Consider the following 121,896-nt stretch of genomic DNA (forward strand, 5'->3'; position numbering starts at 1 on the left):
CTCAGGCATCTCTTTCAGGCTATGTGTTGTCCCTGTCTAGAAGTTCTCTATCTCTATCCTTGTGCCATCTCCCCCTGAGGAGAGCAAGCACAACTACATGCAGAGTTTCAGATATGCTTCAGTTTGCCTTCTCATTCAGTTGGAAAACAAAATCCCCATCATAAACATTATTGAGAAAGTTATTGAATAAACAAACCATAAACTATGGCATTTTTATTACATGGAAAACTCAAAAACAAACATCCTTAAGGAATCCTCCTTCATTCCTCCATAAATGTTACTAAATGTTTAACAACTATCTTTGGGGGTAGAGGTGAGAGGCTTGATTTGTAGCATTTGCTGATTTCAGTGGCATAAAGATTCCTATCATGAGTGACTTCAAGCTGTTGCATAGAGATGTACACAATACACTCTTGCAGGTTATTGTGAGTCAGAACAGGCCCAGCACACCAAAATATTAGGTGCCAAAACATTTGTGATATTTTAGGCTTCCAGATCTCATTTTCAAATGACAGGGAGACTTATTAGTCAGAAGATGTCTCAAAGATATGTATTTCCCTAGCAGATGTTGTCTTTGTAATCTACTCCTGTATGACTGGTTTTCAGGACGGTTTTAGAATCATCTCAGGAATCTCCAGTACAATGTACTTTTTCGTCTGACCAGCATTCTCAAATTCCTGTAAAACTCAGGGTGAAAAGCAAAACAGCTCAGTTATAATCCAATAGTATATTCAGGAATCAAGGTGTAGTGCCTAAACCATAAGTCACAGAGCATGAGAATGTTTAGAGCTGATTTAAAAGCCATCTAAAGTTGTGTTTCTTAAAAAAATGTAAGTCCATGTATGTCCATGGCTAGTGAAAATAAAAATGGAATGGCCTCCTAGACATGTTATGTCTTCTACCCCCTAGTTGAAATCATAAAATCTATGAATATTGCCAACAATTGAGATTCTACCAATTTTTAGTCTGTATTGTTATAAGAAGAATATTTTTGTTTTCAAAAATCTATTAAAATGCTCAATATAATTTGAAAAATTTATATGCCCTACTCTTTTCAATCTCAAGATTCTAAAATACTTGGCAAAGGAAAAAGCAATGTGACAGACCCCCTATTGTACCTCTGCCTCTCATTGAGAAACTCTGATCTAAAGACTGAGCAACCTGCCAGAGGCCACCTAATAAAACAACTGGTAGTAAGACGGGAGAGTTCCCTGGTCCACCTCACAGGATGTGTGACAAGGATGTGGCTCTCTGTTTGGCTGCTGCAAGCTCAAACCCTTATGGGACGGGGAGCACAAAGATGGGCAGGTATGGGAACTAGGGTGAGCGCTTTTGGGCTTTGGCCCCACAGCAGCATCTAGGGCTGGGTGCCTGTGACTGTTGAAGACCCAGTGTTACATTTGCTCTTTTAGCTCTGCAATCCACAGACAGCTTAAGTGTTAAGCAATTTAGTGGACTCCCATTGGTACCCAGGTTCTTGTCCAGCATCCAGGAAGGATCAGGTCATACACAGATTTGAAGGATGAATGCAGGGGTTTTATTGAGTGGTGGAGGTGGCTCTCAGTAGAATAGATGAGGAGCTGTAAGGGAAATGGAGTGGGAAGATGATCTTTCCCTGGAGTTTGGTTGTCCAGAGGCCGATCTCCTCTCTGATTGTCCCCAGCCAAACTCCTCTCGGTGTACATATGCTTCTTCTCTACTCTCCTTCTCTGCCATGCTGTTCTGCCATTCATCTGCTCAACTGCCTCTGGAGCTTGGGGTTCAGGGTTTATATGGGTACAAGATCAAGGGTGTGGTAGGCCAGAAGGCAACTTTTTGAGCGTGAAAACAAGAATGCCTGTTCTCATTTAGGACCGTGGGTTTCCAGGCTTGAGGCTGGGGCCTTTCCTGGTAGCATTCATCTACTCAGTATTTCCCTCTCTCCTGTCCATATCAGTGGGGACCACAATTTTTTAATTATAGAAACAAATATACTACCACCCTTCTGATTAGACTTCATATTAAAAGGCTTATGTATATGTTTTATATATGTCATCCTTCTGAATGGCAAAGTCCTTTGGAAACCAGTTCAGTAACTTGGAAAGTAAAACATTTAACTTAAAGTTTTCATATGGTTTAATACAATGTTTATCTCCAGGTAAATCTCTATGAATAACCCACACAAATGCATAGAAAACTAAACACATTAGATATTGTATGGACTACATTTTATGTTTCTTAGGCTAACATTAAATATACATCAAATTCTCTGGCCCCAGAATAAATAGGTATAATTCTTGTAGCAGGGTACTATGGAAATCCTATGTTAGCCCTAAAATATTACATAGCGAAATGCAAACCTGCTCCTTGTTAATTTAATAGCATTGTTTGCATCTCTCAAGATACTTTGGGGATACCAACTGTATGAAGTTAACTGGACACAATTATTTAAAGTAATTTACTAATTTTGGTTATATAAGTATATTGGAAATAACAAAGAAGCAATGTATATATGCCGTTTCACAAACCTAGATTTCGTCATTATTTTGTGTATTGGTGTTAGAACATGTGGAATGTGAATTGCTATAAATTTTACTAAAGAAAGTACAGAAGTGAGGCAACCATCATAATTGTTTTATGTGTTTTAAGGTGTTGCTAATGCTTTCCTAGATGTTAATTTTCCATTACATTGTTGTGGTTATGTTATGACATCCTTGCTAGTAAGGGGTAAGCCTAGCAACATTTATATATAGCTTCTTAATGATTGTATTCCAGTTCTGGTTAGTCTTGCCTTACTATAGGTGGCTTCTCTATGAGCATAAGGATGGTAGAGTTTCAGGAGCAAATTAATGCCTACAGGATTTGCATATTTCTTACTGAAACAATTCTCAATCTTTTACCAGTCCAGTTTCTAACAACTTATAAGTCATGTGAAATCCTTATATTTATATGAATATAAATTTTTAGTGTTCTTCCTTCAGAGTTGGATAAACTTGACTTTATAGCTCTGTCACTTTCTCACTGTTAACTTTAGGCAAATTATGTTCCATCTATAAACCAACCTCAGTTTTTTGTTTTGGAAAACTGGACAAACACTTTGGGGTTTGTTGTGAGAATTATATGTGAAAATGAGCATAGTCCTGGCACTATGCATATATAATTCATTACATGCTATGCACATATAGGCATAAATACATATAGACATGCGTGTGTATCAATAAATAGAGATGGAAATAACCGTATATGCATATAGAACTTAAGCTTTTACATAGTCCTTGCACAAATTGTCACACTTTTCTGCAAATCTTTGGAAACCTTATAGCCTCAGTGTTACCAGAGATGACATGCACTGCTGTAAACAAGGAGAATACATTCTTTCATGACCAGAAAAGAATTTCTATTGTCTGTAGGTGGACATGACAATCTTTTGTAGGACAGGGACTTTTTAAGAGGTTGGTTCCAGCAAGCTTGTTTCATAGATTCTTACATAGAAATGTCCAGTGATCAAATGAGCTGTCTAAATAGAACTATAGAATGAGAACTGGAGGTGTAGTCAGTATCACCTTGCCAACCCCTTTATTTACACAGTGGCAGACAGAAACCCAGAGAACTAGAAAAATGATATTTGAGGTTTCACACGCTGAAAGTGAGCACAGAATTACTTGCCATTTCATGTTGACGATTCTGGAAAACTCATTTCTTGTTAGGGCTTGCATGATCTTAGCCCAAGAACATTTTGAACACAATGCCAACCATCCAGCTTGGGGACAAATGGAACAAGCTTCTCAAGATGAACTGTCTAAATATTCAACTGGAAGCTGGGAAACAGCAGTAAAATAGCCAATCATTTTGTTTCACATGTTATATATGATGATAGATTAATTAGTGTGAACCTTGTGTGAGTAGGAACAGTATGTAATTCAGCTCTGAACCTTGGCCAATAGGAGGCATCTAATAAATTTATGTTGTGAAGCATCTAGAATACCATAGGATCCCAATTAATGTGCGTGCAGAGCAATTAGTACATGCTGGATAAATGCTGAATTAAATTTGGGGGTTGTAGGCATACCAGGCCACTGAACACTATGATAATGATTTTTGTATCATCCACATTTACAGATTCTCTAACATGAGAACAAAGAAGAGAAACAATGTAAATTACAAGTTACATACAAATGCAGAACATAGAAATAACATAAGCAAAGAAATCACATTTGGAACATAATTAAAGAAAAGTCCATTTGTAATGTGTTTGTGTTTAAGAGTTTTATTCTTGGCAAAACAAATTGTTGCTTGAAAGATAAAAGGCTTATTTTACAAATGGCTTCAAATGCAATTACTTTCTACAGAGCAATTAGTTACCAATAGCATTTTAATGGAATAATATAAATGAATAAAAAATATATGAACCTGACTCTCCTGAATTCCAATATGATTGCAAACGAATGGAAAAGATACTCTTATGAATACTTTTAGATTTTTAAATCCAGAAATTGTTGTTGGTAGCTTGCTATATGAAGGATCAAAAATGTATCTGGGCCAGGTGTGGTAACTCACCCCTATAATTCCAGCACTTTGAAAGGCTGAGGTGGGAGGGTTGCTTGAGGCCAGGAGTTCAAGACCAGCCTGGGCAACATAGCAAGATCACCCTGTCTCTAAAATTTAAAAAATAAAAGAAAAATGTATCTGAATTTACATATCCTTGGTCAAACATTTATTCATTGCTTCTACACACATTCACTGAGAGCCTAAAATATGCCAGGTACAGCAAGCAATTGTTACTTAGGGACTGAACAACACTTTCATTAGGGCTTCGAGCATCAGAAATCCAAATTTTAAAAATGTTCTCTTAACTTTTTGCATCTTTTTGCCCTTGGTACTTGGGTGGACATAATTGCCTTTGGTATGCCAAGGTGCAAAAGTGATAAATTAGCTCAATTAGGCCACATCTTGCAATGATGTACTTTACCTTCTATCAGCTATTTGGGTAACTCTGATATATTTGCTGCATTTTCGATTACATACACTTTTTCTTCCTCGTCTTGGTTGTGGTCTTAAGGTCTGTATCCTTGACATAATACATTTCATTTGTTTCACACGTTACATAGAATTACAGTAGATGTCTCCTAGGTTTTTTATTGGCTTTGTGTGATGCTTAGCTTCTCAAATGGAATAGATAACGTAAACCCTAAGAAGCCCTTGCGAAGATTTTAGCGCCAATCTAAACGGTAGAAATCAAGGTTCCTGTTACTTTGAGTCCTTCTAAGAATTTCAGATACCTTTTATGTTTTCTAGCAGAGCTGAGAAACCTCAAGTGTTAGAAGATTTGAGGTGTGGCTCTTTCAGAGAGAAAATTTTGAAAATCTAGGTTGATGTTCCCGAAAGTTCCTAACATAAAAATACAGGCTTGACATACGCTGTGATAGCAAAACTCTAAAATTATCAAGTCCACTTCTTCAAAGGAATACATGTGGAAATATTAATTGTCATAAGAAGGTGAACAATCTTTTATAATATAAACAGTAAAGATAAGCTGTTAAGTACTCGTGATACATTGGTCCATACCTTTATGAAGGAATCCATAATTTTGAACAACATTAGACTTTGGGGGGCTGGGGACATTACATAGCAGCACATACATAAGCTCATTGTAGCTAATATATGCTACATGTTATATAAGCTTATGTAAGCTGAGTTTTCAGGTGAAATTTAGTAGATAGCTTGTATGGTGAGTAGAAGGTGAGACACCTGGATGGAGGCGGAGGATAGGCCAGGAAAAAGAATTTAAAAAAATTATTGGACTATAATTTAGAGTATTACATTTTACCCAGTAATACACTTGTACACCTCATACTTATCTGTATAGCTGAAACAAAAGTAATGATATTTATTCTGTGTCGGATGCTTTCTGGTATTTTCAAATCTATTGCATGACATTAAATAAACACTGTGTCCATTATAGAGATTTCACAAAAAGCTAGTGGTCATAAACTTCAGTTGGAAAGGCACTGAACTTGAAGGCGGTAGTGGGGACAAGGCTGGACAAGTGTAGAGGGGAAGGACAGTCAGTCTAGGGCAAAGAGGATGAGGCTTGTGAGGCAATTTAAGTAGGTACTTACTCAACTTCTTAACATACCAACCCTTTACTCGCGACCTGCAAGTGAGTGCCTCCTTAAATTTTACTCCTTTGCAATTCACTCCATGCCGTAATCTCAGCTCTGAAGACCTTCCTTATAGGGACATACCCATTTCATTCTGGCAGAACCAGGAAGAAAAGTGAGTTCAGAAAGAAAAATAGAGCAAAGATTTTTAGGGCAAACAGCAGGTAGAAAAAAATCACCCAATAAACCAGTTTGCAGCAGAATATTCCAGGGGGCAGATCCAAGTTAGAAAAGTCCAAGCAAAGAGGAGAGCTACAAAAACAAGAGGCTTAAGCTAGAAAGGCCGGATGTTGCCATTGCCAGTGATCTTCTGGCTGGGATGAAGCACTTCTGTTCCAGGGGCAGTAGTTTGGTTAGAGATTATGTTTTGTTGTATGTATTCCGAAACCCTAATAACAGTGGCTTAAATGGAGTCTTATTTTTGTCAAGTAGCATCAAGTCTAGGGGTGGAAAGTACAAGGCTAGTACAGTTGCTTTAGGGACCCTACCAAGGACTCGGGCTTCTTGTTCCATCATCCTTAGCATGGACCTTCATCATCACAGATGCAACTTGGCCACGCCACCCCTAGCCTCACACATTCCAATAGTGGAAAGAGGAATAATAATAGGAGGAGGAAGAAAAGGAGAAAGCAACAAGAAGGGGACAGAGAAGAATACTTTCCTAGAAACCTTCAGCTGAATTCATCTTGGGTCTTCTTGGTCAGAATTATGTCATATGGCCATTCCTAGCTGCAAATAAGGATGAAGGATGTTGTTTTTTAAACTGGGTACATTGCTGTCTCCCTCCCCTCACTAAATGCTGGAATTCTGGTAGCAAAAAAGGAAGAATGGATATGTAACTTGTATTGCTGGCCATGCACAAGAGGAACTAATCCCAGAATGACCAACCCATGCAGAGCAGTTAATTGAGAACATCTGCTAGTGGAGAAAATAGGTGTTTGCATTCCCATTTTACACCTAAGAATGCTGAGGCTCAGAGGGTAAGCAAAGGGCAGTGCTCAGATAGAAACTCCAGTCTGTTTGACACTAAAGCCAGATTTTTTTTTTTTTTGACACTATGATATTCTCCAAGGGTAAGTTAGCATGTATCAGTTCCTCTCTCCCAAGTTGTTATCTGCTGGCTCATTTGGCCAAATCTTCTTTTCAGAATAAGAGCTAAAAACACCCATGAGTCTGTAGCTAACAGAGAGAGAGGAGGGCATCATGTTGGGAAAAATGACTCATCAGATTAATTATCCTGAAACTTAGATTCTAGAGAAAAGGGAGGCAAGAAAGAATATCCCAGTGTTGTCACCTTTCTGGAGGTGAAGGAACCAGTGTGTCTGCTTCAGAATATTTGGGGAAGTTCAGTGCCAACCCCTGGGCAACAGCGTTTCTCCTATGTGATCCATGGATTAGGTAGATCAGAACCACCTGATGTCTTCTACAAAATGCAGATGCTAGACAAACGTTCCTGGCATAGAAAATCAGAATCTCTGGGGATGGGGCCTGAGCATGTGAATTCTAACAATATCCTCAGGTTAATTATGATGTACAATACACTTTGGAGTCCATTGATATTAAGTATTAATAGCATTTATTGAGCACCTATTTCAACAAGCACTGGATCAGACACAGATAGATATTGTTTAATCCCAACACCCTTGCAAGATCCACTGTCTTATGTTCAGGCTCAAAGAGATTAAGTATCTTTTCAAACTCAGTTGGTTCTTAAATGGCACTGGGGATTCCTTCCTGGAGTTTATTTCAGTCATCTTTCTTCCCAGGCACCAGACTCATGAGAATAGGGGAGCATTCTATATTGTTTTCTTTAGAGAACCCATTTAAACGAAGTTTCTAGATCCATAAGAGAGTTGAGTGTGTAGCTAAGGAGAAAGACACATTAGACACATACTGTTGTGGTGTGAGTTGAGGCAAGAGAATTACGGATGGAAACACCTCTCTCAAATGTCCATATTCTAACTTTGGAGTTAGGTTTCTCAGCTTTGGCATTATTGAGATTTGGGGCTAATTTATTATTGTGGTGGGGGGCTAGGGGGCTGTCTTGTGCATTGTTTAACAGCATCTCTGGCCCCTCCTTACCAGATTCCAGTAGCCATCTTCCCTTTCTTCACTGGTTATGACAACCAAAAATGTTTCCAATCATTGCAAATGACTTCTGGGGGCAAAATGGTCTCTGGTGGGGAACCACTGGGTTGAATTATAAACCCTGGTAAAATCCCCTTCTGGCCTTCTGGTGGTTTCACTGATAGAAAATTCTACTTATGTCGAGAGGCAGGAAAAAGGCCATGTGAGAGCGAGGGGAGACCTGCCAGTATATTGGGGTCTGCTGACTCCAGCCCTGAGGGTGCATGGTGAAGTAGGCCCTCTTCCTTTATTTGGGAAGGCTAACAATAGGGAAGGGAGAAGAGCAGGAAAACAGTAGATACTCCAGAAATCTGCCTTTGAATCTGGGCTGAAACGGCAACAAAGAGGGCAGAAAAGACCGAGCAGAGAGCTCTCACTTGGCTTGGATATTGTCTTGTCTTTTCTGGGAGTAACTTTTTTCCCTTAACAGAACCATTTCATCTGAGTTAGGAAAGCAGTAAATAATTAAGCTAATCTGTTTGTGAATGTGGTTCAAAGAAGCCTCCAGAAATGGTGGTTCTGTAATTCTAAAGCAGTGAAGCCAAGCACAAAAGCAAACCTTCATCAGTATAATGCACTGAATGTGGGGCTGGGAAAGGACTGACTTTAATTATTCATCCTCAACATCTGGAAGGTCAATTTGGCTTTTAGAATTTGATTATATTTAGGATTAGGGTACATTTTGTTGTCAAATGTTTCTAAGGCCACAATAGGGACAATGGCTTGCAAATGGGTCCATATTTCTTACATATTCTCTCTTCCCAAACCAAGTTTCCACATCTTTCCTTTTTTCCATTTTTCATTTATCTTCTTTTACTTATTTTTTTTTCCTTCAATCCTTCACCTCCCACTCTCTTTGTTCTTGTGATTTTCCACACTTGCTTTCACTGTTCCTCACTGGGGACTTTGTACTGACCTAGGATTTCCTAACCATTGATCTGTGGAAGCCTAGGCAGTCCATGGAAGATCCTCCCTGAGGTTTGTGTAACCCTTGAAATCATGTGCTGCATTTTGTGTGAATGGGTCTGCTTTTTTTCTATACAGTGGGTCCTTAGATCCCCTAAAATTCCCAGAGTCCTTGACCTGAAAGTGGTAAGAGCCACTGAGGAGCATTTGCTATGGACCTTCAGCATAGAAAGGGGAGGGCATGAGTATGGCAGTGCCTTCTCTTTGGCAGGCTCATTGCCCTATTCCCTCATTTAATCCACACAGCCTCTATATAACATGAGGTGGTGTTATTTTCATAGGTAGCTGAGGACATGAAGCCTTGAAGACATTAGGTAATTGACAAGGATATCCAACTTTCAAAATGTCTCCATGCTCAGAATTTAAGTACCTCTTTTTGATACTTGCTCAAAAGCCTCTTGCCTGGACTTAAGATTGAGCCATTGATAATTAGGCTGAAATAGAAAGGCCTTATATCCCCATGCTCTCCCCACCAGAGATGGTAAAGAGAACTCAAGTGGGCTGTAACCAGCTTCCTAGAAAGAAAGATGATTAGAACAAGGATATTCTTCTTTGCATTACTACAATATTTTAATAGCCTACACTATAAATACCATCCATGCCTTCTGACTGCTATGTTAACACAAAGTGCTGTACCAGCACAAAAGGCTGATGGCAATAGATGTGAGAAGAATGAATTTATAATTCAGTTTCACTAATTTGTTGGAAACTCAATTTTTAACATTTTAAATTAATTACTTTACAACACTTATTGCCAACTAACCATGTAGTACACGTTAATGGCAGGTTTAAAAATAGTGAACCTTAGTCTTGATTTCACAGAATGATCCAATTTATGTTGCCCACTCCTCTCTGACATAAACAAAAGGCTTATTAGAATGTGGTCACTTCTCTCAATTGCTTTTGGAAAAGAAAAAGATGACTCATCATTACTGTTTTTAGTTTCAAAAATTTTCTTTCAGTGTTTATTTGTTCTCCTTATTCACTTAATATTACTGTCAAACATTTCCCCATGTTTCTGTCTTTTCCACGTTGCTATATAGTCATTAGACTTATTTTAATGGCTGTATAATATTCCATTATGCTGATGTATAGTAACTTAAACACTACCTTATTGCCGGATATTTCAGTAATTTTGTATTTGTTGACAATTGAAATGAGTTGAAAGAAATCTCCTTGTGCAAATAGCTTTTCTCTTCTATTGGATCATTTTATTCCAGGGTAATAGATTGGCAAATCTATTTTGAGTCATGATTCATCAACTTTAATCAGAGATTTTTAAAATGTGGTTCTCTTTATAAAAATCAAAAGCCTTAGAATTTTGTATACACTTTGACCCAGCAATTTCACTTCTAAAAATTCATTGAAAAGTAATTGTTGCATGTGTGTTGAGAATAATAATGACCATCCTCACACTCACGTTGACTCTGTTCTGTGAATAAAATGGGAGCCATTTAAAGATCTGCTTAATGTTATTCTATAGACAAATAATAGTAACAGTAGATAGGAACAGTAGAATAACAGTAACTAATATTTATTAAGCACCTAGTACATGTCAGATATTGTGGTAAATTCTTCATGTCCTGTGCATTTTCATTTAACGCTCAAAACCTGAAAGGATTCATTCATTCTATAAATATCAAATGCCTATTATGTGCTTGGTATTATACTAGATGCTGGAGATACAATGCTGAATACTGTAAAGTCCTATAGTTATGCTCCTAAGGAGTTTGTGGACTGTAGGGGCAGATGGACATTAATTCCATCCCTAGAAGAGAGGGAATGAGGGAGAGAAGGAAGGAATGTAGGAGCCTCTGTTCTCTGGCATCTCCGTCACTCCTCCTTAGCCCCCAGTACTTCATCTGCTTTTCAGAAAGCATTTCTTGCAACTGTAAAAAGTTATGGACGGGCTCATTAGACCTCATTGATGAGGGCTGTGTAGACCTCATATTAAGTGCCCAAGGCTGTAGAGATGACTACCTGGGTTCAAGGTTGGGCTGCAACACGTAGTAGTAGGCAAGCTACCTTTTCTTTTTCCCAATTTCCTTGAGTAAAAAATGGGATTAATAAGAGCTCCTACTTTTAAAATTATGACAGTCATTTAAGGTATGAAATGTAGTGCTCCATAAAGTTTAGCCACTATTACTAGCTATATTGGTGATGATATGGTTGGAATCTAAAATTTTCCTTTTGCTGACTAGCATGTAACACTGTCAACTTTTACACCTTATTGTCAATTACTTGTTTGTTTGTTGTTTTTTTTTTTTTTTTTGAGGCAGAGTCTTGCTCTGTCGCCCAGGCTGGAGTGCAGTGGCACGATCTCGGCTCACCACAACCTCCGCCTCTCAGGTTCAAGCAATTCCCCTGCCTCAGCCTTCCCAGTAGCTGGGATTACAGGTGCATGCCACCATGCCCAGCTAATTTTTGTATTTTTAGTGAAGATGGGGTTTCACTATGTTGTCCAGGCTGGTGTCGAACTCCTGACCTCAGGTGATCCACCTGCCTCGGCCTCCCAAAGTGCTGGGATTACAGGTGTGAGCCACTGCACCCAGACACCAATTACTTTTAAAGGCAGAACCAGTGCAAAAACAACTGTTTGAGGTAGTATGTAGATATATATATGTTAATGTGTGTGTATTCATATATATTGAATAGTATGAAATCAAACTTATAGTTAAAACTGTGGACACTAGATTCAACATAAGTTGTAAGTTTCATTATTAGAAGTGAGAAATTGAGAGTTGTGTATTAGTCTGTTCCCACACTGCTGTAAAGACTACTACCTGAGACTGGGTTATAATAAAGGAAAGAGGTTTAATTGACTCACAGTTCTGCAGGCTTAACAGGAAGCATGGCTGGGAGGCTTCAGGAAACTTACAATCATGGCGGAAGGCATAGGGGAAGCAGGTACCTTTTTCACAAGTGTGACAAGAAGAAGTGCCACACTTTATAACCATCAGCTCTCCTGAGAACTCACTATCATGAGAACAGCATGGGGGAAACCGCCTCCATGATCCAGTTATCTCTCATCTAGTCCCTCCCCTGATATGTAGGAATTACAAGTTTAGATGAGATTTGGTTGGGGACACAGAGCTGAACCATATTAAGTTGAAAGATGTGCATTAACTCTTGATAACCTAGTATGTTCCAAGCATTGTTTCTTAATGATGTAAATATCTAGATGTACAGTAGTCCCCCTATAACAGAGGAGGATTCGTTCCCAGACTCCCAGTAGATGCCAGAAACTTTGAATAGTACCAAACACTATATATACTATGTTTTCACCTATAAATACATACCTATGATAAAGTTTAATTTATAAATTAGGCACAGTAAGAGATTAACAACAATAATAGAGCAATTATAACAATATGTTGTAATAAAAGTTATGTGACTATGACCTCTCTCAAAAAAAATCTTAATATATTCTACTCACCTATTTTCAGATGGTGTCCTGGGTAGCTGAAACTGGAAAGCAAAACCGTGGATAAGGGGGAGCTACTATACTGAAAATGTACAAAATAGAGAAGATTTCATTGAAGAAGTCTGCTGTTTCTGGAATGGGAAATTAAGGTAGGAATTTAGAAAAACATAAACATTCTGAATTTCAATGCCACATGGCAGGGTGGTGAGGAGGAAGATGGAGCCAGGGTTCAAGTAACTAATGAGTTCTCTAGTTGCTAGTTCTAGTTCTCTTTTGAAAAGAGTTATTATTAGATAAATTCTCTTGTCATCTATTATTTTTATTTTTTATTTTTTATTTTTTTGAGACAGAGTCTTGCTCTGTAGCCCAGGCTGGAGTGCAGTGGCGCGATCTCTGCTAACTGCAAGCTCCACCTCCCAGGTTCACACCATTCTCCTGCCTCAGCCTCCCAAGTAGCTGGGACTACAGGCGCCCACCACCATGCCTGGCTAATTTTTTGTATTTTTAGTAGAGACGAGGTTTCACCATGTTAGCCAGGATGGTCTTGATCTCCTGACCTCATGATCCACCCGCCTCGGCCTCCCAAAGTGCTGGGATTACAGGCGTGAGCCACCGCGCCTGGTGTCTCTTTTCATCTATAAAAGAAATATGTCAGAAGAAATTTGTAGGCATTCTCCAGTCCAGAATTTTATGATTTTAGTATTGTAACTTGCATCATTGTTTTAATAATGAGAATATAATTTTCTAAAAGAATTGTTAAATATATTTAAATTGTCATACAGATAAAAATTGAAGCTCTCATCTTCTATAACATCATTGGTACTTTTGAAGCATAACTGGAACAGTTATCAACTGTGATTCTTGCTGGGACCAATAACCTTCTACAAATAGCAACATCAGTTTCCATGAAAGGCAAAGAGCTGACAGGTATACAGACTGCACCCCAACATTAAGCTACCAGGAGAAACTTCCAAGTTACCCTCTTGTTACTTGTGCCCCAGAGGTGAACACTATAAACTGCTACAGCATGCAATTTAGGTAAGCATTCAGGTAACAACAGTGCCCATGATGAAAAAGATGATGACTTTTCATTGTCTGCAATCTTTCATTTGGGCGAACTTAAAAGGATTTTTTTTAATAAGGAAAAAAATATTTCCTGAAATGTAGTCAATTCTATGATGAGGAATTATACAGAACATTTTTTTAAATTGAGATATAATTCACATACCATAAAATTCACCCTTTAAATGTACAATTCAGTGGTATACATAACATTATAAAATTAGATCATTTTAAATGGGTCTGGCACACAGTAGCCACATCATACTTATTAGGCTCTTTTCATTACATCAATACATTTTGAGCCTGAAATAAATGAAATGACACAGGAGATATCTGGGGTGGTTTTGTTTGGCCATGACCCCCATGGTATGCTGAAGCCCTCTCAAGAGAGCCAGTTGTCTGCATCTCTTCACAACTCTGTGTTGACTGATGCCACATAAGTAGCTTGAAATAGGCCATGATGGGAATATTTATATCATGGAAACTGACCAATGCTACAAAATCAGAGCTTTTTTATTGTTTGAGAGCTGATTGTTAAGCTTTGGCCAGCACATCACTGCTAGTGTATATCAATTTCTTCAAAAGTACAATTTATTATTATTCAGGGCCACATTCGGAGCCTCATCTCTTTGTCATGACCAACAAATTTAAATCCTCATCAACTGGAAAGAGGAAACTTCAACTGGATAAATATAATATTCATAACTAGTACGTTAATTCTGTATTACTTTTTGGGGGATGGTTTTAAAGAAATTTTTATTGTGATAACACATAACATGAAATTTACTGTCTTAACCAATTTTTAAGTATACAGTTCAATAGTGTTAAGTGTGACTTATTAATTTTTTTGTCATCCATAGTATGGCGTATACTATAGATGATGGGTTTCATTATGAAATGTCCAAATGAGTTTTGAAATTTCGTTCATAATGAGGTAGTTAAATTTTATTCTGGTCAGGCTCATGCTCTCAGAATTAGTTTTTGGCTGATTTATTTCTGGCTAGTCTTTCAGAATATCTTACAACCAACTTTATATTAAGACGACCAGCTTTAGGGAAGTTGGTAGCCAGGCATCCTGGCCCTCCTTCCTAGAACACTGCAGTTATGTGATGCAGCTTGAATGACCCCTGACATCTCTCTGATTCTCAGGTCCAAATTCCAGATTCCTAGGAAAGTATTGGGATTCACCAAGCTTGGGCCCAGAAGACACAGCTGCATTGTTCTTATGCTTCCTCCCATAGTGATGGTTTTGAAGGACATGCTGGTAGGGGCAGAGTTCAGGACCTGTTGCTTCATATTAGAGAGATGCTGGGCAGTTAAAGCATCCAGTGTCTAGTAGGAATGGTTTCATATCAGATGATAATAAATGATGACTTTAAAGAAAAGATTTCATCAAAATAGTTGGTATTTAATTAGGGATATTTAGAATATTACAGCATAATGTAGATAAAATTGGCATAAAACTTCTGTAATCTTAAAAAGAGAAATAATAGAGTGAATTAACATAATTCATTTGGGACTGTATATGGTTAAAATTTTAGTTGTATAATCATACAACTAAATTATACAACTAAAGTTGTATAATCCTTGGACTACAAAGGAACTGTTCTGCCTGACAGTTTCTGGTATGATTTAAGCATAAACACATGTATTCTCAGATTGTTCAAATGAGAAAGGAGGTTTCAGAAAATCTCTACCCCATTTAAAGTGGACAAACTGTGATAGAAACAGTTGAAGTAAATAATTTCTAGGCACTCGACAGTTTACAATGAGGCCTGGTCTTCTCCCAGCCTATGTTTCCCCAAGAGGCAATCAGAGTATATGAGTTAGCATGGAGATTTGAAATGTGAGTCACTTCTACCGTTTTTACAGTATTTATTAATTATATGATCTTGGGGATTTCACTTGAAATTACCTGAGCCTCAATTTCCTGTCCATAAAACACAATAATATGTATTTGACACTGTTGTTTTGAAAATTAAATAATGTATGTGAATATCCTTGCAAACTATGTTGTTTGCATACATACAATGTAAATTAAAAGTAATTGTAAAAACCACAATTACTTTTTCACCAACCTGATATTAAATACTTTTACTCAGTTTTCAGTTACAGGTTATCTCCCTCATGTTTAACCAACTACTTACACATATTTAATGTCTATAACTTCCTCAACCATTTTTGGCACTCACTATGTGGCAGATACTGTGCCAGTTTATTGGAATACTAAGATCTATCTAAAATAATCCCTGTTCTCAAGTGGCTAAACACAAAACTCTTTGTATTGAATATGAGTGGTTGTCATCAGTGCTTATCTTATAAAGCCATACCTGAAAAGCACTAACAATTGAAATACCAGGATTTTGCACATGATCTTCACATTCAGTGGGCTATAGGTTATGCAATCCTTACAGTGAAGAGTGTAACAAATAGTAGGCTTGAGAGATGGCCTCTCCTGGAAGGATATTTCTGGAAGAGGATTCTTTGTGGCACTTAGGTTGTGTAAGTGTATCTTCATTAGTGATTGTGCATCTTCTGTATAACATACTGAGATTTTAGTTTATCAGAAAACATGCTTAATCTCTTTTAAAAATCCAGATTGATTTATGTTTATGACTACAAATTAATCAATTAAGGTGGACACTGTGATACAACGCCAGAACCCCTTTGCAAGCTTCAAAGACTTATTCCTCTAGCTGCCTGGAGTGCCACAAAATACCACAAACTGTGTAGCTTAAAACAAGAGAGATTTGTTCTCTCTGAGTTCTGGAGGGTAGAAGTCCAAAATCAAGTTGTTGGGAGGGCCATGCTGCCTCAAAGACTTTTAGATGAGAATCCTTCCCTGCCTTTTCCAGCGTCTCGTAGCCCAGGTGTTCCTTCACTTGCGGCAGCATCAACCCCAATCTCCACTTCTGTCTTCACATAATGTTCTTTCTTCTGTGTCTCTGTTTCCATGTCTATGTACAAATTTTTTCCTTTTATAAAGACACTAGTCATACTGGATTAGCATCTTCCCCTAATTTAGTACAGCCTTAAATTAAATACCTTTGCAAAGGCTGTATTTCCAAATTAGGTTACATTCACAGGTACCAGGACTTAGTACTTGAATGTATCTTTTGGAGGGACAGGATTTAATTTATAATATCCTGATTATTCATCTATAGCATTCTTATTAATTAGATGTTCCTATGGCACTTTCAATAATGGTTCTGGAAAATTTAGTTTTATATAATCACATTCTGTTTATTGAATGTATAGTCAAGGGAGACAGCAGTGGGCTGACTCCTGGCTTATAAAACAGCTCAGAAAGTAATAGCCTTAACTGAACTCACTAAACAGAGTACAAGAAGAATATGTTTTCTGTTCTAAGGACCAAGAACATATCTTGAACCCTTTGCAATTTTGCATCTCACTCAAGAGTGTGAATCTACTGATTTTTTTTTTTTTGAAAGGATATTTGGGAAGAATGTAAATGCCCTTATTGTGACTAAATGTTACAAGGCACATTCTGGAGCTATTTCGTAGTGTGGTACTTTGAACTATGGCATACAAAAACAAGTGTCAATGCCAGAAGGCTACCCCCACAAAGTGACATTTGGTATTATGGAGGATGAGTTAAAGCTACCACCCTACCAGCCACAGCAGAAGCTTCCCCTGTAAGGGTCACAGGAGTCCCTTGCATCTTGTCTGTCAACTCAGACAATGTGCCAACTGTGCCTTCGGGAAGTCTGTTGGCAAGGAAGCCTGTGATATCTGCTCCCAGTGCTGCAACGTGATCTTTCTTCTTTTCTCTGTTTGTTTTTTTTTTTTTCTACAAAAAGTGGCAATGAAGACATCTATTGAGGAGGGAAGTGAAATAAACCATTGAAAATAAAATAAATTTAATGAACAAGACAAGCTGATCTGGAAACCAAGGGATACTATAGTGTTCGATGAGGATTTATACTCATAAATAGTTATATGTTTTGGTTTTGTGTTGTTTTTTATTTTGTTTGTCTTTTAGAGCATATGGTAGCATCCTCTATATTTGATAAAAATAAAATTATAAAAACTGAATAAGAGGCATAAAGGAACTTCTAAATCTGAAGTCTCCTAGGATATATATAATAAAATGTACTGAGCCTTGAAATTCAGAGCTAAATAGGAATTATTGTTTATGATTTTTGTCATGGCTTGTAGTGGTCATTAATAGTGACAGGCAAGGCAAGAACTTATCTTTAATTGTGCTGGATGGCTGTTTGTAAAACTTGAAACATCTTCTGATATGTTAAGAGAATATGTGTATTCTGGACTAGGAGTTGACGTATGAATTAACAACTTTGGGCTATAATATAGTGTGAATTATTTTTTAACCAAGAAAAGAGATGTTTTAAGAGAAATAACTGGCTCTTGATATGTGAATACTTAGTTTGAGCCCCATTTTAATACCTCAAGTGTAAAAGAATAAAAACCATATGGATTACATCTTCCTTCAAATATCCAAGTCAAGAAAATAAAGAGAATATGTGCTTGACAAAATGATTGAATGTATTTCAAGTTAGTAACACAAATTTTGGCTGATTTAGCTATTTCAAATGGATTTCATGCTTCTATTTGTGGAATTTGTTTTCTGTCACTTATACTATAAAACAATTATCTATTTTAGAAGCACTACAAGTATCATTTCATGATACTTAAATACATTCAAATGTCTTCTTTCATTCCATTCTTTTCAATGCTATGCATAACAAAACTAAAAGGAATGGATATAGCTTATTCAGAGTACTAACAGTTTAGGGTGTTTTAACTAATATTTTTATCTCTATTAATTTATAAATTCCTCATTTTCATCAAAGACCACTTGTCTTAGATAAATATATTTACAGTCCTTGCCTGATAATTCGACTCCAGTTTCAGATGCTTTTTTCAAGTTACATCTGTGCTTAGAACCATTTTTTTCTTTATGTCCTTCTTTGGTCTTCCAGTTTGAAAACACTCTCTATTATTCAAATACTTCCTAAAATACGACTTCCTCCAATAAAGTTTTTAAAAACTACTTAGATGACACTTTTATGGCCAATATAAAAATACCATTCAACTATATAAGAGTTTAAGATTTGCCAGGAGGAGACTCATGGTTCACTCCTTCAAAACTATTCATCCATAGTCTTGGAGGCTATAAAGCAATCTAACAAGTGGTACCACCTTTCTAGCTGTTCAACTATTATTTGAATAAACTCTCAGGTCCTGACAGTGACAGATCTGGGTAGACAGCAGCATTGTGGCCAAAGGTAACAAATATTTACATCCATAAATTTTGGTTATTAGTAAGTTTCTGGGACCACATCAGTGATATAGATATGGAATCTAAGTGTGAGGACCGTGGCATGTCAGCATCTTCTGAATGCTTGGTTATGGAGAAGCAGAAAATCCTCTCCTGAGAATGGCTGAGAATGCTTAATCAATCATAGGACAGCCTGGTATGAAGTCCAAAGGCACAGCCATCCTAGGTCAATGTGAAATATTTGTGCCATATTGTCTCTCTAGAACCAAGAGATTAATAATAATAAAAAACAAGGAAAAACAGACAAATGTATTTCATTTAATGTAAATATTAAGTCCTAAGGAATGACCAATGTATTCCTATGTTTAAGTGATAGGGATTTCTGCAAAAGGTTTATGAATTGTTAATCGGATATCCCAACCCTTAGACCTACATATTTCCCTAAGAAATAAACTCTGGTCTGGATCTACCAGGCAATGTTCTTCTACTTTTCCGAATAAGAGTTTAAGCTAACTGAATTCTTTCCTACATTAAAAAAAATACATAAAGAATAAATAAAAGTCTTCTCACATTAATTGGCTCAATTTAATTTCTGATGAAATGCCATTCTAAACATTACTTTGCAGAATGTTAATATTTTTATGGTTAATATAGAAATATTCATTAGTTTTCTCTTTAAGGAATCGAAAATTTTTTATTCAGCTGATAAGAATAAAAGTGGAAGTTGAAATACAAAGAGTTATGGCATTTATTAAAATGTCAAGCTTATTACTAATTAGTCTTCACAGTATTTGTAGCTAATACATTTTCTAATCTTCAAACTGAATAATAAACTTTCAAGTCCTTGGTTCAGCTACTGGTTCTACCAACTACCTGCTGAATGCTCTACTAAGCCTAGGCACCCAGTCTAGACTTACAAAAAGTTTTCCAAGATCTTTACTTTCACAGAACACACAATTTCCTGAGGTAGAAAGTATCAGTAAGAATAGAAATATTTGCCTAGTGGTATTGCTATCAGAATTAAGTATAGAATGGTTATGAAAGAGTTTAGTGCATTTTTGTTTTGTTTTGTTTTGAGACAGGATCTTGCTCTGTTGCCCAGGCTGGAGTGCAGAGGCATGATCTCTGCCCACTGCAACCTCCACTTCCTGGGTTCAAGCAATTCTCATGCCCCAGCCTCCCGAGTAGCTGGGATTACAGGCGCATGCCACCACGCCTGGCTAATTTTTGTATTTTTAGTGGAGATGGGGTTTCACCATGTTGGCCAGGCTGGTCTCAAACTCCTGACCTCAAGTGATCCACCCACCTTGGCCTCCCAAAGTACTGGGATTACAGGCGTGAGCTACCGCGCCTGACCATGAATTTTTAAAAGAGAATATTAATGGTTATTAATAATTTTAAAAGAATTAGGTTAATAGTTATTTCGATGTGATTAATCTGTTTCTGAACTACTTATTGTCCACATGAGATTTACTTTATTGGATGAGCTAATACTTTCTATATTTAAATTTAGTAAGAATTCATCAAGTACAGCTTCTCACAAAAAATAGTCATTGCTATTTATCTCTCATAAAAACAACCATTAGTGGCTGGGCACGGTGGCTCACGCCTGTAATCCCAGCACTTTGGGAGGCCAAGGTGGGCAGATCACGAGGTCAGGAGTTTGAGACCAGCCTGGCCAATATGGGGAAACCCCATCTCTACTAAAAATACAAAAATTAGCTGGGCGTGGTGGCACGTGCCTGTAATCCCGGCTACTCGGGAGGCTGAGGCAGAAGAATTGCTTCAACCCGGGAAGGCGGAGGTTGCAGTGAGCCTAGATCGCACCACTGCACTCCAGCCTGGGCGACAGAGTGAGACTCCATCTCAAAAAACAAATAAAAACATTAGTTACCAGATAAATGTTTTTCTTTTTATTCATCCTCACATCACTTGTATGCACAAAACCTTAAGGAGTCCAAGTTTTGGCTGTTAGATTCTTTTTCCACCTGGATTCCAACTAGGAATTCACTTCAGGATAATCAGAAAGTGGAGTTAGCTGCTCAAAGAGCACCAACCGGAAGGAGAGAGCAGAGGGGCTGAAAGCACCCATGAGAGAGGAGGTCGGCCCCCTGCAGGATGTCTCAGGCATTTCTAAGTAGTGAGACAACTTTGGAGCAATACCTAATATTTTAACATTGGAGCCTTGCACCTTGGATTAGGAGGAAGTCCAGGAGAAAGCCTCCGCAGGTGATTAGTGTGTGTGCATTGGGGTGAGCGTCAGGCTGGCTCTAGGTCCCTGTTGCTGCTTGCATAAGAGCTGGGCACCTCTGTCTAGGTGTAGGTCAGCCTCGCCCTTCTCTACCTTCTCCCCGGACTGCTGCAGCTGATCCTTCAGATTCACTGACCCCTGGGGCTCTTCTCTCTTCGTGAAGAATGAAAAGAAACTCCATTCACTTCTCATGACCAGCGCGCTCCCAGGAGAAATCCCATAGTAGGACTGGGCCCTTAACTGCAGTCCTTTCCCTGTCAGGGTAGGCAAGAATGTTGGATGGGGAAGGTTAGAAGGACTGTTATGGGGTGTGAGTGGGGCTCCCATTGTGCCTGGACCCACTGCTCGCTCCAATTTACAAGTCTACTCCGAAAGTCTTCATCTTCTCCATCTTTATGGCCAGATATTTTTGTTTCATTTTGATTTTTGTTTGTTGTTTCCTTGAGGCTCTCTGTTGTCTGTTTGCCTCCTGTCTGCTAGACAGGCCCACAGATGTCAGACCTGTTAATAATGACCTCCTAATCCAATTCATTTGCTATGTAACCAATAACAGATTTAGAAAAATTTTTGTATATAACAAGGACCCATATTCAGAATGTGAACGTTGAATCTCAATTTATCCCCAACTGTGACTGAAGCTGCACCAAACACACAAAGACAAATTGTGAACTTGGATGACACAAGGAAGGGACTCCAGGCTAGACTGGAACCAAGGCCCTGGTTATAGTCATCCCAGATTCTTTAGAGCAAATTCTAAACTATATCCCACAAAGCCATTGTAAGTTGTATTTTGTTATCTACACCTAAATAATTGTTTAAATCAAATATGCAGTAAACTTTGTGTATCCTGCACTTCATAACCTGCTTTGCCATTATCAATCCTTTAGTGTCTTCACAAAGTTGAATTAAACAACCCATCTAGGTATAGTTTTTTTCAGCAAAGAATCTCTTGCTCAGACTGAGCAAAATCACACCAGTGTTGCTTTAAGAAGGCTTCCTTTGCCTGGTTGGCTTTATCTGATACCAGAACAGGATGAAGATACAAGTATTGTTGAAAATAACATGGATGTGTTAAAATTTACAGATGGTATAATGTGTACCAATTAGCAATAAGAGTTCATTAACAGACATTAGAATGTTGTAAGAGAATTTGCCAAACTTTGCAAGTTGACATCATTGGGAGAAAAAAGCATTTGGGGCCATCATCAGAACGAAGCTCTTTTTAGCCTGTGGGACAATTCTAATGACTTAAAGAAACATGGTAAGAGATTGGGGGCTCTGTTAGAGGTATAATACCTCATTAGACCTGTTTGCACATTCCTATTTTATTTTCCTAGGATTCTGTAATCTTATATATTTTGTTGTACTTTAATTTTTAATGCTGCTATTAGTAGCCAGAAACATAAGAACAAACAGAAAATATTTTCTTCCTCTCCGGGTGACTTATACTTGAGATTAGCCTGACACATGCAAAAGGGAAAGATAGAGGTAAGGATTTCTAAAGGACATAGTTAATTAAAACCGATAAAAATATAGGCCCAATGAACGGGAGTCAAATCAGATGTCCTGAAGATAAATATAACTTCAAGCATGTGTTAGACAATGTACAGGTTTGCACAACTTCACTGTCCCTGATGACCAGCAATTCCAGGCTGGATCCCCAACTCTAGGATGACTTTACACAACACAGAATATAAATGACTCCTTGCTATGTTTTGTAACACTAGTAAAAGGCTATTGCATTTGTGACTTTCTAAGTATATCTAAGAATCAATGCAGGAGGCTTTGTGCACTGGGTATTAGCTGTATCATCTTTGATGCAACATTTAACTTTCAACTACTTCCATTTCCTCTTAAGGTGAAAAAATTGTGCTGGATAGGCTCTAATGTTCATCCAAGCTCTACCATGATTCATATCAGAAGACAGAAGTACACTTCTTTCTTTCCTAATAAAATTAATAGCACTTACATAATTTTAGTGTTTGCTAATGGATTAACACTAATACAAGTCTGCATAGAATATAAACAATTTAATGGAAATGCCAAACCATTTAAAGATTTAAATATTCTATGGTCTATTGCACTGTATTATAAAGGCAATTATACTTTCACTTTTTTTCTGGGCCATTGAATTCAACCTGTGAGTATATTTTTGGTTAGAAAATTTGTTTTAAAATGAGGCTTGCAGGAGTTCAAGACCAGCCTAGCCAGCATGGTAAAACCCCATCTCTACTAAAAGTACAAAAATTAGCCTGGCGTGGTGGCACACACCTATAGTCCCAGCTACTCAGGTGGTGAGGCACAAGAATCACTTGAACCTGGGAGGCAAAGGTTGCAGTGTCTCAGGATCACACAACTATACTCCAGCCTGGGTGACAGTGCAAGTCTCAAAAACAAAAACAAAACAACAACCAAAAAAACCCAACGACGACAAAAAAAACCATGGCTGGGCACAGTGGTTCACACTTGTAATCCCAGCACTTCAGAGGCTGAAGCAGGAGGATTGCTTGAGCTCAGGAGTTTGAGACCTGCCTGAGCAACATAGTGAGAACTAATTTCTACTAAAAATAAAAAATTAGCTGGATGTGGTGGCGCCTGTAGTCCCAGCTACTGGAGAGGCTGAGGCAGGAGGGGATCGAGCCCAGGTGACTGAGGCTATAGTGAGTTATGATAGCACCACTGCACTCCAGCCAGGGCAACAGAGTGAGACCCTGTCTCCAGATAAATAGACAGACACCTTTTTTCTTTACTTACTGGATTTCTGTGCCTTTGAGTCATGTAATATATGATTACTCAAGTGACAAAGGGCATGGTAAGGTAGATTTCTATCATAAAAATATACCCAGTTAAATTCTAGTTGACACATTATTAAAAATTCAGAAAATATATAATTCTTAAAATGAAACTTATGTTGAGGTAAATGTAGATTCCCATGCACTTGTAAGAAATTATACAGAAAAATCCTGTGTACCCTTTAACTAGTTTTCTTCAGTGGTAATATCTTGCAAAACTACTGAGTACAATATCACAACCAGGATATTGACATTCAAAAACACAAGATACAGAATATTTCCATCATCACAATGATGCCTCTGTTGCCCTGTTACAGCCATACACATTTCCTCCCATCACCACATCCTTCCACACCTTCCTTAATGCCTAGTGACCAGTATTCTCCATTTCTGTGATTGTGTCATTTCAAGAATGTTACATAAATGACATACAGTGTGTAATCTTTGGGGATTTTTCTTCCTTCACTCAGTATATTTCTCTGGAGATTTTCTCAGGTTTTGTTTAGCAATTGTTTGTTTTTTATTGACAAGTAGTACTCCAAGGTATAGATGTACCATAGTTTATTCACCCATTAAGAAACACATAGGTTTTTTTCTGTTTGTGACTATTATGAATGAAACTGCTATAAACATTCATGTACATATTTCTTTGTGAATATTTTAATTTTTCTGGGATAAATGCCCAGGAGTGCAGTTGTATGGTGTTTGCATGCTTAGCTTTTCAAGAAACTGCAAAACAGTTTTCCACAGTGTCCGGGCTATTTTATCTTGCCACCAGAAACATATGAGTGATCCATTTTTTCCACATTCTCACCAGCATTTGGTGTAGTCAACTATTTTTTATTTTAGCCATTCTGAGAGCTTTGTAATTATACTGTGGTATTAATTTGGATTTTCCTAATGGTTAATGATGTTGAACATCTTTCCAGATGCTTATTTTTCATCTGTACACCATCTGCAGCAAAATTATTTTTCATGATTTTTGTCTATTTTCTAATTGGATTTTTAATTTTTTGACTATTGAGTTTTTAAGACTTCTTTATGCACTCATTTATCAGATATGTAATTTGAAAATATTTTATCTCAGGCTATAGCTTATCTTTTCATTGTCCTAACAGAGAAACAGGATCTCTTACAGAGCAAAAGAGTTTTAATTTTGATGAAGTACAATTTATCAATTTTCCTGATTTGGACCATGATTTTGGTATCAAATCTAAAAATTTTCTAGCCCTAGATGCAAAGATTTTCTGTGCTTTTTCCCTGCAAGTTTCATAGTTTTATGTTTTAAATTTAGGATATTTTCAATCTGCCTGCCTTTTCTTTTTCTTGACTTACTGTACAGACTAGCACTTCTAGCCCCATTTTGAATAAGAGTGGCAAGAGTCACCTCCTTGTACTGTTCCTGATCTTTGGAGGAAAGCATTCAGCTTTCTACTATTAAGCATAATGTTAGCTGTAGGTTTTTAGTAAATGTGCTTTATCAATTTTGGGAAGTTCTCTTCTGTTCCTGTTTTTTTAAGAGTTTTTATTATGAAGGGGTATAAAATTTTTGTTGACTACTTTCTCTGCATTGATTGATCATATGATTTATTTTCTTTAGCCTGTTAATATGATTGATTACATTCATTGATTTTCAAATATTGAACCAGCCTTGCATCCCTAGAATAAGCTTCACTTGGTCACAGAGTCATGGAGTATAATTTTCTTTATATATTGTAAATTCCATATGCTAATATTTTGCTAATAATTTCTGTATGCATATTCATGAAGGACATTGGCCTAAAGCTTTCATTTTTTGTACATTTTTGCCTGTTTTTGGTATTATCGGGTGTCTTTGTATGTTCTGGCTGCTGAAACAAAATATCTTTGACGGGGTAACTTAGAAACAACAGAAACTTATTTCTCACTGTTCTGGAGGCTAGAAAGACCAAGATAAGGTGCTAGTGGTGTCTGCTTGAGGGCCCACTCCTCATGGATGGGGCCATCTAACTGTGTACTCACATGGTGAAAAGGGCAAACATGCTCTATCGGCTGTTTTTCTAAGGGCACTGATTTTATTACTGAGGACAGAACCATGGGCTTCCTCCAGGAACACAAGGCTGGTTCAATATTTGAAAATCAGCTAAGATAGCTGGCCATATTAATAGGCTAAAAGAGAAAAGTCATGTAACTATACTAATCAATGCAGAAAAAGAATTTGACAAAATTTTATACCCATTCATGATTAAAACTTTAAGAAAAATAGGAATGGAAAGGAACTTTCTAAAATTGATAAAGAGCATGTACTAAAAATCTATACTTAATATTATACTTAATGGTAAAAAGCTAATGCTTTCCTTCTAAGATCAGGAACAACAGAGCACTGGAAGTTCTTGTCTCCTAATAGTATCATCTTGGGCGTCAGAATGTCAGGATATGAATTTGAGGGGGGAGCATAAACCTTCATATTATAGCATAGTATTAAAAAATGAATTGGGCTATTCGTTTATTTGATGTTGGGTGAGGAAATTTCAGTCATGTGATATGTGCTCTATGGTGGGTAAGCACAGGTACTATGAGAATCCATAGATGGGGCCTGATTTAATCTGGGCAAGAAGGTAGGCAGGGGTAGGGAAGGCCTGCTAGAGAAGATGATCTATTAGGTTGGTGCAAAAGTAATTGCGGTTTGGCAAAAACCTAATAGAGGAGAGTTAACCAGGCTAACTAGGTGGGTGGGTAAGAGATCAGGATGTGTCAGTAAGAGAAAACAGTGTAGAGGGGATAGTGGTAGAGTTCATTAGGGGTCCTGCATTTTTTATTGTGTCTAGAGCTAAATGTGTGTCTGTTGGGGACTGGACAAAAGAGGATCTTGAGGGGAGAGAGAATAAGAGGTAAGACTAAGGTGTAAATAAAGACTTAATCCTGGACAGTCTGGTAGGACCTAAGGAGTTTGAACCAGTAAGTACAATGGTGGGGAGTCATGGCAGAGTGTCAAGTCCAGAAGAGACAAATGATTGTTGACTTCAGTGTATACAATGGAACTTTTGCCTGTGAGTACTCGCTGTAATAAGGTATGTAAAATGTAAAGTAAAATATATTCAACCAAGACTAGATTTTCTTTAGATTGCATTTTCTTAGATCTCTATTTAGACTAGAGAGAGATTGTTCCTAAGTAACAAATCCATTTTTTAAAGAACCAAAACAATTTGGGTTGCCCACTTAAAAACTGAAGTCCAACTCTCATTCTTTTCCCACTGCCTAGGAAAATGTAAACCATTGGATGGACATGTTTTTATTGAAACATTTAAGCACTTTTTTGTTTTCTTCCTTTTGACCAGTCATAAGTAATTTAGGTTTTTGTAAATTACTAGTCAATTTGTCTCCCTTTAAATATTTTAACATACATTTAGTGAATAATTGTGAACAAGGGCGCATCACTTGTGAGACACCTGAAATGTCTCATAGTCTCATCCCACAAGTATCATATGATTGGAGAAAAAAGACATATATGTAGGAAAAAATTCATAATAATACAGGATGATGTGTGATATCAAATAAGTGGAACTGACAATAAGGGTGATTAAAATTTAGGGAAGGCAGAGAACACTTTGAACATGATGCAAGGGGAACTGGCTTCTTTATCATTTCATTCATAACTTTATTGAGGACCTGTCCTTGGCGTTGAGCCAGATAATATCCCTGTTCTCATGGGGCTTACTTTCTTTGAGGGAGATAGACATGGTAAAAATAAGACCGTTTCATTATGAATACGAAACAGGGCAAGGTAGACTAAGTGAAGTGGGTACTATTTAATCAGGGAGGCCTCTCTGGGGAGGAGACATATATACTGAAACAATGCCAAGAAGGAGCCAGCCATGATTTAAGGTGAAAATTCTAAGCAAAGGTACCAACCAATCCAAGGAATAAGCTTGGGGTGTTTGCCAATGTGGCTGAAGGGACTGCAAAGAACAAGAAGGGATGGTAGAAAATAAGATCAAAAGGGTCTAGATCACATATGTCATGGAAAGCCATTTCAGGATTTTTAAGTAGAGGAGTAAAATAAAATGTTTATTAAAAAGACAATCTCGGCCATGTGGGGTGGCTCAAGCCTGTAATCCCAGCACTTTGGGAGGCTGAGGCAGGTGGATTACCTGAGATCAGGAGTTCAAGACCAAACTGGCCAACATGGAGAAACCCCATCTCAAGTAAAAATACAAAAATTAGCCTGGTATGGTGGCGCCCAGCTGAGGCACAAGAAGCCCTTAAATCTGGGAGGTGGAGGGTGCAGTAAGCAGACATTGCACCACTGCACTCCAGCCTAGAAGACAAAGACTCAAAAAAAAAAAAAAAAAAAAAAAAAAAAAGGCTGGTGACTGGAGAAAGAAGGAAAAAATCAGATTCAGATGTGTCAAGTGCTACTGGGTGTACTAAGAGTTTAAAGAAGTGACCATTGGACTTGATAACATAGAAATCCTGTGACCCTGACAGGAGCCACTTCGGTGGAATAGCAGCAAGTGAAGTCCCAACAGGAGTTGATTGAGGGGGAAGTACAAGCCATGAAACACATTTTTGTGAAAGTGATTAAGTGCCTTTAAAAAATATTCTGCTAAAACATCGCCTTCTGCTGAAACACTTTGCGTACTCCTAAAACGTGTTTTTGAACAACGTTTCTTAAGTTGGAAGGAAATTTAGAGATGATCTAGCCCAACCCTTTCATTTTACAGATGGCCAGAATAAGGTCTGGGGCATTTAACTAGTTTGCAGAGCCAGATGCCTAACTTACAGTTTGCAGTTTTTGTTTTTTAATTGTACACTGCTACTAATGGTAACTAACATTTAACTGAGAGCTTACTAGGTGCCATATGCTATGTCTAAAGCTTTACATATATTAATATAATTCTCATGATAATCTTGTAGAGTTGTAGTAAAATCTCCATTTACAGCTGAGAAAATGGAGGCACAGAATGTTGAAGTATCTTGTTTAATGTCATATATCTGACAAGTTCTGTGGCGCCAGAATTCAAAACCCAGATACTCAGGAGGACACATTCTTGATCGGTATTTTATTCTATTATTTTTATTAGTTCCAATCCTTATGACCCTGTTTAAAATGAGTATCTGCATTATTGTGCAAACACTTCTGAGATCTCATCACATACCTGATCCCATTTAACTTCAGTCTATCCCTCCATCACTTTTTGTGGAAAATGCTATCTAAGTTGGAGGTTCAGCTTGAGTATTCTTAATTTTTATTCTTTTTAATGCATACGGTGGTCAAAGTAAATAGCTAACATATTGGCATCAAATCGTTGCCTATTGAAGCAAGCTTTGAATGAAATTGGTTTGTCATTGACCACTGTAAGAAACTCATTTGTGAAGATAAAATGTAAAACATCATGACTCTTGTATATGCTTGCCTGTCTCTGAACTCCACCTCTATCAGCATACTCAATAAATTGCCTCTTTCCAACATTTATCTCCTATTTTGGGAGAAAGTTTTGTGGGAGCATCTACCACGTTGCAAAGATTCAACATTTCTCCTAAAAATAGGAGTTTCTTTTAGATGTAAGCAATGAAATTTCAAGCAACAATATTACTTCTCTCATGTCCTTTGCTTTTTTAAGATCTGAACCTCAAGATTCAAATGGATTTTCATTGAAATTCACCACGATCCTCTCTGCAGCTGTGGTCTGAAAATACCATTTCTGCATTTGTTTTAGCCCGTGGAATAACTGTGCTGAGAAACCACAGAGTCAATCAGATTCAAAATGTTAAAATCCTTCCTGCTTGGAGTTTTCCGTCTTCACATCAAAGCATTTCATGCCCGTCAGCAACTTTTTAATGCATTTGCTCCTCGTTTGCACAATTTCCATTTAAAGACGTTCCTTGGCTGACTTCTCTGATGAAGTTTCCTGCTTGCCAGGAGAGCACGCTAATGCAGAAATTACAAAGGGGGCTTCGCGTCCCTTTTCTGGAGGACCTGATATTTCAGATAATTTCCAGCTTCAGTTTTGGAGAAACTACTGTTCTTTGCACCAGGGGAAAAGAAACTGATTTTCAGTGTGAGCAACCTGTGAAGATAGAGACAAATATAAGTAAATGAGAATGTCATTTAGGAAAAGAATTGAAGATACAATAGAAGCACTTACTAGACTCCATATAATAATGTCATCATATAATAATGTCATGTCTTTGTTCTAACTTAAGCTTGCATGTATACAATGGGGTTCAAGAAACTCGGCAAGAGTTTTGTTTTTTTTTTTTTTTTTCTTCCTTAAACTGAGTTAAACAGTCTTGACTGCCTTCTTTTAATTAAAAGAAAAATAATACATGTAACAATAGATTTGAAAAGGAAGAGCCCAAATCACCAAGGGCAGTAATCTTCTGGAAAATGTTAATATTCATGAGTTATAGGAAAGTGATGAGAGCCAACACATCACTTTTTTTTTTTGCTCCAAGTAATCAATTCTTTGCCTACAGCCAAACCAGGCCTTTTAATAAAATTATTATTACTTAAAAAGATAAAATTATTATTTAGCATTCATAAGTCAAAAATAATAAACCCAGGGTTTATATTTTGATATACCTTTCACATCATGTAAAACTATATTTGAAAACAACTTGTTTCATCAAATCATAATATTTCTGTACTAAACAACAGAGTTGAATGAAGTTTGGCTTAAATATCCTTATTTTATTTCTGTATTTGTCCTAAATCAATTCACCATGGTTCAGATTCAATATTTAGTTGATAATAAGTGAACTGGCTAATATATTTATTTATTGAATTTTCATCCTATACTACATAATATTCATAACTATACAAATATACAAATATGGAGTTCCCATTCTATGACTGCTAAATTAAGCACATCTAGATCAGCCTTTTATCCATTTTTCATGTTTCCTTCCTTCTCTTAGGAAGAGTTGTGATTTCTGAAATGGTGGGAAAATTTGAATATCTACATTTCACCTCTACTTTTTCGGGGAGAAGTTCATGAAGAAGTGATTGGGAAGGAGAGCAAGTCTTGGCTGGACAGTGTGGTAAGTCAGCAAGGGTGAAAAGAGAGGGGGTCCCTGGCAACTATATATATAGTTCTTCCAGGGAAAGAAACATAGCCTCAAATTTGCTTTTCATCCTGTTCTGACATTGCAAGGACAAAATAGTGAAACTCCTTGGACCACTTTTGTAACTTGCAGTGTTCTCATTGAGCTACATTTTTTTGCTTGCTTCAAGGACTTAGAAGTCTGTAAAGTGCAAATCCACAAATAAAAGCTTAAAATCATACAGTTAATCACAACAATAGGTGAGAAAGATGTAGCATGCAGAATGCCAGACTATTAGCTGATTAACTGAAAATGTGTATATATTTTTCAGCAGTTAGTGGAGAGATCAGTAGAACACATATTTAATTAGCCATGTGGTTTGTTTTACTGGGACTGGAGCTACATGTCTCTCCCACTCTGCCAGGCTTTTAGGACTTCACAAGCTTAATATATACGCACACACATACATATTTTGTAAGTTTTATTTCATGTATATATATATACACATACACACACACACTTACGTATTTTGATTATCCAAAATGAGACTTAATATCCAAATCATATTTAGTTATGTTGCTAAAAAAGTAAGAAAAACATAGCAGTCTAATTTCCATTCTTTAAAGAGCAGGAAGGTTGGAAACTTTTGGTTTCAAGTGTATAAAATGCACTGTTTTAATTCTTCCATGTATTATGAAAGAAAGTTTATATTTTATAAAAGATTAAAGCATGTTATGTATCTTAGAAAAAAGCGTCAAGAAAATATAGTTTTCATGACTTAGTACTTTACCGTTTTTTTTTAAACTATCCATTTACTTTGGGAGAAATTTTATGTTAACTATTTTCTAGTCATAGCACAGATCTAGTAAGGTTAAAATATAATTTTAATTAACATAAGTAGGATTCATAAATTTTCACTCAGGAAAAACAAGCTACTTGGGAAACAGATAACATTCTTAGATCTGAATATTTACCACATAAAATCCACATTGAAAAGTAGCTAATATATATATTTTATTAAAGATGAAGTTATAATATATAAATGTAAAAAACAGCATGGAAATAGAGCTGATGATTTTAAGAATGGTGGCAAGCTCAAGCTCAGTAGTCAAGTTCTATACAGTTGATATTTAAAGTTCTAAGATCTGTGATATATATATCTATATACAGAGATATCCTTTTCCTCTGCCAAACAGGAAGCTATAACCACAAGCTATTGAATGCAAGTTACCTACTGAAACCTTATAACACTGGTTCGCAACCTTTTTGGCACCAGGGACCGCTTTCATGGCAGATAATTTTTCCAAGGACCAGGGTAGGTGGGGGATGGCATTAGATTCTCATAAGGAGTGCGCAACCTAGATAACTTGAATGCAGAGTTCACGATAGGGTTCATGCTCTTATGAGAATCTAATGCTGCCGCTGATCTGACAATAGGCGGAGCTTGGGCAGTAATGCTGGCTTGCCTGCCACTCACCTTCTGCTATGTGACCCTGTTCTTAACAGGCCATGGACAGGTACTGGACTAGGGCTTGAGAACCCCTGCCTTGTAATAAAGAATTTATTTTTCTATTCTCCGAAAGATTCCATAGAAATGTGAGGAGGAAAAGTTGCAATTATTTCTGAACCTTCCCATCAGCCTTGTCTCTGATAGAATTGGCCTATTGTGGACGGGCTTTGTCTAGATTAGAGAAAGTAGAAGATGCTCTTTTGGTGTAATTGTCCAGGTGAGTCCTTCATGTCAATTATTTCGTTCTTGTTCTTGTTATTTGTATCAGTCTGTTTTCATGCTGCTGATAAAGACATACCTGAGACTGGGCAATTCACAAAAGAAAGAGATTTCTTGGACTTACAGTTCCACATGGCCGGGGAGGCCTCACCATCATGGCAGAAGGCAAGGATGAGCAAGTCACATCTTATGTGGATGGCAGCAGGCAAAGAGAGAGCGAGCTTGTGCAAGGAGACTCCCGTTTTTAAAACCATCAGATCTCGTGACACTTATTCACTATCAAGAGAACAGCAAGGTAAAGACCTGTCCCCATGATTCAATTATCTCCCACTGGGTCACTCCCATAACACGAGGCAATTATGGGAGCTACAAGATGAGATTTGGATGGGGACACACAGCAAAACCATATCGTTATCCTTTTTATGGATAAGTTACTAATCATAATATAGAGTCATTTTTTCAGGAGGTTACTGTGAAATGACCTTCCCTCAGGCAAGAAAACCTAATATCGCAACCCTCAGATTTTATGAGTCCCTTTCATGTAGGAAAATAACTGATACTTTCCCTATCAAATCAATAATGTTCAGCCAGGCATTTATTTTTTATTTTTATTTTTCAGGATGAAGGTAAAATCTTACAATTCAAAGTAACAATGTGGTTCGTTTGACCAAATACTTACTGTGGACTTCAGGACCATTTATTCAAATTGCTGTCTTTGATTAACTCGAGAACTCTTGGTGCCTTTTTTCTTCTAGCTTTCTTCAACAACTGTAATTAATCACAGAATTTGTCATCAATCTTTCCACCAAGGCCATGAATACTCTTTGAATGAATGACGATTCTTTCTTTGTGTTAAGTTTCTGTGCCCCAAGGCTATTAAAGTTTCATAGTTTCTCCACATTCTTCAAAGCTTTCAACTTTTGGCTAAAAACAACATGACAGAACAAGATCTATTATCTGGGTTTATGAATTAATCTGCATTCAAATGCCTGGTGATTATAGCACTTAAACCTGTTTATCAAAGCACAGGGCTTTTGGAGAAAGTATTTCTGAAAGTTGTGCCTATAAAAAGGGTAGAAAAGACTCCAAGACTCCGGTGTGATCAAAGCATTTGGATCAGGCAGCCATTCAACCACGTGGACTATTGGGACAAGGATTAGGCCCCCACAGAGTAGCTAAGTTTATAAAATGATTCAGAAGAGCCAAAAGATCAGAAAATAGTAGGATTAGTTGTCTGTTTTATTGTTCTGGGATTCTGTTTCTACGTTATGAAAGATCAAAGGGGTTTTCCACCTCTTCCCATGTTGATGTCTAGAACTTCCTTTCCAACTAGTGTGGTAAGGCTTATCCGTATATGATGAAGATTTGGGATTTTGCATCTGGCTTTTAAACTTCTTTGTGTAAATTGGACCTTTATCCCTTCACTTCATCCTCTTGATGTGGAAGCCAGCTAAAACATCCCCTCCAATCTTAATCTCTCTGTCTTTGCATGGCAACAAATCAGAATTGTTGCTCTTCTTTCCCCCTAATTCTCTGACATTTCTTATCTATTTCTTAATTCCTTTCTTCTCTGCTCTACCTACTGCCCTGCTCCCATGGTTCTAAATGACCTGTAGAAGGCCTTCATCACCCATGCCTATCCTAGTATTCATCAGTTGGCAGGGGGACTCCCTGCTTTCTCAAAGACTTCTCAACATAGAGAAATGCACAATAGAAGAGAAAGGGAAATATGGTTAAGCAAAGTAAGGATTTAGTTTTTGGAGAACCTTCAAAAGAAAGTTGTGAAACCTATGGGAAAGGTTTAGAGGAAATAGTTTCACTAAGAGCTAATGGGGGCTAAAGATTGTTGTAGAGTACATGTCAAATTACAATGCCTGGAAGCAAAGCGACAGTCTGGTCTCTAAAATAATATGAGGAAAAATATATGGTCAAATTGTTATAAATTCCATGTTTTCGTGGTAAAAATGTTGTGGTCAATAGGAAGACAATAGGTAAAACTAGATTCAAACTTCAAATTACTCATACAGGGAGAGAAAGAGAAACTCAAGCAGAATAAATCCTCCACAAGGATTGTTGTCCATTGCGTTGTGACATCATTAACTTGGGCAATTACCTCAGTGCCCAATTAATATGATGTTGGAATGGATTTCTAAGCCCACATTGCTCACCTAACCCCGTAGACTCTTCTCATTATTTGTGTTGTTCATTCTGTTACGTGCCAGGCGATGGTCTAAAATTCACTGAATATCTTACTATACCCAGGCCCCATCTTTGACGTTTTATATTTGTTAATAGAATTAATCTTTACAACTAATACAGGAGTTATTAAGAAATAATTTTTAGGCAGCTAGAAAGAAAGGGTAAAGATTCTCGGTGGTAATTTTCCTGTAAGAAGCAGCAACCCCCAAACCATTTCTTTTCTAACAGAAAGGCAGCTTGAAGGCCCAGACCAGCAAGCTTTGATATGCAAATGCAGGCCATTAGAAACTGGGTCCACCCAATATTGGCAATTCTCACCTTCCTCTTGTCGCAAGGTGTGCCCAGTGTCATGGCCACCTCCAGATAACTCAACATGTTCAGGACATCATGGCAGCCCACATTTACATATTAAAAGACTAAGGTGGGAGGACCAGGTTTTTCTGTGGGCTACGTGAATGATGCACCTGGTCAAACCAATCCCCTGGGCCCTATGCAAATCAGACACCGCCTCCTCCAGCCTCCAATATAACTGACCATTTTTCCACTGCACACAGGATTTCTCTCTTGGAGCCTCCCTCCCTCTGTCTCTGTATGGGGGAGCTGCTGCTTTCTTGCTTGCTTGTTAAACTTTCTGCTCCTTAAAACCATTCCATGTGTGTCTGTGCTGTTTTATCTAAATCAGTGTGAGACCAAGGACCCTGGTGCTCCTCCAGTCATTGCAGCTGTATCACAACTACACTGACAGGTGAGTTGTACCACCCTCATTTTACAGAATATAAAACTAAGGTTCAGGATGGCTAACCAACAAAGGTCATATGCTAATAAATGTTAAAGCTTAGACTTCAGGCCTGACTTCACTGATTGGGCATTTTATCAACTGTATATGTTTAGAGTTCTAAGTAAGTCCATTGTTGCAAACTTGAGATTAATTCCAGGAAGATTTGGAGATATATGACATGAAAGGAAGGAGGTCATAGTTTTTAGGTCAAATGATGTAACAAAGTCAACATATCACACAATTTTCATTCACCTTATGCTGACCCTTTTAAATGAAATGACATGGGTAATCAGGGTCACCCTTCCTGGAACTAGGTAGAAAGAAGTGCTGTTTCCTTTAGCTATTTAAGGATCAGCCTCCTACATTCATGGGGAGCTTATTATACAGGGCAATGTGACAGGCAATAGGGATATAAAATAAATGATTTCATACCAGAAGGTGTTTTTAGACTCAAGGAAGGAGTAAATATGCAAATGAGTAAATTCCATCAAGTTTAAGGCACCATTAACTTATCTCTTACTTTCTTTTCCAAGGAAAAAAGATGTCAAACTATATCATGCCTTCAGTTGTAGGATTTGAATATTCCTTTTAGAATCAATTACTTAGAGTATATGCCATGCCAGATGTCAATGCATTTACAGTGATGATGTTACAGCTGGGATGAGGATGGGCCCAGAAGAGAGTCAGAAAAATCTCTCTAGGCCAAGTGACCTTTGAATGTGGAAAGGTAAGGAGAAAGCGGTGTGAAGAAGAGATGTGCAGGCTATTCCATGCAGAATAAATAGAATGGGTAAAAAAGTATGCCTTTCTAGCTGGGACCCAGCCTGGCGTGTCCTGGGAAGATAAGGAAATGAGGAGGCTGTGTTGCGGGAAGTTAGGGACCCCTAAAGGAGGGACCAGCTGGAGCTGCAGCAGAGGAACATAAATTGTGAAGATTTCATGGACATTTATCAGTTTCCAAATAATACTCTTATAATTTCTGATGTCTGTCTTACTTTAATCTCTTAATCCTGTTACCTTCGTAAACTGAGGATGTATGTCACCTCAGGACCACTATGATATTTGTGTTAACTGTACAAATTGATTGTAAAACGTGTGTTTGAACAATGTGAAATCCGTGCACCTTGAAAAAGAACAGAATAACAGCGATTTTAAGGGAACAAGGGAAGACAACCATAGGGTCTGACTGCCTGCAGGGTTGGGCAAAATAGAGTCATATTTTTCGTCTTGCAGAGAGCCTATAAATGGACATGCAAGTAGGGAAGATATTGCTAAATTCTTTTCCTAGCAAGGAATATTAATAATTAATACCCTGGGGAAGGAATGCATTCCTGGGGGGAGGTCTATAAATGGCCGCTCTGGGAGTGTCTGTCTTATGCAGTTGAGATAAGGATTGAAATATGCCCTGGTCTCCTGCAGTACCCTCAGGCTTATTAGGGTGGGGAAAAACCGCCACCCTGATTTGAGGTCAGACCAGTTTTCTGCTCTCAAACCCTGTTTTCTGTTGTTTAAGATGTTTATCAAGACAATACGTGCACTGCTGAACATAGACCCTTATCAGTAATTCTGCTTTTGCCCTTTGCCTTGTGATCTTTTTTGGACCCTTATCAGTTTCTGGTTTTGTCCTTGTCCTGTTTCCTCGGAAGCATGTGAGCTTTGTTCTCCTTTTTGCCCTTTGAAGCACGTGATCTTTGTGACCTACTGCCTGTTCTTACACCCCCTTCCCTTTTGAAATCCTTAATAAAAACATGCTGGTTTTACAGCTCAGGTGGGCATCACAGTCCTACCGATATGTGATGCCACCCCGGGAGGCCCAGCTGTAAAATTCTTCTCTTTGTACTCTTTCACTTTATTTCTCAGCCAGCCGACACTTATAGAAAACAGAAAAAACCTACGTTGAAATATTGGGGGTGGGTTCCCTTGATTAGGCTGGGGCATCATTGGGGGCCTGGAGGCAGGATGGTGGTTAGGAATAAGGCTCCCAAGGTTCAGGCCAGACTGAAGGTCTTAATGCTAGGGAGTATGCGTTAACTTATTGCAGACAATGGGAAGCCACTGGAGAAACTCAGCAGGAAGCTGAGGCTATCTAACATCTTTTTCTTCCTTCTTTTTGGGTATGCTCCTATCAGAGGCTTTATAAATAGCTACTTTTATATCAAACTACATGCAACTTGTTTTCCCTGCTGGACTCCCATAGGTGTGAAGCCATGATTACCAGAATTTCTGATTCAAAGCTTCTTGGTGAGTTCCGCTCCTCTGAGTCTTTTATCTCCTTTCTCTTGATTTCTCTTTGCCCTGATCTTTACTCTGAAATTCTGCTCATTTCAACTGCTGCTTCTCCTAGGTATTGTGTCTTGTTCTTCCCCAAGTGTACAGCAGCTTACCATCATTATATGAACCCCCTTATACTTTGAGCTCTTACTGAACTTCTCTTGATTTATATATTTTGGTATATTTGGTCTTTTAGATTGAGCTCTTTGAGTATAGAGTGGGGATCTTAATGTCTTATCAATTCTATGTTAGACTGAGCTCAAAACAAACAGATACTAATAAAGATGACATAATAGGTATATTGAACTGTGTACTTATACATGGAAAAAACATCCCCTTTCCATATCCCCTGTTCTGCCTCTGAGGAGCAACAGAGGGAATAAAATGCCCCTACATTTGTATGCTTCTTAGTGTGATAGCCAGCCTCCAAGGCACTCCCAATGATCCCCACCTCCTAGAATTCACACCATTGTGAAATCACCTCCTATATCATACCAGCGTTGGTCTGTGGGATCAAATAATATGGCGAAAATGATGGTATGTTACTTCTGAGATGAGGTTGTAAAAGAACGCTAGCTACTAACACCTTGACCTCTCTTTCTCAGATTTCTTGCTCAGGGCAAGCCACCTGCCATGTCGTGAGAACACTCAAGCAGCACATGGCGAGGAATGGAGATGGACAGACATGGGCCAGCAAGAAACAGGCTTGCCAACAACAGCTTGTGTGATCCTGAAAGTGGGTCCTCTAGCCCCATATGACTCTTGCCCTGGCCAACAACTTAACTGCAACCTCAAGAGATACCTACCCTGAGTCAGAACCACCCAGTCAAACTACCCCTGGCATCTTAACCCAGAGTAACTGTGAGATAATTATGATGATTTTAAGCTTCATTTGTTATGCAGCAACAGATAACAAAACACTTAGCAAATGTTATTCCAGTGTTATTTGAGGGCCATAGGGATACAGGAGAAAAGAAAGGTGAACACTCAGGTTTAGAAAACAAAAGAAATTACAATCAAATCATTTTTCTAATAAAAAGTGGGTACTTTGCAATTTTGCCTTAGCTTAATTTTAAGGTAGAGCTATGTCAGAGTTCAAATTCAGTGTTCAATAACTTATTGCCCAAATGTACAATGATATATCTAGTCTCCTAAAGGAGGCCAGAAGAAAAGAAGAGTGAGCTGGTAAAAAGAGGGCTAAGATCCTCCAAGAACTGAGTTTGTGTTCCAGCTCTGTCACTTACTATTTGATTATCAATGGGCAATTTATGTAATCTGTTTTAAATCATGGTTTCCATACCAGTAAAAGGGATATAATAATTTAGATCCTGCATATCTGGAGACTAAAGGAGACAGTGTGTGTGGTGCTTTATAATACTGATGTGTTTTTGACTTAACAGGCCCCACTGACTGGAGGATGGCCATTTGACAACACATTCTTTCCTGAGGAAACTTTTGACTTCTGGTGACTTGGGCCCCAGGCAAGTATGTGCCAATCACAACTTTCTGGCTCATCCTAGGCTTCTCAGTCTCTGTCCCTCTATATTGAATTTGATTTTGAGAGGAAGGCATCCAAAAGAGTTGGTGTGAACCTAATATTGTCACAAAGCTAGGAAAATTTTGGGCTCAATATTTGAGACAGGAAGGAGAACCCCAGCTGCCTTACTGAGACTGACTTATAAGAGTAAATTATAAAAATGAACATTTTCTGTCTTATATTTTGAATACAAATTTTTGCATGTATTTGTAACTCACCTTATACTTTATATGTATTCAATGCTGAATGGAATTTTGATAGACTTAAAATCTGATAATCATTTTCTCTGCCATTTTCCAAAAGAACTGGAGTTTAAGCGGACTATGTAGAGGCCCAGCTATTTTCAAAGGCTTTCAGGGAAGATATTGAGTAACTTCTCTATTAGATGCTATTGGTGCCCAACACTTATTCCCTCAGTGCCCATGATTTAAAACAGATTACATAAATTGCCCATTGATAATCAAATAGTAAGTGACAGAGCTGGAACACGAACTCAGTTCTTGGAGGATCTTAGCCCTCTTTTTACCAGCTCACTCTTCTGGCCTCATTTAAGAGATTAGATGGATCATTGTACATTTAGGCTATAAGTCACTAAACACTGAATTTGAACTGTGACATAGATCCACCTTAAAATTAGTTCCTTTTATGGCTGATTAGTATTTCATCATATATATTTACATTTTCTGTATCCACTTGTTGATTGATGGACATTTGGGGTGGTTCCACGTTTTTGCAATTGCAAATTGTGCTGTTATAAACAATTGTACTTGCTGTAAACAAGTATCTTTTAAAAGATACTTGTATACACATAATAATAAGATAATGACTTCTTTTCCTCTAGGTAGATACCCAGGAGTGGGATTGCTGAATCAAATGGTAGATCTACTTATAGTTCTTTAAGGAATCTCCACACTGTTTTCCGTAATGGTTGTACTAGTTTACATTCTCAACAACAGTGTAAAAGTGCTCCCTTTTACCACATCCATGCCAACATCTATCATTTTTTGATTATGTCCATTCTTGCAGGAGTAAGGTAGTATCACATTGTGGTTTTGATTTGCATTTCCCTGATAATCAGTGATGTTGAACATTTTTCCATATATTTATTGGCCATCTGTACATCTTCTTTTTAGAATTGTCTATTCAGGTCCTTGGCCCACTTTTTGATGGGATTTTTTTCTTGCTGATTTGAATTTCATGTAGATTCTGGATATTAGTCCTTTGTTAGATGTATAGTTTGTGCAGATTTTCTCCCACTCTGTGGGTTGTCTGTTAACTCTGCTGTTTATTTTGCCACGCAGAAACTTTTTAGTTTAAGTCCCATCTATTTATCTTTGTTTTTGGGTTCTTGTTCATGAAGTCTTTGCTAAGACAATGTCTAGAAGGGTTTTTTCCATGTTATCTTCTAGAATCTTTATGGTTTCAGGTCTTAGATTTAAGTCTTTGATCCATCTTGAATTGAGTTTTGTATAAGGTGAGAGATGAGGATCCAGTTTCATTTTTCTACCTGTGGCTTGCCAATTATCTCAGCACCATTTGTTGAATACAGTATCCCTTCTCCACTTTGTTTTTGTGTTGCTTTGTCGAAGATCAGTTGGCTGTAAGTATCTGGCTTTATTTCTGGGTTCTCTATTCTGTTCTATTGGTCTATGTGCCTATTTTTTATGAGTATCATGTTGTTTTGGTGACTATAGCCTTATAGTATAGTTTGAAGTCAGGTAATGTGATACCTTCAGATTTGCTCTTTTTGCTTAGTCTTTCTTTGGCTATACGGGCTTGTTTTTGGTTCCACATGAATTTTAGCATTTTTTTTTCTAGTTCTGTGAAGAATGATGGTGGTTTTTTGATGGGAATTGCATTAAATTTGTAGATTGCCTTTGGCAGTATGGTCACTTTCACAATATTGATTCTACCCATCCATGAGCATGGAATGTTTCCACTTGTTTGTGTCATCCGTGATTTCTTTCAGCAGTGTTTTGTAGTTTTCCTTATAGAGGTCCTTCACCTCCTTGCTTAGGTGTATTCTTAAGTATTTTATTTGTTTTGCAGCTATTATAAAAGGAGTTGAGTTGTTGATCTGATTCTCAGCTTGGTCATTGTTGGTGTATAGCATTGCTACTGATTGTGTACATTGATTTTATATCCAGAAACTTTCCTAAGTTCATTTATCAGTTCTAGGAGCTTTTTGGAGGGGTCTTTAGGGTTTTCTATGTATATGATCATATCATCAGCAAACAGTGCTAGTTTGACTTCCTCTTTACTAATTTGGATGCCCTAATGCACAGACAATCTAAGGTCACATACTTCAAGGAACTAGAGAAACAAGAACAAACCCAAACTCAGCAGAAGAAATAACAAAGATCAGAACAGAACTAAACGAATGAAAAAGCTTGTTCTTTGAAGATAAACAAAATTGATAGCCCATTAGTGAGATTAACCAAGAAAAGAACAAAGTTCCACATAAGCTCAATTAGAAATGGGAGATATTATCACTGATACCAAGAAATACAAAAGATAATTCAAGGCTACTGTGAACACCTAGAGGAGATGGTTAAATTCCTAGAAAATACAACCCTCCTAAATTAAACCAGAAAAAAATAGAAACTCTGAACAGACCAATAACAAGCAGGAAGATTGAAATGGTAATTTAAAAATTGCCAACCAAAAAAGACAGATTTACAGCTAAATTCTACCAGACATTCAAAGAAGAATTGGTACCAACCAACTTCCAAAAGATAGAGGGAATCTTCCCTAGATCATTCTATGAAGCCAGTTTTACCCTAATACCAAAACCAGGAAAGGACATAAAAAATGAAAAAACTACAGACCAATGTCCCTGATGAACACAGAGGCAAACATTCTCAACAAAATACTATTTTTAATATACTGGCAAATTGAGTAAATGTTTGAGTTCTGTAAGCTATTCTAGCAAATTACTGAAACTGAGATGAGAGTTATGGAAATTCCCAGTGTATAGCTGGTCAGTCAGAAGTACAGGAGGCTGGGACCTGCTATTGGCATGTGAAATGTGGACAATCTTGTGGGATCTAATTTCTGATAGATAGTGTTAGAATTTAATTGCATTTTAGCACACCCAGTTGGTGTCTGCTAGGAACTGGAGAATTTGGTATCAGAAGTGAAGTGTTATTTACAGGAAAGACCATTTAAATATATATATACACATATATGTGTGTGTGTATATATATATGTCTTTCAGGGTAATCTAAAACCGGTTATTGGTGGCTTTAAAGGAGAATGTCCTCCCTTGGGGAGCTAGGTGGGCCTGCAAGGAAAGCCTGCTCACTGCATAATTCCTTGAGCTGGAAGAAGCACTCTACTTGCCCCCAGGGCAGTCTTTTTGGTTGACATATCAACAAGCAGACTTCCACCTAGCTATCTTCTGTGGTGGTCTCAGGATACTCATGCATCCTTGTGAAACGGAAGTGGGAATCTGAAATGCATCACTTCCCCCACCTAGTTTCCTGTCTTTCCCATTTTCTAATGCGTATAGATCACCAAGTCTCCTGCAATACAATTATAGAGCATATTCCACCCAATATGTCTAAATATGTGAATTATCAATCATTAGCACTTAATATGGTACACAAAATAGAGGAACAGATATTGGTTGAGTGAACAGAGGTTTAGTTATTCAACAACTCTTTACAGACAAAGATGGTTCTCAAATCAGAGCCACAGTGCTCCCATCTTGTTCTATTTTCATTGTGGAACAACATCTGTTCATTTGTATGGTGTATTATATATACTGAGACTGTAATTAAGGCACCCACAGCTTTCTCCTCTTTTGGCCAACAAACATCATTTCCATGGTCCCTTCCTCTTAAGCCTGGGTTTCCAACTCTTTAATCATCACTGCTCTCTTCTAGATCCAAATGTCCCACTTACTTTTAAACTGTGGTGACCTAAACGGAAAGCTATCATAATGATGCTGTAAAAGTTTGGCAAATTTCAGCAAAAACCAACATCTGTTTGGTCCTTTCTCATTATCTTCTTGCTGACTTTTCATTAAAGAGTTTTGGAAAAGCTGTAAAATGTATTTTTGAAATTAATTCAACAATATCCATTCTGGCCCAAGTCTCTGCATGTATACAATTTTTATGCACAAATTGATTCATAAATGAAGGGTTTTTAAGCTTACACATATAAGCCTTTATATAATATTTTAAAATATTTTGCATGTTCCTTTTTTATTTGTAGTTTTGACTGTATTAACAGTGGCATGGCTTTTGAATAAATTATTTTAACTTAATGTTTTTATTTAAACCTTTCCCTTGGTATATACCCATTGAATAAGAAAAAGAACAGTGTTACATGCACTTACCATGTGCCAGAAAAGGGTTTTACATGTACTAACTTAATTTTCATAACAACTCAGTGAGCCAAATATTATTGTCATCTCTATTTTTCAGATGATGCAGTTTAGGGAGAGAGAGGCTAAAGATTTGCCCAAGATGAGCCCAGCAAGTGAGGGTCAGAGGTGGAACCTAAGAGCACAGACTATAGGGCGAGGCTTCTAGTGTCCATCATGATATGCTGTTGTATGTACATGAACACCTGGGTGCACTAGCCCTTTAGTAGAACCTTTTTATTGGTGATCACAAATATACACAAGCAGAAGTTTTCTTTGTGTTTAAAGATGATTTTTCTAATATAGTAATAATACTTGAGTACTGATGCTTGTTTAACTGAAGAAATGACTCATGACTATTTCTTTATGGTTGTACTTTCTAAGCTCCCTTAAAGGTTTCATTTATTTTTTTGTTCTGAGAATATAAATCCTACAGTTGGTAAATTTAACTTTTTTTGTTCAAATATTGAGCTCATCTTGCCATTGTGAATAGCAAATGTAGGAGCCTCCACGAGCCCTGTAAAATTAGCCCAGGCAGCTGCGATGTACATTTTAGGCTATCTACAAATACAGAAGAATGCTTTTTGCCCTGAATATAGTTCATTTCAGGGTCAGGTTTCCAGAACAGATGGTACTATTGTCACTACCCAGGTCTTCCTGTGGGGCTTTCAGAAACTGTATTGCCCTTTCAAAGAACTCTTGATACCATTCTGAGAGGACTGTCTGCACTACGAAATTAGTGGTGTGGTGTATCCATACCTCAATAAACTTGCTCCAGCTACACCTATTTGTTCCTTAAAGTTTTCTTTAGGGAAAAAAATTACCTTGATAAAAATCATATCCCAGCTTATTTTATTTGCCTTAAAAAATTGAACATAATATTAAAAATTTCTCTAAAAAACCAAGACTAGAGGTGCTTTCTCTAGCTATTTAAGGTCATTTGAGAAAACCCACAATCCTGGCTCCAAATGTGCCTTTGAATTTACTATCTGTATAAAGTAGAAGGAAGCAATGCTTCTAGTCATAGATAAGCATTTCAAAGAAATTTTAACACGTACTCTTTACTCCCTAAGTGTTCTCTAAAACAATGATTTCTCTTTAAAAATATTATATACATACAGTTTTATGGTAGGATCTGCATCTATTAGGAAATAAACATCTTTTAGTATGCTGATTTGTAAAGAATTCATAGCAAAATGAATTCATAACAAAATATGAACAATGTTTACCTTTCTGGAAGTAGAATGGGGACTGTTGGGAATGGAGATGAAGACTTCATATTATTCATTTCCTGAAATGATAAAAAAGAAGAACAAACTCTGTACATGTATTTCTTTACAAGTAGTTATGTGAGCGGTGAGATTGAGCTACTTTGTTTTCATATATTTTTGTGAATTAAATAAAATTAAATGATTTGTCTAAGTTCACACAGCTAGTTAGTGGCTAGACCTAGAATCCTGGTCTTCTAACTATATCATCTTCCCTAAGTATTATTTATAAAGCATATCCCATTAATTTAATTAGACCATAAAACCAAGCCTTAGAACAGGTATAAATACACATAAGAGATAAATATAATGACTCATAGGTCAAATGAATTGTAACTGTGTAAATACTAAGTGCTAGAAATTAAATATTAAGTGCTAGAAATAGGCTCAGTTCGAAAATAAAATGAGGCACAGTTGAGGGAAAACTCATTTTTTAAAGATGGTGGATTCTAGATGAAAACAATGGAGGGAAATGGCCAATATGGCTGTCTAGAAGCAGCTACTGTGTGTAGCTCTCATGGAGAGAAACGGAAGGGGTGAGTAAATACAACACCTTCAACTGAAACATCCCGGTATTCACAAAGGGAGTAATCAAGGAAACAACTTGACTCATGGAGAACAAAGAAAACCAAGACAGGACAAAGCCCATCTGGGAGAAATACGGAGACAGGGGACCCTCCCTCACCTAAGGAATCCATGCTTCTTCGACAGATCTTTGCAACCCTTGGGACAGGAGATATCCTTGTGAACCCAGTCTACCAGGGCCTTCAGTCTGACAGAGCTACATGGAGTCTTGGCAGAGCAACCACTCAGACATGCGTGGAATCACTGGAGCCTTAGATACTTGGGCTTTCCAGCAAAAATAGCTGCAGCTGCAGCCAAGTGGGAGGTTAGACCCCTGTAGATACCCATAGAAAAGAGGCTGAATTCAGGAGGCTGAGCAGCAACAGCCTGCAGGCCCCACGTCCATGCTACTTCACAAGATAAGACCCATGGCTTAGAATTCTGGCCAGCCACTGGTACCAGCATTGTAACTCCCTAAGGAAGAGCTCCCAGGGGGACAGGCAGGCCTCCATCTTTACTGTTCAGGTACATTAGCTGTTCCAGCCTTCAGGCTTTGCAGAATCCAGGCCAACCAGGGGCAGAAGGGATCCCCCAACACAGCACAACTGCTCTACCAAACATGGCCAGACTACTACTTTAAGCAGGTCCCCAATCTCATTTCTTTCACTAGGCAGGACCTCCCAACTGGGGCACCTCCAGCCACCTCTCCCCCAAAGGTGTTCTCTGGCCAACAGAGATTAGTAACTTCCCAGGGATGGAGCTCACGGAGGGGGCAGGCAACCATCATTGCTGTTTGGGTGACTTAGCCATTCTAGCCATTGGGCTTTGGAGTGTCTAGGCAACCAGGGGCTGAAGCAAATGCCCAGCAAAGTATACCTGCTCTACCAAAATGTGGCCAGACGTCTTTTTTAAATGGGTCCCTGATCCTGTTCCTCCGCATCAGGCAGGATCTCCCAAATGGGGTCTCCAGCCACCTCCTACAGGTGCCTTTGGGCCAGCAGTAGGCACATACCTCTCTAGGTCAGAGCTCCCAGAGAGAGGGCCAGGTTGCCATTTTGCTGCTTCACAGCCTTCACTGGTGATACCTCCAGGTACTGGAAAATCTGATGTGACTAAGGATTGGAGAGGATTGGAGCAGGCCCCAAGCATACTGAAGCAGACCTACAGAAAAGTGGCCAGACTACTACATGGGTGCTTATTCCCATATCCCATATCCCCAGGTCTTTCAGACCTGGGCCTCTAGCCACCCCCCACCAGAGCTATCAAGCCCATAGCAACTTGGCAACTCCCTGGACAGAGCACCCTGGGTCAACTGAAAGCCTCTCCTGTATTGCTTTATTTTGATTCTTATTCTCCTTGGATTAGAGTTTGCTTCCCTCCTGAATCTCAGTGATCCTCTTATCCATATTCTGAATTCTATTTCTATCATTTCAACCAGGTTAAGAACTCTTGTTGGAGAACTGATGCAGTCATTTGGAGGACATATGACACTCTAACCATTTGAGTTACCAAAGTTTTTGTATTCGTTCTTTCTCACCTCTGTGTGTAGATGTTCCTTTAACTGGAGTGTAGGTTGAGTATAGTCCATAGATTTCTTTCCAGGAGCTGAAGGATGAAATCGCCAGTATAAAAAAGAACCTAACAAGTCTGACAGAGCTGAATAACACAATACAAGAATTTCACAGTGCAATCATAAGTATTAACAGCAGAATAAACCAAGCTGGGGAATGAATCTCAGAACTTGAAGACTGGTTCTCTGAAACAAAGCAGTCAGACAAAAATAAATAAAAAAGAAAAAGAATAAACAAAGCCTCTGAGAAGTAAGGGATTATACAAAGAGGCCAAATCTATGAATCACTGGCATCCCTATAAGGAATGGGGAGAAAGCAAACAAGTTGAAAAGCATATCTCAGGATATCATCTATGAAAACTTCCCCAAACTTCTAGAAAGGCAAACAGTCAAATTAGGAAATAGAACTCCTGCAAGATTCTCCACAAGAAGATCATCCCCAAAGCACATAATTGTCAGATTTTCCAAGGTCAAAATAAAATAATGTTAAAGGCAGCTAGAGAGAAAGGGCAGGTCACCTACAAAGGGAACCCCATCAGACAGTGCAACTCTCAGCTAAAACCCTACAACCCAGGAGAGAGTGGGGGCCAATACTCAACATTCTTAAAAACATCATCTTCAAGAATTTCATATCCAGCCAAACTAAGCTTCCTCAGTGAGGAAATAAGATCCTTTCCAGATAAGCAAATGTTGGGGGGAATTCATTACCACCAGACCTGCCTTACAAGAGATCTTGAAAATAACACTAAATATAGAAAGGAAAGACTGCTACCAGCTAATACAAAGACACACAGACCAGTGTCACTGTAAAGCAAACAAGCCACCATAATAACCAATTAACAGCACAAAGACAGGATCAAATCCACACTTATCAATACTGGCCTTGAAGGTAAGTGGGTTAAATGCCCCATTTAAAAGGCACAGAGTGGCAAGCTGGATAAAAAAGCAAGACCCAATAGTATGCTGTCTTCAAGAGACCCATCTCATGTGTAATGAACTCATAAGCTCAAAATAAAGGGGATGGAGGAAAACATACCAAGCAAATGGAAAATGGCAAAAAGCAGGGGTTACAATTCTAATTTCAGACAAAACAGATTTCAAACTAAGATAAAGACAAAGTATATAATGGTAAAGGGTTCAATTCTACTAAGAGACAGAGTTGTCCTAAATATATATGCACCAAACAGGAGCACCCCGATTCATAAAGCAAGTTCTTAGAGAGCTACTATACAAAGAGACAAAGTCTCCCACTATTATTCTGTGGGAGTCTAACATTCCACTGACAATATTAGATCATCGAGGCAGAAAATTAATAGATATTTAGAACCTAAACTCAACATTGTACCAATGGATCTGATAGACCTTTAAAGAACTCTCCACTGGAAAGTAACAGAATATACACTCTCTCATCACCACATGACACATACTCTAAAATTGGCCACATAATTAAACATAAAACAATCCTCAGCAAATGTAAAAAGAATCAAAATCATACCAAACACTCTCTTGGACCACAGTACAATAAAAATAGAAGTCAAGACTATGAAAATCGCTCAAAACCATGCACTTACATGAAAATTAAACAATATGCTTCTGAATGACTTTTGGGTAAATAATAAAATTAAGGCAGAAATCAAGAAGTTCTTTGAATATCATGAAAATAAAGATACAACATACCAGAATCTCTGGGACACAGCTAAGAAAGTGTGGAGAGGGAAATTTATAGCACTAAATGCCCACATCAAAAAGTTAGAAAGATCTCAAATTAACAACCTAAATTAAATGGAAAGAATTAGAGAAGCAAGGATAAATCAACCCCAAAGCTAGCAGAAGACAAGAAATAACAAAAATCAGAGCTGAACTGAAGGAAATTCAGAGACAAACCATTTAAAAGATCAATAAATCTAGGAGTTGTTTTTTTAAAAGAATTAGATAGGCCACTAAATAGACTAATAAAAAATTAAGACAATTAGAAATGATGAAAGAGATATTACTGACCCCACAGAAATGAAAACAACCATCAGAAACTACTATAGACACCTCTCCACACACAAACTAGAAAACTTAGAAGAGATGGACAGATTCCTGGACATATATACCCTCCCAAGACTGAGCCAGGAAGAAATTGGTTTCCTGAACAGACCAATAATGAGCTCCAAAATTGAATCAGTAATAAATAGCCTACCAACCAGCCCCCCCCAAAAAAAGCCCAGAGCCTGATGGATTCACAGCCAAATTCTACCAGATGTACAAAGAAGAGTTCATACCATTCCTACAGAAACTATTCCAAAAAACTGGGTCGGTTGCAGGGCGGGGACTCCTCCCCCACTCATCCTATGAAGCCAGCATTATCTTGATACCAAAACTTGGCAAAGACACAACAAAAAAAACATCAGGCCAATATCCTTGCTGAACACTGATGCAAAAATTCTCAACAAAATACGTGCAAGCCGAATCCAGCAGCATACCAAAAAGCTAATCTACAACAAGCAAGTAGGCTTCATCCCTGGGATGCAAGGTTGGTTTAACATATGCAAATCAATAAATGTAATTCATCATATAAACAGAACTAAAGATGAAAAACACATGATTACCTCAATAAATGCAGAAACGGCTTTCAATAAAATTCAGTCTCAGCAATCTGGGGGGCCAAGGTAGGCAGATCACCTAAGGTCAGGAGTTCAAGACCAGCCTGGCCACCATGGTGAAACCTTGTCTCTACTAAGAATACAAAAATTAACTGGGCATGGTGGTGTGCACCTGTAATCCAAGCTACTAGGGAGGCTAAGGCGGGAGAATTTCTTGAACCTGGGAGGTGGAGGTTGCAGTGAGCCAAGATTGCACCACTGCACTCCAGCCTGGGCGACAATGCAAGACTCCATCTCAAAAAAAAAAAAAAAAAATGAAAAAAACAAAAAAAAACAGTTAAAAAAAGAAAATAATGATCTTATGGTTCATATTCTGATATTCTGGCACTCTTTCAGAATGTAACAAAACCTTCTAATTAGACTTCATATAAACTCTTTACTTTTAAATATCTTCCTTTTTTTTTTTTTTTTTTTAACAAAGGTTGGCAGAGTAGAGACATGTCTTTAAGGGAGAATCTTCCTACTTAACTAATAATTTGTCCATCTGTCCATCCTATGCCTGTCTTCTTTCTCCTTGTTTTCCCTCAATATGACCACATATTGAACACCTATAATATGCCAAGCATTGTGCTAGATCCTATTCCTATTTCCAAAAAGTCTTAGCTGCCCTCTTGGAATCAGCGAACAGCTACATATATAGGATTCTTGGAGTATCCTTTTTCCATTGCTTATAGAAACACACATGTGCTTTGCTCCTTGGACTGCTAACCCCCACTAAGGAAACACTGTCCCAGAGGGATAGCTCCTTTCCATATAGAAACAGTGATGCAGCACTGAGTAGGCACTCAGTATTTACTGAATAAATTCATCAATAGCTGTGACAGCTTTCCCCTCTCCACACCAAACTCCTAAGTAAGCTTTGAAAATTCTTCAAATTTACTTCTATTCCTTTCCATTCTACCATTTTTGAAATGGAAATACGTGAAGGAAAATGGATCCTGAATAATTTCAGCCCAAATTCCTGGAGGAAAATAGTAAGAAAAGGGAAATTGCTACTTATTTGGAGCTGCCCGCAAGTTAAATTTTTATGATACAATAAATTCTTATTATTTCAGCATTACCTCCTTCCTGGTAAAATTTATCATTGGTAGTTACCCTCATTTGCATTACTTAATATGCCCTGCTAGGTTAATGTTATTTTTATTTTTTTTCACATGTCAAAACAGAGGCTTTGAAAAATTAAATAACTGACCACACAAAGAAGTCACTGGGTCAAAGACGGGGCTAGTATGAGGGTTTGAACAACCTGTTTAAGAAGTGACAGGTGCTGAATTAGTGGAATGTAAGAGTTGGCACTGAGCAATAGGCAAGCCCAAAAGAAAGAAGGCTGACTCACCAGGAAATGGAATTAGCACAAAAGGTCAACTTTCTCTCACAGATAAAGGAAAACTCACAAGTCATATCCCTGACAGGACAAAAGCAAAGACTAGACACTTCAGCAAAAACATAGCATGCCCAGAATATGACTTTTCTAGGAAAACTTTTGAGTAAGACTTACATATGGGAAAAATGTTTTAAAAACTGGGTACATATTGGGATAGAAAGAATTTCCAGGTATGCATTAAGGATATTTCTAGATCTCTTGTCTCCTCTGGGTACAACTAGGTGTACAGAGAAAAATATTTTACGAGTTTTCATTTCAAAATAAACAGAACAAGGAAAATAAAGAATTCATTAAAAGAGTATAAAATAAATTTTAGTTGCAAAATAGTATCACTACCATTTAAACTAAGAAACAGCTCTTCTAGCACTGCTACTACGGGTTCAATTCATTACAACTGATAAGATCTGGAGGACATGAAAGGGAGAGAAGGGCTGGATAGGAAAACCTTCAGGAAGATGGGGGAAAATCACTAATAGTCATTGGTTCTAGCAGTCCATTAAAACATTTTCCAGCCTGCTTATTGAAGCTGTGGAAAAACTGGGGACTCATATTTCTCACTCTAGGATGTGGAAAGTTTAAATTACAAGAAGATGGAAAGGAAGGAAATGGCAAAAGGAAGGAACACCATGAGTTAGTTACAGCTAATCTGAATTTATGGATATTTCTTAATTTAAGAAATGCAGGGAAAATCAAACAAAACGATGGGGATTATAACAAAACTGCCATGAATTTACGTACCAAAAAAGCTGAAAAAACAGGGCTTTCTTAAAGCTTATACAAATGAAGAGAAACATTAGACTGCATACTTCAGTATTATAATAAATACCTATTGAGTAGGCTGTCTACATAATGCATGTACATATAAGAGGACAATAAAAAATCAACTGGGCAACTTTTTATTGTCCTCATATATACATAATTGGGCAAGTATAAGTCAATGGACTTATACATTAGATATGGGCATTCTGAACATGCCCATATCTAATGAATTGGCAGCTATCACTTAGATATTAGAATTGCTACTATTCATTAAATGCTTCCCATGCTGTGGGCATATTTTAAGGAAATTTACATGTTATTTCATTGAATTCCTCTAGCAGCTCTGAAGTAAGTATTGTTATCCTCAGATAGATAGTAGATGAGAAAACTGAGGCTGAGAGAGGGTAAGTAACTCATCCAAGGACACATGGGTAGGAAATAGAGAAGCCAAGGCTTAAACCTAAGGATAATTCTCTCAGAGTTCATGCTCTTTCTACTATGCCACACTCTTTCACCTCCATCTTACTCTAGGGTATCTACAGCTTGATGAGGTAGAGAAATGCTTCTAATGACATGGAAACCAAAGGCAGTACTCCTCAGGAGAGAGGGCTAAATAAGAGTATTTAAGATGATAGCATGGAAAACAGAGTGCATGTTGTAAACACCTAGCACAATGCTTGGCATATCGTAGGTGTTCAATGTATGGTCATGTTGATGGAAAACAAAGAGGAGAAAGAAGGCGGGCATAGGATGGACAGATGGACAAATAGTTGGTTAAGTGGGAAGATTCACCTTTTCCTTTGAAGTTTACAGGGATCTGTGTGAAAGCCAAAATTTCAAAGACATGGAGGGAAGCATACACAGCTGAGGTTGTGCCAGAGTCAGGGTTCTTACAGGAGTGGAAGAACATCATCCTGTCAGGACATGAAAGTTGGATACGTGGTCTCTAGGACTCCAAAGAGAAGGCATTTTTATCCCTTTGCTCATGCAAGATAGGCAAAGCATTTAAATATTTGGGATTAGAATATATTATATTCTATATATATATATTTTCTATGTGTGTGTGTATATATAAAATAAATATTCTCCCAAACTTTTGAAATCCCAAATCTGTAAAAAAAAATACATATATATATGGCTATATATGTAGGGGAATAGGTATGTATAGATATAGATATGTATAGACACAGGCAATTGCAAGATATATATGCCTATATATACACACATACCTTACAATTGCTTGTTTTGTCATTTACTTTTGTTAAACTTTAAAGCTGTTTCTGTGTTAACTTGTTTGCAAGGATTAGTGTAGGAGGAGAAAGTGATTTTTCGGTTCCGTGTCTTTTCTCATGCCTACTGTAGTTCATGGTAGGCTTTTTTTTTTTTTTTGTCAACATTACAATCTGAATTTTTAGCATCATATTGTAATAAGCTTTCCCTTGTTTTCCTGATACACTGAAAAAATTTAAGAGCATTCATGATGCTGTTGAATGTTTCTTTAAAGAAACAGATAACAGGGGCCAGGCACAGTGGCTCATGCCTGTAATCCCAGCACTTTGGGAGGCTGAGGCAGGCGGATCACGAGGTCAGGAGATTGAGACCATCCTGGCTAACATGGTGAAACCCTGTCTCTACTAAAAATACAAAAAACTTAGCCGAGTGTGTTGGCAGCCACCTGTAGTCCCAGCTACTTGGGAGGCTGAGGCAGGAGAATGGCGTGATCCTGGTAGGTGGAGCTTGCAGTGAGCAGAGATTGAGCCACTGCACTCCAGCCTGGGTGATGGAGCAAGACTCCGTCTCAAAAAAAAAAAAAAAAAAAAAAAAAAATTTAAAATTAGAGAAAATCTGAAGTGTTTGGAGGTTTTGATCAGATGTATTCTCAAGTGGAGGGCTTCTATGAAATAGCATAGCTGTAGGAAGAGGCAGTCAAGCATGAAATTCTAGGTAGCATTAAATAGAAGGCAAAATAAAAGTTGCATGTTTTTAAACCACATTTCTTAAAATATCTTAACATGTCTGAACCATGCCTAAGCCTATTTTATCAAAGTTACCACTAAAAAATTAGCTAACTGTCTTCAATTTACATTTCAAACATTTCTAGAGTGAAACTCTTTTTGGTCACTTTCCTTGATGTATTGGTAGTAAATTATATTTTTTACAATATACATGTAAGTATTTCACGAGTTCTTATTAATATAAAAAGTAAGGCATCATTTTCACCCTTTCGGAAAAAAAAACACAAAAAAACACAAAACCAAAGAGGAAATGTCACCATCCAAAGACAACAATCTTGATATTTCCTATAGGGTTTTGTGTGTGTCTTGGAATGGAGAAGGATGATAAGCTTCTATAGGACTCTCAGGCAGCCAAGATCAAAACATGTGCTCTTCTTGCTCTCTGGGACTCATTGCCTCTAAGAGAAGTGTGGTCTAGGAAATCCACTGTGATGGCTGTATTATCTTAAGTCTGTAGTTGCAAAAAAAAAATAGAATTCTACCCGCCCTACAAAGTAATAATCCCATCTCTAGAAAATCAGGCACAATGAAGTAATTCTTTAAATTATAGATAGTATATAAAATGACTTCAATTTTCCAAACAGTCTGCATGATTTTGCATATTCATAGCTCACAGATGACTCCATAGTGACCTGGCAGCAACCTCTCTCCTAATTGGAGCCTGATTCCCAGGTTCCAGGTCTCATTTTCATTCTAGAGAAGATTCCCCCACAAGATTGTTTTATACTTAAATCTAAGGAGACTCACAGGTTTTTGGTTTGCATTTCCTTTTCTAGACAGAGGGTACTGATTACATCCTGTACTAGAATAAGTTCCTGTATACCCTTTGATATGGTTTGTCTCTGTGTCCCCATCCAAATCTCACCTTGAATTGTAATAATCCCCACGTGTCATGGAAGGGACTTGGTGGGAGGTAACTGAATCATAGGGGCAGGTATTTCCTGTGCTGTTCTCATAATAGTGAATAAATCTCACGAGATCTGATGGTTTTATAAAAGGGAGTTCCCCTCCACATGCTCTCTTGCCTGCTGCCATGTAAGACGTGACTTTGCTCCTCCTTTGCTTTCTGCCATGATTATGAGGCTTCCCCAGTGGAACTGTGAGTCGGTTAAACCTCTTTGCTTTAAAAATTACCCAGTCTGAGGTATGTCTTTATTAGCAGTGTGAGCATGGACTAATACAGTAAATTGGTGCTGGTAGAGTGGGGTGCTGCTATAAAATTACCTGAAAATCTGGAAGTGACTTTGGAACTGGGTAACAGGCAGAGGTTGGAACAGTTTGGAGGGCTCAGGAGAAGAAAGGAAAATGTGGGAAAGTTTGGAATTTTCTAGAGACTGTAGGGCTTAGAAGACAGGAAGATTTTGGAAAGTTTGGAACTTCCTAGAGACTTGTTGAAGAGCTTTGACCAAAATGCTGGTAGTGATATGGACAATAAAGTCCAGGCTGAAGTGCTCTCAGATGGAAATGAGGAACTGGTTGGGAACTAGAGCAAAGGTCACTCTTCCTATCCAAAGAGACTGAAGGCATTTTGCCCCTGCTCTGGAGATCTGTGGAACTTTGAACTTGAGAGAGATGATTTAGGGTATCTGGCACAAGAAATTTCTAAGTGGCAAAGCATTCAAGCAGAAACAGAGCATAAAAGCTTGGAAAATTTGCAGCCTGACAATGCAATAGAAAAGAAAAAACCCATTTTCTGGGGAGAAATTCAAGCTTGCTGCAGAACTTTGCGTAAGTAACAAGGAGCTGAATGTTAATCACCAAGACAATGGGGAAAATGTTTCCAGGGTATGTCAGAGATCTTTGTGGCAGCCCCTCCCATCACAGGCCTACGGGTTGCGGGGGCGGGGGATGGTTTCCTGGGCCAGGCCCATGGCCCCCCTGCTATGTGAGCGTAGAGACTTAGTGCCCTGCATCCCAGCCGCTCCAGCTGTGGCTAAATGGGCCAAGGTACAGTTCAGGCCATGGTTTTGGAGGGTGCAAGCCCCAAGTCTTGGTAGCTTCCACATGGTGTTGAGCCTATGAGTACACAGAAGTCAATAACTGAGGTTGGGGAAACTCTGCCTAGATTTCAGAAGGTAAATGAAAACACCTGGATATCAGGAAAAAGTTTACTGCAGGCATGGAGCCCTCATGGAGATCCTCTGCTAGGGCAGTACAAAAGGGAAATGTGGGGTTGGAGCCCCTACATAGAGTCCCCACTGGGGTACTGCCCAGTGGAGCTGTGAGAAGAGGGGCCACTGTCCTCCAGACCCCAAAATGGTAGATCAACTGACAGCTTGCACTGTGTGTCTGGAAAAGCCTCAGACAACACCAGCCTGTGAAAGCACCCAGGAGGGGAACTGTACCTTGCAAATCCATAGAGGCAGAGCTGCCCAAGGCCGTGGGAACCCACTTCTTGCATCATTGTGACCTGGATGTGAGACATGGAGTCAAAGGAGATCATTTTGGAGCTTTGACTGCCCTGCAGGAATTTCAGACCTGCGTGGGGCGTGTAACCCCTTTGTTTTGGCCAATTTCTCCTATTTGCAACAGCTATATTTATCTAATGCCTTTACCCCCATTGTATCTAGCAAATAACTAACTTGCTTTTGATTTTATAGGCTCATAGGCAGAAGCAACTTGCCTTGTCTTAGATAAGATTTTGGACTATGGACCTTTGAGTTAATGCTGAAATGAATTAAGCCTTTGGGGGACTGTTGGTAAGGCATTATTGGTTTTGAAATGTGAGAACGTGAAATTTGGAAGGGGCCGGGGCTCTGTGTCCCCACCAAAATCTCACCTTGAATTGTAATAATCCCCACATGCCATGGGAGGGACCCAGCAGGAGGTAATTGAATCACAGGGGTGGGGTTTTCCTGTGCTGTTCTCGTGATAGTGAATAAGTCTCACTAGATCTGATAGTTTTGTAAAAGGGAGTTCCCCTGCACATGCTCTCTTGCCTGCTGCCATGTAAGATATGACTTTGCTCCTCATTTGCCTTCTGCCATGATTGTGAGGCCTCCCCAGCCATGTGGAATTGTGAGTCAATTAAACCTCTTTCCTTTATAAGTTACCCAGTCTTGGGTATGTCTTTATTAGCAACTTGAGTACAGACTAATACACCCTCCTTTCTAAAAGATCCTTTCTTAAACTCAGGCATTAGGCTGCATGGCTTCATTTTTAACAATTAAGAAGGTTATTAGTTTTACTGGTTTCTCACTCAACATTTTTTCTTGTTTTTATCTCTCTTATCTGGATTCATATTTTACTTACTGGAGTATGTTCACAAGTAATTCTTGGACATCTGAAAAAATGAGACTAGCTAGTTTTTGTGTGATACCTATTAATAATGCCTCTGAACTAGTGTTTTATGAAATACACTTTGGAAAACAATGACATAAATTTACTTACATTGACCAAAAACATTGAGATTTCTGAGTTAGATTTGATTTCATTAAGATCAAACTTTCTTGTCACCAGTGAACCCCCATAAATATGGATTCGAATGGACCTCACAGAAAGAATTACTAGGAATACACATTTATCTTCCCTTACTATATTTTTGAGTCATAGGCAAGTAAGCAGAAAGAGGATATCAAACACTTTTCACCTAAAGTCTTAAAGAACGACTTCTCAAACAAGGTAGAATAAATAAAGTTGTAGACTTCTTAGAATCCCTCTACCCCACTCTTTCCACACACCCCCCACATAGGTAAATGAAACCATATAAAGGACAAGAAGATACACATTTTTCTACTTGTGAGCCAGTGTTACTATTGAGCTTTGTATGGCCAAATTTGTTTTTGCTACCAACTTAGGGAAAATGAGAAAATGAGATTTAGATAAGAACAAATGCTATGGTAAAGAGTGAGGCCAGAACCCCAGACTAGAATAACAACACTATTTGAAGTAGGACTACATAAATAAATGTTTTTCATTTATACCTGGTAATTTCCATCCTCCTCTTTCACCCTCGAGTTCCTGTAGTGTGAAGGCATTTGAAGAAACATAATGAGCTCTCTCTGGGAAATATAGAGTTAACTTTGAAAGACAAATCTCTTATTGGAGATAGGCTACATGAGATTTTGCTGGATATGGAAAATAAATGTGATAACCTTCACCTTCATTTCCTGGAGTAACCCTGACACGCCCCCCCATAATTCCCACTTGGGAACTTGAAATAAGATTTGATTTCAGTCTCTACAATGCACATATGGTGTATGTACAAATAGCTTCTAAGCCTTTTGATGTCCATTAAGAGGAAGGAGTGGGGAGCTGTTTCCTGTAGGAATATGGGGCACTAGGGAGCATTAAAGAAAGAAACAATGGCAAAGGAAATGTCAGTCTTTTGCACTCATTATGTTTCTATGAACAATGAATTTCATGAGTTTTGAGGCCTTTAATGGATGCGTTACAGGTTCCAATTTTGTTCCCACAACTATCTTGGGGAGCCATACATAATAGATTTACATTTGAAAAAACACCCAACATCATCCCATCCCTCCTTTCCTTGGTCACCTAATGGGGATATTGGATTGTTGTGATTCCAGACAATATGAAAAGCCTTTTGGAACATTTGTAGTTAGAAGATCTATTAAAATGCATGATTATATCAAGTCTTGTTCTTTCTGCCCTCCAATTCCCCACATTAATTTTATTGGGGACAGAGAATATTAGAAAAACAAATAAGACAATAATAACCCTTCATAAATACATCAACCAGAAATAATCTCAATATATATCCTTCAAGTCATATAAGTATGTATATATTTTGTCAAAGAATTAAAGAGTTTTGTGTTATAACAAAGGGGATTAGTTTATTAAGCACAGTTATTAAAATAGAAGTCTATTATGTATTTTAATTTCCACAAAACCTTCTTTTTGCCAAACACCCTAATTTTTATTTTTTCTCAACTTAAAGCATAGTAATACTTTAAAAGTTTTAAATGGACTTTGTATGACCTAGACATTTCACATGTATTATTGAGCTTGTATCATCCAAATCCTTGGATTGTTCCAAAGTTACAGAAAAAGAAATCAGAGTACTTGGGGTAGTGCCTTACTCAGAAATTCACATATGAATTTTTTCAATGGACAAAGCTCCAGCCAGAGTCTAATCCACACTTAAGCTTTTTATCTTAGGACTTTCAATGTTGAATATGGTTGAAGAATAAATATTGAGCTAGCAATTATCTAGCACCTATAATTTCCAAAGAACTATGTTGGAAAGTTTATTTATAAGACAATTCATGGCCCTATAACTAAAAAGGAATGACTCCTGTTATGTTTTTAGAGAGGCTCTTTAGGAGAATTGTTTTGTACTCAGCCTCCACTGTGTAACCAGTTAATTAAATCATTCAGGAATGAAAGTTATTTAAATTTCAAGTGATACCAGACCCAGCTCAGTTCTTCCCATTCCTCTCCTGTCTGTATTTAGAGCTGTGCATCGTGTTTCTAATTGCCCCTCCTCTTCTTCTAATACTTATCAATCTCCTGAGAAGAACATAAATGAGGGCAGGAAAAAGCTTTTTATTGAGTATTATGTCCTCAGTAATACTCTACATCAGCAGGTGCTTAGCACTTATTATCTTATTTGACTTTTACAACTATTGATATTGATATTTCTGGTTAATAGCTATTTGTCCTCAAAATTCCATTCTCCCTTTTTTCCTGGGCATGTCTTCCCTATTCAAGATTATGTTTCTCAGCTTCCCATGTGGCAATAGTCATGTGACTAAGTTCTCACTAATGGGATCTGAGGGAAAGAACGAAAGCTCCTGTGTGTGAGACTTATTGAAAAACAACTGCTCATCCTGGACTTCTTTTCATCCTTCTTGCAGGCTGGCTGAATTTGCCAAGACCCAGCTTTGCCCTTGCATGTGTGAAAAATGGCCTCAAGTATGACTCCATGGCAAGATGGAAAGAAACTGTGCTCTTGAATAGCTTAGAGATTCAGAGTCCCCCAACCAGCTTGAAACGCCCACCTCAAAACAATGACATGAGAAGAAACAAACCTCTAATTTAAGCCACTGTATTTTTAAGAGCATTGTAGTTTGAGATCTCTTTCTTTCAGCTGTTTAGTCCCCAGCTAAACACTTATTGACCTTATCTTACAGGTCAAGAAAAATGAAGTTCTGGGGTACAAGTCACTAATGTATTAGAAATTTGCCAGCTCTCCCTTCCTTGCCCAGCAGAGTATATTTCCACTCAAACACAATGAACCCATTTGGAATAGGACAAAACAAAATGGGGTGGGCCTGGAACAAGAGAACATTCAGCTACACAGGATCCAGGTCCAAACTCTTTAATCCTCCCATTTCTGGATCTCAAATGAACACCTTTTTGTCTAGCAGTTCTCAAGAGGTTTGCTTTCCCACAACAGCTTGTCAACAATGTAAGAAGTTCAAAAAGAGCTTTTGGGGTTGCAGGTTGTGTGGCATCATCCCAGCTTGTCTCAACACCTCTGATGAACAGTAGCGGAAGAAAGGGACTCTTTCCACATGAGTTGCTCGGCAGTCCCCGTCTCTTAGGGAGTTTATAAAAAAAAATCCATTGTCTTGTTCTACTAAACCCAAGTAAATATAATTAACACCAAATTTGTGTTCTGCTCATCAAACTGTACAGCCATAAAGAGATAATCTTCGTAAAATAAATGACTAGGCTTCCTTGATAAGTCAATAAGGCAAAAACCTTGAGAGTAAATTAAGACAAATGGGAAACCAGCTGGAAGAAATCAAACAGGCAAAGCAGGTGGGTTGGCTTGTGTTTGGGAAGATAAAACACAGCATGAAACATTTGCACATTTACACAAAAGCAAGATCTATAACCTTATGCTTTGAACTGAGCTAAATTCATGACTTATTTAAGAAGAGCGGGTAGCTGGGAACTGGTTGAACTAAGAGTGTCAAGACCAATTCTGACGATGTTTTCTTGTACTTTGCCTGTTTTTACATGCTCTGAAGATTGCCAAACAACCAACAGCAGATGGTCCTGTATCTAAGTGCAATGCTAAGTGGTGTGAGGGATGGCATGAGTGACCATTTATTCAGAGTAGCATAAAAGAAGGAATTCTTGTTAAAAATGCCTCTGTTGTATCAAGTGGCTGTAAAACAGGCAAGAGGTGAGTAGACCTTCAACAATCTGTCCCTTATTGGGACAAAACCAACACTGGGTCCAACAGCCCTGAGGCATTCCAACATACATCTATAGACACGCAAAAGCTCAAAAGCTACAGCATCACTTGAAATACATCCTTAGGTGACAATCCTGCGTCCAGCAACTCCATGGCCTTTTCCCAAAGAATATGCCTTGCTGTTGTAAACGTAGATTTAGACATCTCAGTTGATCCCATTTTGGCAGGATTCGTTTGGCCAAAAGTAACGATTGCCCCTTTCATTTTGGGCCTCTGACAATGCTTCAGAAGTTGTAGTCCAAGCACACACAATAGTGCCAGGAGTTGAGTTTCCAATAACTTCTGGCTAAAAGCCTCAGAGTTGGCCTTTCCCAATTTCTCATGCAAAATGTTCAAAATTAACAAAAGCCACCTCAAACCGCAATTTTCAGAATCTGGGAACTCTTACATCCAAGAGCAAGATGGATACACTTGGATTGAAAAATGCAACCAAGACCCACAAATGCCAAGTCCTTGCCACAGAACAAGCTGTCCAGCTGGAAGAAAGTAGAGGAATCCCCAAACCATTTGTCCTGTAGCTCAAGAACACCAGAATTATACCAAGACAAAACTGTGCAGCTGTCACTCTCCTGCACAGGTGTACCGCCTTGTGAAGTGATCAGGGAGACTTCTGTGTTGCCAAACCCTCCTCACATACACTCACTCCCACTAAAACAGCTCTTTCTATACAAATTAGAAACTGAGGCTCCCAGAAAACAACTTGAAAGGAATGTAGAGAAATTTATGATTGTCAGATTTAGCAAATAAAAATACAAGGATGCCCAGTTGAACTTGAATTTCATATAAACTACAAGTAATTTTTAATATAAGTATGTCCCAAGTCTTAAAAGAGGACTACAAATAATTTGTTAGTATGAGTATGCCCATAAGTATTTGGGACATACTCACACTAACAAATTATTTGTCATTTATCTGAGATTCAAACTTAACTGGGCATTCTATACTTAACTTGGCAATTTGAGGGAGGGCGAAAAAAGAATACATTATTACATTGCGTCATGGAGATACAGACCTTAAAAATAAAAATGTTGTAGGCTGAGGCTAAGACACAGAAGCCTTTGCAGCAGTGCTAACTGGGTATTATAAGTTTATATTTATTAACTCTTTTCAGAAATCGTAATCTTGAAGGAAAATATCCCAAATCATCTCAATACAGACAATATCCCTACAAGGATACTACTTGACATATTCAATCAAAACAATATGAATTCTTACAAAGTAAGAATTGGACTAGAATTTAGAGTGTATGCTCATTGGCCTTTTAGCTATCTATAGCTGGAGTCCAACAGATACCAAATGTCATGCATGGAAATCCACATGCCCATCATTGATAGTCTAAACAGAACTTGTTTGATTAAGAATAAAGGAGGAGGAAAACAACAAAGGAAACTATATTTCAGAATATGGTAAAGTGATTACTATCCCAAGAATATAAAAAAGTATTTTTATACTATCTGACATAATCAAAAGAATATGGATTACATGAAACAAGAGCCAGAAGGTACAAGGATGAATTAAGAAGCTTGTTAGGTGAGTTAAAGACATTTCAAGAAATTGAAAATTTAGGAGTATTAGAGTCTTTATTGAAATCAGTGAAGGAATTGACAATGTCTATCATTGAATTAGAGTTTAGGTATCAGATGCTGTCTCAGAACTCATAAGAAAAATCAATGATAAACAGATGATAGCTCTAAAATGGTAAAAAAAATAAAAAAATAAACTACACAATTTAAAAAGGAAAAAAAGGTTTGCATAAGATTTGCCTTCTGCAACAATAAATTCCAGAAGAGAGTAGAAAAATATCTATAAAATTTGAGTAAATATTGCTCCTCCAAAGTACATATTTACTCGGTTTTCCTTGTGTAAAGAAGTGAAAAAGACATTCTCACATATGAAAGAAACAGAAAACATATCACATGTGTACATTTCTTGAAAGTACATTTCATTGGGAAGTTTAACATGTGCTCAAGAAATTAACCAAATTATTAATTCAAAACTAGGTAAGTTCTGGAGAAAAAGCCCTGACAGTTTTCATAATAATCTGAGGAACACCAAGGTCCATGCTGGCTGAGCAGTGTGGTCTCTAACAGCGGTTTTTAAATATGAATGCACATGATAATTACTGGGGGAGAACATTTAAAAACATCGAGATTAGACCCCCACTTCAGATTAATTAATCAGAAATTCAGAATAGTGGATGGAAATGTGGGCATTGAAAGTTTTAAAAGCTCTGCGGCTGATTTTAATGTGTATCCAGGGTTGAGAACCATCCTTTAGATAAAGAACAAGCATGAAATCAGGTCTGAGTTTGAACTCCTTCCTATGATTTATGGGACATGAGGTGATTGCAGGCAAATGGCTCAACCCACCTAGACTTTATCAATTTTAAAATCTGAGATAATTGTATCTCTATCATGTTATTAGCATAAAATTAGAAAATATATGTCATTTACCAAAGGTGGGGTTACACAATTTGTAGCCACAACAAGGCAATATTTTCACAGTATTTTCTGGGAATGGCAGTATGCATATGGTATTTTTATTTTTCCATCATAAATAAGAGTTTTGTAGTTAAGCAGGCCTTTCTCCTGTACACCATTAAATTCTATGTAATTCTAAATATATTTCAGTTCTACAGAGAGCAGCAGCTCATTTGCCAAACTTTAAGGACCTCTAATATCTGTCGACTTCCACTTTTAATCTGAACCAAACACACTGCTCTCCTTGCCGAATATTCATGCAAACCCAAATGGTCCCACCATAGCCCTGCTCACTTCTGCCTTGGTGCGGCTGCTCACATGGGTCACTGGTTCACACCTGCTGTCTTTTCCCTCATTGCTCTTTCTTAACTCTAGCTCTAACTGACCTTCTATAGTGCCCTCTAAATTTACTACAGTTCTCCAGTAAATTTATGTATTTACTTATATATTTATATATTTACTACCTTATATATCATAGTACTGTATTGTTTATTATTTTGTATTTATTTTCCCCAATCTAAACTTTAGTTTCCTGTGGATGGTGTAGGAAGAAGAAAGGGTGATATGGAAAGAGTATTTAACAATGCACAGAAATGCTCATCAGTGGTATTGAAACAAAAGTAGTTCACTAAATGAATCTATAATATTGACTTGATTATGGAAAATTGCATTAGGCAAAGACTGAAAAAAAAATAAACTAAAGGTTTGGCAGTGGTAACCTCTTAGTGGTAAGATTATGAGGGACTATTACGTTTTCTTCATATTTTTCTCTATTTTCTGTGAGCTGCATTTATTAGTTCTATAGTAAGTCAGCATATGCAAAATGGCATATACAACAAAATCAAATTTTTCAGAAAGCAACTGTTAAAAAGATATGAGGAAAGGATACAATTATTAATAGTATTCATAAAAGAAGATATAAGAGTGGAAAATAAGCACATGAAAAACTGCCAAAGATTATTTATCAAGGAAATGTAATTTAAGCCACAACTATTACTGCACAAACCAGAGCATAACTAAAATTAAAAGGTCTGACAACACCTAATAATGACCAGAATGTGTATCTATATAAATGTTGACAGCAATGCCTATAACAAAAAGTTGGAAATAACCTGACCCTATAGAAGTAGTTGGGAAATTGTTTAACTTCAAAGCAGAATATTTTACAGCCACCAAAAGTTATGTTTTGATAGAATTTTAAATGATAGGTTGAAAGCTTACAGAATTGACAAAGCATGTCAATTGTCAAAAACAGTTAATTCTCGGGGGGTTGTGAGAGAGAGCTAATTTTTTGCCTACATAGTTTTCCAAGTGTCAGTATGCATTACTTATATCAGAGGAAAAAGCAAATAACAAATATTAATGTGATGACTTGTTTTTGGAATACAAGTACAATTACCTCAGCAAAGGAATTCATGTTTCATGAACCAGTGACCCTTAATGCTGATTGTTGAATGACTTGGATTTCTTAGGTAATAGCTTTACTTGATATATTGTGTATTTTTGGTTTAATTGTTGGTCAGTTTGGTATTCCATATGGTAGTGCTACTCAAAATGTGTTGTGAACCCTTGGTGGCCCATAGAGTCAAAACTATTTTCATAATAATGCTAAAACATTATTTGCCTTTTTCATTGTGTTGACATTTGCAGTGATGGTGCCAAAGGAGTAGAGGGTAAGATTGTTGGTGCCTTAGCATGAATCAAGATAGTGGCACCAAACTTTACTAGTTATCACTGTGTTCTTTGCTATCACATACTCACTGTTAAAATAAATAAAAAATTTAAAAATTAAAATATGTACTTCAGAATCTCCTTATGAAACAGTGAAAAATTACCATTGAATCTCTGCCTTTGAATATATGTGTTTTAAAAATTCTCTGTGCCACAATAGGAAATGAACCTAAAGCATACCAAGTACCATGATTGTTGATTAATGTGGGCTGAACTGTCACTTTTTTAGAGCATGGGTAACCATTGTTACTTGAGCACCACTGTTCCTTGAAATGATGAATGACAGGAAGTTATCATTATTCAGATCTAATATTTGACATAAATTTTCTTGAAAATGATCAAAGTGAGCCTGTTACTTCAAGGGGATCAACTGGCAGTCTCTGTTGTTGGTGATAAAAATCTGAGCTTTCTGGTAACAATTAGGATTTTGGAAAACTGGTATCCATTGCCATGAGCTTAATAGTTTCCTAATATTTAAAGACTTTTCTGATAATATCAATTTTGTTATTATTAACATGATTTTTCCAGTCTGGGCAACATAGCAAGATCTCATCTCTACAAATAATTTAAAAAATAGCCGAGCATGGTGGTGTTTGCCTTTAGTCCCAGTTACTCAGGAGGCTGGGGTGGGAGGATCATTTAAGCCTGGGTGGTTAATGCTGCAGTGAGCCAAGACTGTGCCACCACACTTCAGCCTGGGTGACAGAGCAAGACCCTATCTCCAAAAACAAAAAAAGAATGAAAAACCCTATGATTTTCTTTTAACATTACATGATGGAATGGATCAATGTTTGGAAGCACTACCTAACTTATTGAGCCCATCTTTTCCAAATGACCAGTCTGTGATGTTACAAAATCATTCAGAGGTAAAAGATCCATTTGAAGTGGAAAGAGAGACTGATTGTTTTTAATGTTGCACAGTATGAAAAGTTGACTGATACAGTTTCAGATTCCATGCTGCAACTAACTTTTGAGAAGCTCTTTTCCACCTCTTTTGTGTATGAGGTGAGATTTTCTATGTATACGTCAACCAAAATAACATATCACAGCAGATTAAATGCAGAAGCAGATATGAAAATCTAATTCAGTCATTCTCAATAAAGCTCTGAGGTTAGAAGTCCCTCAGGTATTGAATATGAATTATCATCAATTTTCTGGTACCTACATTTAACAAAAAAGGAAAAATTCGCTTTCTCACAAAATGATCTCAAATTAATCTTGATAAGTTATTGTCTTACATATTAGAGAGACAGAACTCAATTGTAACTTTGTTTTTTGGAATTTCTCATATTATTGAGCTCAATACCAAAAATACATCATACCAATGTGTCAGGATTGTGTTCAGCAGCAGATAATATAAAACCAAAATTATAATGAAGGACTTTTTTTTTTCCTAAATGTTCAGACAAAATCTTGAAAAAGAACAAATGTGGGAGACTTGAACTTTTTGAATTTAAAATTTAATACAAAGCTACAGTAATCAAAACAGTGTGGCACTGGCATAAAGACACACATATACTCCAATAGAACAGAATAGAGAGCCCAGAAATAATCCCTAACACATATGACCGAATAATTTTCAAAGGGATGCTAAGAACACCCAGTGGGAAAAGGACAATCTTTTCAACAAATGGTACTAGGAAAACTGGATATCAACATGCAAGAAAATAAAGTTGAACCCTTACCTAGCACCATATAAAAAATTAAAATGAATTAAAGACCTAAAAATAAAGGCTAAAAGTATGATTCTTTGTTAAAACATAGGGCAAAAGCTTTACGACATTGGATTTGGCAAGATTTGATATGGCACCAAAGGCACAGACAACAAAAAAAAGAATAGACGAACTTCATGAAACTTAAAAACTTGGTTTTTTTTTCAAGTCAGGTTCTCACTCTGTCACCCAGGCTGGGGTACAGTTGTGTGATCTCAGCTTACTGTAGCCTCAACCTCCTAGGCTCAAGTGATCTTCTACCTCTGCCTCCAGAGTAGCTGGGACTATAGGTGCATGCCATCAAGCCTGGCTAACTTTTCTGTATCTTTTATAGAGAAGTAGTTTTGCCATGTGGCCCAGGCTGGACTTCAGCTCCTGGGCTCAAATAATCTGCCCACCTCAGCTTCCTAAGTGCTGGGATTACAGGCATGAGCCACCATGCCCAGCCAACTTAAAATCCTTGTGCATGGAAGGCCACTATCAACAGAGTGAAAAGGCAACCTATGGTGTCTCAGGTCATTTGTGCTGCTATAACAAAAATACCTGAGACTGAGTAACAACAGAAATTTACTTCTTATGGCTCTGGAGGCTGAGAAGTCCAAGATCAAGGTGCTGACAGGTTTGGTGTCTGGTGAGGGCATGTTTCCCCTAGATAATGCCATGTTAGTGTTTTCACATGGCAGAAGAGATGAAGGGGCAAAAAGGGGCTAGCAATTTCTCTCCAGCATTTTTTTTTTTTTGAAGCAAAACAAAAGCACAGATTTATTTAAACAAAAGTACACTCCACAGAGTGGGAGTGGGCTTGAGCAAACAGCTCAAGAGCCCTGGTTACAGAATTTTCTGGGGTTTAAATACCCTTTAGAGGTTTCCCATTGGTTACTTGGTTACACCCTATGTAAATGAAAACCTGGCCAACAACCAGTCTGATTGGTTGTGGGAGGGAACCAGTCAGAGGTACTTATCATTTTTCATTTGTAAGGCAGTGGAAAGGGGGGGATTGCAAACGGAGTAGCTTCTTTTTTTTTTTTTTTTTTTTTTTTCCTTTGTAAACAATAAGAAACTATTTATTGAAACTGGACTGAAAGAAACTTTGGAAAGAATGACGTAGAAGTAAACTGCCATTCATTATATTTTTGATATATAAGAGGTATGTGTTCGTGTGTGTTTGTGTGTGTGTGTGTGTGTATTTTGTTCAAATACAGATATAGTATGTATCTTGAAGGACTTCATAAGATATATACATATTATATATAACCTTGATATATAGATATCTCAAGTCCTTCAAGATACACACTATATTTGTATTTGAACAAAAGTAAGAAAGGAATACTCATAATATTAAGTAACAGCTTAAAGTCATTCAGGTAGTAACAGGCAAGTTCAACTGACCTGTGGCTCTGAAGCTATTCTCTTCCCACTCATTCGTGGTAAGAGTGTGTGACAACCAGTAAAAGGAAGACACCTAAGCCATCCAAACCCTGTTTCCACCTTGGAATCATAACGTACTCAGATTACATTGCAATTAATAATCTCCTGTAAAAATTACATGATTCAAATTCAATGAATTTCATTTATAACATATAGGAATGTATTATGTTAATGGTGAAACACTGCATAAAAAAGATGAAACCCATTCACATTGTCAGACTTAAGCCCATTTTATCAATGGCCAGCAGATTCCAGAATATACAAACAAACACATTTTCAGCAAGCAGTTAACTGAGAAACAGCATGGTTAAAGCACTGAAAACAACCCATAAGAGACAACACATTGCTGTTGTTTAGGGTGACTAAATTCGTAGATAGAAAAAGTCTATAGACGCAGTGTTTGGATTTTAGCAAGTCACTGGCCAAAGCATGTGAGGAAGAATGAAGGATAACAATGAATAGTAATAGAGAATGCATGGGTTCAAAAGTGGTAGGTGGACTATATCCATAGTGTTGACTAGTTGATTGATACAAATCTAAACTACTAACATTGCTTTGTGATCACATCCCATACATACTTCCACACTGTTCCAATGAATACAAATCTTAGATGTATAAAGTTGGATTTCCATTATGAATCTTACAATATTACAAGATTAATAATACAAGATTCATAATGGATTCATAAGATTACAAGATTCAAAATGCAAATACATCTTATAGGTAGAGATTATTCTGTTCTTTTTTTTCATACTTTTAAGTTCTGGGATACATGTGCAGAATGCGCAGGTTTGTTACATAGGTATACATGTGCCATGGTGGTTTGTTGCACCCATCAACCTGTCATCTACATTAGGTATTTCTCCTAATGCTATCCCTTCACTAGCCCCCTACCCCCCCAACAGGCCCCAGTGTGTGATGTCCCCTCCCCTGTGTCCATGTGTTTTCATTGTTTAACTCTCACTTATGAGTGAGAACATGCAGTGTTTGGTTTTCTGTTCCTGTGTTAGTTTGCTGAGTATGATGGTTTCCAGCTTCATCCATGTACCTGAAAAGGACATGAACTCATCCTTTTTTATGGCTGCATAGTATTCCATGGGGTATATGTACCACATTTTCTTTATCCAGTCTATCATTGATGAGCATTTGGGTTGGTTTCAAGTCTTTGCTATTGTGAATAGTGCTTCAATAAACATACGTGTGCATGTGTTTTTATAGTAGAATGATTTATAATCTTTTGGGTATATACCTAGTAATGGGATTGCTCCCTCCAGCATTTTCATAAGGGACTTAATCTCATCCACAGGGGAAGAGTCCTCATGACTTAATCACTGTTCAAAAGGCCCACCTCTTAATACTATCACATTGGCTATTAAGTTTCAACAAATGAATTTTGGGGAGGACACATTTAGACCATGGCATGTAGAATGCTGGAAAATGTTTGCAAATCACATATCTGATAAGGTATTAATATCCATAACTCCTAAACTCAACAACAAAAAACAACCCAATTCAAAAATGAGCAAAGGACCTCAACAGACATTTGTCAAAATACAAGACAAATGGCCAGTAAGCACATGAAAAGATGCTGACCATCACCAATAACTAGGGAAATGCAAGTCAAAACCACAATGAGATACCTCACATGCATTAGAATAACTAAGATTTACTTTAAAAACACCAAACAAACAGAAAGTAACAAATATTGGCTAGGATGTAGATAAACTGAAACCCTTGTTAGTATTGGTAGGAATATAAAATGATACAGCTATTGTGGAAAACAATATGGCAGTTCCTCAAAAAAATAAAAATAGAATTATTATATGATCCAGTACTTCCATTTCTGGGTATATACCTAAAAGAATAGAAAGCATGTTCTCAAAGAGATATTTGTACATCTATATTCATAGCAGCATTATTCACAACAGCTGAAATGTGGAAGCAATCCAAGTGTCCATGAGTGGGTGAATAAATATACAAAATGTGGCACATAAATACAATGGGATATCATCTAGCCATAAAAAGAAAAAAGTTCTGACATATGCAACAACATGGATAAACCTTGGAGACATTATGCTAAATGAATAGGCTAATCACAAAAAGGTAAATACTGTATGACTCCATTTAGCTGAGGTAGTTAGAGCAGTCAGAAATCAGAGACAGAAAGTAGAATGGTGGTTCCCAGGGGCTGGAGGAAAGGGGAATGCAGAGTTGTTGTTCAATGGATATAGAGGTTCAGTATTACAAGACGAAGAGACTTACGGAGATGTGATGGATGGTGGTGACGGTTATACAACAATATGAATGTAGTTAATAGCATGTACACTTAAAACGGTTAAAATGGTAAATTTTATGTGCATGTTACCACTATTTTAAAAACTGGAAAAAGTTCAGATAGGTCCTCCATTCTGGTGCAGTGATTCTACAATGTGGCTAATGTCTTAGGCTCATTACATCTTTCTATGCTGCCATCCTTAGCATGTAGTTTTAATCTCCATATTTGCAAGATGGCTGCTTCATCCACGAGCTAGGCAGGAAGGAGGAACAGAGGGAACAGAAAGAATTAGCAGCTGCCAGTCAGCTTTGCCTCTCACTAGCCAGGACTGTGTCACATAATCACTCAAAGCTTAAAGATAGTCTGGAATAGTGAGTTTTATTACACTGTGGTAGAGGCAGACGGCGGGGGAATGGATTCGAAAATACAGGTTGATCAGCCAGTCCAAGTGTCTGCCATATTCAGTGGGCAAAGAAGTAACACTAATAATGGCTTTTTTCAGTGGAAAGAAAAATAACAGAAATGTATCAGCCTCAGGAAAAATTGATGTAGGCATATACTTTCTCCTGAGTGAATAGCAACAGCATTTGGCCACAGGGTGGCCAAATGTGATACTAACTATAAAACATATACCCTGTTGAGAGGCAGACAGTAAATGTAGAACTGTGTGTGTATTTCTTTTTTAATAGAGATGAGGTCTCACTATGTTGCCCAGGCTGGTCTTGAACCCCTGAACTCAAGCAATCCTTCTGCCTCGGCCTCCCATAGTGCTGAGATTGTAGGTGTGAGCCACCATGCCTGGCTAGAACTTAGTTATATTTTTAAAAACAAGAAAAACAGTCAGCCTTTAATTTTCCTCATAGAGAAAAAACTTGAGGATTAATAACCTAATTACAGAATAGCAAACTTAGCAGTTGCCAACCTCTTTCATTTGTGTGGTCCACAATCTGTAAGGAAATTAAAAAAGGGAAGACCCAATGTTTGTAGCTAATCCTCACGAGGAAGTCATGTGAAGATGTCACATATCCACAATCAGTAAGGAGGGTTTCATTCCTTCCTCATTTATTGTTTATTAACTATGTGTGTGGCCCTGTACTCTCGAGATAAAACAGAAAATTCTCATTTCAAGAAGCTTAACATCCCAATGAAGTTGGCTCTTCATTTTTTTCTATATTTACAGGAGGTTTGGTGAGCCAGTTGATGTAAAACGGTATACAAAATGGTTCTAACATCAAGATATATCTCTATTTTATACACTTAAACCATAAAATCATTTGTTCTATAATTAGGGCATCTAGTGCATAATAAATGATTCTGTGACTCTTACTGGAGACGAGCCAGGACCTAATTTTCTTGAAGCCAAATTCTTTGGAATTATTTTAAAGTAGGAGGAAGAGAAGAGAGCATATAGCTATGCATGCGCAGAAGGGTGAATTGGGGAGGGAGGTGGAGGCGGGAGAAAGATTAGACTGGAAGTTTCTCTCAGCTGAAAGAAGTGACTAAATTTGGCCGGGCGTGGTGATTCACGCCTGTAATCCCAGCACTTTGGGAGGCTGAGGCAGGCAGATCACCTGAGATCCAGAGTTCGAGAACAGCCTGGCCAACATGGTGAAACCCTGTCTCTGATAAAAATACAAAAAATAGCCAAGTTTGGTGGCACACGCCTGTAAATCCCAGCTACTTGGGAGGCTGAGGCAGGAAAATCGCTTGAACCTGGGAGGTGGAAGTTGCAGTCAGCCAAGATTGTGCGGGAAGTGACTACATTTTATCATCTTTCTTGAAAGACAGGAATTGATAAAAATAATTTTTAAGGATAAAAATTGGATTCTTTATGCAGCTTTCCAAAATTTCTGTGGTAAAAAATAGTTGTATATAATGCTCTACCACTTTTTTTAATACCTGATTTAAAACTTTTTTTCTTTAAGCCAAAATTTATTTGAAGTGGCTGTGAAACTTCTTGATGCATTTTTCTGGTTTGGAACCCAACGTTAGTCCCAAATAAAAATAAATACCCACTCGGATCTTTTTAATAGTTTACAGAGATTAAATACCCCAAAACCATAACATTTTTGTGGGTTTGACATTCTGAAGTTTTGCTTTCAACTCTACTTCCAAATCTTTAATTTGGGGAGGAAGGAAAGAAAGAATTTCAGAATTTATGTGGCTGTTAGGGCCAGTCAGAACAATAGATCTGCCTTCAGCCATGCCTTCTGTAAATAACCAGCCCTATTCAACCCAAAGAGCCTCTCAGTTCAGGTTAGTCAGTTCTGGTTCTGTATAACTTTGAACTTAACATTTTGGAATCCAGAATGTGGAATTGTGGAAAACAGTATGGCAGTTCCTCAAAAAATTAAAAATAGAATTATTATATGATCCAGCACTTCCATTTCTGGGTATATACACCTAAAAGAATTGAAAACATGTTCAATGGAATCCAGCCCCTTAAACAAGTTATAATATTGGAACATCACTGCACAAACTAACCTCTTTATTATGAAAATCTTGTGGGGTTTTTTGGAAAAGGGGAAGATAAGTTATACAGTTTATTGGAAAACCTTTATGAATAAATTCTATGCATAGTTTTAAGTCTAGGCTAATATGATTCCTGATTCTGCATCCTGTCACTCTAATGGAATAATTACTTTTCCACCTGAAACTTTATTTCATTCATTCTTTGTTAGATGTATTAAAGTCCATACCTCTATAATAAAATTTAAACTTAATTTTTAAAGGTCGTTTTGCTCATATATAAAAGTCAAGGCATTTTTTTGTAGATATCAAGTGTTAGTAACATAAATAGTTTTTGAATACAAGGCAAAAGAGAAGGGGAGGCCCAGAGCACAGGAGATCTGACCCTTTGTCCAAATTCTGTCATCAGTCAGTGGTTAATCTCCCTTAAATTCCTTTTGTTTTTCATTTTAAATAAAGCTAACATATTGAGGGAAAATATCAGGATTTGGTTATTTCTAGAATTTCATGTATCTCCTAAGTAGTAGAGGAAAGTGTATATTCTATTTACTGTTTACATATCTTTAAATCTTTTCAGGATATCCGGCACACCAATGTTGTTACATCACTGAGTACCCTACAGTTTACAAACTTACTCACATATCACATACACTATTAGACTGATGTTTATTATCTCTTTAGGCATAACTTCTAGGCGGACTTATTTACGAGGACCAGAACGGACTGTTTAATGAGAAACACTTCCATTGAGCAAACAGCAAGATTTACACTTCTGAAATCTCATCTAGTGGTTTCTATAAATATATGACTTATTAAAATCTAAATTCAAAGCATACCTAATACTAAAATTGTTTAGCTATTCCTGAGATTCAAAAGAAGTTGTACACTGCTGATTAGAGCATGTACACATTTTGCAAAAAGAAAAAACAAAAACAAAAAACATACCAATGCTATCACCCTTTGTCATTAGCTTCATATCAATATTTTGATATTATTTATCCAGGACCCTGCTTGAGACAACATCTGTTCCATATTTCTTTTCGTATTACCAATCTTTTCAGGTTTCTTAAAACCCACTTCTAACAATAAACTTGATTTCACAGGACTCTTATTTCCAACACTATGAAACAGGCTTTCTTTGTTGAATGAGTACTCTATAGTACTTAAATTATGAAAATATATTTTCAATTAAAAAATCTTCATTAGTAGGTATTTAGCTGGATCTTAGTTTCAGAATGTACCAGTGGGGACTGTATTGGCATTTTTCTCTTCATGGCTATTCACTAAGTGATTGTGATGGTATTTTCCATAATGCTCTGTTTGTTATTTTTCTAGTGACTTTTCCTATATTTTGGATTAAAATGATATTCCTTGCCCAAAACTCTCTCCAGTGATCAGACTTTATAACTGTCCTCGAGGGTATCTTAATTGCTTCTCTAATGACTTCATGCAAGAAGCACACACATGCTCCTCCATAAATACAAACCCAGATTTGTATTAGTATTCATTCATTGCTTTCACAATCCCTTCCATTTGTTAATATTGCTCTATTCATTCATTCAATAAACATATAAAGCATCTTTTATTTTCTGGGCACTATGCTAGGTACTGTGGACATAAATGCAAATATTAGATTTTTTTGGTCTTTCAGCAGAGTGCAATCCAGTATCTTAGACATATTTCCAGGTTTTACTATGCATGGTGATTAGGTGCTGTGAGGTTAGCAAGTGAAAAGAAATCAGTGGAATTCATAGCTAGAAAAAGTTTGAAGATTAAAAATAAGAGTGAAGACAAGGGGCTTGAGCTATTTTAAAACATTATGGCATTGAAGCTAGAAACTAACACTCTTTTTATCCTCAAGGGAAGTCAGGTTATTCTCCCACACTACGTGTACCCTATAAACTAGGTGATAATAACAGCCTCCTAGCTTCACAGCATGACTCCCACATCAGGAATTCTCATTCCTCAGATAAAAGCTGTCATGCATTCTGTGTGAAGAGACCACCAAACAGGCTTTGTGTGAGCAACAAAGCTGTTTATTTCACCTGGGTGCAGGTGGGCTGAGTCCAAAAAGAAAGTCAGCAAAGGGAGATAGGGGTGGGACCATTTTATAGGATTTGGGTAGGTGGTGGAAAATTACAGTCAAAGGGGGTTGTTCTCTTGGCGGGCAGGGGCGGGGGTCACAAGGTGCTCAGTGGGGGAGCTTCTGAGCCAGAAGAAGGAATTTCCCAAGGTTAATGGCTCAGTTAAGTTGTGGCAGGAACAAATCACAATGGTGGAATGTCATCAGTTAAGGCAGGAACTGGCCATTTTCTCATCTTTCCTGATTCTTCACTTGCTTCAGGCCATCTGGATGTATACATGCAGGTCACAGGGGATACGATGGCTTAGCCTGGGCTCAGAGGCCTGACATTCCTGTCTTCTTATGTTAATAAGAAAAGTAACATGAAATAGTATTGAAGTGTTGGGGCAGCAAAAATTTTGGGGGGGTGGTGTGGAGAGATAATGGACAATGTTTCTCAGGGCTGCTTCAAGCCAGATTAGGGGCAGTGTGGGAACCTACAGTAGGAGAGATTAAGCTGAAGGAAGATTTTGTGGTAAGGTGTGATATTGTGGGGTTGTTAAAAGGAATATTTGTCATATAGAATGATTGGTGATGGCCTGCTTGCGGTTTTATATGAATTGAGAAACTAAACGGAAGACACAAGGTCCAAATAAGAGAAGGAGGAAGACAGGTATTAAAGGACTAAGAATTGGGAGGACCCAGGACATCCAATTAGAGAGTGTCCATGGGGGTTCAGCATAATTACTTGCTTGGTTGGCAAGTTTTGGGGCTCTACCCTTGAGTTTTTTTATCTTGTCATATACAAGGCCAGACTGATTTAGGTAAAAACAACACTCTTTATTTAAAAATATATGGAGTTTTTTATTTTTTATTTTTTATTTTTATTTGGCAGTAAGTCGAGGCCTCTGCAATTTTGGAGGAAAGAGAAATGCAAAGCCAGCAATTGCAAAGCCAGCAATTGTAAAAGAAGGATTAGAAATGGCTAGGAGAGAGTGAGTGCGATTGATAGTGTGGTGGAGATAGCTGGGGAGAGGCAGAGGGTGGCATAAGAATGGGAACAATAATAAGAGTGAGTATAAAAGTAAAGAATAGGACTTCATCAGGGTGAAAGTATTGGAGTGTACCCTGTCAGCAAAGATTATCCACTTTAAGAGAGACTTAAGGGTAGTGGTTTGAGGTAAAATTAGGAGATATCAGTTATGATGGTTTGAAGGAAAAGTGTAAACCGGCAGTGTAAACAAGGGCAGGGTATTTACAAGTAGTTGAGAATGGTGAATAGGAGTATGACTAGTATGACTAGACAGAAGATAGTAGGGATGACAAGTTTCTGGGGTGCAGTTCAATTTGGGCTGGTGTCTGGAATGAGACTGGGGCCTAATAAAATGGAACATCCATACTGGAGCTCAAATGGGCTGTACCCTGTAGCATCCTGAGGACAGGCCTGAATTCTGAGAAGGGCAAGTGGTAAAAGTATTGTCCAGTCCTTCTTAAGTTGGAGGCTGAGCTTGGTGAGGTGTGTTTTTAAAAGACCAATAGTCCATTTTACCTTTCCTGAAGATTGAAGACGATAAGGGGTATGAAGTTTCCACTGTGTACGAAGAGCCTGAGAAACTGCTTGGGTGATTTGACTAATAAAGGCTGGTCTGTTATTGGACTGTATAGAGGTGGGAAGGCCAAACCGAGGAATTATGTCTGACAGAAGGGAAGAAATGACCATGGTGGCCTTCTCAGACCCTGTGGGAAAGGCCTTTACCCATCCAGTGAAAGTGTCTACCCAGACCAAGAGGTATTTTAGTTTCCTGACTCGGGGCATGTGAGTAAAGTCAATTTGTCAGTCCTGGGCAGGGGCAAATCCCCGAGCTTCATGTGTAGGGAAGGGAGGGGCCCTGAGAAATTCCTGCAGAGTAGTAGAATAGCAGATGGAACACTGAGAAGTGATTTCCTTGAGGATAAATTTTTACAATGGAAAGGAAAAGAGAGGTTTTAAGAGGTGGGCTAGCGGCTTGTAACTTACATGGAAGAGGTTATGAAATGACGACAGAATAGAATGGGCCTGTGAGGATGGAAGGAGATATTTTTCTTGGTCCAAGAACTATTTGCCTTGTGTGGGAGGAGATTGATAAGTGGAAGTTTCAGTGGGGGAGTAGGTGGGAGTGACCCACGAGGAGGAGGAAAACTGGCCATGGATAGAAGTTGGAGCGCTGCTTTTTTAGCTACCTTATCTGCATAAGCATTGCCCTGAGTGATGGGATCTGATGCCTTTTGATGGCCCTTGCAGTGAATTACTCCAGCTTCCTTTGGAAGTAAAGCGGCCTTGAGAAGAGTTTTTATTAAAGAGGCATTAATGAAGAAGAACCCTTGCTTAGTGAGGAAACCCCGTCAGCCTATATAGCGGCATGGTGGTGCAGGATATGGAAGGCATATTTACAGTCAGTATAAATATTGACGTGTAGTCCTTTTGCAAGAGTGAGGGCTCCAGTTAAGGCAATGAGTTCGGCTTGCTGAGAGGTAGTGGAGGGGGGCAGAGCGGTAGCCTGAGTGATAGATGTGGAAGATACTATAGCATAGCCTGCCTTTGCTGGTGAGTGGTGATTAGGCCTGGTGGAACTGCCATTGATAAACCAAGTGTGATCAGGGTGAGGAACAGGAAAGAAGGAAATGTGGGGAAATGGAATGAATGTCAGGTGGATCAGAGAGATACATTCATGGGGGTCAGGTGTGGTATCAGGAATAATGTGGGAGGCCAGATTGAAGTCCGGGCCAGGAACAATGGTAACTGTGGGAGACTCAACAAAGAGTGAGCATAGCTGAAGGAGCCAGGGAGCAGAAAATAGATGCATCAGGTGTGAGGAAGAAAATAGATTTTGGAAGTTAAGAGAACTGTAGAGAGTGAGTTGAGCATAGTTTGTGATTTTGAGGGCCTCTAAAAGTATTAGGGCAGCGGCAGCCACCACACAGAGACATGATGGCCAGCCTAAAACAGTAAGGTCAAGTTGTTTGGACAAAAAGGCTACAGGGCGCAGTCTCGGGCTCTTGTGTAAGAATTTTGACCACACAGCCCTGTACATTGGCTATGTGTAATAAAAAGAGTTGGGATGAGTTAGTGAGAACTAGTGTGGGAGCAGCTTCTAGGGCTGTTTTTAAGGAATGGAAAGGGGAGTGGGGAAAGGATTTAGGATCTATTGGGTTAGCTAGGTTTTATTTTGTGAGTTTATATAATGGTTTAGTCAGGATGGTAAAACTAGGTATCTAAAGACGGAAGTACCTAACCATGCCTAGGAAGGAAAGGAGTTGTTGTTTTGTAGAAAGGGTTGGGATTTGGGAGATTAGCCAGACACGATCAGCAGGGAGAGCATGTGTGTTTTCTGAAGAATTATGCCAAGATAAGTAACAGATGAGGAAGAAATTTGGGCTTGACTGAAGTAATGGGGGCTGTCTGTGAAGCCTTGCGGCAGTAAAGCCCAGGTAATTTGCTGAGCCTGATGGGTGTCAGGGTCAGTCCAAGTGAAAGCAAAGAGAGGCTGGGTTGAAGGGTGCAAAGGAATAGTAAAGAAAGCATGTTTGAGATCCAGAACAGAATAATGGGTTATAGAGGGGTTGTGGAGGGAGGTATTGAGGATAGGAGAGTGTATGGCTTTGGCACCACAGGGTGGATAGGCAAGACAATTTGGTTGATAAGGTGCAGATCCTGAACTAACTTGTAAGGCTTGTCCGGTTTTTGGATAGGTAAAATGGGGAATTGTAAGGAGAGTTTATAGGCTTTAAAAGGCCACGCTGTAACAGGCAAGTGATAATGGGCTTTAATCCTTTTAAAGCGTGCTGTGGGATGGGATATTGGCGTTGAGTGGGGTAAGAGTGATTAGGTTTTAATGAGATGGTAAGGGGTGTATGATCGGTCACCAAGGAGGGAGTAGAGGTGTCCTATACTTGTGGATTAAGGTGGGGAGATACAAGGGGAGGATGCAAAGGAGGCTTTGAACTTGGGAAAAGGGCAGCAATGAGGTGAGGCTATAGCCTAGGAATAGTCAGGGAAGTAGATAATTTAGTTAAAATGTCTTGACCTAATAAGGAAGCTGGGCAGGTGGGGATAAATAAAAAGGAGTGCATAAAAGAATGTTGTCCAAGTTGGCATCAGAGTGGGGGAGTTTTAAGGGGTTTTGAAGCCTGGCCATCAATACCCACAACCGTTATGGAGGCAAGGGAAATAGGCCCTTGAAAAGAAGGCAATGTGGAGTGGGTAACCTCCATATTGATTAAGAAGGGGATGGACTTACCCTCCACTGTTAAGATTTACCCAAAGCATCTGTTATGGTCCAGGAGGCTTCCGAGGTGATCAGGCAGGGTCAGTCATCAGCCGCTAAGCTGAGAAGATCTGGGAAGGAGTCAGTCAGAGAGCCTTGGGCTGGAGCTTTAGGGGCTTTAGGAATGGCTGCTAGGTGAGCTGGACAGTCTGATTTCCAGTGGGTCTCTGCATGGATGGGCCATGGCTTAGGAGGAATTCCGGGCTGCAGGCATTCCTTGGCCCAGTGGCCAGATTTCTGACACTTGAAGCAAGGTCCCAATGGAGAAGGTCCTGTAGGAATGCTTGACCATTGTGGCTTAGGCATGTGTGGCTTAGGCATTTTAAAGTTCTTGACTGCTGGAGATGTGGCTGGGGTTTCTCTCACAGTGGAGGCAAGGAATTGCAACTCAGAAATACGTTGCTACTTGGCTGTCTCTACTCTATTATTGTACATCTTGAAGGTGAGGTTAATTAAGTCCTGTTGTGGGGTTTGAGGGCCAAAATCTAATTTTTGGAGCTTTATTTAATGTCAGGAGCAGATTAGGTAATAAAATGCACTATTGAGAATAAGACAGCTTTCTGACCCTTCAGGATCTAGGGCTGTAAAGCGTCTCAGGATTGCTGCCAAACAAGCCATGAACTGGGCTGGGTTTTTATATTTGATGAAAAAGAGCCTAAATGCTAACTGATTTGGGAGAGGTCGGATAAATCAAAAGGGGCATTAACCTTGACTATGCCTTTAGCTCCAGCCACGTTTTTAAGAGGAAATTGTTGGGCAGGTTGGGGAGAGCTAGTCGCAGAATGAAACTGTAAGACGTAAGCCAGACCGGGTGTGAGGAGGGGAGGTGATAAAAGGATTATAGGGTGGGGGAGCAGAAGCTGAGGAGGAATTGGAGTCTGATTCAACCTGGCAGGGAGTGACCTGAGGAGGAACAGTCTGGGGAGGAGGGGAGAGGTCAGATGGGTCAGTAGAAAAGGAAGATTGAAAAGACTCAGTGACGCTTGGGGTTGGGACTGAGGGGACAGGCGAGAGGGAAAGAAGGAGGATTTGGGACAAGTCACATTGGAAATAGGGACTAGGGAGGGACCATGTGTAAAAGAATGCCTGGACGTCAGGCATCTCAGACCATTTGCCCATTTTACAACAAGAATTATCTAGATCTTGTAGGATGGAAAAATTGAAAGTGCCATTTTCTGGCCATTTGGAACCACTGTTGAGTTTGTATTGGGGTTAAGTGGTATTGCAGAAGAAAATAAGGGGTTTAGGTTTTAGGTCAGGTATGAGTTGAAGAGGTTTTAAGTTCTTGAGGACACAGGCTAAGGGAGAAGGAGGAGGAATGGAGGGTGGAAGTTTTCCTATAGTGAAGGAGGCAAGCCTGGAGAAAAGAGGATAGAGACACGGAGAGAAGGAGTAGGGGGTGATTGCTCCCCAGGAAAGTGGTGCTTGCCACTAAAGGTGAAGGATCAAGGCAGGCTTCCGCATGGTGATCAGACACCTCTGAAACATGGGTGAGTAATCAAGCAGGTGTTCCCGCAGTGATTAAACACCAAGGGAAGACTTTTCCCGAGTCCGTGACTGGCGCCAGAGTTTTGGGTTCACAGATAAAACGTGTCTCCTCTGTCTCTATCAGAAAAGGAAAGGAATTGAAATTAAGAGAAGAGAGAGATTGAAGGATGGTGCCAAGATTGAAAGTAGAAAGAGGTTGAGGGATAGTGAGAGAGGCTGGAGAAGAGAGTAAAAAGAGGCCACTTACCCAATTTAAAATTGGTGAGATGTTCCTTGGGCTGGTTGGTCAGAGGACCCGAGGTTGTAGGTGGATCTTTCTCATGGAGCAAAGAGCAGGAGGACAGGGGATTGATCTCTCAAGGGAGGTCCCCCACCCAAATGTCATGTGCGTCCATGTGAAGAGACCACCAAACAGACTGTGTGAGCAACAAGGCTGTTTATTTCACCTGAGTGCAGGCAGGCTGAGTCCGAAAAGAGAGTCAGCAAACGGAGATGGGGTGGGGCTGTTTTATAGGATTTGGGTAGTGGAAAATTACAGTCAAAGGGGGTTCTCTGGTGGGCAGGGGTGGGGGTGACAAGGTGCTCAGTGGGGGAGCTTCTGAGCCAGGAGAAGGAATTTTCCAAGGTTAATGTCTCAGTTAAGTTGTGGCAGGAACAAATCACAATGGTGGAATGTCATGAGTTAAGGCAGGAACCGGCCATTTTCACTTCTTTTGTGATTCTTCACTTGCTTCAGGTCATCTGGATGTATATGTGCTGGTCACAGGGGATAACAATGACTTAGCTTCGGCTCAGAGGCCTGACAAAAGCCTCTCTTCTTTTGGGGCTCTTGCCATCTGGTTACCACCTTCCACCATCCTCCCTTGCTGTTGTTCACCAACACCCCAGTCACTCCACATTTATCAAGAACCTTAGTGCTCTGATCATTTTATTTCTCACCACCATTTATCCAGGCCAATTTCAATATCAATGCAGACATCCAACAAACTTGCTTCACAGTTCCCTGATCGCTTCACTTCCGGCACCAGCACACCAGGTCTCTCTCACCATATGCATCAGGGCCACACCCTGGACTTTATCAGCACCTTAGTTTTCTTTCCTGGATTCTTAAACTTTTGGTAGTGCCTTCCTTATTTGCCCCACATTTCTCTCACTCTCTTATTTTCAGCACTCCAGTTATTTGACCACATTAAGGCCACCAACACTTTTACTGTTTACATTCTGTCCTTCTGCCCATTCTTGTCTTCTTTCCTTGACCTGAGAATGCCTAAACCACATGGCTTGTGAATTCATTTACTTGAGCCTGGGTGCACCTGTTGTAGCACCCGCCAAGAAAAATGCAATGCTTAGCTCAATCCAGACCCTTCCTATACTCTTACACCTGAGAAGCTTGGCATACCTGGCAAGAAGGAACAAATGGGTGTGATGGCATACCCATGGTCTCCAACTTGATCCAAACCCTTATTGCTGCTCTGTAATCATTCTCTTCTCCAGCCTCACCATAATTACTTGAAACTTCTACCACTCTCAACTGTCCTGACTTGCTCTGTTACTGATTAGTTTCAACAGATGATTGAAATTTTAATTCATGAGGGAACACACACACACACACACACACACACACATATATATATATATATATTCTCCCATTGAAAGAGAGGAGAGGAGATTTATTATGGGAATTTATTAGCTCACAAGATTTTAGAGGATGAGAAGTCCCCACAGTGTAGCTAATGGTATCACTCAGTCTGAGTTCAAGGCCAGAGAACTAGGAGAGCCCATAGTGTAACTCCCAGGCCAAAATCAAAGGCCTGAAAACTGGGTGAGGGCAGGGATGCTGGTGTAAGTCCTGTAGTCTGAAGGTCCAAGAGCCAGGAGCTCCCACCAGTGCCCAAGAGCAGGACAAGGTGGGTGCCGGGTTCAAGAAGAGAGGGCAAATTCGCCCCTCCTCTGCCTTTCTGTTCTCTTTAGGCCCTCATTGGATTGGATTATGACTGCCCATGTTGAGTGAGGGTGGGTCCTCTTTACTCACTCCACTGATTTCAATGCTAATCTCTTCTGGAAAGGCCATCACAGACACACCCAAAAATAATATTTTACCAGCTATCTGGGCCTCCTCTAACTCAATCAAGTTGACACCTAAAATTAACCATCACACTTGTATATCCTGAGTCAGCTGACTCATCAAGTACCCTCTCTCCTCTGTGTCAGCCTTGCCTTTTCAGTGTGTTAACACATTCAAACTCCTCTCAACCAGAAAACAGAGACCTTTTCTGATTCTGTTTTCTACTCCAGCTACTTCTCTCTGGTCTCTTCCTTTCATACAAAGCATCCACAAAGAAAGTAGCCTGCACTGTTAGCCTCCACTTCCTCACCTTCTTCTATATTTAATCAATTATTGATTTTAAAATAGATAATCCACATAAAATATGCGTATATAAGATATAAATGATAATTAAAATATATGTGCTGCTTAGCTTAAGATTAGCAATGCCCTTAAAATAAATTTGTATTCCTCTTCCCAACTCCTCCTTCACATAAGGGCAATCAAATTTTTGCTTTTCTCTTGTTTGTTTATAATTTATACATAACTAAACAATATATGGTTCAGTTTTGCATGTTTTGATTTTCTGTAAATTCTATCATATTGTTAGTTTTTTTCTGTGGCTTCTTTTGTTTGTTGCTTTTGCTCACAATAGCTCTGTGAGCTTTATAATGATAAACAGAGCAGCTGTGGCTTATAACATATTATCTGAATAGATTATAAATGAACTTTGTTGTTCTCAGTTGCTATTATTACACTGAACCACATGAAACTGCAGTTTTTGTAGTTTCACAGCAATTTAATATGGTTTAATCTTTACAAACAATACGCTGCAAACACTGTTGTGATGTCTCTTTATGCCATGTGTGAACATTTTTCTAGGCTAGGAGGAAAATTCATAGTTCCAACAGGATGGGCATCTCCATATTTCCTGCATCATGGCAAATTCTTTTCAAAAATTATTATACCAATCTATATCCTCACCACTGAAGTATAAATGATCCCACTGTTTTACACTTTCAACACATGGTATTTTTCCCTCTGAAAAAATTGCAAAACTGAGAGATATAAAGTTATACTTGGTTATATTTTTAATTTTAGTTTCCCTGATTCGTGATGAGGTTAACTATATTTTCACATTTTAATTGGCCATTTGTATTTTCTCTTCCATTCATATTTATGCCCAGTTTTCTGTTTAAAAATTGTTTAGTAGGAGTTATTGACAAGTTCTGAATAGTAATTTTTTTCAGTGATACAGATTGTAAGTACATCTTTTCACTTGTGGCGTGTATTTACCCCCTCATTTAAAAAAAAATTATTTCAATTTCTGGGATACATGTGCAGAACGTGCAGGTTTGTTACATAGGTATACACGTGCCATGGTGGTTTGCAGCACTCATCAACCCGTCAATAAGCCCTGCATGTATTAGATATTTGTCCTAATGCTCTCCCCTCCCTACCCCCTGAATTTTTAGTGTGTTTTGAATAGAAGTTCTTAATATTAACGGAGTCAAATTCACCAACTCATTTTTTTCTTTTTTTGCTTGTTAAATCGTTTCCTACTTCATAGTCATAAAGATATTTTCCTACTTTGCCATCTAAACTTTTTGAAATTTGACTTTTACATTGAATTCTTTAATTCATTTAGAACAGATTTTTGTATAAGATGCAATAATGCATCTTTCATATATTGTTTCTCCATAAGCATTGTCTATTTCTGGGCTCTCTCTTCACTTCCACTGGTCTATTTGTGTATTCCTGCACTAAAGAAGCCATGATATCTGCTAGGGCAAGTTGTTACACTTCATTTTTTATGTCTGGACTCATTACCACTTCTACCCAAATCTTTAAATCACTCTCAAATTTCAAGGAAAATTCAGTTTAGGTTTCTGGAAGAAATTTCATTGACCCTATATATTAATTTGGGGATAATTGGCATATTTAAAATATTACATTGTGTATCTCTCAATTTAGATCTTTTAAAATATATTTCAAAATGTAAAAATTTCTCCATGAAATGATTGATCATCTCTTGTTAAATTAATCCCTAATTATCTATGTTTGGTCCTACAAATGACATTTTCTGTTTGTTAACTTTTGTGTATTGATCTTATATCATCACTTAGTCACTTAGCTAAGCTCTTTTATACATTTGAGTAATCTGTAGCCTTCTTTGGATTTTCTATGGAAACAATAATATCTTCTGCAAATAATGAAAATATTGTTTATTCTTTTCTTATTCTTTCTTTTTTATGTGGTTTCTGCCATCCTTAGTTCAATGTTGAATATGCATGGTAATAGTGGGCATCCTTCTTTTGTTCCTTCCTTTAAAGAAAATGATTTTACCACCTCTCCAATGAATATGATATCTCCTTTGAGAATTTTGTATTTACTCTTTTGCCAGTTTCGAGAATTTCCTTCTATTCCACATTCACGAAGAGTTTCTAATGTGAATGAATATTGACTTTCATCTGCAAAAAGAGATGATTTTATAAGTTGTCATTATTTTGTTAATTTATGTTAATAGTTTTGATGCTAATTAGCCTTTTATTTCTTGGATAAAGTCAATTTAGTAATTTGTGTGTGTGTTTAATGCATTGCTACATTTAGATTGCTAATATTTTGTATTGGATTTTGGAATCAAGCTAACAATCATGGCCTCATTAAACAACTTAAAGAGGAATGTGTCTTTTTTTATTTTCTGGAAGAGTTTATGTTAAATTGGAATATTTGCTCATTAAATATATTTAGCAGAATTTATTATAAAACTGTGGACTTGAGTTTTATGTGAAAAGATAGTTTAACTTCAATGTTTAATTATTCAATGATTCAGGATTGCACAGGTTTTCTAATTCTTTCATAAGTCAATTTTTGCAAAATATAACTTTCTAGAAATGTGCCCATTTTATCCAAGTTGTCATTATAATTAAAAGTTGTCTATAACATTCTGCTGTCATTCTAGTCCTTCTGAAGCTGTTTTCTTGTGCTTTGCTAATATTGTATCTATCCCTTTTTTCTTAATTTGTCAGAGATATCTAGATTTTAACTGCTTCAAAGAACAGATGTAGTTTCATTAATTTTCCATATTCTTATGTTTTATTAATTTTTGCTTTTATTTTTGTTATCTTCTTTTTCTACTTTCTGGGTTTATTTTTTCAATATTATTCTGAATAATTGATGATTACTTTATTAATTTTCATCCCTTCTGAAAGTCTATAAATTTCTCTCTGCACCATTTTATCTGTATTCCATATGTTTTGATATACAGAATTTTTCATAATTGTTTAGTTCTAATGTTTTCTAATATCCATTTTGATTGCTATTTTGATGTATTAGAAGTTTGTTTTTAAATTTCTAAATATATGAGCTTTTTCATAATCTTTTCATCACTGATTTTAAACTTTATTGTGATTAGAGAATGTGGCCCATATATTATGAAATATTTCTTTCATATTGGTTAACACTAGTTTTATAGTTTATTATGTGGCTCTTATATACTTATATGGTCAGTGTCACATGTGCTTAATTCTGTTGTCTCTAATTGTTTCATGCTTTATTCTACATACAGCAATTAGTTCAAGTATGTTGTGGTCTTAACATTTTTTATGTTTTACTGTTTTTTTGTGAGACGATACATTTTTGATTTTGTCTATTTAATTTCTCAGTTGCCAAGCACTGTGTCTCAAAAGCACACACAATGATTCATGAATCTCTGCTGCTAATATTTACTATATATAATTTTGAATTGTGAAATTTGGTAGATGGTAATTTAGAATTACTATGTCATTATGTAGTCATCCTCTAACTCAAATTATGCTTTTTTACTTGAAGGTCTATTTTATCTGATAATAATATAGCCACAATATTTTTTTTTTACCCTTTTATTTAAAAATGTTTTGTGTCTTTAAGATTCCTGATGTATTTTGATTAATTCCTACCATCTTATTTTGTACTTTCCTTTCAGGCTTAATACAGTTTATAATTAATCTGTATCTATGTGCACTTCGTACAAGGACTTTAGCATGCTTTAACTCTGAGCATGACCTTTCTGACTTAGTCTTGTTTTTGTTTCTCCAATTTCTCTGTGGTGAGCACGCCCTAAAGTGACCCCCTATGAGTCATGCCCTTGCACAATTTTCTCTGCTGAAGTGCAGACAGAACCTGTGCCCTGCTTCTAACCAATGAAATATGGCAAAGACAATGGGACATCACTCCCTTAAGTTATTTTATATGATAAAATTGATAGGATGCCAATTTAATAATTACTTATCATATACATCCTGGAGAGAAATCCTTTTGGTGGCTTGAAGAAAATAGCTGTCATACTGTGAGGAGGTCTATGGGACAGGGTGGCCTGCCTCCAGCTGACAGCTAGCAAAAAGTCTGGGCCCTCAGTGTAGAGCTTAAAGGAAATTAATTCTGCTAACAATCTGAATGAGCTTGGAAGTGAATTCTTCCTCAGTGGCCGTCCAGGTGAGAACACAGGCTGTGAGACCAGATCAGGGAACCCAATTAAACTGTGTCCAGACTCACGACACATGGAAACTTAAGGTCAATAAATTTGTGTTGTTTTAAGCCACTAAATTTGTGGTACTTTGTTACACAGCAATAAAAAATTAATATACTCTAAAATTAGACATTATTATTGAATATTATATTTAACATTTGTTTAGATTTACTCACATTTACCACTTTATTTTCATTCACCCTTTCTTCTTGAACTCAATTTTTCTGAAAGCATTTTCCTTATTTCTGAAATATATATTTTAGAAGCTCCTGTAGGGAAAAGATGTTTGTGAGGACTCTCTTGATCTTTTTTAATCTAAAAATGACATACAATTTTACAATTCTAGATATGTAGCTATAAGTATTTTTTCATGGATTTAATATGATCTCATAGTTTACTGGTTTCCATTGTTGTTTAGAATTCAGCTATCACTGTAAATATTTCTTTGGAGGCAATGTTTTTCTCTCTGGATTTTTAAAAGTTCTTTTTCACTGGTGTTCTACAGTTCAGTGAAGACTGGGATTTGTTTTGCTTTCTAAATCTGAAGATTCATGTCATCTGGAATTCTGGAATTTCTCAGACATTTTCCCTCTGAAATTATCTCTCTCTCATTTCTCTGATATTTCTTTGTGGAATTCTGATTTGGATATATGTTATATCTCACAAATATTTTTTACGTCTCTCCACTGCTTTTATACTCCCTCTGTTTCTCTGTGCTCTGTTGGAGCCAACTACTTCAGCTTTATAGTCTAGGTTTGTCATTCTATCTTCAGTCATGTCTAATACGCTAAGCAGTACACCTATTGAATTTTTAATTTTAATTACTGTAATTTTCATTTCTGAATGTCCTATTTTTTGTTTTTATTAGAATTGCCTAGTCATCTTTATAGTCACTTCTTCCTCATTCATGTATGTGACTTTTTTTTCCAACTTTAAATATTCTTTTTCTTTAACTTTAAATACCAGTCTTGCAGTATAAATGTAACTAGTTCATTATCTAGGGCTGATTCTGTTGTTTATTGTTTCTACCAAAATTGACTCCTATTCTTTCCTTTTGTAATTTTAGATTCTGGGATAATGTTGGGACTTTATACATGGAAGTTCTTTGAGGTTGACAGTTGATTCATCTAGAGAAAATTATTTGCTTCTGTCAGGCAGTTAAGGAAGCTTCAAACCTAGGGTGGCAGGAGTCTTTTTCAGACAATGCAGTCGGTGAGATAGGGAATCCTCTATTAGTCTGAATTGTACAGAGATTAATAGGATGGATGGATAAATAAGAGAGGATTTATTAGGAGAATTGGCTTACACAATTATGAAATCTGAGAAGGTCATCTGCAAGAAGGAGAACCGGAAAAGCTGATGGTATGACTCTCAGTACAAGATCAAAAGCCTGAGAACCCAGGCACTGCTGGTGCAAGTGCCCAAGTCCAATGGCTGGAGAACCTGGAGTTCTAATGTCCAAGAGCAGGAGAAGGGTGTCTCAACTTGAAGAAGGAGAACAAATTTGCTTTTCCTTTGCATTTTCATTCTATTCTAGTCCTCAGCTGGTGGGATGGTGCCCATCCACACTGAAGGCAGATTTTCCTTACTCAGTCCACTGATTCAAATGCCGATTTCTTCCAGAAAACCCTCACAGATGCACCCAGAAATAATGCGTTACCAGCTATCTAAGTATCCCTCAATCCAGTCAAATTAACACACAAAATTAACCATCACAGACCCTAACCTAGGGCCATTTGAGGACTAGCTCTGACTTATAAATTCTCACAAGATGCTCAAAAAATTCACCAGTTTTATTTGTTTCTTCATTCAGGGCAGGTTGTTTTTAATTTTTATTTTTTTCTAATTCGCAATTTCACTGAAGATGTAATTCATTATGGGTTCCAGAACTTGAATCTAACTCTCCCATTGTGCTGACCTGAGTTGATCTATGTCACAACTGAAGCCCCAGGCCCCTGGAATTCACAGATGATTTCACTGCTTACAATTCTCTGAATTGGTCCTTCCCAGAACCTTTAGCCTCTGATAACTCCGATGGTTTCCCTTACTCTTTCCAACACAGGCATGCATTTAAATGTGTTTTTCATTTTGTATCTACTACTTTTAGGTGCTTTGTAGCAGGATAGATTTTCAGGATATTTACTCTGCCAATACTGTTGGAAAAGGAAGTCTCTGTCTACTCTTCACCTTCCTGTAACCCAGTTTTGCCCCCAGCATTTTACAGATTCTATTCCTGCTAAGGTCACCAGTGACATCATAATTCCTAAATAAATACTCATCAGGCCTTTTCTCACTTGGTAGCTTTTGAAACCCTCGTCCACTCTTTCCATGAATCACCCTTCTCCCTTGTATTATCTCATAATATTACACAGGCATGCATACACACACACGCGCGCGCACACACACACACACACACACACAAACCTTGGCATTTGCTGTTATGAGCTCTTAGGATGTTATTTTCACACTGCCCTTCTTTCTAAAAAGGTCTACTAAGAAACATTAAAACAAAGAAATTTTCCTAATCTTCCATCCAATGAGATCCTGAACATACATCTTAATACCGCTGTTGCTTATTGCAAGAACAATTTGTCTCTGAAGTCTGCTCTGCCATTAATCTATTTTTTCATTACAATTTATTTTTATTTTTTATTTTTGGATATGGGGTCTCACTGTGTTGCCCAGGTTTGCCTCAAGCAATCCTTCCGCCTTGGCCTCCCAAAGTGCTGTGACTATAGGTGTGAGCCACTTCACCCAGCCTTCCCTTTTTATCTCTAATAATATTCCTTGCCTTAAATTCTATTTTGTTTCATATTGGTTGCATGTTATACATTTTCCATTCTTTTACTTTTCTATATTCTTCTATATAAGGAATGTCTCTTGAAAGTAGCATATTTTTTTTCCCCCAATCTGGCGATCTTTAGCTTTTAATTAGAGTACTTACTTTGTTGACATTTCATGTAATTACAAATATATTTGGGTTTAAATCTATCATCTTACTACTTTTTAAATTATACTTTAAGTTTTGGGGTACATGTGCAGAACGTGCAGGTTACATAGGTATACATATGTATACACGTGCCATGGTGATTTGCTGCACCCATCTACCCTAATGCCTATGTCATCTACATTAGGTATTTCTCTAATGCTATCCCTCCCCTAGCCCCCCAGCTCCCGACAGGCCCTGGTGTGTGATGTTCCCCTCCCTGAGTCCATGTATTCTCATTGTTCAGCTCCCACTTATAAGTGAGAACATGTGGTGTTTAGTTTTCTGTTCTTGTTTTAGTTTGCTGAGAATGATGGTTTCCAGCTTCATCCGTGTCCTTGCAAAGGACATGAAGCCAGCAGCACACCAAAAAGCGTATCCATCACAATCAAGTCAGCTTCATCCCTGGGATGCAAGGCTGGCTCAACATATGCACATCAATAAATGTAATCCAACACATAAACAGAACCAATGACAAAAGCCACATGATTATCTCAATAGATGCAGAAAAGGCCTTCAATAAAATTCAACACCCCTTCATGGTAAAAACTCTCAATAAACTAGGTATTGATGGACATATCTCAAAATAAGAGCTGTTTATGACAAACCCGCAGCTAGTATCATACTGAATGGGCAAAAACTGGAAGCATTCCCTTTGAAAACTGGCACAAGACAAGGATGCCCTTTCTCACCACTCCTAATCAACATAGTATTGGAAGTTCTGGCCAGGGCAATCAGGCAAGGGAAAGAAATAAAGGGTATTCAAGTAGGAAGAGAGGAAGGCAAATTGTCTCTGTTTGCAGATGACATTAATCTATTTTTAAAATGTGCCAGCCCCTCTTAGAAGTTTGCCTGTTGCTTAAAATCCTATCCATTACTGATTTTATTACACTCCTGCTTCAAAGTTGATTCATTTGCTTAGAATTACTGGTGAATAAATGGCTAGGTGCCACTTTCAATGGCAAGCTTCCAGTTCTGTAGAAGCTATAAAAGTCAACTTCAGAACAGCTTCTGTAGGATGGGTTGGGGTGGGAGGCTCTAGAGCTATAAGTCACTTCACCACCAGAATGCCAGATCAAGGGTCTGCTTTTTAGTTGCACCCAACAGACAGGAAGCAGGCTTATCAGTGACTCTTTAGCAATGGCTAATAAAGAAGATAGCTTAGATGTGGAATCTCAAACAGTTGAATTCACAGTAGCAGAGAGTAGAATGGTGGTTATCAGGGGAAGGGGTTGGGAGAGAAGAAAGGGAAGGTGCTGGTCAAAGTGTATAAAATTTCAGGTATGTAGGGTGAATACATTCTAGAGATGTAATGTATAGCATAGTGACCATAGTTAGTAATACTATATTATATACATGAAATTTTCTAGGAGAGTATATCTTAAGTATTCTCACCACACACATACACAAGGTAACTATGTGAGAAGATGGGTATGTTAATTAGCTAATGATAGCAGTCATGTAACTCTCATATTAAAACATCCTGCTGTATACCTTAAATATATTCACTTTTTATAAAGACATCTTTTTTTTGAAACAGGGTCTCACTGTGCCACCCAGGCTAGAGTGCAATGGCACAATCATAGCTCACTGCAGCCGTTATTTCCCAGGCTCAAGAGATTTCCCACATCAGCGCTCCCAAGTAGCTGGGACCAAAGGCGTGCGCCACCACATTTGACTATTTTTTTTTTAAGTGGAGATGAAGTCTTGCTATGTTGCCCAGGCTGGTCTCAAATTCCTGAGTTGAAGTGATCTTCTTGCCTCAGCCTCCCAAAGTGTTGGGATTACAGGCACGAACCACCACACTTGGCCTCAAAATATTTTTAAAAATTTAAAAACAAAAAAAAAGAAGATAGCTTGGGGCCACCCTGAATATTGTTATGAGACTCACTCTGTATGTTTTATGGTAAAATATTATTCATTTTACTCATAAATCATGTTCAAGTGATATTTGAGTGGAAATGTTTTTCTTTCAGCAAATTCCGAGGTAATATCAAGGAGCATGATCTGGAGAAGGCAGAGTGGGTCAAATACTAAAATCCGGACTTACTGTCTCAGCAGTTGGCAAGCAACCAAGGTGAAGCTAGTGCTGTGGAAAGTCCCCTAAGGACCAGAGCAGATTTACTCCGTGTCCTTTACCTCTACAGCTCCGCATTTTGAAACTCCCCCACTGGTCCTTCAGTCCGTCCTCTAAATACTGTTCTTTCTCAGCTTGTGTTCTCACTCATCATCTCTTCTCATGCCACCTGACCTCCTTATGCGAGGCATCGGTCATCAGATTTACCCTGACAACTCCCACGGATACATGATTAGCTCTGATATCCACCGGGGTTTAAAGAACTGTTGCAAATTCTTCCTGATTATCTCCTTTAAAGGCACCTCAAATTCAATGTGACTGAAACGGAGCTCTTCCCCTGTATATCAGCTGTCAGTTCTCATTGCTTCAGCACCTAGTAAATTCTCTCTCCAGCTCACTCCTTTCAGACTACTCCATAAAATCAAGAAAAGCCTAAAATGGTCAAAAACTAACCTATCCTGCATAATCATCGCTTGTAATTTTGCCCACAACTTCAGTAGTTTGACGTAAAAGATGTTCCGTTCTTTACCACTGAGCAAAGAAGTTAAAAATGTTCCATAATTTCGAATTCTTCTTTGTTCTAAGACTCTACTCTCACCTCCGGGTTCACAGCTAAGCTCCCCCATGACTGATACTGCTGAAAGTCTTATTTCAACAAAACATTCATGTATATGTAAAAAATAAATCATCTGACAAATTGAGAATTGCTCAATTTGAAAAACAGATTCAGTGATAAAGACAGAGGTCAGTATTAAACCTATGAGTAAGGTAAAGAAATGGGCGGGAAGAAAAATAACCCCAAATCATTGACTTCCCAGAACCCAGAGGCTAATAGGACTCTCACTTCCTGCTTGAGGTGAAAGCAAGCAAAGGCACCTCTGTTCCTATCTTGTCTTGGTCAAAAGATAAATATGAATTATTATTCTTTTCTTTTTACATCAGTAAAGAACTTTCCATCACCCTTTTGGCAACTTTCTGCACCAGCCACTTCCCCCTCATAACTCCAGTCAACCGTTCTCACATCTGAGAAAAATAGGTGGAGGATATTTCCAGAAGCCTCTGTTGCTGAGGTTGCCCACAGTCAGGTAAAAGTGGGAGAAATTTCTGAACCACTAAAAACCTGTTCCTGAGAGACAGAGGTAGAAAAAAGCTACACATATTTTTAAAAAAGAGAAGTTGAGGTGTAGGGGGATGGTGACTCAATAAACTTCCTCCCATAATAAAATAAAGTAAAATAAAATAAAACGAAAGTGTCTGCCACTACATTCTCAGAAGCCAAGTGCAGTCTTTTTATAGCCACCTCAGGGAATATCTTCAGGATCTCCAAGCGTTTAGATATTCCCAACTTCCACATATTTAGCACCTGGGGTGACAGGAAGGGTCTGTTCAACTCCATTAGCAGCACCCTTTGGAAAGGAAGCTGGGTGCACTCTTTCAGAACTGCTTAACGTTTCCCTTTTAAAAAGATAGATAGGTAGAATTTAGTGAATTTTCCATATAGCTTAATTTCAATTCCATGTAAGAGCAAAATAACAAAATGGTCATATTTCTTTTATATTTGCTTTCTTCTTTTACGAGCAGTTGGTGAGAGAGAGGTTGGTTTCTGGGAAGGTGATAATTTGGAGTCATATTTTTTTCTGCCCATTTCGTATTATAGATTTAATATTGGCTCTGGATCATTGAATCTATTCTTCAAACTGAATGATTCTAATGAGATGACTTCATTTATACATACATTGATACTTTATTTAAAGTCTCATGTTTTGTTAAGGTCTGTCTTAGGAGAAAACGACCCATGCTTTAAATAGTAGTACGTATGCTTCAGGAACAAACATATGGTCACCACAATCTCACCATCTACTCTACCTGCTGAGATGGATGTTGGTTTAGTGATCCAGGTTCAAGCTCTTATTTCTATGTTTCTCAAATTTTGTTGTGTGGATGTTACATAATAGATGAAAGGGAGAAAAAGAGTTCAAATTAGTCCACTGTGACTTGATTGCTTTGGACTGGAAAGGGCAGAGGGTCAGTAAATAGAAACAGAAGAGCTGCTTCTGTGCAAAGAGAAAGAGGACAGAAGCCAATGTGGGCTGCACTGAGTGAGCTTGAGTCAAACTGAGGAAAGGGAAGGCAACTCCTTTTCTGGTGAGACAATTATAGGAGTCTCAGGAAAAGAAGATTTTAGGAAGCATTTCTCTGCATCAGAATTAGAATGTTCCTCTAGAATTTTTCAGGACACCTCATTAGAGATTTAAATTGCTTTCAGTTGCTGTTTGTGGGTATTGTACTGTCTCTTCGATTGCTGTAGGATACTGAGATGGGCTCTAAAGGAGTAGAAAACCTCTGCCTGTTTATGGCTCAGTCCCATCGCAGTGGGATTACATTCTCCTTAACTCAAGACACTTGAAAGTCACGTCAACATTTTAGGCCCTGCCTGTACTGAGTTAAATAATTTATTTCAACATAATTTGTTACTTTAGTTGTTATTATACTCATATTTATTATTAAGTGATTATAATGTAGAAGGAATTGTGCTAAGTGTTATGCATGAAGTGATTTGATTAATCCTTCTACAATCTCTCTGAGGCTGGTGCTATTTTTATCCCCATCTAAAGACTGAGGACACTGAGACACAGATTTGACAGTCTGGCCAGTCCTACAGCAAATACGTGCCTATGCCAGGGTTCAAATGGAAGACGCCTGACCTCTAAGTCTAAGATTTTAGGCTTTGACTCAAAGGATCTGCTCAGCTTATGTGCAGAACTACTAAAAATGAAACCATAGAGACAATTTTGAATTTAGAGTTATAAAACTCATACTTAGATTTTTAAAAGCACAGTCATGAATAATATATCCTAAAATCCTGTCTTTAAATGGACTGAACTAGTTTTTCACAGGGAAAGTGATATTACTGTCCTCTGGGGGAAAAGTGATACTTTGATCTCATCACTAGAACTTCCTCCTGAAAAGATATGTCCAGAGAGGAATTAGAAGTTGAAAATGTTTCCTTTTACCTTAAGACTATTCCATACACCCTTCTAATTAAATAGGAAAATTTTATGTTAAAAGGTTTGCTTACTCTCGTCTTTTCCCAAATCTAAGAGATCCAGAAGACAATCTGGAGTCTGACACCGAGCCTCCCTGTCATTCATCATCTTTGAAAGTCACGTGTTGTGAAATGTGTATCAGTTACCCTCAAGATACAAGGAAATGGTTCAAACAGACACAAGGAGTTCTATTTTTCAGTTTCTCTTTTTGCAGCTTTAAAATTTGGCTTTTGGATGCCTGCAGGTGGATTTTGAAAACAATATGTCTTCCAGGGCGCTTAGAAAATGAACGAATATGTGGGGGAAAAAAAGCGTGTTTCTTTTTTTATTTCAAAGTAACTAGTTTTCCTTCCATTCATGAATGCATACATATATACACACACGTGCACACACACACACTCTCCAACTTCTACTCTGCCCTCCCCACAATGATATATAAATGCATACACAAACACACACACACACACATACACACACACACAGTTGACCCTTAACCAACATGGTTGGAACTGTTTGAGTCCACTTATAGGTATGTTTTCTTCCGTCTTTGCCACTCCGGAGACAATAAGACCAACCCCTCCTCTTCAGGAATTCCTCCTCAGCGTACTCAACATGAAGATGAAGAGCATGAAGACCTCTATGATGATCCACTTCCATTTAGTGAATGGTAAATATATTTTCTCCTCCTTATATTCTTAATGTTTTCTTTTCTGTAGCTTACTTTATTGTAAGAATACAGTTTATAATACATTTAACAGACAAAATATGTGCTAATTGACTATTTACATTATTGGTAAGGAGTCAACAGTAGGCTACTGGTAGTTAAGCTTTTGAGGAGTCAAAATTTATATGTGGGTCCAGGCATGGTGGCTCATTCCTGTAATCTCAGCACTTTGGGAGGCTGAGTTGGAAGGATCACTTGAGCTCAGGAGTTCAAGACCAGCCTGGGCAACATGGCGAAGCCCCCTCTGTACAAAAAACAAAAATTAGCCAGGCATGTTGGTACACGTCTGGTCCCAGCTACTTGAGGGGCTAAAGTGGGAGGATAGCTTGAGCGCGGGAACCGAGGTTGCAGTGAGCCGAGATGGCAACAGTGCACTCCAGCCTGGGCGACAGAGCGAGACACTGTCCTTAAAAAAACAAAAACCAGTTATATATGGATTTTTGACTGCTTAGGGGGTTGGTCACCCTAGCTCCCCTACCGCTGTTGTTCAAGGGTCAACTGTATGTCATTATAAATATATACATACACACTCAGTTACATATACAGTCAGATATTATAAAACATTTTTTCTTTTGTCAGTATTCTTCTTAATACTCTAAAGCCTTAAACAACACTAGAGATAACTTCCAAATTATAAACTACTTCTAGCAGTTCTGGCTGCCCAAGAATGTGAAGTTCTGGAAAGTCTCTCAATGGATGCCACAACAGGGATAAAAACTGTACTTTGAACAACTGCCTTTCCAAAAATATTCCTACACATATTATTGACGGGATTACCCAGCAGCAAGTAATGGGATGAAATGGTGATGCAACCTGGTTTACCCAGGAAAAGCAAGAATGCCAAACGTTGACCCAAGAAACAAACCAATATAAAGGAAAATATGACTGACCTACATGCCATGTGAGTTCCCCTTTGGAAAACATATTGAGAGGAAATGAAGAATTGGATATCTAGGCTGGATGTGGTGGCTCATGCCTGTAATCCCAACACTTTGGGAGGCTGAGGCAGGTGGATCACTTGAGGTCAGGAGTTCAAGACCAGCCTGAGCAACACAGTGAAACCTCATCTCTACTAAAAATACAAAATTAGCTGGGCATGGTGGCACACACCTGTAATCCCAGCTACTTGGGAGGCTGAGGCAGGAGAATTGCTTGAGCTCAGGAGGCAGAGGTTGCAGTGAGCCGAGACTGCGCCATTACACTCCAGCCTGGACAACAAGGGCAAAACTCCATCTCAAAAAAATAGAAAAACAAAAATAGAATTGGATATCTAAGTATATTAAGGATATGACAGACAAGTTCAAATAATGTGTGAAAGTCGGCTTACTCTGGTAATGAGGAAATTACAGTTCTTGGTGAATGGAGAAGTCCCTGGAGCCTAACCCCTAAAGTTGTTTTGTCCCACTTTCCTCTCTTCTAAGTACTTTTTGACATGATTATTTGACATTTATAACGCTCAAACACAAAAATGTTTGGTTTAAGGGCTTGGGGAGTGTTTTAACATCCTGAATACAGAAAATACATGTCACATCCACATATGCGTGCACACACATTCACATGCACAGATATCTTCCAGCTTTTACTCCATCTCCTTGCCTCCACTCTATACCACTCAATGGCTAGAGTATTTTCTTAAAAAATATAAATTGTATCTTGCCTATCCCATGTTCTCCTTGGTTTGCAGTTTTATGCAGGAAAAAAAGGAATTCTTTACTGTGGCCTTCAAGGTCTGTCATGATTTGCCCTATTCACCTCATTAGTTCATGTTATTCTACCCGACCCTTTGCCCACCGTCCCTGCGACTGTGTTTCCTTGTGTTTCCTCCATAGGCTAAGCTTATTTCTGCTTCCAGACCTTTTGTTAACCTGACATGTTTCTATGGCTGGCTCTTTTTTTTTTTTTTTTTTTTTTTTTTTTTTAGTTTTTCTCATTTTTCTGGCTTTCCTTTTTTCCTCAGAAATGCCATTCCTGACTATCCAATTTAAAATGAGTCTCTTGGCCAGACACGGTGGCTCATGCCTGTAATCCAGCACTTTGGGAGGCTGATGGGGGTGGGTCTCTTGAGGCCAGGAGTTCTAGACCAGCCTGGCCAACATGGCAAAACCCCATCTCTACCAAAAATACAAAAATTATCTGGGTGTGGTGGCGCGTGCCTGTAGTCCCAGCTACTTAGAAAGCTGAGGCAGGAGAATCACTCGAACCCAGGAGGCGGAGGTTGCAGTGAGCCGAGATCATGCCACTGCACTCCAGCCTGGATGACAGAGTGAGACTCCATCTCAAAAAAAGTTAATAAAAATAAAAAAATTAAAGTGAATCTCTCAATACTATCCTCTCATGACACCTTGTTCTCCTCCTTTACAACACTTGTCCTAACTTATAAGTATGTGTTTATGTGTTTACTTGCTTAAATCCAGTCTCGTATGCTAGAATATAAGTTAAAATAATGCAGGAACAGTTATCTGATTTATTTTCTTTTGTTTATTCAGACTCTGGCCCATCATTTGGCACTAGGGTGTGTGTGAGACTTTAAACTGTTTTCACCTGTTTCCTCCAGTGAGGAGGAAACACAAACAACTTGGAAGCCATAGTGAATTTTGCAATGAAGTGAGGCAATAGGACACTCCCAACTAATCTGTAGGTATACCCATAACATGGAAAAACAGCCAGTTAACTAAGGAGGTACCTTCAGCAATGCAATTTTTCCAGAAGAATTCCAACCCTAAATTTTGGCCAGTTTCATCATGGTGATTATATGAGATACTATGGGCATGGGCACGGTCAGCCCAGACATTAAAACTCAGACCTTATTATTCCATAATGACCATTTGGGCTCCCAGGTTGGCTCCTCAACTCTTTCTGATCATGTGCAAGTAGAAAACATACCAGTCAAATTGGAGGTTTGTGTCCTACAGAGGAAGGAGCAGATTAGCCAAATTCTTCATTTCTCACTAGTTCTTTTGGTGTCATACTGACCTTGCCGTTAGCTTTAGACACTCTGCAAAGTAGTCACTTTTAAAATGTCATATTTCAAAATGGTCACGCTGGTGATGGCTGCTACTTACTAGGGCACAGAAAAGAACATCTGTCACTTAATATGGCTCTGAAGAATCTTGGAGAATGTTTCCATCATTTCATGGAAAAATTTGAGTCAGATCACTTTACATATTTCAATTGCCATATTTATTCACAGAAATTACATTTTCTTTTGCAAGACTGCAAATGTTTTTGAGATTTGGGGAAATGAAAAATAACTCTTGATGTGCTGCAGATTCATTCTTCTGAATGGCTTTTCTTTCCTTAATACTGTCTTGTCTCTCAGTAAGTAGCTTCTGTATTGTTAACTCTCTTGCTGTTAGTAGTTCCTTAGCCCTTGGTTATTTTCTTGTGGTAAGACTAATTTTCAGACTGATGTGTAAATCTTAAATTAGTGCTTAGTTATAAAGATGTGGATATAATGGACTTATAAAGTGTATAAACCTTAGAGAAATTTGTAAAGAATCTTTAGGCAAGATTTGGACCACTGCTTATAAAGCTACATTTATTGATAGAAAACTTTATCTTTCTTTAGATGCTTCAGAAAAATTCCTGAATTATTATTGTTCAATATGTATATGTGTATACATTTCAACTTTTAAAATTCAGACACATAGGTTTAAACTTGTAGCTGGGTGATATGGTTTGGCTGTGTCCTCACTCAAATCTCATCTTAAATTGTAGCTCCCACAATTACCACATGTTGCAGGAGGGACCCAGTGGGAACTAATTGAATCATGGGAGCAAGTCTTTCTCATGCTATTCTCATGATAGTGAACAAGTCTCACAAGATATGATGGTTTTATAAAGAGGAGTTTCCCTGCACAAGTTATCTTCTCTTGTCTGCTGCCATGTGAGACATGCCTTTCACGTTCTGCCATGATTGTGAGGTCTCCCAAGCCATGTGGAACTGTGAGTCAATTAAAACTTTCTTTTGTAAATTGCCCAGCCTTGGGTATGTCTTTATCAGCAGTGTGAAAACGTACTAATACAGTAAATTGGTACCAGTAGAGTGAGATGCTGCTGAAAAGATACCAGAAAATGTGGAAGTGACTTTGGAACTGGGTAACAGGCAGAGGTTGGAACAGTTTGGAGGGCTCACAAGAAGACAGGAAAATGTGGGAATGTTTGAAACTCCCTAGAGACTTGTTGAATGGCTTTGACCAAAATGCTAATAATGTTACGAACAAAGGCATCCAGGCTGAGGTGGTCTCAGATGGAGATGAGGAACTTGTTGGGAACTGGAACAAAGGTGACTCTTGTTTTGTTTTAGGGGCATTTTGCCCCTGCCCTAGAGATCTGTGGAACTTTGAAAGAGATGATTTAGGGTATCTGGTGGAAGAAATTTTTAAGCAGCAAAGCATTCAAGAGGTGACTAGGGTGCTGTAAAAGGCATCCAGTTTTAAAAGGGAAACAGAGCACAAAGTTTGGAAAATTTGCAGCCTGACAATGTGATAGAAAAGAAAATCCCATTTTCTGAGGAGAAATTCAAGCTGGCTGCAGAAATTTGCATAAATAACAAGAAGTTGAATGTTAATCGCCAAGACAATAGGGAAAATGTCTCCAGGGCATGTCAGATAGCTTTGTGGTAGCCCCTCACATCACAGGCCCAGAGGCCTAGGAGGAAAAAATGGTTTCCTGGGCCAGGCTAGGGTCCTCATGCTGTGTGCAGCCTGGGGACTTGGTGCCCTGCATCCCAGCCACTTCAGCCATGACTACAAGGGGCCAAAGCATAGCTCAGGTCATGGCTTCAGAGGGGGCAAGCCCCAAGCCTTGGCAGCTTCCATGTGGTGTAGAGCCTGCGGGTGCATAGAAGTCAAGAATTGAGGTTTGGGAACTTCCGTCTAGATTTCAGAAAATGTGCAGAAATGCCTGGATGTGCAGGCAGAAGAAGTTTGCTGCAGAGGCAGGGCCCTCATGAACAACCTATTCTAGGGCAGTGCAGAAGGGAAATGTGGGGGGGTACCCCTATATACAGTCCCCACTGGAGTGTGTGTATCCCTACCTAGTGGAGCTGTGAGAAGAGGGCCACTATCCTTCAGACCCCAGAATGGTGGATCCATGGACAGCTTGTTCTGTGCACCTGGAAAAGCCACAGACACTCAATGCCAGCCTGTGAAAGCAGCCAGGAGGGAGACTGTACCCTGCAAAGCCACAGGGGTAGAGCTGCCCAAGACCATGGGAACCTACTTCTTGCATCAGCATGACCTGGATGTGAGACATGGAGTCAAAGGAAATCATTTTGGAGCTTTAAAATTTGACTGCCCTGCTGGATTTTGGACTTGCAAGGGGTTTTTAGCCCTTCATTTTGGCCAATTTCTCCCATTTGGAATGGATGTATTTATCCAATGCCTGTACCCCCATTTCATCTAGCAAGTAACAAACTTGCTTTTGATTTTACTGGCTCATAGGCAGAAGGGACTTGCCTCGTCTCAGATGAGGTTTTGGACTTGGATTTTTGAGTTAATTTTGAAATGAGCTGAGACTTTGGGGGACTGTTGGGAAGGCATGATTGGTTTTGAAATGTGAGGACATGAGATTTGGGAGGGGCCAAGGGAAGAATGATATGGTTTGTCTGTGTCCCCACCCAAATCTCATCTTGAATTTTAACTCCCACAATTCCCACATGTTGTGGGAGGGACCTGGTGGGACGTAGTTGAATCATGGGGGCACTTCTTTCCTGTGCTGTTCTTGTGATAGTGAATAAGTCTCACAAGAGCTGATGGTTTTATAAAGGGGAGTTTCCCTGCACAAGTTCTCTTCTGTTGTCTGCCATGATTGGGAGGCCTCCCCAGCCACATGGAACTATGAGTCCATTAAACCTCTCTTTTGTAAATTGCCCAGTTTTGGGTATATCTTTATCAGCAGCAGTATGGAAATAAATACACTGGGCGAACAAAATAAAAAGCAAGACACTCACTCAAATATACTGTATTTAGAAAAACAAGCCAGCAAAAAGAAAAACCAATGGTCATTGCAGAGGATCCATAAAGCCAACCATTTCAGATGTATTACCAAGAAAAATTGTTACAAAACTTCTGTAATACCAAGTAAACTATACCTGTAAGAAAAAAGTTTAGTCAGTTGAGGAATATATCTCACAATTTGGGTTTAGAACAATACTTTTTAAGTGTTAGTGATTGTTTAATTTTCACCCGAAAGGCATAAGAAACATGCGCTGGTTCTTTGAATTTACATAAAAGTGGAAAGAAAAATAGGAGTTTATTAGTGTTGGATGGTTTTGTGCTTATGTAACAAAAAAGTCTGGCTGAAATGCTTTGGCAAGTATGCAATGCATAATATAGTGTAATAACTTATGGTATTTTGGAAGAAAAATAAAGCTGCTGAGATATTGTGGTTTTGAACTTGGCATAAGAGTTGTAGAACAAAGTTGGCCGATGTACTTTCACAAGAACTTGCACAATGGATAACAGACTTTCTAAGAACTATATATAATGAAGTGATAAGCAACTTGATGCATTGAGTCCTACTGTAACTTTTTTAGGGTCCACATATTAAGAGTCTTAAAAGGAGATTATTTTATAGAGAAGGGTCCCTGAGACAGCAATAAATGAACCTCTGGAATGTAGTTCAAGAAAGTCATATTTTATCCCAAGTTATATTCAAGACGAATTGTAATATAGCAGCATTTTAATTATATGAACATTGATACTTAGTGAATATCTCCTATGTGCTGCCTTCTACAGAGGATACAAATATTAGTAAGACAGACAAGAGAGACCCTGTCTTTGTAGAATTTATGTCCTCATGGTCTTCCCATGTAGGCATATAGCCATAACAATTCTATAAGGAAAAATAATATAAGTGCTATCAGGGATAAAATATTTCTGTGCTCCAAGTAGTTAGTATAGTTTGGATGTTTGTCCCCTCCAAATCTCATGTTGAAATGTGATCCCCCATGTTGGAGGTGGGGCCTCGCAGGAGGTGTTTGGGTCATGGGGGCAAATCCCTAATGAATGGCTTGGTGCCCTCTCCATGGTAATGAGAGTTTCTCACTCTATTAGTTCATATGAGAGCTGGTTGTTAAAAAGAATCTGGCTCTCTCTCCCTCTGTCTTGCTTCCTCTCTCACCTGTGACACATCTGCTCCCCCTTCACCTTCTGCTGTGAATAAAAGCTTTCTGAGGCCGCACAAGAAGCCAAGCAGATGCCGGGGTCGTGCATCTGCTTGCCTTGCAGAATCACAAACCAAATAAACCTCTTTTCTTTATAAATTACCCAGTCTCAGTGTTCTTTTATAGTAATGCAAAATGGGCTAACACTGTAGTGGGTCAGGGAAGGCTTTGCTAGTGTCACTTTTTAATCTCTACAGGAGAGCTATTCCCATGACCACAACCAATATCAAAATCTGAATAAAACCACCTATCCAAAGACAGAAGAATATAATGAGTATAGAATGGAGAAAATTAAATCCTCAAATATGCATGTTTAAGATGCTATAACAATGAATGGAGATTCTTTCCATGGGAAGATGGAGGAGTTAAAAATTTCCTCTTTGTGGTGCTCTCTTCCATATCATTTGGCTGATGGAGCTTTTATGGGAGTGTCCCGTGTTCTGAAGCAGCATCCATTTGGGGCCCTTTGGAAATGGGGCACTTCTTAAACATGGTATTGTAATAAAGGGATAAGTTTAGTGCGTAAAGTACAAATGGCCCCATCTCTGTGTGCTAGAGCAGGAGGGAGCTTAGGATTTGTTACTAATCTCTATCTAGAAATCAGGAGCCTATCTTTTCTTTTTTTTTTTTCAGTGAATCCCACAAAAATAAATCCCGCAGAGGAGGTGTCATCTGCCACTGGCAGCTCATAAAGGATTTTAGGATTTGCCATCCCAGCTGTTTCTCTCTTACAAGCTTTATAAAAGAGCTTTTGAAGTGAACTTGAAAGTCACAAGGGATTTCAACTAGCAGAAATAGGAAAATATGAGAAAGCGGAAATCATATATATATACACAGGTATACAGAAGAGTGGGAGAGGTTGGGGGTAGGGGTAGCAAAGAGTTTTATTTGGTTGAAAAAAGAGAAGCACGTGTTTCAAGAGAAGCAATGCTGAAAAGAGGTTCTGGGTCATTTTGAAAATCTGGACAAGAAAGCTGAAATACATTTAGCAGGAGTTAGCATGTCTTCAGCAATTCTACTTGAATACATAACCAAGATGCCTTCCCTATGTCCTAGAGGAAGATGAAATTTTTTTTTTCATTTTACTTCTATCTCTATTAATCTATACTGTAGACTCCATCCTCCCACTTTTAGAGAGACTCTTGGGGTAGATCTCATAGCTTATGCAGGTATTAAATAAGTAGTCTCCTTTTCCAGGTATTAAAAAGCTTTGTCCAGTGTAATATCAAAACTCAAAGCTGTCATCCAACTTACAACTTATATTTTTCCTCAGGCTGGGGATCTTGCAGTGGGGGAAGGAGGAGGGGTTAGCTCCTGCTCTCCCTGGGACCACCTCCTCTCTTACTTCGTAGCTGCATTTTCTGGTGGCCAAAGGAGGACAGGAAGAAGCAGTAAATGAAGGGGAGTCTTATTTGATTGGCACAGTTAACAGGGCACTGGTACCTGCTAGTCATGGCAGATGACAAAGCTGACTCTCTCTTGCAGGACACTTCTGACAGTTCCTTAGATTCTATACCTACTTTACCTCCCAGACCGCCCACTGCCTCTGCCTAGAGCCCCCTCAGCCTCAGTAACGAATGTTTGCTGTGCTCACAGCCAGAAGCCCTTTTCCTTTTCAAGAGTGTTTGTAGCCAGCTCCCTATCCAGCCGATGAAAAGCATGCATCTTGTATTCGCTGTTGTTGAAGGACTGCCCTTTTGCTCTTCAGTTTGCCTTCTCAAAACGCTGGACTATTTTTAGACTGTCCCCTAACTCCACATGCCAGCAGAAACATGACAAATTCTCCAAGTCTTCTTTCAAAGTTCCCTCACTTGATTTGAGATGAATAAAAAGACTCCTTTCCCATCCCCTTTGGAGAAATACATAACACATTTACTACTTGCTTCAAATGAATACCTATTACCTTGATTTTCATGCAAGAATATGTTATATCATCTGGATATGGACTATCAGTTGCACAATTTAGGATGTCCTGAATAGATAGTATTACTCTCCCATTTCGAATCTTAGGTTTCTTGGCACTTATTGGTCTTAGGGGCCTCTGCTGAAATTTGACAAGAGAATAGTTCTAATTTAACATCCTATTTTGTACACAAACAACAGATCCACTGTTTATGAGTGGCATTTCTAAAAGTCCACCTGTAAGTTATTTCTTTGGAACACTGAGCTCGTGTGCCATAAATACCATGCATAATTGTCAGGCGTGAGATCCAGAGAGGATCTCAAAGGCTTATGTGGATCACAGTTATTGACACTGACCATATTAAAACAGAGAAATTTTTTAAACACAAGAGTACACAAGCACCTGGTTCTTTTAGCAGTTAGAGCACTGATATCACATGTTAGCCTCTGGAAAGCTCCACTACACACTTGTGAGAGAACAAGTGAAAAAGGCACAGAGCATGTTGGTATTGTTATGAAAATAATTTTGACATCATTAACTTCCTGATGGGATATCAGAACACCCCTCCTCCCCAGGGTTCACCCAACTATACTTTGAGGCTCACTTGTCAAGGGTGAGGAGGAACTGAGGTCTAGGAAAGAATTGTGTTCAGTACTCTCAAGTAAAAAATTCAGATAGTGATTATGAGAAGGCTGGGTGACAGGGATGGGACAACCCACAAAAAATATTCTGCAAAGTATTACATCACTGAAATAGAACTATGTTTTTCTTCATTAAATATTTACATGACAAGCACTGGAAATATGGAAGTAGCTAAGACAGAGACTTTGGTCACATGGAATGTGTATTCTACTTTATACAGCAGACACTATAGTAAACAAAGAAACAAGTTGACTTGAGAATCACAAGACCTCCAAAATAAAAAGCAATTTGCAAAAAATCTGAATAGAAAAATAGACAATAGAATTTAAGCTTCAGAAGCAAAAGTCCAGCTTTCAAAAAATTATGCTAATCCTTGCAGGATACATTAAATTTTTTCTTAATACAGCATGGGAGCAGGAAACAATGAGCCCAATTGTGCACTTCCAGTCCTAAATCAACTCAAAGTCAGAGCGAGTCTTTAGAGGAAATAAAGTTTGGACCATTTTAAGTTACAGATTTCCTCAAAAATCAACCCTGATTATAGATAAGGGAAGCAAGGGCACATTCAGACGATGAGCCACAGTCAATCATATTTGCTATGAGAATGCCTTTTGATACACATGTGTTCCAAATTAAAAGTTCTACCAAGAAATTAAATGCCTTGATTTTTCTACCACTGAGAACTTTGTTTGACAAAGACTTCAGATTGGAAGTCATTCAGCCAATTTCACACCTAAGTTAGTTTTCATCTGTTGTACTTCTGAGTACACAGTCCCTGTGTATTTGTGTAGGTGTTAGATGTGTGCATGTTAGAGTATGTTTTATGTGGCAGCATTTCCAAAAGGATTTGCAATATTCTCTAATATTAAAAGTAATCAGCTATGTCAGGGTATTCAGTTTAAAATTTTCATTTAGAGAGTCACAATAAATCTATTCTCTATTCATAGGATTTTATGTACAATTTCAACTTCAGACTTTGTTTGGGTGTTTTTTTTTCATTTTTGTCTTATGAAGAGTGAGGTTTTCCTTCATTTGTTTACCCAGAAATATTAATCCATGGCTGACAAATGTTTTGCCTTATATTATTATTTACAATAAAAGAATTTGGGCAGAATATATGTGGGAGATCTGATAGAAATACTTAAGGGCTAACATTATTGATCAATAGTTTTTATGCTTATATGACATTTATATAAAATGATATTTTATTAAAGATTTTAGAACTTATATATACAAATGAATGTTTTGCCTTCAAAGCAGTCACTATGAGCTGATGCAATTATTTCTCAAAGTATTTAAATATGGTCTCATTGCTTAATAGTCACATATAACAAATATGCCATACAAGTATGTATTACATAAATTTCCACAAACATTCATAATGCTTACATGTAAACTAGCCACTTTAGCAGATTTAAAATTTCTACTATATTCCAAATAAAGTATTGTTCAAATTTAGTATAAATATTTAAAATGTTTGATATTTTCTAAAATCATAAAAACCCTAGAAGAAAACCTAGGTAATACCATTTAGGACATAGGCGTGGGCAAAGATTTCATGACTAAAACACCAAAAGCAATTGCAACAAAAGTCAAATTGACAAATGAAATCTAATTAAACTAAAGAGCTTCTGCACAGCAAAAGAAACTGTCAGAGTGAACAGGCAACCTACAGAATGGGAGAAAATTTTTGCAAGCTACCTATCTGACAAAGGTCTAACATCCAGCATCTACAAGGAACTTAAATTTACAAGAAAAAATAAAAACTCCATCAAAAAGTGGGAGAAAGATATGAACAGACACTTCTCAAAAGAAGACATTTATGCAGCCAACAAACATGAAAAAAAAAATCTCATCACTGGCCGCTAAAGAAATTCAAATCAAAACCACAATGAGATACCATCTCATGCCAATTAGAATGGTGATCATCAAAAAGTCAGGAAACAACAGACGCTGGTGAGGCTGTGGAGAAATACGAATGCTTTTACACTCTTGGTGAGAGTGTAAATTAGTTCAACCATTGTGGAAGACAGCGTGGTGATTCCTCAAGGATCTAGAACCAGAAATACCATTTGACCCAGCAATCCCATTCCTGGGTATATACCGAAAGAATTATAAATCATTCTACTATAAAGACACATGCACACATATGTTTATTGCAGCACTATTTACAATGGCAAAGACTTGGAACCAACCCAAATGCCCATCAATGATAGACTAGATAAAGAAAATGTGGCACATACACACCATGGAATGCTATGAAACCATAAAAAAGAATGAGTTCGTGTACTTTGCAGGGACATGGATGAAGCTGGAAACCATCATTCTCGGCAAACTAACCCAGGAACAGAAACCAAAAACTGCATGTTGTCACTCATAAGTGGGAGTTGAACAATGAGAACACATGGACACCGGGAGGGGAATATCACATACCGGGGCCTGTCAGGGGGTGGGGGGCAAGGAGAGGGAGAGCATTAGGACAAATACCTAATGCATGCAGGGCTTAAAACCTAGATGATGGGTTGACAGGTGCAGCAAACCACCATGGCACATGTATACCTATGTTAGAAACCTGCACATTCTGCACATGTATGCCAGAACTTAAAGTAAAAGAAAAAAGAAAAAATGGCCTCAAGATTACAGAAATATATCTCTGACAATTTAATATGCACAAAATAGTTTGATGTTTTGGTTTGTAAGTTATATAGTTTTTTTAAGTTTTTCCTTGTTTTGCATCAATGTTGAGGCCACCATGACTGAGCTGTGTTGTCATTTAAATACTTATTTGCTACAGCATAACAACAAAAGAAAAACAACAAATCCTCTGCCCATGATACCATATACTTTTTTTCTTGTAGAAATATCCAAATCTTTCCTTAGGCATTTTACTTCACTTCTTAAAGAGAAATCTTTCATTAAACAGTCTTGGAAGAAATGGAAAAGCCAAATTTCAAAGTCCCTTCACTTTATTTGAGATGAATAAAAATCCATGCACCAGCACCAACAACTTTTTGTGCCAATGACTTTAGTTTCCTCAAATCACAGCCAATAGTGTAAAACCTAAGTTTCAGGCAAAGTGTAATGATCTTTCATGTTGTTCCTGGATTTTGTAAGGCTCTGCATTGAACCTTCCAAAATGTACATACATGACTAAGAACCACTGGTGTTAACTGATTATGTATTTGGAGAAAACATGTATGTTTTGAAAATTTTGATTTTTCTCCTAATTATACTGCCAAATCCGTATATCAATTACAGGTAGAATAAGAATTTGTTGTTAAAAAACAGCTGTATCTACTTCAGAATTAAAAGAAACTAGAAATGAATATTTGATAACTCTTTGAAGAAGGGCTTCATAGATTTAAAAGAGGTAGAATAAATTATAATTGAATAATCAAAAGATAAAATTCTTAAACATTTATATTTCTGGAAATAACTGAAATAGGTAGCCAAATTACCAAACACAGATATAATCTGTAGTAATTCCAACAGGCATATTTTATTACCTCTATTACAGAACTGTTTATTCAAGCTGATAGGAAAAAAACACTAACATGTTCAGTAAATTAATGGGCAAAGAGTTGAAATGAACTGTTGCGAAAGAAAGACACAAAAAGGCTATTTGCATAAAAGTATCTATCTCTACTAGAAATGGAAGAGATACTGTTAAGTTTAGCCTAAAGCTGCATCCTTACATATTCTTAGTTCAGCCTAAGGTTTCTCCATACACAGTGAACTATAACTTAGTTATAATTCACTAAGTGAATCAAAGCGGCCAATCAAAGGTGGCAACTATTCAAACTCTGTTCAAACTGGGTTTTAACCAATTCAAACTGGGTTTTAGCCAATCGTCTATTTCTATATCTCACTTCCACTTTCTGTGTGTCACGTTCCTTTTTCTGTCCATAAATCCATCACGTAGCTATACTGGAGCCTCTCTGAACCTATTCTGGTTGGGAGCTGCCCAATTCATGAATAATTCTTTGCTACACTAAACTCTGTTCAATGCAATTTGTCTAAGTTTTTTATCAATTCATATTATGACAGTAAGTTTACCTATGAAATTAACAACCATAAAAAAATTAAAACAATTTTCAGTGTTAGTAATATGTGGTCACTACAATACTCTCTCATGAACTACTCTAGGAACCACGATTTTTAAAACTCTTTTGGAAAACAATTTGGTGATATGCATCATAGACCTTCAAATAATATCTTTTGACCCAATAATTCACTTGGATTGTTACTTTATCTTTTAGAAAGTTTGGGACATTAAAATGATAATGACAGTGTCATTTTAAATGACAAATTAAATGTTAAGATCAGAAAATGGTTAAGTAAATTACCATACACCAACATGATGGAACATTTGGTTTCCACTGAAAAAGATATTTAAATCTTTTAGAAAGCAGTGGTACCTTTGGGGCCAGCTTGCCATTTTGCAAATCCCCACATATTAGCTGTATGTCCTTGGACAAATGACATAACCTCTCTGGGCCATTTCTTACATCTGTAAAGGGGGATAAAAATGCTAACCACCTCATATGGTTCCAGTGAAGACATTTAATTAACATATGAATGAACTTAAAGCAGTATCTGGTTCATATCAGCATTTAATATTAGCTCTTATTGTATAGAAGCTTATATTTGGCAAGAGCACAATGACAAAAATATACATGAAAAAGGTTGAAATTAAACATTTCACAATAGAAATAGCTGTCTTTACTTGGTGGAAAAATGGACAATTCACTTTATACTTATAACATTTTGTAACAAGTATATGATAGTTTAAAAGAGGGGAAATTATTGGAACAATTATTTTTAAAATGTAGGTCATGCTATCTGTCCTTAGGAAGTTTCAAATTCAAATGAGGACTGAAGTTAAGAACAGCAGTAACTATTGTTTAGGGCAGAATGTGTTAAGTATTACCACAAAGAAAGGAGGGAATTGATCCAGCAGAGGACAGAAAAGACACTTAACAGGGAAGGCAGCATTTGGCTAAAGCCTAACTGAATTGTATTTTGAAGGTGGCATTAAGTACTTGGTAAGATTTACACTTTTAAGACTGAAAAACAATGAACACAAAGGTAACAGTGGGAAAGGAACAACCACTAAGTCACCTGGATTGGTTGGAACACAGGATACTTGAAGGGACAAAAACAGAAAAGCCTGTTTGGAATCCATGATGGAAGGTCTAAATCTAAATAAATGTTGACTATTTCTGAAGCCAATTGGGTCTGTTCAGATTTTGATTGCCCACCAACTATCTAAAAAAGAATAGATGAGGTTTTAACTCTTATTGAAATATTGCCACCCAGCTCAGATTCTAGCTCCACTTCTGCTGGGTACCATGATATCCTCCAAACCCTCTGCGCTTACTTTGTTCCAAGAAACAAACATTCAGTCTGTCATTAACTACCTTGAGATCGCCCAGTATTCTTACCATGAAACTTTTTTTTCTGCCTGGGATTTATTTTTCAGAGTTAAAGAGTATATTTGGGGTCAGGAATCAATTGTGATATTTCTTGGTGTTCTTCATATCACAATTCATTTTACCATGAGTCAATGCTCAGCTCTTATTTTTTTTGAGACAGAGTCTTGCTCTGTCATGCAGGCTGGAGGGCAATGGCCCAATCTCGGCTCACTGCAACCTCTGCCTCCCAGGTTCAAGCAATTCTCCTGCCTCAGCCTCCCAAGTAGCTGGAATAACAGGATCCGCTATCATGCCCAGCTAATTTTTGTATTTTTGTAGAGATGCGGTTTCACCATATTGGCCAGGCTGGTCTCAAACTCCTGACCTCAGGTGATCTGCCTGCCTTGGCCTCCCAAAGTGCTGGGATTACAGGGGTGAGCCATTGCACCAGCTGGCTTTTTTTTTTTGACCAAGTCAATGAATTACTGAGCAAAAGCATGTGTGAACACCCTATATACACAAGAAGGGCTCTCAATCTATTCCATTTTGTTTTTGCAATTCTTATGAAGTGTTTTTGCAATTCTTATGAAGAGTTTTAGATATTTAACAATAATTCCCTCAGTTTCTCTGGGGGATTGGTCCTAAAACCCCACCCTCCAAGGATACCAAAATCCGGCATGCTCAAATCTTTCAAATAAACAGCATGATGTCTACATATAACCTACACATCCCCTCCTGTATTCTTTAAGTCATCTCTAGGTTACTTATAATACTGAATACAATGTAAATGCTATGTAAATAATTGTTATGCCACATTGTTTAAGGCATAATGACAAGGAAAAATATCTGCACATATTCAGGACAGACACCATCATCCACTTTATTTTCCAAGTATTTTGTATCTGTGGTTAGTTGAATCCATGAACACAGAACCTACAGATAAAGAGAGCTGATTGTACCCTAGCCAAATCAAATTAGTTGCTGGCCTAAGATGTGTTTCTGCTAGCAAAATTTTTAGATGTTAACAAAAAAAATAATGAGATCTAAGTTTAGAACATTAATGGACTTAAATGAATTGCATGATATTTACAGTTTAAAGCAGCTCATTTGGAGCCAAATCAGCTTCAGTTTTAGAACAAAGAAAGATGTATAACAAGATGAGGTCTAGTTGCCAGTGAGAGGGTGCTCAGTTAAAGTCATGTCCTGATGAAGGCCCTGAAGAACAATCTTGCGATGAGAGAAAAGAGAGACCCTCTCATATTGTTTTATATTGTTTTATACTCAGTACCTGTTTTAAGAAAAAACAACAAGTAGTAAAATCAAAGACAGGCAGGCCCAAAACCGGACCTGGGCCTGCCTGGCCTAAACCTAGTAGTTAAAAATCAACTCATGACTCCAGAAACCAATGTTATTCACAGATTCCAGACATTGTATAGAAGAACATTGTGAAACTCCCTGCCCTGTTGTTTCTCTCTGACCACTGGCGCATGCAGCCCGTCACATACTCCTTGCTTGCTCAAATCAATCACGACCCTTTCATTTGAAATCTTGAGTGTTGTGAGCCCTTAAAAGGGACAGAAATTGTACATTCGGGGAGCTCAGATTTTAAGGCAGTAGCTTGCCGATGCTGCCAGCGAATAAAGCCCTTCCTTCTACAACTCAGTGTCTGAGAGGTTTTGTCTGTGGCTCATCCTGCTACAGAGACATACTTTTAATCACTTTCCCTCCATGCTAGCCTGACACAAGCAGGCATATGCAATATTTGTCATTTCAACTCAGTTTTCACACTAAAAGTAACACTGGTAAGGATTTTTAAATGACAATACTCAAGGACTGGCAAAGGTATGATAACTGATCACTGTCCTACATCAATAGGAGTATTAATGGGTTTCAAATTTTTGCAGCATAATTTAATGCATATTGTCAGAGGCCTTAAGAAGTATATACCCTTTAATACAGACATCCTACTTCTAGGAATTTTTCTAAGGAAATAATCCTGGATGTGTGTACCCATGTAGCTATTAAAATGCTTATCACTATACAATTAGCATAGTAAAAACTGGAAACCACCAAAATGTCCTATAATTGTAGACTCATAAGAATAATTTGTGACCTCATATACCTATACACATGTAGCAACAGGATATAGCCACCAAAAGATGTTCTGGGAAAATATTTACTGACAGAAAAAAATGCTCATGGGTATGGTCAATTTCAGTAAACAGGCTAACAAATATTTTCTGAAAAACAAAAATGTGCCTGATGCTGTTGTAGGGTTCTGGAAATAACAGGTGACAGAAGTGGAGAGAAACATACTATGAACACAAATGAATTGCAGGTACCGCTAAGGGATATAGAGATGATAAAATAGGGTAATGTGCTAGAAAATGACTGGGAAGATGGGCTGGGGCTTGCTTCGTCTGGACTGGTGAGGGAAGGCGTATCCTCAGAGGTGACATTTGAATTGAGGCCTGAATTAAGAAGGCACATGCAGATCTGTTGAACATCTTAAGCAGAGGAAACAGCAGCACAAAGCCCTTAGGTTAAGGAGTTTGTAATGTCTAGAAGACTGTGTATCAGAATGTTAACTAATCATGGTTATTTCCCACTGGTGGGATTACAGATTACTATGTATTTTCTTGTATTTGCTTAACTGTAATATTTTTCTATAATTGACATGGATTTTTAATAAGAAATAAAAGTTAATATAAGTAATAAAATATTGCTTTCATCATGTACTTTAGATGGCAGTTTCCCAAAATGATTGCTTACAGTAACAAAGATAAGGCCTTAATCTAGAAAACCAGTAGGGCTCTTTCTGTCAACTTCATGATTACAACAGTCTATTTCACATGTCATTCTTATCTTGGCCCTCTATTTTTTCTGTTTTCTCGGTGATTAAGTCGGGAAGTAATTAATTTGACCAAGGTAAGATATTCCATGGAAGCATAAGAATAGCTTAAAGTTTCATATTTGTTACAGAAGCTAGGTGTAGTAACATTAAAGCTGTGCATAAATCAGGGCAAGTTTATTTGGACTCAAAGTTACAATAAACAAGTTGAGCACAGTGGCATTTGCCTGTAGTCACAGCCTTTTGGGAGGCTAAAGCAGGAGTATTGCTTGAGCCGGCTTGGACAACATAACAAGACTCTGTCTCTAATGAGTTATGATAGACAAAATGTATCCCACTTACCTAGTGTTGAAATGGGGGTGGGGCAGCAATCCCTCATGTATGATTTCCAATAACACAAATCCACATTTAGATGCAGACATACTATATATGATCTTACAAACAGGGTTTCTAGGCACCAGCACTTACTGCAAGATTGTCAGGGGTATGTGAATAAGACATCTGCTTTCTATTGATTCTGTAGGGAGCAACTCACTGAATCATCACATTTCTTCCCACTGAAATAAGCACTTTGGTCTTTGGTCTATTTTCTGATAAGATGGTAATAAATGATCTAAAGGAAAACATTCATTTGTAATCATGCTATATAGTTATTCTCATTTATTTCTATTTAAATTGATTTGACTTGATCTCTAAACACTCATTGTTTGCTGTGGCAATATAGAGATAACGTGATTTGAACTACACGGCAGGTTAATTCACTAAAGATATAGAAGGTCTATGGAAAAGGGAGCTATTCTGTCGCAAGTAATACAAAGTTAACACATTTTGACAAAAGAAGGGAGAGGCTTTGACCTGTACTGAGCTAAATTTTTATGAGCAATTGCACCATAAAATTGAAATTAAATATGTGTGGGATTTGGATTAAGTATACCTTGGGGGATATAGGAGGAGGAGGAATGGATGTTTCAGTGGGGTGGGGAGGAATCACTTTCTGCAAAATTTTGCTTTAATTTGGCTCTGCCTAAGGGATTTTTAGGATTTATCTGATCTCTGAAATTCTATTAGACTTTACCATTTAATGAAAAGCAGAATATGTTCAGTGTTAAAAGGGGCTCACTGTGTGGAAACTTTAATTAAAATGGAAAGTTTACAAGAACATTTATATTAAATATTTTTATCTACTCAGTTTTCTTTTAGATACTTCTATTGTAAAAAAACAAAACAAAACAAACAAACAAACAAACAAACAAAAAAAAACGAAAGTTCTTAACCTCTCTGAAGCTGTTACAAGTTTACGGGTTAAAGTAGTTTATAAAACAGACAGATATGGGCTTTCTATAGACCAAAAGACCTCTGAAGTCTTTGGTAGGACAGATGATAAAGAACACCATGTTTGCTTGGATTACACATAAATAAAATAAAAATCAATCAGACAAGCATCTTGAATAATAAATAGAGCATTTGGTATTATCTTCAAGTGCTAAAAAATGGTCTTTGTAGTTATTTTTATATAAAAATGGTTGCTCTTCAAAGGGCATGATAAAAATATGGTTTTCCTCAAAGAAAATCTCATGGAAATCACATAATCATTAAATGAATTGCTTATTTGGATCTATTTTTGCAAGATTGCTAGTAAAAAGTCAGGATTCAAAAAACAGTGGTAACTTATATACACAACTACTTATGGGAATTAATCAAAAAAATTGGAAAACATGAACAAAATAATGTTGTAGGATTTTCTACCTAGTTCAGCTAAAAATGGGGTCCTTGTCACATTGCCATAAAGTATGAGGCTTGCGGATACTTTGAAGGTTGAGAAAATGCAATTTATTGGGCAAAAAGGAAGAAAAGGGGAAACAGGTACCCTCAGCAGAGTGAGTCCTGCTAGTATATCCTTCCTGCCTCGCAGATTGAATCCCAGGTTCCTCCCAGGAAGAGGAAGGGCCAAACTCCTCCCTGCTGCAAACGGCACGAACTTCTGCGGCTCCACCCCAACGTGCACACTTTCCACTGCACAGGCTGGTTGGAGTTTTTCCAGGAACCCCTTTACACTTGGCTGTCTCATTAAGTGATATAAACAAACATCAAATATGAGTCCATTATTGCAGATTCTGCCTTGGATATGACAAACAACAGTCAATTGATTATTCTGTGCAAGTAGTAAAATAGACAACCTAGGAGTAATTTCTACCATTTTTTGCCAACTGAAGGCTATGACTTTACTCAACAAAGAAGTTCTGGACATTGTACCTTGACAATGAACAACTGACAACATTCATAGTCTTTTGACAGTAGAGCTTTAATGAAAGATGTAGACAGCATTCTTTTTTAGTAAGTACACAGAATATGTCTGTGAGCAGCTCATTCTCTAAGTCTCATGAGATGAGGACTCACCTCCAGGACACCCTGAAGTTGTGGACTATTTGCATATCTTTTCAACAGTTCTATATTTACATATATATTTTCCAGCTTTGTCTCAAAGGTGCAGTATTTTAAATACACACACCAAATTGGATTTTTCTTTAAATGATCTAATTTAATGAGATGGTCTATCCACTGCAAAGTTGTTCAGACTTTGGAAGATGGGACAATGATATTTTAAATTCTCTAAAATATATTTTAGAGATGCAGAAGAGAAGCTCAAACTCAAGCTATGACATTTATTTTAAAGGTTGATGAAGCTCAAATATACCATTTTAAACTGCAAGTTGTAATGACATTTTGGAACATTTCAATAAAACATGATAAAGTACAGACCCAAACTATTTTATCTTCAGACTTATTACAGAACTAAGTGAATAAAATTCTTAGAATATAAACAAAAGCAATGAAGTTTATTTGTAAAATCAAGAAAAAATTATCCTGACATCTAGAATATTGAAACAAAAATTTTTCATAGGTAAACTGCAATGGGTCTCTAAATTTTAGAAGGTAATGAATGACTACAGATGCTTCTATTGCTCTACTCTGGGCTGTAGAGCTCCCTTCCTGTCCTTGGAGCACCTCACAAGCAGTCTATGTCTTGTGACTTCAGGGATGCACTATGAACCATAGCATTGGTGTTGAAGAATAGATCAAGTAAAGTTTGTCTTGTTTCCTCTTCATATACAATGTAAATTTAAATTTCTAAGTTCTGATATTAACTCCTGTACTCCAGTAGATTCTCCTGTGCACTTCTTGGGAGGCAAGAACCATACTTGAGAGAGTAATGCTGTTAAGTGTTTTCATGCTTTAAATTCTAAGACTTTAAGATTAGGTCGCTATCACTCTTCAATCCATGACTATTAGGCTGTGACCCAAATAATGTTTAATTACTCATCTTGCTAACATTCCTTCTGTGAACTATAATCAACTTTGCCTTAACACAATACTTAAAATTGACCATTTAATATCTTATTAATCCCTTGGTCTCTGGGGAAGAACAATAAAGATGATTGATTATTTTGTATGTAATTTGCCTAAAGATTTAACATTTCTCCACATGTTTAAAGTATTTAGGGACATATATTCTAACTTATACTTAATAGACATTATTAATGAAAATATACCACCCATAGAATATTCATATACCAAAAGCTGCATTGGAAGAAAGTAGTTTGGGATAAACCTTAGGATTTATCATAAAACCCCAGAACTAAGAGCTGTGTGATTCATAGAAAAGTACAATCTATTAGACATGCTTCCCAGCCGTTCTCAGAACTTTGTGATCTGTGGTCACACCCAGAGCTGAGAGACCAGCTGAACTTTGTAATTGAACTTAATATGGTTAAATAAGTTATTAATATATTTCTACAATTTTTTTCCGCTTGTATAGTTAATCATTAAGATAGGCAGAGGTGGACCCATAAAGGGATCTAAAGAATAAAGACAAAATAAAGATAAAGATAAAGAGAAGGGAAGGACCCAATCAGGTTTCTCTGTGCTTCATTATTTGGTAATCTTGGAAAAGTTACTTTCTTTTAAATTACCTTATTTAAACTGGACAATTTGTACTCCTCTTTTTTTTTTTTTTTTTTTTTTTGAGATGGAGTCTCGCTCTGTTGCCCAGGCTGGAGTGCAGTGGCGCGATCTCAGCTCACTGTAACCTCCGCCTCCCAGGTTCACGCCATTCCCCTGCCTCAGGCTGCTGAATAGCTGGGACTACAGGTGCCTGCCACCACTCCCAGATAATTTTTTGTATTTTTTTCTTTTTTTTAGTAGAGATGGGTTTTCACCGTATTAGCCAAGATGGTCTCTATCTCCTGACCTCGTGATCCGCCCACCTCGGCCTCCCAAAGTGCTGGGAGTACAGGAGTGAGCCACCATGCCTGGCCCAAATATCATATTTAAGATACACCTGAAACGTAAGCTTCTACAGAAATCCCTGATTTACTTAATGGTAATCAGATAAAAGCTTTTGCCTTAAATGCTTTTTATTGTGCACCTGAAAAGAATTTTACACCCATCACTAGGACCCTTCCTTACCACCCTGGGAGGAACAAATCTCCTTTTCAGAGTGTTCTAGAAAGCCTCAGGTGACAAAGTTGCTACCTATCACAGTTGGCTGCAGACGAGGTACAACTTTCACTTTTCCTTTAATATTTAGTAGTTTTCATTGCTCAGTGTTAAATCTACCTACCAGATTCAGGAGATTCATTAGTTTATGAAGTTAATCTCCCAAGTCAAGAATGTTTCCTTTATAATTAAGGCACAATAATCAGGAAATTTTAAAAGACAGTCATGAAGGGAAAGAATGTTTCTTACCAATAAAATGTGTGTGCTCTCCCAAGCATGCTGTGTTATAATTTTTTTAGATTTGGACAAACATCTAAAATATTCCCAGAAATATTAAAGAACAGTAAACATCAGTTTAGGAAACAACTTTTGAACTACATGGAACCAATATAAAAACTAAAGTTACATTCATTCTGGAAATGGCAACCAAATGAAAGGTACTGTCAGATCTTTGCAAGAGCAATATTATGAGAGGAAGAGAATAAAAACAATCATTTATGGGAAAGCATGGGCACATGTGCACACAGCCATCTACATGGATGTACTAACCCATGGTCATCCACTTGTGTTCCTCTACATATTTGTATATTTGGATACCTCTGAATGTTCTCATTGCTAAGTTTAGCTATGTATTTTTATGTGGGACTATTCACGTCGCTATTTTTCTATATCAATCACTTATACAAAACTCCCCACTCTGTCCAAAACATACAGACCAAAGTGACAGAACATGAACGTTCACAACAAACAGGCTAATGGACAGCCTCAAGCTCTTGTTTCCACCAGTTGAGTTGTGTCCTGAGATTCAATTTATTTGTCCCAAACCTGAGAATAAAAATATTACAAATGAAGTGCAACAAGAAATTTACTGTTCCTATGAAAATTTGGTTAAAAGTATTAAAATATTTTGACAATGGAAGTAATTAAAAATGTTTTTGAATTCGATGTGGGCAAGAAAATTGTTAAAGATTCGGGAGGAATATATTAACATTCTAGGAAGATTCTACACTCTTTAAAAGTGTCTCAGTTCTCATTCTATTTTAAAAAGTGGGTATAGTAGTTGATGAATTTCAGGTGTGGAGATACAAGAAACAGTGACAAGTTCCAGCAGTAGATCCTTTTCTAAAGACAAGGACTTGTAACAACCTGTATACCAAAAGATTAATTAAAAGATGCACATTTGTATGTTTTAAGTTAAAAAAATTTAAGGTGTGTATACATGTTTTAAGGACTCCCTGCTTTAACCACATTTTTCAATTAACCAGTTGCCTATTAGTCTGGACCTCATCATAGAAAAACTCTCCTAATACAGATAACTTACCTTGGTCCCATCCTACCAAGTGCTTGAGTCACCTTCCAAAAAGATGTACATGTTGCATGAAAGTATAAAATCAAAGCTGAGGTTTTAAGGGGGAATGGAAAAAACAAGGAGAGAATAATATAGCCAGTTTTATTCAGTTATGAGATTTGGGTCAGTTTAGTTTTCTAATGCCAAAGCAGAGAGACAAATTGACCACAAGATTCATTGCATCCAAATTAAGAAAAAACAAAAAATGAAAAAGTGGTTGCTCAGACAAAGCACAGCTTTCCTGATATCAAGAAAAATCTGATAAAAAAATGGATCAATCTAGCAAGTTGTTTGGATACTAACTATAGCTGAAATAAGGTACATTCACGAAATGTCTGAAAAACTAAAAAGAACTTCATTATATGGCAGTATTTCATCGTAAATTTCCAACATAACCTTGTACTAATAGCAGCTCATTTATTGAGCACTTACCTGACCAGGAACAGGGTTCACGGCTTATGTGGATGATCTCATTTTGTCCTCACAGCATCCTCCTCACAGAGGGTAGGTGCTATTATTAGCACCATTTTAAAGAGGAGGAATCTGAGTCCCAGAGGCCAAGTAGTTGGGCCAAAGTTGTAGGGCAACCAAGCAGAAAACCAGCTCCAGCATGCTAAACCACTTTCCAGTACAAGGCTGAACTTTTCCCTTCTCGAGTATTTGCAGTTTGTACTACTGAGCCTACTCCTTGGACAGCGTCCCTCAGCTGCTTTTGCTTGCAATCGTTCTCATACCTGACTACACACACATTAGAATTACCTGGGAAGCTTTTAAAAAACAAGCCTTTTGGCTCCACCCTAAGCAGCTCTGATTCAATCCATCTGGGGAGGGACTTGGCATCAGTATTTTTTTTTCTAAGTCACCTTAGGTTGTTGACCATTGAAGGTGAGGCAAACACCTCTTTATACTTAATGATAAATGAAGATTTGCAAAATAAGTATCCTGTCAAATACATTGGGGGCTGGTGTGATTGCACATTGGCCCACTATGCTGCTGTTCTTGGCCTGGCCCTATTTTGGGCAGCTCTAATGAGAGTTGATACACTTATAACACCTCACTTTGTCAGCTTTGTGGCTTCAGTCACAATTCCATGTTAACACAAAAAGTTTCATTGACATTACATTACATTAATTTGTGGTCAGCCTTGAAAGACTCTTCTGATTATCTTTGCTATGTAACAAATCATCTCAAAACCTAGCGGCATGAAACACCACCATTTCATCATGCTCACAGATTCTATGGGTCAGAAACTTGGACATCGCAAGGCAGGTGTGGTTTATCTCTGCTCCGCAGTGTAGCAGCTCCAGCTGACTTGATTGTACTGGGCAGGAATTATCTGGAGGCTTCTTCATTTATAGATCTTGCCTGAGCTGGAATGACTTGAAGGCTGGCTGCAGCTGAGACTGTCAACTTTAACACCTTACAC

The 121,896-nt window shown here is 38.0% G+C and overlaps 1 long non-coding RNA gene across 1 annotated transcript; it reads right to left on the reverse strand.

Annotated features, from left to right (window-relative positions):
• Positions 1-28,971: 28,971 nt before the first annotated feature.
• Positions 28,972-121,209, reverse strand: LOC129041345 (uncharacterized). The gene is made up of 5 exons (XR_008503839.2): positions 120,903-121,209; positions 45,164-45,225; positions 33,460-33,548; positions 32,905-33,056; positions 28,972-30,075 (listed from the first exon to the last, which is right to left on the reverse strand). It is a non-coding gene; the product is annotated as an uncharacterized LOC129041345 (long non-coding RNA).
• Positions 121,210-121,896: the final 687 nt, after the last annotated feature.

The sequence above is a fragment of the Pongo pygmaeus genome, chromosome 6 (genome assembly GCF_028885625.2).
Source record: "Pongo pygmaeus isolate AG05252 chromosome 6, NHGRI_mPonPyg2-v2.0_pri, whole genome shotgun sequence".
Lineage (NCBI taxonomy): Eukaryota > Metazoa > Chordata > Mammalia > Primates > Hominidae > Pongo > Pongo pygmaeus.